This window comes from Sarcophilus harrisii, chromosome 3 (assembly GCF_902635505.1).
Source record: "Sarcophilus harrisii chromosome 3, mSarHar1.11, whole genome shotgun sequence".
Classification (NCBI taxonomy): Eukaryota; Metazoa; Chordata; class Mammalia; order Dasyuromorphia; family Dasyuridae; genus Sarcophilus; species Sarcophilus harrisii.
Window position 1 is genome coordinate 82,094,039 of NC_045428.1, and position 109,802 is coordinate 82,203,840.

At 34.8% G+C, this 109,802-nt stretch overlaps 1 protein-coding gene and 1 pseudogene across 4 annotated transcripts; both read left to right on the top strand.

Moving 5' to 3' along the window:
• The first annotated feature begins 8,847 nt into the window (after positions 1–8,847).
• Positions 8,848–14,120, top strand: LOC100924129 (annotated as a pseudogene).
• Positions 14,121–28,161: 14,041 nt separating this feature from the next.
• On the top strand, positions 28,162–108,651 carry ALS2 (alsin Rho guanine nucleotide exchange factor ALS2). Of its 4 annotated transcripts, none has more exons than XM_003766011.4 (34): positions 28,162–28,237; positions 47,521–47,611; positions 49,842–49,996; positions 51,472–52,418; positions 56,037–56,394; positions 58,179–58,347; positions 60,735–60,831; positions 63,100–63,177; positions 65,331–65,507; positions 69,579–69,750; positions 70,090–70,270; positions 72,584–72,649; positions 74,371–74,533; positions 76,047–76,178; positions 76,591–76,719; positions 81,278–81,348; positions 81,959–82,025; positions 82,362–82,564; positions 82,662–82,727; positions 90,597–90,695; positions 91,185–91,349; positions 92,610–92,721; positions 92,961–93,038; positions 93,280–93,413; positions 94,154–94,321; positions 94,648–94,768; positions 95,682–95,839; positions 97,050–97,172; positions 98,492–98,668; positions 99,101–99,146; positions 100,192–100,253; positions 101,372–101,521; positions 102,374–102,470; positions 107,348–108,651. In XM_003766011.4, exons 2-34 carry the CDS (start codon positions 47,592–47,594, stop codon positions 107,384–107,386), a joined length of 4,980 nt encoding a protein of 1,659 aa, XP_003766059.1. In that variant the 5' UTR covers positions 28,162–28,237; positions 47,521–47,591; the 3' UTR covers positions 107,387–108,651. The 4 variants fall into 4 exon arrangements, with proteins under 4 accessions (XP_003766059.1, XP_031814181.1, XP_031814182.1 ...); XM_031958321.1 differs by having other exon boundaries at positions 28,174–28,738; positions 94,157–94,321; XM_031958322.1 differs by having other exon boundaries at positions 28,174–28,738; positions 51,472–52,409.
• The last annotated feature ends 1,151 nt before the right edge of the window (positions 108,652–109,802 follow it).

The following is a 109,802-nucleotide window of genomic DNA, read 5'->3' on the forward strand; positions in this document are numbered from 1 at the left end:
GAACAGAGGAGACTTAAACAATTCCTGTGGAAGAATGATTTTAGTATCTTGCCAAATAAAATAGTCTTGCTAATCAACACACTGAGAAAAGCACATGTTGGTTAAGAATAGAAGGCTCCTGGGATGCCTACTCTCATCCTGGAATACTCACTCCCATTTATCCAACACATCCATTCAATTACCAAATCTTATTTTAATCTCCATAAAATCTCTTTACCCTATTTTCTACATTCACATAGTTACCATGCTATTCAGGTCCTCATCATTTCTTCCCAAAATTATTGCAATAAATTTCTATTTGATCTCCCTGCCTCAAATCTCTCCCCATTCCAGTCCATTCTCTACTTCTCAATGATTGTATTTTAAGCCCTTTGCTTCATTAATGTGGAAGCTGCTAAATAAATCTTGGGTGATCCTGACTGTGGCTCCACAATATCTAAATTGTTTTTTTCTGGATCTTGAAATATTTTCTCTTTAACCTGGATCTCTGGAATTTGTGATAATATTCCTGGGAGTTTCTATTTTGGGATCTCTTTCTGGATGTGATCAGTGTATTTTTTCAATTTAATTTTATCCTTTGGATTGAAAACATCATGGCAGTTTTCCTTAATAAATTCTTGAAATATGATGTCTTCTTTCTTTAATCACGGCTTTCAAATAGTCCAGTGATTTTTAAATTATCCCTTTGGATCTATTTTTCCAGGATAGTTGCTTCCAATGATTAGATATTTCACCTTTTCTTCAATTTTTTCATTCTTTTGATTTTGTTTTATTGTTCTTTGATGTCTTGTAAAGTCATTAACTTCCACTTGCCCAATCCTAATTTTGGAGGAATGATTTTCTTCATTGAGCTTTTGTTTCTTCCTTTTTTCATTTGGCCAATTCTGTTCTTTAAGGAGGTTTGTTTTTTTTTTAAGGCAGTTGGGGTTAAGTGACTTGCCTTGGGTCACATACCTAATAAGTGTTAAGTATCTGAGGTTGGATTTGAATTCAGGTTTTCCTGACTCCCGGGCTGGTATAAGGAGGTTTTTAAAATATATTTTATGCCTCTTTTATCAAGCTCTTAATTTCCTTGCATCACTTTCATTTCTTTTATCATTTTTTTCCTCCATCACTCATCAGTTTATTTAACATTTCCAAGAAATTTGGGTCCAATTAGCATTTTTCTATAAATCTTTGCTTGTAGCTATTTTTACATTGTCTTCTGCTTCTGAATTTTTATCTTGATATTATTCTTTTCCACTGTAAAAGAGTTTTAGGGTCAAGTTTGTTTTTGTTGTTGTTGTTAAATCCTTTATTATCTCTTTCAAAGTCTTGTCTCCTTTCCTGGGGCCTCAACTAGCTTTCTTAGAAGCCTTCCAGAGTCTTGGTTTCAGTGGAGAAACTGGAGAGTCTCACACCAAGATAGTGTAAGTTGGGATGAATGAATCTGAGTCCAAGGGCTTGTGCTCCAGCCTCCAGCCTTCTGTCCACTTGTCTTCTCTGGCTCTGAGTCTGGCTGAGTTTGTCCCAGCTATATGTTCTCTTATCATAAGTGTGAAACTTGTAGAAATATATTAAATATTAAGTACATGTACTGAACTAGAGAACTATTAAGCACCATGCTAAACTAGATAACCACTGTATTTATCAATTCCATTGACTTAATACCTTGTAAGAATCCTTGTTTCAGAGTTCTGGCCCATAACAGTGACTTATCCAGAATCAACAGTCAGAATGTGCCAAAGGTGGGACTTCACCCAAGACTTCTCAGTTCTATGGCTGGTTACCAATCCAATTAGCTATACTGTCTCTCCATAGGTATACACAAAAATTAAAATATAACTTCCTCAGAGTTATAAACACCTGATTTGCAAATGTCTAATATTATAAATGGGATTGAATGCACAGTTCCTCAATCCCTTCCTCTGTGGTCACTTCTTTTTATCTTTCAATAGTATTTTCTTTTTCCAAATACATTTTTTGTGTTCCAAATTTTTCTTTTCTCCATTCCTTCCCTCATCCCCAAGATAGCAAGCAATCCAATACAGGCTAAAAATGTGAAATTCTTTTAAACATGCTTCCATATTTGTCATGCTGTGCAAAAAAAAAAAAAAAAAAAAATCAGATCAAAAGGGAAAAAAGAAAGAAAAAACAAACAAATAACAATGACAAGAAAAAGGTGAAAACATTATAATAGAGTTAATGTCATACACACACACATACACACACACGCAGAAAATTGGTTATAAATTCAAAATACAAAATTCAGGAAAAAACTGTCCTATTGTTTTAGGCATATCTCAAGAAATTTAAATGTCTCAGAGTAAACTAACATTTTCAAATATAATGTGAATGAAAATATAACAGTAAAGATGGCAGATACTCATTTAGAGATAATATTCATTTAGAATATCAATTAAACATTACTTCACCCAAATATAAAGTTCTTAGCTCACAATAATAAATACTTTCTTAAAATCATAAATTGTTTACATCTTAATTTCAAATTTAAGTAAAATTTTAAAGGTGCAATTTTTTTTTTATGTTTTATGTTGTTTGTCCTTTCTTAATGTATAATATGGGGAAATGGAATTATTTTTATTATGTATACCATCTCTATAATTTGGTACAATTGCTAATTTTTAGGATTCCCCTAAAAATTATTTGGGGTCTTCCAGTAAAAGTCATTGCACATATCTAAATAAAAAAACATAATCAAAGGTGATTGAAATGATTATATTTCCTACATCTAAAAGGAAAACATACTAAAATTAAGGAATTTCTGGTAAAATGCTAATGTAAGTGATTGTAAATAGGCTGGATTACCCCCTTGTTATCTCATAACAATTAGAAATGTTCCAAAAGTAGCCAAAAATAACACACACACACACACACACACACACACACACTCATACATACACTCACAGAAACCAACAGAGGAAAAAAATCAGCTGAAAAACGTAGAAAATTTATAGACAAACAGGTTCTAATATAATGAAGAAATATTACAGTTAACAGAATCCCAGGATAAAATCCCAAAACAGAATAAATTCTGTAATCATTATAACTAAAAGTCCAAAGGAAAGAGAAAAAAATAGCCACAAAAATCCTAAGAATGACTGGAAGTTCTAATAAAAGAAGTAAGAAGAGATAAAAAGCAAAGTTGGAGCTTTTAATACAAAGGAATTTGAAAGAAAACTTGACAACTTATAATAAAAGCTAAAAAACCTTAGGAAATGCAAATTTTCAAAATGGTAAAAATCATACATATGGGAGATCTACAATGAAAGCAATTGATTAGAGAATGGGAACTCAGAAATAACCTGGCAATCATTGCTCTCCCAAAAAAACATGATTAAATAAAGCCTAAACACTATGTGTCAGGAAATCACACCATAAGTTTTCCTAAAAGTATTTGAATCAGAAGGCAAATTACAAATCAATAGAAATTATACGATGCTTCCAGAGAGCTAGTTCAGGTTTAAGTCACCAAGAAATGTAGTTGCCAAGCTCTTTGTAGATATTGTACCAAGTAACTATGGTCAGAATTCCTCAGACTCATTGTTAATAAGAAATGAATGGAAAAAATAGATTATGATCCATCAAAAAGAAAAAGGGAATGACTGGTACCCAAGAAAAAGTTATTCTGAAAAATGAAACAATCCTATAAAAGAGAAATATATGCTTTTACATGCATTTACATACATAACATTTTTCCATTTGAAAAAACCAAAGCTAGTTAAAGCCTTTGAAAGGCAAATGGAATTATGTGAAGGAAAATTAATGGGGAAAATATGTTTTTAAAAAGGTAAAATAGTTTGATACTGATGGGGAAAAGAAGAAGGGGGTAAAGTATCAATAAAGCATTTTTAAAAATATAGTACCAATGAGAAGAAAAGGGAATTCATAGGGAAACAAAGACAAATATAACAGCTTTGTAAATAATATGTTCAATTTATTAGATACTTTGAAAATTACTCTTAAATCATTTCAATTTAAAATTTATCATTTTAAAAGTATAAAATATTATATTTAAATTATTTTAAATTAAGTAGTAGATTTATAACTTCACATACAATTCTCTTTATCTGTATTTTCTACATAGAAATGTTGATATTATACTTTAACACATTTAACATGGTCTACCTGCCATCCAAGGAAGGAGGTGGGGAAAGAAGGGGAAAAGTGGGAACAGAAGGTTTTGCAAGGTGTCAATGCTGAAAAATTATCCATGCATATATATCTTGTAAATAAAAAGCTATAATTTAAAAAAAAGAAATGTTGGTGTTTGTTTCTATTTATTACATTCAGAATAACAATTAAAAAAAAAAAGGCTATATCCTTCCTTTCTGTTGACAATCAATAAACCAACTTTTTATTGGAGAATATTCCTCTTCCCATATTCAGAGAAATAACTGATGGAGTCTGAATGCAGATTGAAACATACTATTTTCAATTTTTTTTATTTTGTCCTGTTTTTTCTTTCATAAAACAACTAATATGAAAATAGGATTTACATGATTGCACATATATAACTATACCAAATTGCTTACTATCTTAGGAAGAAGGGAGGAAAGGGAAGAAGGAAGAAAATTTAGAACTCAAAGTTCTGTTTAAAAAAAGAATGTAAAAATTATCTTTACATTAATTGGAAAATCATTTTTTACAAGAGAATATTCCATGTAAATCAGTTTTCGGGGGGGATATTTGATGGATGTATTTGCTGTGTTGAAACAAACTTATTAGTATTTTTTTTAATAGAATAAAGAGTTCCTTTGAAACTAATAATAGTTGGATCAGTCAGTCAAAAAGTATTTATTAAGTGCTTGCGTCAGAAATTTTGCTAAATTCTGGAAATACAAATACAGGAAAAAAGACAGTCCCTATTTTCAGGAGCTTACATTCCAAAGGAGAAAACAACAAATAAAAGGAAACTGGACTTGGGAAGGTAGTGAAGATACCTACTCCCAAATAGGGCATGATGGAAAAGTCTACAGGACATCCTGGTAAAAAATGAAAAAGTGGTTAGCTTGGGTGCTTACCTTAACTGGAGATCCTGGGAGAAACCATCCAATCCAAGAGTTGGACCCAGGGGAGAACGTTGTGGGTGGGGGGAAGATGAGGTGTGTGCAGAGGGTACTTCTGTGATGTGAATTTCAGGGATAAAGTAATCTTCCAGGATGAAGGGATTTCTAGACATGATAGAGAAGTCGAAAGATCAGCCTAGTTAGACAGAAAGAAAGTTATGTCAGCAAAAAGATCTTAATAAAACTAATAATATAAAGTAACTTAATAAACAGGTATTGTTCTCTTATGGGCAAAAATTATAATAGGTTTTGGAAGAACTATAAAGAGTATGTTAAATACTATACTATAAAGAGTAAATTATGTTTCTTATAGTCTAGTAGGAGAATATCACACACACACACACACACACACACACACACACATTATACCAAATCAGATATAAATTTGTAAGAAAGGTAAATACAAAATTCTATTCATGGTTTGAAGGGGTAGTCAGATGAGGGGAATAAGTCTTCCTAGTAGTACTCTGTGGGGGCAAACATCTTTATATCAGATGTCTCTAATAAGAATTCTATATCTAAGCTATAGATATCTAAAAGAAATACATAAGATCAAAAGTCATTTTCTAGTAGAAATCAAAGGATATGAATAAATAGTTCTCAAAAGAAGAATTGTAAACTATTAACAACCAAGTCAAAGAATGCTCCAAATTATTATTAAAAGAAATGTAAATCAGAATAACCCCAAGATTTCAGCTCACACCCAGTAAATTGGACTTTTTTGGGAAGTAAGGCAATCGGGATTGAGTGACTTGCCCAGGTTCACACAACTAGGAATGTTAAGGGACTGAGGTCACATTTGAACTCAGCTTCTTCTGACTTCAGGATCATTGCTCTATCTACTATGCAATTTAGCTGCCCCACATCCAGAAAATTGGAAAAAATTACAAATATTATTGAAGGGGATGAGGTCCAGTCCAGAAATGATCAGAAGCAAAATTATGTACCGGAATTAAAAATTCAGTCACAGAAGGAACAAATGAAGAATCGGGATTAAGGGTCAAAATGCAGGATTTAATACCTAGAAAATAGGAATGTTCTTGAGTTCTGTGAAGAGAATTCTCAATTTGCTACATTCAAATTTTCTTTTGGAGTGTGCCTTTTTATGCTTTACATATGAAACTGGTCCTGGTCTCTTGTTTCTTATGTGTTCATTACAACTAAACAGCTCTTGTTCCTGATTGAATTATCTTCTAGGGACAAACACAACCATTTCCTATGTGGAAGCAGAGAAGAGTGTGAGAAAGCCAAAAAAGGTAGGATCCGGCCAGACTATAAATGACAGGTTAAGAATGGTTAGACAGGTTAACCTTGAATGACAGGTTAGGATATATTGCAGAGAATCTGGTCTGTGCATAAGGGTAAATTTTAAATAAGAAAAGTATTTTGTAAGGCAATTCAGAATGGGAAAGAAAATGGTTTCAAACTATGCGCAAGGGCTATCAAATTGAGCATACCTATTGATCCGGCAGTGCCTCTACTGGGCCTGTATCCCAAAGAGATCATAAAAAAGGAAAAATTTTGCACATGTGCAAAAATGTTTGTAGCAGCCCTTTTTGTGGTGGCGAGGAATTGGAAACTGAGTGTATGCCCATCAGTTGGGGAAGGGCTGAATAAGTTATGATATGTGACTGTTATAGAATATTATTGCTCTATAAGAAATGACCAGCAGGATGATTTCAGAGAAGCCTAGAAAGACTTACATGAGCTGATGCTAAGTGAATAGAACTAGGAAAACATTGTACTCAGCAACAGCAAGATTATACAATGGTCAATTCTGATGGATGTGGCTCTTTGCAGTAGTGAAGTGATTCAGGCCATTTCCAATGATCTTGTGATAAAGAGAGCCATCTGCACCCAGGAAAGAACTGTGGAGATTGAGTGTGAGTGGACCACAACATATATTTTCATTTTTATTGTTATTTGCTTGCATTTTGTTTTCTTTCTCATTTTTTCTTTTTTTTATCTGATTTTTCTTGTGCACCATGATAATTGTAGAAACATGTATAGAAGAATTCCACATGTTTAACATATTGGATTACTTACTATTTAGGGGAGAAGGTGGGGGGATGAGAAGGAAAAAAATTTGAAACACAAGATTTTGCAAAGGTGAATATTGAAAATTATCTATACATATGTTTTGAAAATAAAAAGCTTTAATTAAAAAAGAAAAGAAAAATGGTTTTGAAGCATAAAGTGAATATTTTCCTTTAAATTTAAAATGTTTTTTATAAGCAGTTGGATACATAAGTACTTACATTATAAGATCCTTGAATATAAATTTCAGTAACTTTCATTTAGACTACCATATGTTCTACCCTTCTAAAAATAGCAGTGAAGATCTGCTTTCTTGCATCTGGTGATTACTCATTCAATCCACTAATTATTTTGTGGCATTAGATGAGTAGGAGTGTTTCTATTTAAATTATTCAAAAAAGGTAACCAAACATCATCAAAGTCAGTTCCTTGGCTCTGTTCTGAAGTCACTGCCTTCATGCATACATACAGCTGAACTGCATATTAAAAATCTCTCTTCTGTCAATGACTCTAATGGAATTACTTTTTTTTTTTTTAATTTTAGCATCTCTTTACATAAGTACAGCTTTTTCTTGCCCTGATTCATTCTCCACATACCTTTTACTAAGCCAGGATTTAAAATGTAGTGTAGTTTAATTGGGAAAAACACCAGACCAATCCTAAGTACATAGGCACTTAATAAATGTCTATTGACTAGACTACCAAAAGTATAAACTGTCTTTGACACTTTATCATGGAAAATGGGTCATGGAAAATGCAGAGTAAAAATTCTCTCTGAATGCCCAAAAGAATGAAGACTTTCAAAATAAGTTAGCTATAGCACATATTTTAAATTTTGACGAAAATAATTGGTTGTCTCAGAATTCCTAAGTATCCTAAAAAGAATTATATTTTGTTAATCCTTACCTACACAAACTTCAAGCCCCGAAAAAAAATAGCAATATAATCAAAGCTTCTATGAACCTATTTAGGGTCATAGACCCCATGAACCGTGAATACTCTAAATAAGGCAGAAGAGAAACCATTGTTCCTGAATGCCTAGGTTTTGTTTTCAGCAATCTCATTGGTTGCCTTTCTGTGAGAGAAGCCAAGTTATTTAATTTTTATCTCTGGGATTTTTTTATTTTATTTTATGTATTTAATTATTTAATAAATAATCAATCAATCATTATTTAATTAATTTATTTAACAAACATTTAGTAAGCTTCTACTATGTTCATCCCTTCCCTATGTAGATAAGTGGTGAAAATATATAGTTTTCAGAAGAAATTATAAACTACCAGTGACCATGTAAAAATAAAATAAAACAATTTACAACCAACAAATAACAGAAAACAGAAATGACCACTTTTGAAGAACCTAAATCTGTAATTTCATTGGTATAAGAAACTCCTGTAAATGCAGGTTGCATCTTCTCTGAAACTTAAAAATTACCTCCTAGAAAATTACCTAGAGCTGTGGTGTCAGACTCAAATAGAAACAGGTAATCATTTGAGGACCTGTTGAAGACCTTAGCTAATATCTTGGCAACCACCAGTTTGATTTTTCCAGCCCAGGTGAGCATAGCATCTAGTCTAATGTGAAGCATTATTTTTAAGATTAATATAGCTGAAAGCTGAAAATGGAAATTGTTCTCTTGTCTATCGCCTCTATGGCCACCAGCTAGAATCTTCCCCCAGCACCCTGAGCCTGCAGAGTGGTCCTCCTGAGCTCCCAACTTTGACAATTTGTTTGTGTGCCCCGTTCTGAACCCAGGACAGCTTCAAACATGGCCACCTCAGCCAGTTCTCAATTAAACAAAAATATCAAGCAGATGCACATGAACCTGCCTCAAGGAAACAAAGTCCTAGCCATGTACATTTGGATCGATGGCACTGTTGAGGAACTGTGCTATAAAACTCCGACCCTAAACAATGAACCAAAGAACATAGATGAACTACCTGAATGGAATTTTGATGGCTCCAGCACTTTTCATTCCGAAGGCTCTGACAGTGACATGTACCTTATTCCTGCTGCTCTGTTCCGAGATCCCTTTGGAAAGAACCCAACAAACTGGTTCTTTGTGAAGTTTTCAAGTATAACTGTAACCTTGCAGAGACCAATTTAAGGCATACCTCTAAATGGATAATGGTTATGGTGACCAACCAGAAATCCTGGTTTGGTATGGAGCAAGAGTATATTCTCATGGAAACAGATGGACACCTTTTTGGTTGGCTTTCCAATGGATTCCCTGGACCCCAGGGTCCATATTACCGTGGCATGGGAGCTGATAAAGACTGTGGAAAAGTGTAAGGTTCTGGGTTGGTTTTCTGGAAGTCTTTGGGGCAGCCTTCTTTTAGGTCAGAGTAATCACCAAGAGAATAGCCAGGTATTAAAGTCCAAATCCTTTATTGTCTCCTTCAAAGTCTTGTCTCCTTGCCTGGGGCTTCAGCTAGCTTTCTTAGAGGCCTTCCAGAGTCTTGGTTTCAGTGAAGAAGTGCAGATCAGGCCAGCCACCACAAGGCTGATGAAGATGGAAATGAATCTGGTCCAATCCTTGATGGCTGTTATATACTCCATTATCATAGGTGTGAATCTTGTAGTACCATATTAAATACTAAGTACATGTACTGAACTAGAGAACTATTAAGCACCATGCTAAACTAGATAATCATTATATTTATCAATTCCACTGACTTAACACCTTGTAAGAATTCTTGTTTCAAGTTCAGAGTTCTGGCCCATAACATCTCTCCCTTTCTTTTGTTTTAGAACATAGGTGGTCATATCCTCCCTGATTTCTCAAGGAGGCGAGAAACCCAAAAAGGAGGTAATTACACCCTGACTTCTCAGGGAGGTGAAAACCAGATGAAATTGGGGAATCAAACCAGATTAGCGGGTTTCTGAAGGGTCTCACTTGAAACAGATATACATAAATCTATCAACATGGGAGGTATTACAAACAAATAACATGAATCAACATGAGGAATTATACATATCCATAAGTCCTAGAAATAATCCAAAACCAATCTGTTGTCTATTACTTCATGTGTCAGAGAATCCAATGATTCCTTCAAGTTTTGAAGTTTTGCAAGAGTCTTATCAACAATTTTTCATTTCAGGGAATCCAGTGATTCCTATAGATTTTGAAGTTGTAACAGTCTTATCATGTCTCAGGGATTCCAATGATTCCTGCTGGTTTTGAAGTTCTGCAATAGTCTTATCAACAATTTTTCATCTTAGGGAACCCAATGATTCCTGCAGGTTTTGAAGTTCTGTAACAGTTTTGTTATCAGCCATGATCTTTCAGTGTCAGATGTTTCTTAGATCTTCCCCTTTGTTTCAAGGTTTTTTCTCTTTTTCTGTCTCTCTCCAGGTGCTCATTGGCACCCATCTGATTCCTTCTCCATCTGTAGAGATACAAGCAAGCCCTTTCTCCTACACAGTTAACCTATTTGGTCCCTTCTATTTACTACTTTCTAGATCTCTCCTCATCACCTGGCAATTACACTGGAGCTGCTCACACTGGACACTGCCCTTCTGTCCGGTTTAAAAGCCTGTATTCTCCCCAATTGTAATCCCTTTATGCCATCTGATTGCTTCACTGATGATTAATATCAGGGTACTGAACTTTTAAAGATTCTCTGAGTATAACCTTGACTGCCATCATGCCCCACCTGTTTTTGTTTGAAGTCTTGGAGCTGGGCTCCACCTCTCATTTCCGTGGGTCAATCTACATTCTGAGGCCCAGTGGAAGCCTCAGTTGCATTTTGGACATAGGGTTTTGAATCTTCTCTCACCCTGTCTTCTCATTCTATCTCTATACCTACATTGGGCTTTCAGATGCCCTGTTTTTCTATACTGAAAGCATCAACAAGTTTCTCTAGAGGTCCCTTGCCAAGAGGGACCCCATTTTCCCATGTTCATCAAAGTCTGGGTATAATAAGCATTTGTGCCCACTGTAGCACAGCATCTTATGATCTCCTCTAAAGGAACATCTTTGTGTAGTCCCCATATAATTCTTCTGCAAGCCTCATTAGCATTTTCCTTAGCCAGTTATCTTATCATAATTCTTATGGCTGCATTTTTTCCAATGATTCTTGTGAAGCTGTTTGCAGACATCCCACAAAATCAGCAAAAGGTTCATTGGGTCCTTGCCCTATTTTTGTGAAGGCTTCCCCTCCATCTTTTCCTGGGAGGGAGCCCCATGCTTTTATAGCAGCAGCAGCAATTTGCTCTTATGTTGCTATGGGGTAATTAATCTGTACTGAAGTATCTGCATACTGACCTTTACCTGCTAGTTGTTCAAAGGTGATTTGTATATTGACTCCAATTTGCCTATTTCGTTGGGCTTGCATCCTAAAGAGTTCGCTATACTCCAAAAGCCACAAAAAGTTTTGTTCAGGTTCTAAACATGTCCTTGTTATAGATTTTTAATCATTAGGGGTTAAAATTTCATAAGCCAAATTCTCTAATATCAACTTAACATAAGATGATGTAGCCCCATAAAGAGTGCAACCCTTTTTTAAATCTTTGATAATTTCCAGATCAAAAGGAGTGTATCTTCTCCTGACTTGACCTGAATTATCAAATTCTTCAGTCACAGGGTATGCAATTATCAAATTAGATATTCCTGTCCTTTTTTAGCTTTAATTAGTGGCTTTTGTAATCTTGTAGGCTGCTTCATAGGTGGTGCTGATTGTGTCACTGCCCCTCCCCCTTCTCCTTCTCCCTCCACCCATGAAGGATTAGTTGAGGGGGGTAGGTCAGGGGATGGGGAATGTTCTAATGGCTCCTGCTGTGAAGCACTACACTCCTTAATTTCATCAGAATTGTACTTAATTCCTTTCTTGTCTAATTCTTTATCCTTTCCATCTAGTTTGTCAGTATCCTCCCCCTCCTGCACTTTCTTCTTTTTCCTTATTCTATAACTTATATAATTTCCTAAAGCCAATTGTATTAAGTTATATGTATAAAATGTTTCTTTAGAAATTTAATCAGTTGGACCTGGCCATCCTCAGCAACGAGATCAACCAAATCATTTCCAATGGAGCAGTAATGAACTGAACCAGCTACGCCCAGAGAAAGAACTCTGGGAGATGACTAAAAACCATTACATTGAATTCCCAATCCCTATATTTATGCCCACCTGCATTTTTGATTTCCTTCACAAGCTAATTGTACAATATTTCAGAGTCTGATTCTTTTTATACAGCAAAATAATGTTTTGGTCATGTATACTTATTGTGTATCTAATTTATATTTTAATGTATTTAACATCTACTGGTCATTCTGCCATCTAGGGGAGGGGATGGGGGGTAAGAGGTGAAAAATTGGAACAAGAGGTTTGGCAACTGTTAACGCTGTAAAGTTACCCATGCATATAATCTGTAAATAAAAGGCTATTAAAAAAAAATTTAATTAGTGCCATTATCACTGTAATATTCACATAGTTGCTCTCCTATTATTTCCACTTCTCTGGATCTAATTCTTTTTCCTTTGAGAACCAAGGAGATGTGTCTAAAAGTTCAATGATATGCTCACAAGTTACAATCAAATCTTGACTTTTAATGAGTTTAACCATATTCTCTACACATTTTCCTTGAAGTGGAAAAGAAGGCTTACAATCAAACCTTGACTTTTAATGAGTTTAACCCTGTTCTCTACACATTTTCCTTGAAGTGGAAAAGAAGGCTCCTTTCTAAACATTTGTCTCATTTCAGCTGGAATACTACTTTAGCCCTTTCTTCTTGACTGCTTTTGTACTTACCCTAATTTCTGGGTCACAGATGTAGATTCTTAGTACCTGTTTGGGTGCCAAAATGTAAGGTTCTGAGTTGGTTTTCTGGAGGTCTTTGGGGCAGCCTTCTTTTCAGTCAAAGTAATCACCAAGAGAATAGCCAAGTATTAAAGTCCAAATCCTTTATTGTCTCCTTCAAAGTTTTGTCTCCTTGCCTGGGGCTTCAGCTAGCTTTCTTAGAGGCCTTCCAGAGTCTTGGTTTCAGTGGAGAAGTGCAAGAGACCAGGCCAGCCACCACAATCTGATGAAGATAGAAATGAATCTGGTCCAGTCCTTGCTGACTGTTGTTATATACTCCATTATCATAGATGTGAATCTTGTAGAACTATATTAAGTACAGTACATTGTACTAAACTAGAGAACTATTAAGCACCATGCTAAACTAGATAATCATTGTCTTAGCAATTCCACTGACTTAACACACCTTGTAAGAATCCTTGTTTCAATTTGAGAGTCCTGTCCCATAATAGAAATGATATAGTGGAAACTCATTACCATGCTTGCCTATATGCTAGAGTCAAAACTGGGGGGACAAATGCTGAAGTAATGCCAGCTCAGTGGGAGTTCTAGATAGGACCATGTGAAGGGACTGAAATGGGAGATCACCTCTGGATTTCCAGCTTCATCTTCCATCTAGTGTGTGAAGATTTTGGAATAATCATAACATTTGATCCCAAGCTCATCCCTGGAAACTGAAACAGAGCTGGTTGCCATATTAACTTCAATGCCAAGGCCATGAAAGAAGAGAATGGTCTAAAGTTTATTGAAGAAACCATAGAGAGATTAAGTAAACAACACAAGTATCACATCTGAGCCTATGACCCCTAAGAGGGTCTGGACAATGCCCATTGCCTGACAGGTTTCAATAAGACATCCAACATCAACAAGTTCTCTGTGGGTGTGGCCAACTGTGGCGCCAGCATCGGAATTCCCAGGATGGTTGGGCAGGACAAGAAGGGCTATTTTGAAGATCGCCACTGCTCTGCCAACTGTGACCCTTACTCAGTGACAGAGGCTCTTATTTGTACCTGTCTCCTCAATGAGACAGGAGAAGAACCCTTTAAGTATAAAAACTAAGTGGACTAGCCCTACAAATACCTTCTGTATCCCCCACCCCATAACCCTTTTCTTATGGCCTTTTTTACCTCACCTCTCCCCTCTTCCAAATTTTCCTACTAGATGTAACTCAGGGCACAAAATACAATGTTTTTTGTGCCCACAGATAACTCCTTGCTTTTTTTGTAGAGGAAGGGGAGTAAGGTTGGGGGGTATTTTTAATCGTTTTCCCCTATCATTGATGACTTTTTGAAGACTGAGTTAATAGTATGTTAGTAGGGAAAAGGAGTTGGGGAACATAAACACTGCTTCCATCTGATCAAGTTTGTACATTAACAGAGACTTGTAGCTTCCTGTTGGAATCTTTACAAAGTGTTAAGCCATTGGAGTTGATTTGATCTTAGAAGATATTTTGGGCCAGAACTTGAAACAGTCTCTTCTTATGTTAGAAATCCACTGATTTATGAAGATTTTAAAGTTATTTTAATAGTCTCATTATCAGTCATGCTCCTTCAGTGTCAAATGTTTCTTAAATCTTCTCCTTTGTTTTGAGGTCTTTCTCTTTATCATCTGGTAATTATATTGGAGCTGTTTGCACTAAGAAACAAGGTCCAAAATCAAGAAGCAGGTTGTGAGAATGAATAAACAAAAAGAATCTCCTCATAAAGAGCTATTAAAAAGATGGAAAAGGCCAACATACAATCCCAGAAGAGAATGACTCCAAAACATGTATAAGCAAAGCCTCAAAAAAAAAAAAAAATGATACACAGATGATATATAAGTTCATCTAGAAATCCTGGAAGAGATGAATGAAAAGTTTTTAAAGGAGGTTTAAATTTTTTTTTTAAATCAAATGAGGGGAGCAGCTAGATGACACAGTGATTAGAGCACCAGTCCTGAAGTCAGGAGGAACCGAGTTTAAATCTGGTCTCAGACACAACACTTACTGTGATCCTGGGCAAGTCACTCAACCCCAAATACCTCACAAAAAACCCAACAAACAAATCTCAAATGTAAAGAGCAGGAATTCTGTATGATTTATTTAATCCAAGGTGTTAACTGGGTGGAATTGATAAGACAATGGTTATTTAGTTTAGAATGTAAGTTCTCTAATTCAACATGAATTGATTTAATCAACAAATAATGGTTCCCTAGTGATATTGATGAGGTTTAGGTTTTGGGATTCCCTTTCAGGGAACCAAATGATGAGGTCTAGATTTAGGGAACAAAAATGAAATTAGGGTTTCTGGTGGTCAGGGAGTTAAATGATAAGGTCTAGTGGCAGGTTTGGGGTTCAGGGAACCAAATGGCTTCCCTGTACCCCCTTGAGATTTGTCACCAGGGTAGGGAGTTTTGGGGAACCCTCTTTTTTGGTGGTGCAGAGATTCTCTGTAAAGGAATTTACAGACCCAAAAAAGCTAGATTGATAAAAGAGGTTTATTATAGGGATTGGAAAGTCAGCCTTTACTATGCAAGAATAGAAAGGCTGAATTCTTCAGTGGAGGAGTTCTGGTAGAGGCATAAAGTCTCCTTAGGGAAATAGGTGAGGATAAAGAGAAGGCAACACTGAAAGAGAATATTGTTCCAGTGGGCAGAGGTTTCCTTGGCATAGCAAGCATGGCATAGCTGGCATGTCAGGACCTCTGCAAAGAAGTGAGTTCCAAGCTGCTGTTTTTATAAGGAAATCTGAGACAGAAGTTTCAATTGGATGAGATTTTCTCAATGCTGTCATTGCTCCCAGGCCTAGGTGAGACCACTTACTGGGAATGGTTGAGCCAATAATAGGGGTAGAAAATCTTGGAATTGAATGCTTTAACTAGTCCCACCAAGATAATAGAATGAAACTGTTTATCTTGTTTCCTCTGTGGGGCAGGGTCCCACAGACACAGGGTTCAAGGAGAATCTCTCCTTCAAGGAGTTTTAGAGAGTTTCAGGGTCCTTTCTTCAATATGATTGGTTTATACTAAGTATACTGTAATATACTGTAATATAAGCTGGACTCGGAGAGAGACATTCCATCTTCATCAGCCTCATGGTGGCCCTCCTGCTTTCCCCACTGAGACCAAGACCCCTCTGAAGGGCCACCAGAAAGCTAGCTGGGGCCCCAGCAAGGAGACAGATGTGAAGGAGACAATAAAGACTTTTGGACTTTATCCCTGGGCTATTCTAGTGTTGATTACTCTGCTGAAACAAAGGCTGGTCCCAAGATCTCCAGAAAGCTAACCAGCATATTACACTCAAATGAGAGCATTAGAGAAAAAAATTGGAAAAGAAATGAAAACTAAAGGAGAAAGAATTGGAAAGAGAATCAAAAGCTTAGAGTAAGAAGTACAAAACTTTACCCAAGAAGAAATCCCCTTAAAATTAGAATAGACCAAACAGAAGCAATGATTACATGAGATAATAATAAATATTTAAAAATAAATTTAAAAGATTGAAAAATAGAAGATAATATAAGGTATCTTTTAAGAAAATATAATTGACCTATAAAACAGAAAAAATTTAAGAATGAAAATCATGACCCAAAAAAAAGAACAGTAATTAAATTTTTTTCTTTTTTTTTTGAAAATTTTCATATTTTGTTTTTTTCTTAATTATATGTAGAAACAATTCTTAACATTCATTTCTTAAAATTTTGAGCTCTTGATGCTGAGTGAAGTGAGCAGAACCAGGAGAATATTATACACAGTAGTAGCTAGGTTATTTGATGATCAGTCTTGTTAGACTTAGCTCTATTGCTATACATTGATCCAAAACAAGTCCAATAGACTTGGGATGGAAAATGCCATCTGCATCCAGAGAGAGAACTGTGAAGGCTGAATGTGGATTGAAACATACTATTTTCATCTTTTTTTTTTTTTTGAGGGGAGGTGCTTTTCTCTCACAGTTTTCCCCTTTTGTCTTGATTTTTCTTTTACAATATGACAAATATGGAAACATGTTCAAAATGATTGTATATGTATAACATATCAGATTGCTTGCTGTCTAGAGGAAGGGGAAGGTAAGGTAGGGAAAGGAAAAAAAAATTTGGAATTGAAAATCTTACCAAAATGAATGTTAAAAAAACTATCTTACATGTAATTGGAAAAATCAAAATTAAAAAAATAAATTTTGAGTTCCAAATTATGTCTCTATCTCTTCACTCTCCCCGCTCCTTGAGAAGTCAAAGAATTTGAAATAAATTGTACACGTGTAGTCATAGTCATCATATTCTAAGAAATCATAAAGAAAATTTCCCAGATTTGAAAAAATATATATATTTATTAGTTTTTGACATTTTATGAAATTTTGGTTTCCACATTTTTCTTCCACCCTCCTTTCATCCGTCTCCTAGAAATCACTCTAGTATAGGTAATACGTGTACACTTATATTAAACATATTTCTATGTTAGTTGTGTTGTGAAAGAAAAATCAGAATAAAAGGGAAAAAACACAAAAAATGGTAGGGGAGTGAAAACAGTATGCTTCAATTTGCATTCAAACTTCATAGTTCTTTCCCTGGATGTGGATAGCATTTCCCATTATGAGTCTTTTAGAATTGTCTTAGATCATTGTATTGTTATGAAGAGCAAAGTCTATCAAAGTTCATCATCTGCAAAATGTTACTGTACACAATTTTCTAGTTATGCTCACTTTACTCCACATCCATTCATGAATGTTCTTACAGGTTTTTCTAAAATCTGTGAGCTCATCATTTCTTATAGAAGAGTAGTATTCCATTACATTCCTATAATAACTTATTCAGCCGTTTCCTAATTGATAATTGATTCCTAATTGATTCCCTCAATTTCCAATTCTTTTCTACCACAAAGAGGACTGTTATAAATATTTTTGTACATGTGGGTCCTTTCTCCTATTCTATGTTCTCTCTGAGATATAGATTCTAGTTTCTAGTGACATTGATGGGTCAAAAGGTATAAACAGTATGATAGACTTTTGGACCTAGTTCCAAATTGCTCTCTAGAATGGTTAGGTCATTTCTTCACAACTCCAACAATGGATTAGCATTCAATATTTCCACATGTGAAGAAAACATTTTTTCTTTTTTTTTTTCATTAAAGATTTTCATTTTCAAAACATATGCATGGATACCTTTTCAACACTGGCTCTTGCAAAATTTTGCTTTCCAATTTTCCCCCTTTTTCCTTCATTCCCCTCCGATAGATGGCAAGTAATCCAATATAATGTTAAATATGGTAAAAATATATGTTAAATCCAATATATGCATACATATTTATACAATTGCCTTACTACACAAAAGAAATCAGATCAAAAAGAAAAAAATGCAAGCAAACAACAACAAAAAGAGTGAAAATGTTGTGATCCACACTCAGATCCCACAGTCCTTTCTCTGGGTGTAGATGACTCTCTTCCTTGCAAGATCATTGGAACTATATTCAGTCATCTCATTGTTGAGAAGAGCCATGTCCATCACAATTGATCATCATATAATCTTGTTGTTGCCATGTACAATGAATACCTGGTTCTGCTCATTTCACTTAGCATCACTTCATGTAAATCTCTCCAGGCCTCTCTGAAATCATCCTGCTAATAGTTTTTTATAGAACAATAATATTCCATAACATTCATATGCCATAACTTATTCAGCCATTCTCCAACTAATGGGCATCCACTTCCTTTCCAGTTTCTTACCACTACAAAAAGGGTTACCACAGATATTTTTGCACATATGGGTCCCTTTCCCTCTTTTAAGATCTCTTTGGGATATGAGCCCAATAGAAACACTGCTGGATCAAAGGATATGTACATTTTGGGCATAACTCCAAATTGCTTTCCAGAATGGTTGGATCAGTTCATCAACAATGTAACAGTGTCTCAGTTTTCCCACATCTCCAACATTCATCATTATCTTTTCCTTTCATCTTAGCCAATCTAAGAGGTATGTAGTGGTACCTCAGAATTGTCTTAATTTACATTTCTCTGATTAATAGTGATTTAGAGCACCTTTTCATATGACTAGAAATAGTTTCAATTTCTTCATCTGAAAATTGTCTGTTCATATCCTTTGGCCATTTATCAACTGGAGAATGGGTTGAATTCTTATAAATTTGAGTCAATTCACTATATATTTTAGAAATGAGGCTTTTATCAGAATCCTTGAATGTTAAAACATCTTCCCCAGTTTATTTCTTCCCTTCTAATCTTGTCTGCCTTAGTTTTGTTTGTACAAAAACAAATTATCTATTTTGTGTTCAATAATGAACTCCACTTCTTTGGCTACAAATTTCTTCCTTCTCCATAGATCTGAGAGGTAAACGATCCTATGTTCTTCTAATTTATAATATCACTTTTTATGTCTAAATAATGATTTCTTAAAATTAGAATGTAAGGTGGAAATTGAAAACACCCCCTAACCATCCAAAATGAAAATTGTCAGGATATAACAAACTATGTCCATGGCTTCCAGATCAAATTAAAAATATTGTGAGGAAGTAGGAAGAATTCAAGAACAGAGGAGTCACAATCAGAATCACTTAACAACCACCATTATAAAAGAGCAAAGAAATTGGAATACAAACGATATGGACTAACAATCAAAAATAACTTAGGGGCAGCTAGATGCAGAGTGTATAGAGCACTGGTCCTGGAGTCAAGAGGACCTGAGACTCCCTTATAAATGTAATTATAAATGTAATTGACTATTTCAATAACAAAAATCATGATTATGTCATTGGATTAAAATAAATTGACAAGATAAAACACCAATTACTGTTTAAAACAGTAAACATAGGAATAAAATTTCAGCAAAGTTTCAGGCTATAAAATAAAATATATAAATAAATCCATTTAAATCATCCATATTTGTGTATATTCACAACAAAATCCAGCAGGAAGAGATGAACTGAAAAATGCCATTAAAAGCAACTAGTAACATTATAAAATAGTTGGGAATCTACTATTTGTTAAGACACACATTGATATTATACAAATACAATTATATAGCACTCTTTATATAATTCTCATTATTAAAGGATTACTTTATAAAGCTTGAAAAAATAATAATAAATTTCATGTGTAAGAACAGTTAAGAATCTCAAGAGAACTGATGGGGAAAATGGGAAAGAAGAACCACCAGATCTCAAACTATATTTGAGATATATAGTTCTCATCTCATGAGAATTGTGTCCTTCTAAACTTCCAAAGAGAATCCACCTAACATGCTAGGGGAGTCCCTCTTGGTCTTTTAACACTATATAACTATCAGTGCATCATGGGGACTTTCCATCTGTTTTACTTTACTACATACTATTATATTGCTACATGATTGGACCACTTAATTTTCTGTCCTTTTTCCCTTGGATTTTGTCTTTTACACCACTTCTGGCATATAAGTAATTTCTAGTGATCTGCCTATTTATATCTATTATGCATTGCTCCATTGTCCTTTAAGTGACCTACATACATACATGTATAGAAAAAAGACACAGTATGCAGTTGTAATTTTCATTCATTACTAGTCTTGAACCCTGCATTACAAGTCTTATGATTTCCTCTCTGCCCGGGTGTTCCATACCGTCATTAATTTCTGTTATCCCTTACTTTCTCACTCTTGAGACATCTTTCCTTGTTGCCTTATCTTTTATCTCCTCAGTGTGGTCTCTGTACAACTGGCTTCCCATAATTCACCTCAATTGTAAACTTGGAGTATTTGTCACAAGAATGTATTTGTCCTTGGCCCTACTACTTAACATTCTTATCAATGACTTACATACATCTACTGATAATATGCTTAATGTATGTGCAAATAGCACAAAACTGAACAAGAATATCTGATGTTAATCATGTATTATTTTATGTTATCATGACTTAAGGAAATGTCCTATGTCCCTAAAAGAATTTAAGTTCCATGAAGGCAAGGCCTATTTTATTTTCATATAGTTACTTTTCCAGTCACTGTATTTTACATATAGTATTTAATTAGCTGCTGTTGCATTTATTTTTTATTGAATATATATTTGATGACAAAAATTAAAGAAACACATATAGTTTGGATCTTGTTGATGGGTTAGATCATAGTAAATTACTTCTGTAGTCCATTACAAGTCTAATATCAGATCAATTAATGACTAACAATTAATAATCTACTTCACTGATTGCCCCAGAACCTGAGTCATATTTATTAGTGATGTGATATAGTATGTGATGTTTCACGTCAAATGATGGTAGATACCAAAAGTTGGGGTTTGATCATGTGAAAAATTTGCAATGGCCATTCTCTTTGGCAAAAGGTAAATTTATTTAGAAGAATAGGTTACAAAGAAAATGGAGGGACACAATAGACACTAGGAATGGTAAATATGAAATAAAATGGGGGAGCATATGAAAGACAAGTTCCTCAGTGGAATTCACAATTATCCAGTAGAAAGGGAACACCACACAAGTTTGGGGCATGCCTTTAGCTGGGAGGCTAAATCCTGAAAGGGACTTTGTACCCTAAAAAAGCTTTTAGCTATAAGGAGGGGAAGTGGGGTTAGAAAGCATAGTGGAGTTAGGGAGATACCATGTGGCATGGGAGAAGAGAAAAGGGAAAGACAATACAAGGCAGAGTGCCATGGTGGATTGACCAAAGGAAGCAAATAGTCTGGGCTGTGTTGTCTTATAGGGAGAATTTAGCATCAGGAACTTGACATAACTTGAATTTCTGACTGGATTTTACCTCTAGTGGGTGAGACCACAGAATTAATCTCATTTCGATTATTAGAGTCTTCTTGCCTGCCCTGGGAATAATTTTTATCAGTTCTTTAGTTTCTCTCTGCCCACCACACCTACCATTCAAGACCTCACCACTAGTCTTATTCTAACTAGTTTCCCAAATGATCCTAATTATATGTCCTAAATATATATGAATTATAAGTCCTTAAGAGCTTTAAAAAAAAAAAAAAAAGAAGAAGAAGAAAAAAGAAGAAACTCAGTTGCTGCCTCACTAAATAACAGGTGACTGGGCTATTTTAAGGGTGGGAAAGCTGACAGAGAACCCTGACAGTGATCCAAGTGACCATGATGGCCAAAAGTCATGAATCCTTTGACAAGAATACTGCACAGGCTTGAAACAGTTTTAGTCTTTACCACAGTTCTAAAACAATACTCGAATGTAACTTTATATAACACACAAATTCCTAAGAATACTGCTGAACACATGCTCAATACTTGTTGCACTGACTTGGATTCCTGAAGTGCTTTCCTGTATGCTGGGCATCTCCCTCCCCTTTCATGCATAGGAGAAGAGGGAAATAGTTAACATTTTAGCGCACAAGTGTTGCATTAGTGGATAATTAGAGTCAGAGCAGTTAAAGAAGCTTGTATGACAGAGTCATAACTAGGAGTTCTGGGATCTAATTCAGTTAGAGGCGGGGACAGAACTGAGCAAAGATCACAGAGTTGGAGATACAAGATTTCTTCTGGGAGAGAGACCTTAGGACACTGTCCCATGATGAACTGAAACTAAGACCATGGATTACTACTACTTTCTTACTACTATCAGGCCTGAGATGAGCTCATCTGGGATAAGGTAGGGCCTCAAGACTCCACCTTAGCAGCTGAGATGTCTCAATATCATCAATGACTTGGAGCACTTAGCATGACAGAAGGGACAATTGTATTAGGCCTGGCAGCATGACACTGACCTAGTTAGATATAGTAACAATGGGATAAGAGGGAGTCCCTCCCAGGTGAGGATCTACAACCACCAGCCCCTAATTTTCTAACCCTTGAATGGGAAGAAAAGATAGCAAGTCCAGGATATGGGAGCAGGGGAAGATTAGAACTGAGAGAGAAGCACCAATGCAATAGAATCCACAGGGTACTGGACAAGGGAGCAGAATCATGTCACATAGGAGAGGAATAGTAAAAAATAATGTAGGATATTGGAGCTTTGTGAAAGAACCCCTCCCCCATTCCTATTGCCCCATCCTAGTTGTAGTTCTAAGGAATGATAGTGACCTACTGAATAATGTTTGGAAGCAAAAACGTTGAGAACATAAGAACAACATTTTAATTTTCATGGGGTTAAGTGACTTGCAATGTTTGATGCTGGATTTGAACTCAGGACCTCCTGACTGGAGGACCTGTGCTCTATTCACTGTGTCACCTAGCCGCCCCTCAAGAATACCATTTTTATTAATACTAAGCTATAGTTTACAAAAAGACAGCTAAGTGGTGTAGTGGATAGAGCACTAGGTTTGGAGTAAAGAAGACCTGAATTTAAAACCAGCCTCAGCATTTTGTGTGACTTTGAGCATACCACTTAATTTCTGGTTAGAGAAGGAAATGGCAAACTACTCCCGTATTTTTGTCTAGAAAATCCCATGGACCTCCATCCATAGGGAAGGTAGACTTGAAGAGTCACTGGTCATAAAGACTTCAGGTCAGGAAGACTCTGCTGCTACTAAAAAACAAACAAAAACCTAAATAATTCACGAAATATTTGGATTGCACATATAATTTTTTAACATGTTAGTTTTTACTGATTTTTTTCTCTTTTTAAAAATTTTGTTACAATGTATGACTCTATGAAAGGGAGAAGTGGAAAGAATAGGGGGCAATTAGATGATATTAAAAACAAAACATATCAGTAACACTTTTAATTTTTAAAACTAAATTTTGTAAAATTTATTTTTAATATGATAAAAAAGAAATAGCTGCCAGGCCAGGGTGTGGTTAGGAGGATGTATTAGATATGAAATCAGAAGACTTGGTTTCAAGTCTTGGCTCTATGAGTTAGCTCTATGAGATTGAACAAATAAGTTCTCTTTGCTAATATTCCAAGCAGCTAGGTGACATGGAAGATTTGAGTTCAAACCTGGCTTCAGACACTTTCTAGATATCTGAACCTGGGTAGTCCCTTAATTTCTGTTTGCCTCAGTTTCCCCAATTGTAAAATGAGCATAATGGCACCTATCTCAAAATTGTTGTGAGGAGCAAATGAAGTACTTTCAAAGTTCTTAGCATTTAGTAGATATTACATAAATGTTTATTCACTTCCTCTTTCCCTAAATATCCCAAGTTCCTTAAAACAGTCCTATATGGCATAGTTCCAAGTTTGTTTATTCGTTTTAACCATCCTCATTATTCTACTCTAGATATGATATGATTCATTAATGTTCTTAAAATGTGATGTCCAAAACCAAACACAATATTTCAAATGTGGGTTTGTTAGTACAGAACATAGCATTCCAATAATTGTCCTCATTCTAAACATGACACTTCTAGAAATATAACTTGGGATGCCACTTTTTTGATAACATTGTTAATACTGTAGACTCATAATGGATTTTGAGTTAATTAAAGTCTCCAAGGTTGTGTGCTACTGTTTTAAATGAATGAATTACTATCTAACTACATATCCCTCTTCCTCAACTTGAGAAGTAGATTTTTTGACTCAGGGTTGCCTCTTTTGAGTTTAATCCATTGTTCCAACCTGACAAAATCCTACTGGATCCTGATTTTGGCATCTATTGGGCTAGTTTTAAGTTTCCTGACATGTGTCCATATAACAATAATGCCATCTCTGCCTTTGTGAAAGGGAGGCAATAACATTAGGCACGCTGCAGAAAATAAGGAAACAGTCATGAATAATACAGCTGTTGCTTACTTTATGGTTGTTGTTGTTGCTTGTCCTTTGTTCTCTAAGTGTACTGTGATGCTATGACATGCAAGTGAATTGGATCTAAGTTATATAAATTCTTCATTGTTCTCTCAGCTGCTATGGTGTGTGCTTAAGACCTCAAATAATCTATAATACAGCCCAAATCAGAGGAATACAGACACAAAAGGAAACACATCTCAGTAATCAGATCCTTAGAGCAACATTTTGGTCTTAAGTCTTATCCAACTCTCTTGTTCTCCCCACAATCAAACTTATGGTTATAGTATCCATCCAACAATTTGCTCACAATCTCAGAATAGGAGATTGGCCAATTTCTTTGCTTGGGTGACTTAGCATCAGTTACTGTCTTCCAATTAAAATCATAGCTCAATTACCTGGGGTTTTTTAATGAATATATTTTTTTCAAGGGACATTTTGAATTTGAGCTGCCTTCAGGATTTTTAAACATTTAATAATAGATGTTAGGTAATTAGGTGGCACATTGGATAGAGTACCTGGCCTGCAGTCAGGAAGATACATCTTTGTAAGTTCAAATCTGCTTAATGATCCTGGAAAAGCCACTTAACCCCGTTTGTTTCAGTTTCCTCATTTGTAAAATTATCTGGAGAAGGAAAGGGCAAGCCACTCTAACATCTTTGCTAAGAAAATCCTAAAAGGGATGTCAAAAAGTTAGATGCAACTGAACAAGATACTTTGAAACTAAAGCTCAATAGAGAGAACAGGGTTAAACTAAAGTTCTCTGAGTTTACTTTTGTACCTTCCTTTCCAAAACTACCATATATTTATTTGTATATATTATGTATATACTCATACATATGTGTGCATGTCATTATTTCCATTAAAATGTGAGCTCCTTGAGGACTGGGACCATTTAATCTTGTATTTTATCTTGTATTTCTGAAATAGATATAACACAGTCACTCACATACATAAGACTTCTGCAAAATTTAGACATAGCCATCCTTGTTGGCCTGTCTCAGAATTTTTCTAATCTATCTGGGCCCATACATGATCTGGCTGCAAAAGTTACTGAAGTATTTGCAGCTGCTTTTCTAAGAGTTTGAGCTGAAAGTGAATAAGCTTCAGATTTATTGATTTAAATTATATATATATATGGAACCAAAGTCTTTTTTTTTTTATATCCCCTCTATTCACAAATCTGGCTAGCCTTTACAGTTATGCAACAATCAGAAAATGATAACTTTGCTGTTCTTATGTTTTCATAACTGATAAAAAAAAATCTTTAAAGAACTATACAATAGGAATCTTATTTGGCCTCTGAAGATAAAGAAACATACTTTTTTTTTTTTTCCTGAGGCATTTGGGGTTAAGTGATTTGCCCAGGGTCATACAGCTAGGAAATGTTAAGTTATCTGAGAGCAGATTTGAACTCAAGTTTTCCTGACTTCAGAGCTGTGCTTTATTCACTGTGCCACCTAGCTGTCCCAAGAAATAGGCTTTTGATATTTTCATTTGATCAATATTGAATAGTTACTATTAAGCATTTACTAAAGAAAAATAGAGATGATTTGGAGTCAGAAAACCTGAGTTCAGAGTTCTATCCTCCAATTACTATCTGTATGACACTGAACAAACTGCTTAACTTCAGTATGTGTCACCTGTAAAATAAGAATAAAACTACTGGTATGGAGATTAAAAAAAAAAAAGGCAAGTAAAGCATTTCCTAAACATAAATCTGCTCTGTCATAAACTGCTCTGTCCTAAGTATGGAATTCCTTCAGTGTAAGAACATTGACAATCATTATTCATCTAGAAATGTAACATTAATAATAATTTATCAAATGCTTATTATATATTCAGGGCTACACTCCCCCTTTGGCTGACATGGGCAGGAAATTATAATAGTTGGCATTTATAAATATATGTAAAACACTTTACATACATTGTTTCATTTAATCTTCACAATAACCCTAGGAGGAAGATACAGATGTTAGTATCATTATTCTACAAGTAGAAAAACGAAGAGAAAAATAGATTGTAACTTTATCAAAATCATCAGCTAAAATCCCACCTTCAAAAGAAAAACTTTCTTAGTGACCTATCATTCTAATGCCTTCTTTCTGTTCATTACCTCAAAATATCCTGCATATAACTTGTATGTACATATTTGTTTGCATGTTAGATTGTGAGTTTCCTAAAAGCAGGGATTTTAGCTGGTGATTTGGGAAAAGTGATTTAACTTTTTTTTTTTTCAGTTTTCTCTAATGATACTAATATTTGTATCTTCCTCATAGGATTATTGTGAGGATTAAACAACATAATTGCCCTTTACCTTCTCTGTGTTAATAATACATAGCTTATACCAGGCATATAATAAATATTTAATGTTTTAATCACTGACTGAAACCATAGGATGAGCAAGTGGCAGATCCAAGTCTGTTAACTCCAAATTCAGCCTCACATCAATCAATCAATTAACACACCACATACAAAAATCCCAGTGGGAGTGAATAATCCAAGTATTAGTTGTAAGATCCTTGATAACTGACAATGCATCTTGCTCAACTCTAGAACGTAAATTCGTTTGGAATAGGAATTGTTGAATTCTCTGAATTTGTATTCTCAGAGTATGGCACTACATCTGGCACATAGTAGGCCCTTAATAAATATTTACTGATTGATAGATAGAACAGAATCTCGCACCATTAATGAAATCATCCTCTGGAAGTAGTGAGTAAGTGCGGACTGGATATTGTGCTTGCTCAATATATGACACTCACTGTCATCGGAATGCTTAATCCGATGCCATCATCGGTGTCATCTGTAAAATAAGAATAAAACTACTGGTTGTTATGGAGATCAAAAAAAAAAAAAAGCATGTAAAGCATTACCTAAACATAAGTCATGATTACTGCTCTGTCCTAAGCATGGAATTCCTTCAGTGTAAGAACATTGACAATCATTATCCATCTAGAAATATAACATTAATAATAATTTATCCATATCAGGCGCTTAATAAATACTTATTGGATGATCGATAGCATGGCGCCTCCAACTAATGGAGCATCAACACCTGCTGGTCAGAATACTGCGTGTATGCTGACTGCAAGGGCTGCATGCCCAGGATATGACCATCCCTGTCATCAGATGTGCGCACCACCAGGTGTGGGAGTGAGTGTGGGCGTGCAGGGGACCACGGGGCGGGTAAATGTTGTCCTTACAAGTTCAGTGACAATGACACACCCACCAAAAGCTTGTCCTTTTAAACCAGAACCAGACAAATACCGCCAAGCGCCACAGGACTTTCTCCCGAGCCCTCCCCTAAGCCCGGGCATTTGTTACCATGGGAAGCAGAAAAGGAGGTAGGATGCTAATGACGACACACATACGTCACCGATCCAATAACTCCCCTTCTTTGGCTACCTTTCCCCCCCCTCCTCTCCTCGCGCCAGCCAATCAATGCAAGAAGGGAAAGATGGGCGGGACCAAACTCAAAATCGATTCGCTAAATTTGACCCACGTGCGTCTCCGTTAACAGCCTCTTTTTCCTCCCTCCTTTTTTTTACGTTTCGGTCCTCCCCATGGACTGGTTCGCGCTCTCTTCGGCCCCGCCCCTTCCCCTAGAGGCCCCGCCCCCCGCGCTCGTGAATCAGCTGATCTCGCCGTAGCGGCGGTGGCTACGGCGGCTAAGAGGACAGCGGCGGAGAGGTGAGGGAAGCAGCGCTGCTGCCGCTGCTGCACCGGCCGGCGGAGCCTGGCCGGGCCTGCGTGGTATCTGAGGGCGGGGGTGGCGGAGCGCCTTGGAGCGAGAAAGTAGGGCGCTGGGGCGAGCCTCGGCGGGCCCTGTCCGGCGCTGGGGCCGGAGGGCGGCCGAGAGGGCCGGAGCAGCGTCCGGCGCCACCGCAGCGTCTCCGGGACCTCTCCTGTCGGGGAGGGGCCTCGCGGGCGCCGCAGGAGTCCCGGCCCGGAGAGCGTCCCGCCAGCTTGGTTTCCCGCCGCCGGGCCCTGCCTCCATCGGGGCGCGGAGCTGCCCTCGCGCCTCTCCGCGGCTCCCCTCCCCCCGCCCCGCTTCTGGGGAGCTGCTGGCCCCCCGCCTTCTCTCCGGCGCGCTTTCTGTCTGTAGCTGTTCTCTTCTGCTTTACCTGCGGGATTTCTCCTCCCCCTCAGCCACGCGGAGTCCCCTCCTCGCAGCCGACCTTCGGCTCAGGGGTAGGTAGCCGATCTGCGCCTCCGCGGGCGGCGGGCTCGACTGAGGTCCGAGGGTCAGCGGGGGTCGCCGAACGAAGCCTGCCTTTAACTGGGGGAACTTTGTGCAAAATTGGCGTCTTGTGGGGTGGGGGGGGAGAAAACAGAAAGAAAAAAAAAGCCTTAGGGGAAATACTTCTCCCCCCCCCCCCGAATTTTTCTCATCTTGTACGAGGAAAAGTCCTCTTACTAAATGAAGATGGATGTCCAGAGAGTCTCGTCAGTAATAAGATCGCCTTTGAGAAATGGTTTAGCCAGAGGTGTAGTTAGTTAAACGCAGCCGTGATTGATTTTGGAATGACTAAAAAGACCTGAAGCCTAAGTAGCGAAGTATTTTGCTCGAGGATTAGGATGAGGAAGGGAATGACAGCACCTAAGCACAAATCCTGATCTTGTTTCCACAGCATCTATTTGGTAACTTTTCTGCAGTAAAGTTTGTGAATGTTTATTTTGAATAGTTAGAAAAGTTTGCCTGGATTTCTCCTAACTTAAACATAAGGTTTTGGCTTCGTATTTCTGATCACTTAAGTTCTGTTTCTTTGTATGTACATCTTGTCTTTTAAACTATAAATTCTCAGAGGGCAAGGACCGTATCTTTATGCTTATGTCTCTGGCAACATTTTTCATATAAAGCATAATCAATAAATCTTAAATATTAAAATTTAACAGATATCTATTTGTTGAATGAAATCTTCTGGAACTAGGAAAAAAAACACTGTAAATCTTTTTTTTTCCCCTTTTGTCACAAACTGTTCTGGTTTCAATTTGCGTATCTTGGGTTTACTGGTGCAATCTCTGCACATTGATATAATGCACAACCTTCACTTTCAGCGTTTGTTTTTGTTTATTGTTTTATTCTGGGGATGGCAAACCATTAGTTTGGAATTGATAAGACTCAGATTCTTATCTTCAGATAAGATTCAGATTCTTCTGACAATTAGCAACATGATCCTGAGCAGATCAGTTAACTATTATGTCTCAGGTAATTATTTATAGAGGTAGTTGGTTCCCACCACTGATAAAAATCACAACTCCTTTGCATAATTTTTTGTAAATTAGGTTAGAATTAACTTTTTTCAGAAATTTTACTGTTGCATTACATAGAGTCTCAAGGACTTAAGTTTCCTTTATCTCTAATATCTCCAGACTATAACTAATTTCTTTATGGTCCAAATAGAAGGGACTAAATTTTTTGTGAGAAGCTTGTTTACTTCATCTTCCATTTCAAGACTGGATGACTTTGTAATTCATTTTTCTCAGCAATTGGGACTTAGTTGTATATAAAATTTGTTTTTGTTTTTTTAGGGGATGCTTATTCTTTTCATCAGGATTCTTTGAGAAACTTTAGTAGGTTTTGTAGCAAAAATTCTAATGCTGCCCATATTAGAACCAGCTAAGTATTGCTGAGGATAGAGAGATGGATTTGGAGTCTGGAAGATCTGAATTAAGAATTTGCTTCAGACTCTAGCTAGGTGCCTGGACAAGTCACTTAATCTTGCAGATGCCTCAAATTATTCATATGTAAAATGGAGATAACATTTATAAACTTTTGCAAATCTTAAAGTGCTAGCTATTATTACTTAAATTTCTTTAATTAGTATATCAAACCTAAGGACATGCAAAACTTGGAATTTTATAGCACAGTAAGAAAATGTAGGTCTCACAAGTGGAGAATTTTCTAATAGTAGATTGACTAGTATAACATCTGATTGATTCCTTTCCATAATATAGAGTTAAGCCGTCAGGTCCTAAATCAGTCTGGAAAGACTTAAAGTGCTACCTTAGTGATGTACCATATATTATCCAAAGATCAGCCTAACTAAATTCAGAGAGGCTCATTGCCAGAACTGTAGTTTAGGAAAATCACTTTGACTACTGAATGTAGGATGAATTGGATTGTGTGTAGAAACTTAAGATAGGGAGACCAGTTAGAAAGTTACTGCACTAATGTAAGTATGAAATGATAAGGGCCTTAATTAAATGGCTGTGTAAGTGGAGAGAAGAAAATGTATTTTGTGGGAAAAGAAAAAAAATGAACTGATTTTGTAGGTGGGGTGAATGAGAGTAAAGAATCAAGGATGACATCAACAGTTAATAGGGAAGTTTGGAAGAGGGGAAAGTTTGGACAAAATATAGGATTCTGTTTTGTACTTGGTGAATTTGTGATACTTCAAGACTTCCTGTTGAAAATTCAGTTGATGATTCAGACCTAGAGCTCAGATAAGATTACTATGACTAGATCTGTGGAAGTTGAAGAGATTATCAAATGAGAAAGTATGTGAAAGAAAGTCCTTAACAGCTTCAGGGGACTTTGGTTCTTAGATGTGACATGGATCCAGATCCAGAAAAAGAGATAGAGATGTCTTTAGAGGGATAAGAAAACCAAGAGAGTCATGAAAACTCAGGATCTTCAAGAAGCAGGAGGCAGTTAATAGCATCAAATGATGCAAAAAACTTTAAAAAAAAAAGATTGAGAAGAAACATTTAGATTTAGCAAGTAAAAGATCCTTGGTATCTTTGGAGAAAGCAGTTTTGGTTGGCTCATGAGGTGGAAGAGTATTTAGAAGAGAGAGAAGAGGTATATTCATTTTAGACCACTTTCAAGAAGTTTACTTTTAAAGAGGAGAGTTATAGCATCATAGCTTGCCCAATAGGATAGGATCAAGTGAAGAAGGGAGAGACCTGGGCATATTTGTAGCTAACCGGGAATAAACCAGTAGATAGGGAAAGATTTAAGATTAAAGTGTGAGAATGATGGTGGAGGCAGGCTTCTAGAGACGACAGGAAAGAGATAGGATCAAAGGTCATTGTAGAGGAGTTGACCTTAGCAAACAAGAGTCACATCATCATCAAACTGGAGTAAGAAAGAGGTAATAGGAGATGATCCTAGAAGGCATGAGTTGAGGAGAAAAGAGAAGTTCCTGGGGATACCTCAGGTGTTTTTTTTTTTGTTTGTTTGTTTTTGGTGAAATATAAGGAAAGTTCCTTTATAGAAGAATTGGAGAGAGTGGAAACCCATAAAGAAGGAAATAGAGCAATGTTTGAAATTAATGACAGATTCTGTTTCATAGATGTAAAGCGAATATAGATGGGTTTCTGGGTAAAGCATTCTGCATAAATTATCTCATTTGATTCTCACTATAAACCTGTAGGGTGAATATTGATATTATGATTAACCCTATTATACAGAGAAGGAAATTGTGTTAGCTTAAGCGACTTGCTTTCGGTCACCCAAATGTTGTTTGCCCTTCATTTTTGAAGAGGGTTAATTTCTTGACTTGGGTGTGAATTGGATTTAAGTGAAGAAGAAATGCACAATTGTCAGTCTGTCTGTCTTGCAAGAAGTCCTGTGGCAAGACTAACTTCTACTGATCCGTTAGTGTTTCACTTTATTCTCACAAGTTATAATACCTTTTTATTTTATACAGTATCCTTTTGATAAGAGATAATTAATAGAAGTAGAAATGAAATTTAGGTTTCTAACTAATTTCAGAGCACTTCCATCCAATTCAGTCTCCATTCTTGTTAAGAATAGAACTCGAAAGAATATCAATTTTAGTCAGTAAGCAATTAATATTTATTATAACATGCCAGACATTGTACTAAACATGAGGGATACAAAGAAAGAGGAAAATAGCCCCTGTTTTCAAGGTCCTTACTCTTTACACTATGGAAGACAGCATGTGAATAAGTAGTTTTGTACGTGTTTGTGTGTGTGTGTGTGTGTCTCTCTCTATATATTCTTATATGCTTTTATCAAAAAGACTTTTTTGGCTAGGGAATGAAGATGGAGGGACTGGTGAGTATGAACAAATGAGGAAGGAAGATATTCTGTCTTCTACTACTTCTCAGAGAAATATTCTTTCCCATAGATTTTCTAAGGAATAGAGGCAAACCGGTTACTTAGGCAGTTTCGCTGCCTAAGTCTTTGATGCAGAACTTTTGGGAAAATCTTTCTTAAAAGATTGTAGGATAAATTTTTTAAAAATATAAGACCCTTGAGAAAGGCAAAAAAAAAAAAAATATTCCTGCACTCTTGGGAAATGCAAGAGTATAATAATCCTGTATTAAATTCAAATTTAAAATCTAATAAGCTAAATTATTAAGAATATTTTGAAAGAGATTGTAGTGGTTTAATATCCCAGAATCCAAATTATTGCATATCTATAAGGTATCACTTTTGTCTATGCAGAAAACATTGATTGTATCTAAGTGAAGATACAGCTTTAAAAGCGCATATTTACAGGATTTAATTTTTTTTTCTTTTACAAAATACACAGGTACTCATTTCTAGTTATTGTTTTAGATGTATCAACATTAAAAAGTAAACAGTTACAAATGTACATAATTGAGTAACATAGTAATTTTAAAAACAAATGTTTAAGATTTCATTGACTTAGTACAATGACAGTACAAATACAGTTACACTTCTATACATTAGTCATGTTTGAACATGCTTTTCTTATTCCATACCATCACGTCACCCCTACATTCTTATATGGTGGTAATTGTGTAACTTTTACCCTGCAACATTTTATACAACCCTTTCTAGTTGCTCTGTATCTGTCGTATTTATCATTTCTGAAATAATATTCCATGGTATTTATATACTTAAAAGGAAGTGAGTTGGCATAGTGGAAAGACTGCTGGACATTTATAGTTAGGAAAACCTGAATTTTGAATCTTGCCTCAGACCCTCACTAACTCTGTGACGTAGGTAACTCATCTAATCTTTCCATTCTCAGTTTCTTCATCTATAAAATGGCGTTAATAATAGCCTCAGAGTTTTTTATGATTCCATTCTTTCTCATCTCCAACATATTGCACCTTCTGTCATTACTGCTTTGGCTGATCTTCAATTTCTCCTTGTCAACTGGCTTCTTCTCTCCTGCCTACAAATGTGCTTATTTTTCACCATCTTTTAAAAAATTCTCACTTCATTCATCTCCAGTAATTATCATGTTATATCTTTCCTCCCTTTTGCCAATGCATACTTTGAGAAAGCTGTCCACAATAGGTGCCTCCACTTTCTTCCTACTCTCTTCCTAATTCTCTAGTCTGGTTTTTTACTTTATAAAATGAAACCTCTCTCCAAAGTTACTGGTGATTTTTTTTTTTTTTTTGCTACTTTTTTAAAAATTCATTTTGAATAAGAATTTCCATATACACAACATAGCACAAAAAGTGAATTCAATATGAAACTACAGGTCTCCACTTCATACTATTTGTATTTAAAAAAAAAAACTGTAATAAATACTACACATTTTCAAAACTGCCCTGCTTTTCTGTGTTTTCTTTTGTTCTCTGCAATATACTTTTTATTTTTACTTTCTTTCTTCCCCCTCCCCCCCATCCTAGAGAAGGCCACCTTATGATACTGAGAGAGAGAGAGAGTGTGTGTGTGTGTGTGTGTGTGTGTGTGTGTGGTGTGTATATACACTTATGTATGTATATACACCATACTATACATACTAATATTTGTCGGTTCTTTCTCTGGAGATAGTTAGCATATTCCTTCAGAGATCCTTTATTGTTGATTTTATTACTGTATTCAAAATAACTCTGTCATTCACAATTGTTCTTTGAACAGTATTGTTGTTACTGTTTATAATGTTCTCTTCGTTCTGCTAATTTCAGTTTTCATTAATTCATGCAAACCTTTCCTTGTTTTTCTAAAATCAACCTGCTAATTATTTCTTACAGTACGATAGTATTCCATCACAATCATTCCTCAACAGATGAGCATCCCTTCAGTTTTTAGTTCTTTGCTACCACACAAGAGAACTGCTATAAATATTTTAGAATATATAGATTTTCTTTTTTTCCTGACCACCGTGGCAAATAGACCTAATAATGGTATTGCTAGACCATAGGTCATACAGAGTTGTATAACTTTTTGGGCTTAATTCCAAATTGTGTTCTAGAACAGTTGGATCCATTCCCAATTCTATCAGTAGTATAACAGCGTCCCAATTTTTCCAACATTTGTCATTTTCCCCTTCTATCATTTTAGCCAATCTGATGTACATGAGATATCTCACAGTTGTCTTAATTTGCATTTCTATATTCAAAAATGATTTAGAGCATATTTACAAATATTTTATGTGTATAGTTTTGATTTCTTAATCAAATAACTGCCTTGTTCATCCTTTTGATCCCCTTTGATAGGGGGAATGACCCATATTCTTAAATATTTGACAAAATTCTTTATATTTAAGATATAAGACATCTGACAACCTATCTATAAAATTGTTTCCCCAGTTTGTTTTTCTTCTAATCTTGGCTACATTGGTTTTATTTGTACAAAAACTAATGTCATCAAGATTATCCATTTTACACTCAACAATGGTCCCCATCTCTTTTCTTTATAAATTCTATCCATAAATCTGATAGGTCAATGATCTCTTAATTGTCAAAACTAATAACCTTGTCTCATTTCGTATTCTCCTTGATCTCTTTGCAGCCTTGACATTATCAGGCATCCTGTGCTACTCTCTTCTCTCTAGGTTTTTGGAGCACTGCTCTTTCCTTGTCATTTTCCTCTCTCTCCAACCATTCTATCATAGTCTTTGCTGAATCTTTATTCCAGTCTCACCCATCAGCTGTGTTTCCCAAGACTGTCCTAGGACCTCTTCTTCTTTTCTATTTCACTTAACGATCTTGTTACCTCTCATGGATTGTTATTATTTCTATGCCAGTAATTTTCAGATCTATTTATCCAGTTCTAACTTTTCTCCTGACCACTTTCTAGTTTCCCATTTCCAACTGTCTATTGGACATGTCAAAGTGAATATCCTATAGGTGTCTTAAACATATCCATACCAATATTATTTTTTCTCAGAAACTCCCTTTCTAATTTGTTACCCTTTGACTGTTGGCTCTCTCTCTCTCTCTTTCCCTCTCCTCCCCTCTCCTCACATTTTTGTATATTGCATTTTAATTTACTATTTCTTCTAAAGCTATGAGGTTATTTGTTGAGGACATTATTAAGAGGATTTTATGCTTCAGGTAGGAGTTGGAACTAGTATCAAAAATTCTGTTCCCATAATTCTGAAGATTCATAAATTCCATAGAAGTGAATAATCTAGGATTATAGGTTTACAGTTACAGAATACCTAAGGTCATCTATTCCAGTTCCTTCATTTCAGATCCAGCTTAAGATCATACAAATACTTAAATCACTTTCCTGTAATATGAACCTATATTGTCATACTCTAATTTTTTTTCCATCTGTATTTTTTAATAGCTTTTTATTTACAAGATATATGCATGTGTATTTTTTCAGCATTGACAATTGCAAAACCTTTTGTTCCAATTTTTCCCCTCCTTCTCCCCACCCCTTCCCCCAGATGGCAGGTTGACCAATACATGTTAAATATGTTGAAGTATAAGTTAAATTCAATATATGTATACAAGTCCAAACAGTTATTTTGCTGTACAAAAAGAATCGGACTTTGAAATAGTGTACAATTAGCCTGTGAAGGAAATCAAAAATGCAGGCAGACAAAAATAGAGGGATTGGGAATCGATGTAGTGGTTCATAGTCATCTCCCAGAGTTCTTTCGCTGGGTGTGGCTGGTTCAGTCATTACTGCTCTATTGGAACTGAGTTGGTTGATCTCATTGCTGAGGATGGCCAGGTCCATCAGAATTGATCATCATACAGTATCGTTGTTGAAGTATATAATGATGTCCTCCTGGTCCTGCTCATTTCACTCAGCATCAGTTCATGTAAGTCTCTCTAGGCCTTTCTGAAATCATCCTGGTTGGTCATTTCTTACAGAACAATAATATTCCATAATATTCATATACCACAATTTATTCAGCCATTCTCCAGGTAATGGGAATCCACTCAGTTTCCAGTTTCTGGCCACTATAAAGAGGGCTGCCGCAAACATTCTTGCCCATACAGGTCCCTTTCCCTTCTTTAAGATCTCTTTGGGATAGGCCCAGTAGTAACAATGCTGTATCAAAGGGTATGCACAGTTGGGTAACTTTTTGAGCATAGTTCTAAATTGCTCTCCACAATGCCTGGATCATACTCCAAATCTGACAGTCTTTCCTCTATCTTGTTAAGGGAAAAAAAACACTCTTTGAGATGTGTGTGTTTTGTGTGTGTGTGTTTATGACATTTGATTGTAGATGAAACATAATAATATAAACTCAAGGGTTCTTAATCTATTTTTGTGTCATAGATCCCTTTGTCAGCCTAGTAAAACTATGGATCCATTCCCAGAATAATATTTTTAAACTCACAAAGGAATCAAATTAAATTGAAATAAATCTTCCCTATCCAAGTTCACAGACCCTTTGAAATCTATCAATGGACCCTCAGTTAAGAACTTTTACTTTATAATAGCTGCTTTGAGCATACCTTAGTATTAAACTGGCAAAAAATTGTATCTCTCTTATATTCTAATTATTCAACCATCAGAATAATAATAGTTTTCTATATGAAATAGAAATCAAAATGCCGTCATTTCTAGGCATTTAGACTTCATGGTTATAAGAAGTCCCTTGTAAAGGGCTGCTATGTTCAGAATTCCAACATAAGTTAAGTAGGTAGTCAAAATTCTGAAACTATAGTTTGCCTGTGATATGAGTGTTTAATCAAAAGTTTTTTGGAGAGAGACCATTCTTCCCTGGGATTCATTTCTGGCATTTATTTGATAAAGTAAAATATATTTTGCAACTAGAAAACAATATTAGCAGATTCTTGAATTATTTTGTTGTAAAAATAATTGTATTTTTTAAAATAACTTTTTATTGCCAGAACCCATGCCAGGTTATACAACATTATCCCTTGCACTCACTTCTGTTCCTTTTTTTTCCTCTCCCTCCCTCCACCCCCTCCCCCAGATGGCAAGCAGTCCTATACATGTTAAAGAGATTGCAGTATATCTTAGATACATATATATATACACACACACACACACACACACACACACATATACACAGAACTGAACAGTTCTCTTGTTGCTCAGGGAGAATTGGATTCAGAAGGTATAAATAACCCAGGAGGAAAAACAAAAATGCAAGCAGTTTACATTCATTTCCTAGTGTTCTTTCTTTGGGTGTAGCTGCTTCTGTCCATCCTTGATCAATAGAAACTGAGTTAGATCTTCTCTTTGTTGAAGAAATCCACTTCCATCAGAATACATCCTCATACAGTATCGTTGTTGAGGTATATAATGATCTCCTGGTTCTGCTCATTTCACTCAGCATCAGTCCATGTAAGTCTCACCAGTCCTCTCTGTATTCATCCTGCTGGTCATTTCTTACAGAACAATAATATTCTATAACATTCCTATACCACCATTTACTCAACCATTCTCCAATTGATGGACATCCATTCATTTTCCAGCTTCTAGCCACTACAAACAGGGCTGCCACAAACATTTTGGCACATACAGGTCACTTTCCCTTCTTTAGTATCCCTTTGGGGTATAAGCCCAGTAGAAACCCTGCTGGATCAAAGAGTATGCACAGTTTGATAACTTTTTGGGCATAGTGCCAAATTGCTCTCCAGAATGGCTGGATGTGTTCATATTTCCACCAACAATGTATCAGTGTCCCTGTTTTCCCACATCCCCTCTAACATTCCGCATTATCTTTCCCTATCATTCTAGTCAATATGACAGGTGTGTAATGGTATCTCAGAGTTGTCTTAATTTGCATTTCTCTGATTAATAATGATTTGGAGTATATTTTCATATGGCTAGAAATAGTTTTAATTTCTTTTGTCTGAGAATTGTCTGTTCATATCCTTTGACCATTTATCAATTGGAGAATGGCTTGATTTCTTATAAATTAGTCAATTCTCTATATATTTTGGAAATATCCAAAAATATTTTGTAAATATTTTGGGAAAAAGGCCTATATCAGAACCTTTGACTGTAAAAATGTTTTCCCAGTTTATTGTTTCCCTTCTAATCTTGTCTGCATTGGTTTTGTTTGTACAAAAACTTTTCAATTTGATATAATCAAAATTTTCTATTTTGTAGTCAATAGTGATTTCTAGTTCTTCTTTGGTAAAATAATTATATTTTAAGTTAATTGAATAAATCCTTACTCTAAGACTGTTTCAGAATTGTGTTTATAAATTGTTTGACCCATAGAAATTATAAGCTGTTTGAGGCTAAGGACCGTGTCTTATCTTCTTTGTTTCTCTATTTGGTACTTAAAACAGTGCTTTATATTTACTAACCATTTAGCAAATGTTAAATAAGTGAATATATTTTTTTATAAAAACAGCCTCATAAATGATTATTAGGTTTCCAGACCAGTTCACAAAGTCCATAATTTAAACCCAAACAACTGAAATGAATTAATACTAATATCTTTGAACCCTGTACCCTGCATCCCACTGAAGATTGAAATAGACTTCATTTTCTGGAAGATGATGATGGTTAGAGAAGAAGCATGGGCTTTTTTTCCCCATACATATTTTTATTTCCATACCTGGATTATAATTGTTCTTTTTCACCAATTTGTCTAATTGTTTTGAATTTGCTTTCTTGTGTCAAGCAGAATAAATCTGATTCTGTTCCATGTGACAGCCCTTCAGATACCTGAAGCTATCTTGTTCTCTTTTCTAAGTTTTTAACCAACATTTCCATTTTCTTCAAACAATATTTATTCATATGCCAAAAACTTGTCCCTAAATAATTTCATTTCCTTCCTTGGGGCACTCTTCAAATTATTATGGTTCCCCAAACCAAATATGGGACTAGAAATACCAATGTATGAAATTATAATATAAAAATTATATTCAATTTGATGACAAACCCCTCCAATTTAGGCAAGTCCTTTGACAACAGTCTTTTATGGACTCATATTCAGGAGATATAATATACTAAAATTTAGTGTGTTAAAATGTTGATAATTGGGTGAAATATTCAAATAATCCTGGAGACGGGAGTTAAGAGTGTATTTAATTTTATGTTTCCACTAAAGTTCTTTATCTAATGCTGTGGAAGTTGAAGGCAGTACCACAAGAGCATAAACATAAGAGAATATTTTGAGTACAGATTTGGTAGTTGACTGTGTTTGTCCTCCAAGGACCCAGCCTAGATTATTTTGGAGTAGCTTGTCAAAGAAAGATTGGCAGCCAGGTTTTTTGGCCATAACAATTCTGTATACTTGGGGATATACATTTGTAGAGAGATGATCACACTGGTCAACTCACAGACCCTTGAAATATTAAAGTTGGGGTTTTATTAAAATGAGCAATAAGGAAAAACAAAAACCAGAAAAATTTAACCAGGAAATTTGAACAGAAAGCATAGCAAAACGTGTTAATTTGGATAGCAGCTTTGGAAATTCAACTAGATGAATTATAGTTTTTGCAAATAATTATACCTTTTTTTTTGGTGGTAGTAATACTATATCTTGTTATCTTAATTATATACCTATGGAGAGAAAGGTCTATTACATTTAAAGTAAAGTTTTAAGTTTAAATGAATTAATTTTGGGGGAAACATGATGAGTGATTATATTGGTTTACTTTTTCATTTAGCATTTTTTTTTCAGCATAGTAGTAATCAAAAAGGGAAGCCAAATTTAAGTACAAAAAATTCCTATTTTCAGTGCACTACAAAGGAAGTAGGATGAATAGGCATAAAGACTAATGAATATAAGAAAAAGCTTTTTTAATTTTTATTTTTATAAGTAACAATCATATATACATAAATAGGAAGAGATTTCTGGAATGTATAGAGTTTGCTGGGACAACACTAAGTAAAATTATTTTTACCTAAAAAGGAATGTTTTATGTATAGTTAGATTTTGTTGGCAGTATGACCATCATTCCATTTGTGTGTCTCAGGAATGTATAATATGCCAAATTTTCAGACTATTTGGGAGAAATAACATATGTTAAGTATACTGAGCAAAGCTCCTGCTTAGTTATACTAAGAAAGGATAACAGAGAAGATCCATTACTTTTTTACTTTTCATCCTATTTATTCTCAGAAAATCAAGGATACCATAACACATTCTACTGGTTTCATGGCATCACTGGTGTCCATAACTATATCCCATCTTTACAGCTCTCGGCTCTTTGTGTAATATTCAGAACTATTGGAAGAAGAAATAGGGAAAAAAGAGTCCCCACCTTCAAAGAGCTTATATTTAATTGGGATTATGGGAAGGTATACATAGAAGTGTGTATACATAGAAGTGTAATAGAACATAAGACATTATGGGGCAAAGGGGAAACCTATGAAGTACATTAGCAGATTCTAAAGAAATTAGAGAATTACTTTCAATTTTGAAATGATTTTTGATTTTTGAATTCAAAGAGGGGTTAAGAGAAGTTCTTAATCTTTTTTGTAAAATAAACTTATCATTTAGGGAAGATTAGAAACTCCTACTTACAATAATGTTTATAAATGAATAAAACAAAATACACACAAAAATTCAAATATACTGAAATACAGTTATTAAAAAAAACTTATAAATTCATAGATCCCAGGTTAAGAATTCTTGCTATAGTTCAAGTTATACCTGTATAAAGATTCCCTTAGCATCATAATTAGTCATCATCTAGCCTTAGCTGGAATACCTCTAGTTAAGGAAGATCCATTACCTTCTGAGGTCATCTATATTACTTACAAATTGTTCTGCACACTTCTTACACATTCTCCTGGTTCAGGGCCAGGACAAATCTAAACCTTGTAGCCAGTAGCTTTTTCAAATGCTTGAAGATGGCATTCCTGTTCCTGCCCATCCCACTTTAATCTTCTCTTCAAGCTAAATGTTACTGATTCTTTCAGGTAATTCTTATATAGCACAATCTTGACTTTTTTTTTTTTTTATACCATCTAGAAGAGTTGTAGGACACAATAAAGTAGTAGATGACAAAATCAGTATCTAACCAAGCTCATGTAATATCATGTGTCAGAGTTATTTGTGTTTAAACTCTCCTGCTCAAGCTGGGATATCTTACATAACCTTTCCCCTAGGCAGCATATTTTAGATACTTTCTATTAGTGAAAAATGCCAACAATTTAGCTCCTCAATTTATCTATTTTGTGAGTTCAGATTTTTAAAATAGGCCCTGTAATATATTACTTACTTCCAAATTGTTAATTTTTTAAAAAGGCTTATTCAACACTTGAATTCCATCATGACTTTCTCTGGCAGTAGGTAGTATGCCTCATCACGAGACTTCTGGAATAATAGTTGGCTGGTCATTGATCAGAATTCCAAAGTTTTTGAGCAACTATTTGTCATTATAATATTTTATAGAGAGTAAACAGAGAATAGTAAGATAAGCCACATCCAGAGATTTATCTTCAAAACTGCCTTCTTCCCTTTACCCACTGTTCACCCATTATCACCCCATCTTGATGCAGCAGGCCTCCAGTGGCTTAGGGTGCTCTTAGTTTCCTTCTTTTGGCCCCAGGCATAGGTTCCTTCTTTATTTGGAATTTCACTTTGCCCATCTTTACTACTAAATGCAGCTTGTTATTACAATCACTTACCAGCTTCTAGGTTATTCTTCCTCATCTTTCAGAGTTCTAGTACTAGATCTCAGTCTTTATTTCGCTCTCAATCCCTGCTTTGAAACTGAGGACTTCAGTGTTTTGGTTGGTTTCAAAAATCCTTTCCTACAAATTTATCAATCTCCTAAATAGCCATGACATTCATATTTGCTTTATCTTAGCCATAAAGGGTCAGTTAAAAGATTAGTCTTTGTCTTCACTGTGATATCTAGATCTTTTCCCCTCTCCTTCCAGCCCTTCGCCTTTGGTTTGACCTCCCTTCATGGTGAACGAATGAATGAATGAATAAAGCATATTTTAAAAGGTTATTATGAGTAAAACATTGTACTAAGAACTGAGTATACACAGAAAATAGTTTATATTTTGATGAGGCAAACCATACATATGGAAGATTTCAACTGGAAATCAGATGAAAAGGTCCCATGACCCTTCAGGTTTAGCAGCAAAGGAGAAAGTAATGCTACTTTTTAAGTCTCAGTGCAAAGCCTTTTTCTGGGTCTTCAGCACCTGTATCTATATTGCCTGAAGAAGCAGCGGCCAAGATCCATCTATCCCTCCAGGGGTTGCTTCCCAGTATGGAGGCTACAGGCACTGAGCTGGAAGCTCTATTATTCCCAAAACTCTTGAGTGCAGGTTGCTAAGCTATCTCCATCAGAGTATGAGGGGAGATGTTAGTTAAGGGAGGGATGGTTTTGACTTGGCTAATAAATGCTACCTCCTGCTTCTCCACAGTAATGACTTCCCAAGATGGTGACTGTGAGGGCTGGACTAAAAGCAGGGCCATTGGTTATTTCCAGGGGTCCTGTGCTTATCTACCTCTGGATGGAAGCTGTTCAGTTGCTGCTGGTGTCAATGAGGAGGATGGGACCCTGAATGATTTCTGCTCTTGATAATGGTTATAGGGGTTGTGTACCATTTCTGAGCCTCCCAGACTGAGGGTACTAGGCCATTTCCACCAGAATCTGAAGAGAGATGGTAGCCACGTTCAGCCATATACTATATCAGGTAACCTTGAATCCCTTGCCCCTTTGCTTACTGCTAAATATGCTTTATGAAACTGCAACTCTTCATATAGGAGAAAGACGTACAATCTTGTTGACTTTGATCAGTACAAACTAATGTTATCTAATCTTAACTGGGCATTCATTCATACACAACAAAGCTTTTATTCTTCCTATCACACTCTCCACAGAAATTATTTCAAGTTTTCTTTTTCCTTTCTCTCAATAGAGATCACAGCCTTCTAATTTAAGTGGGAAAATAGAGGTATTCTATTTTGTACTTTCTCTTCATAGATAGTGGAGAACATGCCTCATCATTGATCCTCTGGAGTTTTGATTGGTCAGCACTAATTAAAATTCTTATGCCAAAGTTATTTCTTCATAATGTTATTGTATAATTGGTTCTCCTGGTTCTGTTTATATCACTCTGCATCAGTTCATAACAAGGTCTTTTTCAAATGAACTGCTATCTAGCTGTTCCATCCCCAACCTGTGCTCGTGAAGTTGATTTCAACCCATGTATAAGCCTTCACATTGTAGCCTGTCAAAATCTATTTGAAGATTCCCAAGTTATCCACCGAATCTCTAGTCTTCACTTCATTCTAGCCTACCCCTGGAAAGTGATGATTCTGGAAGAATTTACTGATAAATAGAAACAGGGTCCCACTTGGGGGAGGGGTCCAGCTCAAGCTGGTGAAGGAGTTGATAATTGAGAGTGGGGGAAGTGATCAGTCTTCCCATCCTCTCAATTTCCAATTCTTTGCTCCTACAAAAAAGTTAATAAAAATGTTTTTCTACATATAGGTTCTTTTCCCTTTTCTTTGATCTCTTTGGGATACATAACAAGTACTGTTGTATACACACAATCCCACTAACAGGTCACTATTATCCCAATTTTTCCACATCCCTTCCAACATTCATCATTTTCCTTTTCTATCATGTTCTGGTAGATGTTAGGTGGTACGTCAGAGGTCTTTTTTTTCTTTTTTTAAATTACAGCTTTTTATTTTCAAAATATATACATGGATAATTTTTGACATTCACCCCTACAAAACACTGTTCTAATTTTTTCCCTCCCTTCCTCCACCCAGCAAGTGATCCAATATATGTTAAACATATGCAATTCTTCTATACATATTTTCACAAATATGCTGCACAAGAAAAGTCAGATCAAAAAGGGGAAAAAAAATGAGAAAACAAAATGCAAGGAAACTATAACAAAAAGAGTGAAAATATTATGTTGTGGTCCACACTCGGTTCCCACTGTCCTCTCTCTGGGGCCATGTCCATCAGAATTGATCATCATATTTGCTGTTGTTATATATAATGATCTCCTGGTTCTGCTCATTTCAATTAGCATCACTTCATATAAGTCTCTCCAGGCCATCCTGCTGATCATTTCTTATAGAACATAATATTCCATAATGTTCACATACCATAATTTATTCAGCCATATTTCCAATTGATAAGCATCTACTCAGTTTCCAGTTTCTTGTCACTACACAAAAAGGACTGTCACAAACATTTTTACACATGTGAGTCCCTTTCCCTTCTTTATGATCTCTTTAGGATACAAGCCCAGTAGAAACACTGCTGGGTCAAAGGGAATGACAGTTTGATAGTCCTTTGGGCATAGTTCCAAATTGCTCTCCAGAATGGTTGAATCAGTTTACAATTCCACCAACAATGTATTAAGTGTCCTAGTTTTCCCACATCTCCTCCAACATTCGTCATTATCTTTTCCTGTCATTTTAGTCAATCTGAGAGGTGTGTAGTGATACCTCAGAGTTCTTTTAATTAGCATTTCTCTAGTGATTTAGAGTATTTTTCTTGTCAATATATAGATAGATTGATTGATTTGATTTCTAGTTCTAAGAACTGGTTGTTATATATCCTTTGACCATTTATGAACTGGAGAATGACTTTTTAAAAAAGAAATTTGGCTCATTTTTATTAGAAAAAAAACTTCACAATTTGCTATTTTCCTTCTCTTTTTGGCTGTGCAAAAATTTTTGTTTTGTGATTTTTTTGTTTGTGCGAAAGCTTTTAAATGTCATGTAATCAAAATTATTTTACTTCCTCTAATCCTCTCTTTCTCTTGTTCCATCATAAGCTCTCCCTTTTTCTAGAGTCCTGACACATACATCTTTTCCTGTACCCTAATTTATTTGTGATATCACCCATTATGTCTAAATCTTTTATCTCTTATGACCTTATTTTGATATGCAGTTTGAGATGTTGGTCTATGCTAATTTCTGCCAATCTGTTTTCTGGTTTAACAATTTTTGCCAAAATAGTGAGTTCCTACTCCCAAAAACTTGGATCTTAGGATATTGTATACCTAACCTGTTCTGCTATTCCATAATTCCATTTCTTAGCCACTACCAAATTGTTTTGATAATTACCAATTTGGAATATAGTTTGAAATCTGGAACTATTAGGCCACATTTCTTCATTTTTCACTTTTTTTTTTTTCATTGATTTCCTTGATGTTCTTGACTTTTTGTTCTTGTGGATGAATTTTGTTACTATTTTTCCTAGCTCTATAAAAAAACCTTTTTGGTAGTTTTGTAAGTATGCCATTGATTAAATTAACTTAGAATTGTGATAAAGAATTCTCAATTCAAATTCAATAAGCTTGATATAATTTAAAAAATTAAGTGCTATTTGCTGATTTTAAATTAAATAATTCAGAAAAGAAAACATTCCAATAGACTGGAATCTTCAAAAGGCTTACTTTCTGGAAGAGGCAGTTTTTGAGCTGTGCTTTGAAGGATGGGTTTGGATTGACAGACAGCCCACATGAAGGGGGGTATTAAGGGAACACAGTAAAATACTAGGAAAAGAGGAAACTAATTTGATCGCATAGGCCAATAATTTAAATTACCCCTTTGGCCCAAATAGTCAAGAATAATATTCTAATTACTGTTCTGTAAGAAATGACCAACAGGATGATTTCAGAAAGGCCTGGAGAGACTTACACGAACTGATGCTGAGTGAAATGAGCAGGACCAGGAGATCATTATATACTTCAACAACAATACTAGATGATGACCAGTTCTGATGGATCAGGCCATCCTCAGCAACGAGATCAACCAAATCATTTCTAATGGAGCAGTTAATGAACTGAACTAGCTATACCCAGAAAAAGAACTCTGGGAGATGACTAAAAACCATTACATTAAATTCCCAATCCCTATATTTATGCACACATGCATTTTTGATTTCCTTCACAAGCTAATTGTACAATAATTCAGAGTCTGATTCTTTTTGTACAGCAAAATAATGTTTTGGTCATGTATACTTATTGTGTATCTAAGTTATATTTTAATATATTTAACATCTACTGGTCATCCTGCCATCTAGGGGAGGGGGCGGGGGGGGAGGTAAGAGGTGAAAAATTGGAAAGAGGTTTGGCAATTGTTAATGCTGTAAAGTTACCCATGTATATATCCTGTAAATAAAAGGCTATTTAAAAAAAAAAAAAAGAATAATATTCTAGTTAGACAAGTTGCCATTTCAGTGTAGAATTTCTTTAGGAAATGTAGAGAAGATAAATGGGAGAAATCATTTTGGAAAAACATGCTTTTTAACATGGAAAGTGAGGAATACATAGATAAATATTGTATTAAAATTGAGTATTTAGAAAGCCTACAATTCAAATAACTGTTTGCTAGGTACTGTACTACTTTTAACATATCTTCTTGTGTTCAAATCTACAACTTTTAACAGTTTTTTTTCCTATTGGCTACTACTGAAAACACAATAGCCCTGCTGTGTTGCTCTGGTAGAATATATTTGAAGAGCAACTCTGATAAAATATGTAATGCACAGCATATTTAATATTGTATCTTATGTTTATTTTGTCCTTTAAAAAAAAAAAGCAAAACTAAAGCAACAATGAAGTACCAACCTCCTGGGAATGCTAAAATATAGGCTATTGTACCCCATAGACATTAATTTTGACTGTTAATACTAGCCCCTTTATTGTGAGCAGAAGAATCATCTTAGCTATTTGACTGTTGGCAGGCAAAATATGAAATTATTTAAATTGTTTTGATGTTCATTTTGGTATATGGTATTTTGTTTTTTGCCAAGAAAACATGTGCACTTGTTAGTGGACTTCTATTTTCCTTACTCTGGAATAAAATAACTTGGCCCTCTCTCTTTTTCTGCTCTATTCTTGCCTCATATGGTTGTTGCCAGTATGTTATACTTATTTCATTATTTCCTTTTAGGTCGCTATAGACTACTCTGTTTCTTTTGCCAGAAAGGAAATGATTTGGTGATGGAGCGTTTCCACTGACAGATGGACTCACAAGAGAGAAGGTAAAAATGTCTCTTCTCTACATATTTTCCACCCCTAAAACCAGAACCAAAACAAAAATCATGTTTATATAATTGATTATTTGACTTTCCTATCAAATGTTAATAGAGTGGAATATTAATACAGTCAAGAAGCAGAATATGATATTAAAAATTAATTTAATGGAATAATTAGTGGCAAAATATTTTTCCTAAGATTCATGAAATATTTTTAAAAATGGATTAACATATTTTGAGGACAAAGGCCCTTCTAGACCATTTTTGAAAATGATTTCAAAGCCCTTTGCAACCATTTATTCTTACTATTAATTTTCAGCCTTTCAGAAAGAATGTTTATGTGTTGCCTTGCAAGAAAAAGATTTTACGTGGAGGGGAAAAGTGGGGAGAGGAATGGAGTGAGTGAACCTTACTTTCATCAGAACTGGCTTAAAAAAGAAATAACTCCACATTCAGTATGAGTATAGAAATGTATCTTACCCTGCAGAAAAGGAGGAGGAGAAGGGGATACAAGACGGAGCACAGTGATAGCAGGGAAGGCATATTAGGCTAGGGTATGTATGTTCATAAGCAAACCACTTTTGAAGAGGGAGAGAGGGAATAGAATTAAATGGGTGGAAATACAGTTAGAAGTAGTAATTTAAGAGAAAAAGGACCTATATGTACAAAAATATTTATAGCAGTTCATTTGTCAGGGTAAAGAATTAGAAATTGAGAGAATGCCCATCAATTGGAGAATGGCTGAATAAATTGTGGTGTGTGACTGTGATGAAATATTATTGTTCAGGGGTATTGAAATGATGAGCAGGATGCTCTTAGAAAAATCTGTAAAGTCCTCCATGATTCAAAGTGAAATGTACTGTATACAAAGTAATAGCAATGTTATGGGATGATCAGTTGGGAATGACTTTGTTATTCTCAGCATTGCAATGATCCAAAACAACTATGAAGGACTTACCATCCAGAGAAAGAACTGATTGTGTCTGAATACAAATTAAAGCATACTTTTTAAAAATCTTTATTTTTCTTGAGAGTTTTAGGGGTGGGATAAGGAAATGTGTTTTTTTTTCCAATATAACTTATAAAAATGCATAATTTAACAAAATTTTCTCAATGGGGAGTGGGAGAGGGGAGGGAGGGAGGAAGGGAGAGAATCTGGAAGTCAAAGTTTTAAAAACAATTGTAAAAAAAATTGTTTTACATGTAACTGGGGTTGAAATATATATATATATATATATATATATATATATATATATATATATGTATGTATTCTCTTTCAGTTATCTTAAATTTGCCATGGTAAAGTCAAGTCAGAATTTTATCTTCCATCATAAAGAAGAGAAATATCAAATCAGAGAATAGGTATTTTTCAAGCACTTTCTCTGATTATTAAATTGGCATGGCTGTTTTACTAAAAAGTAAAATGTGGCAAGAAAATTAGAAGTATATATTGTGCCACTGATAGCCTTAATTCTCTATGATCTCTTTTGAGAAACTTTATGAAGAAATGCTTAATGTCCTAATGTAGGCCTACATGATAGGTTAGTAAATGTGAAGGAAGAGGATTGATATTTTCTCCTCTAAAAGTATGAACGTGTTATTTCTAAGCAGATCTTTCTGTGTGATCCCTTAAGGTCTCTATATCTTGGACAGAACATGAATGAAGCAGCAATAATTTGGTTGGTACTTAAAGTAATTCTACTGTCAGTTTGAATTCTGTATTTTTTTTACTAGCAATTACAGAGTTTGAACAAAGTTTTGATAATTTGCCAGTAACCATATATTTGTCTATAAAGGAGAATGCAAAGTAGCTTTCATTAGAGCTCTTATGCTTCTTGATTTAAAAAGTTTGGTTTTCTCAAAACAAAATTTAGAAATAAAACACTGAAGTAGGGGCATGCCAACTTTAATCACTAAATGTGTTAATCATTAAAGAAGTTGGAATCCTATATGCTTCTCCTCTGTTAAATATTCAAATCTACAAATTGTGCTGGCCTTAAACTTTCTTTATTTAGAGATGTAGTTAGAAGATTTAAAGAAAGTCCTGTATTATCTTTAAGGGGCCACTGTCTTACCTCCTTTCACTGATAGAACATATTAAGTAAACAAAATGACATCATTTTTCTTATGATGGGGAAAAGTACCTTACAATCTCCTAAATATATTGCAAGCAAAAAATTCAAGCCTTATCTTCATAAATAGTTAAGCTTTTTGTGTACTGATTTGTTTTTGATAGCTCAGCAGAGGCAGAAGGAGCCAAAGAGAGAGGCTTAGTCCATGTTTGGCAGGCAGGATTCTGCTCTATAACTCCCGAGAGACTGCCAGGCTGGGGAGGAAAGACTGTACTTCAAGCAGCTTTAGGAGTGAGTCATGGAGTACTTCTAACTGAAGGTATTGAAATTTAATACTTGAAATTTAATAGCAGAATCAAATGAGATTTCTTAAAAATAAGATCATAAAATAGCTTTATTATTAAGTTTACATATTGTGTGTTGTGATCCTATAACTGTAAAGATAGATTTAATGAATATCAATAAATATTCCATCTATTGGAATCTTTTTACCATAAAATTTAGGTTGGGAGGTACTTTCAAGACTTTGGGAAGGAATAGAGATGATTATTGCATAAGCATCAATTTGTGGCAATTGTAGAATTTTCTATACTTCCTTGCATTATATCAATTGTGCTAAAGGAAAAGAAAGCTTCTTTTTTCAAGTTGATATGGATCTTCAAATGTTTGAAACTTAGATATTAGAATATGTGTCATTTTTGACACTTTAACATAGCTAGCTAATCTTTGTTATAAAAATATATACATTCGTAGAGACTCATTTTCTCTTCATATATATATTTATTAAAAGAACATGTTACACATACGTATGTGTGTGCATGTGTATGTATAGATAGTTTTCAATTAGTTCAAAGGATTTAAACCAAGAAAAATCTGGTACAAAAATATTACTTTTTAAAAAAAGAATGAAAATTCTAAAGTAGTAAATTGTTTGCAAAATATTTTGAAATTTGTTACCTTGACTGTTTTCCAACAAGAATGAATGATTAAATTCATGTAGACAATTGCTAACTCTGCCTTTTGGCCCAATTTCTTAAAATGACTAGTTTACTGCTTAATAACCTTTTAGACTTTGTTTGAGATCTTTAATAGTGTTAATCATCTCATTGGTAATGAATCTACTAAAACAAAGCTATAATCAAGGGAAACTATTTTTGTTTAAATAATAAAACTAGAGGAAAACAAATTTCATTTGTTGCAAGATTACCATAAAATTAAATTGTGGGTAATTACAAAATACATATACAATGAGCTTTTGAAAACTGCCGATTCTAGAGAAAAAGCTAAACATGATAACTTCACATATTATTAAAACAATTATAAATACAGTGGGTAAAAATATTAGACATAGGGTCAGGAAGATCCCAATTCAGATCACACTTCAGACACCTTCAACAGGCTGAGGCCTGTTTCCTTATAAAATGGGCCTTCCAGGATTATTGTAAAGATCCAAGGAGATAACCTACATCCAGCACTTTGCAAACTTTTTAAGTGCTGCATAAATTATAGAAATTTGTTATTTTGAAACTTGAGAAGACATCTCTTTCATTTAAAAAAAAAATGCAGCATCTTTTGCCATCTTGAACAAATCCTATCTATAGTTCAGAATGTGTAAGGTATTTTCTCTTGTTGAAGATGAATGAACATGGAATATAGATTGTATAATTAGCATATGATACAACTGCTCTTGAGAATGAAGGAAGTAAAGGTTCAGCTAAACTACTTGGGAAGAGAGAGCTTGCTTGTATATTACAATGTTAGCTAATTTCATTATCATCTGATGTTTTGTTTCAGGTGGTGAAGTCTACAGCTTTGGGAACCTTCCCTGGAGAACAGAACCAGGAGAGATCTGTCCAAAGAGTCCTCTTCTGGAAAATGCTTTGGGTGGACAGCATGTTATCACTGTGGCAGCAGGGAGCTTCCACAGTGGAGCAGTAACAGAGAATGGCATGGTGTACATGTGGGGGCAGAATTCTGCTGGCCAGTGTGCTGTTGCTAATCAGCACTGTGTACCAGAACCAACACCCATCAATATTTCTGACTCTGAGACAAGTCCTTTGTTATCTGTCAGGATTTTGCAGTTGGCATGTGGAGAGGAACACACCTTGGCACTCTCAATAAGCAGAGAAATATGGGCATGGGGTACAGGTTGTCAATTGGGTCTTATCACTACAACTTTCCCAGTGACAAAACCACAAAAAGTAGAGCATCTGGCTGGACGAGTAGTACTACAGGTGGCCTGTGGTGATTCCCACAGCTTAGCACTTGTACAATGCCTCCCGTCACAGGATATAAAGCCAGTCCCAGAAAGATGCAACCACTGCAGCCAGCTCTTGATTACTATGACTGACAAAGAAGACCATGTGATCATTTCTGATAGTCATTGTTGTCCATTAGGTGTGGCACTCTCTGATGCCCAGGCTGAAAGTCATGATCCCATTACTCCTTCTACAGGAGAGAGGCTGGAAAACAAAATGGTTTCTGAAAGCCAGGAAGAAAAGAAGACTTTGAAAGAAAATGGTTTGTCTGTTGCTTCTGAAGTGGATGTTGAAAATATACAGCCAGTAAATGATGAGGCCACTCACCCTGAACAAAAGATCACTGGAACCACAGGCATTTCCATTTTGGGAAATGTGCCTTCGTTCCTTGACAACCATGTAGAGAAAGAGTGTTTGCAGAAGTTGTCGGCTGATTCATTACAAGGACATCCTGAGACAAGTGGTGATATAGAGGTAGCACAGGTACCTGCTAGGTTTTGTAGTGAATCAGCTCTTTACTGTTAAACTATGTAATTCTCAGCTTTTTTACTATTAATCTAGACTCCTTTTCTTATTTAGATTTGACTATTTAAGACTAAATAACATTCTCAAAAAATAAGAAGCTTATTGTTAATCTAGTAGCCAAACTTACTGAGAAAAGGAATATAGATTAATTTGAAATCAATTGTTATATTTGATTCTAGGCATTTTAATGTATTGTTTTACATAGACATTGAATTTCATGGAACAGTTCTTTATTAGATGCCTTCTGTGTGCAAAACAGTGTAGAATTGTATGAGCTAGCAATTTTCCATTTTCTTCCTGTCTTGTTTTTAATGGGCAAGACACTAGTTTTTCTCTACTGTTGTCACTATTACCTAACCTGACTCGCCTAATACATATAGGTGCTGTACAAGGAGTAGTGTACTTTTTTTGTTATTGGTCAGTCTTCAAAAAACGTGTGAATATGCATATTCATTGAGACCTCTTCTCTCTTTGTAAAGCTTTTTTGTGGAATACTTTAGCATATTATCTTCCTTATTTTGAAAATGGAACAGAAATATTAGGTACTGATAACAAAATTTTGTCCCTTCCAACATGTTCTAACATATAGAAACTTACTCTTTTTCTTCATGGTAGTAGTAATAGAAATGACCTAGCCTTTTTGTTTTTTTAAGAGCAGCATGATAAGAAAACAAAAATGCTCAATTCCTGATTTATAAACTTTTATCCTTTTTGAAAGAACTGTGTATGAAATTCTCTACTCTTTAGAAACTAGACATTTTATCCTGTATTCCTTTGTTCCTATTTATCTAATATTCTGGTAAGAAAATAAGTCAGAATTTTCTCAGAAATTGTCATTAATGTATATTTCTATTGATTGACCCTTTTAGATATTAGATAAGAATTTTGAAGTTCAGGTATATTATTTGGCGAAAATTCACTTTAAAAACAACATAAAAACATACATTTTTAGTGCTTCAAAACACTTTCTTCACAGCAACTCTCTGAGGTAAATATAGTGCAAATAATGTTAATCCTATTTTACAGATGAGGGCACCAAGAATCACAGATGTTAAGACTTTTCCTAAATTTGGATGACAGGATTTACCACATATCTCCTAACTGTGAGACTATTGCTCTCTGAAGTGTATGCTATGTTGCCATTCTAAAAAATGATGTTAAAATAATAAATTTTAACAGGAATGCATTTAGGAAGTTCTTGAATTTTGTGACTGTGAAAATGTCTTATTTGATCTTTCTCCAGAATGATAAATTTCAAAATATTTTATAGGCATTTCATAATTAAAATATATTCACAGTTTATTTTTTATAGTAACATTGCAACAATTAAAATTTGTTTTCCCTTTGTTTTATTATTCATAGTTTCCTTTGAATATAGGTTTGAGTATAGAAAGAATTTGAGATCAGATCCTTATTCAGACACTATCTAGTATAATAGTACGAAAAGCTTTATTTGAGGCACGTTAGTGGTTCTAGTGACTTTTCAGTAGACAAATATAGTTGGCAAGTCACTTTACTTGTTTATGTCTACATCTCAGTTTTCTCCTCTGTAAAGATATGAAAGTTCTCCTCTGAGATCTCTTGCAGGCCTAAATCTGTTTTCCAATCTTTATTAGGTAGTCATATTTTATATTCACAACTTAAAATTATACATAATTCATTAGAAATTTATATTGTTCAGGAAAGTAGTTCCTTTCTTGGTTCCTCGTCAGAAAACTGAGATTATATATATTTAATTTCTTATGAAGTGAGTGAGCACATCTTCATTATCCTGTGAAATTCTCCTCCCTATTGAAATTTGATTATTTTTGCTTTTAGGAACAGTTAAAATTTTGCTCTTCACCAAAATTGCTGTTGATTTTTACTCAGATTAAAAAGAAGGGCCATTATTGTTTGAGGTTAAAATAAGATTTTTATAACAATATGTCACTCCTTTCAGCCTGCTTCCCCTTCCATAGCTACTTAGTAAATATGACTTTGTTATCTCCATCATAAAAGCATTTATGAGCTTCATTCTGAAGCTAAATTTTCGCCAAAGAAATAACTTGTCTTTGGGCTCTTCATTTTATATAGTCGTAGAATGCTTCAGAATCCATGATCAACTATTGTGGTGATTCCTTTTATTAGAGAGTAGTTACTAGTCTTTTTTATTTAGTATCATAAAAATAAAGGAAGTAGAAACCTGTTCTTTTCTACTTACATAATTTATACTGCTACTTTGCTGATCAAAGTTGCAGTTTTCTTTTCTTTTGCTCTACTCAATAAAATGAGATAACCAAATTTTTTTTTTTTTTTTTAAAGAAAACAGCAAAAGAAATTATGAATTGTATGCTTTTGAGGAACTTAGGGGAAATTGGAAGTAAGGTTTTTCTATATGTTATCCCTGCTGATGAAATTTTATTTGAGTTTAGTTAATGCTCCCATGACTGAACTTTTCAGTAAACAAATGTATTTGGCAAGTTGTAGGAGAAAATTTCAAATGATCTTATGAACTGACTGATTTGGTTTCTACGTGTTTAATTATTAACCTATCACATTTAAAGAATGGGAGCAAAGATAATGATTGGTTTTTATTTATTCAGCTTATACAATCAGCTCCTGGTAAATAACATATTACATCATATCCTTAAGTTTAAGTCATTCTGTTTTACTAAAAATTGAAAGGTCATATAATGTCAACCTTTTTTTCTAGCATATGTAATGTTTTCATATGTGCTTATTAAACTTTAAAAAAAAAACTTTAAAAAAAAAAGCAGCTCTTAAAATAAAAATTTTCAACACACCTTTAAAACAATTTTCATAAATCTCTACATTCTGTAATGACATAGGAATATCTATCTTGCCTTTTTTCCATTTCTTTATCTCTCTGAAGAAGTTGGAAGAGCAAGTAGGTTTTTCCTCTGCTACCTTAAGTTAAGCTTGGTGGCACATGCCTATGCCTTGCTGCTGGAGTAGGCTTCTGTTGATGGATCACTTGAGTTTAGGAGTTGTGAATTGCTACCATAGGGTTAAAGTGAGTCAGGTGTCCATAGTAGAATGGCACCAATACTGTAAACTACCAGGAGTTGTTGGGGGTCACTAGGCTGTTTTTAAGGAGGGGCAAATTGGCCATCAAACAGAAGAGGTCAAAACTTACATGCCAATCAACAGTGGTGTGAATCATCTATTGAAGGCAAAATAGGGAGCATTCAGTTCCCCCCCCCCCCCCACCAAAAAAAAGACTTCTGTAATACTCATTATTTTAAAAAAGTTTTTTTAATTACTCATTTTACCCTTTGATGAGCAGTTGGTAGCAGTATAGTTTTCTTCTTGCTCCTTGTTTTCTACTAAGAATGCATTTTTAAAAACCTAAGGACCTCTCCCCCAAAGAGAAATACCTATTAGTAAAACACATTTTCAAATGATAGGTTTCTACCAAATCTTAAGTTTCTGATGAAAGATATCATTAAGAGAATAGACAGAGAAGCTTCCTTTTATTTTGAATCTATCTAGAAGTATATATTTATTAATAGTAAAGGTCACTCTCCTTTATTTTTTTGTGAAAGGGCTCATTTTTTGTTTTTCCTATGTTTTTAGCCTATCACTGAAGAACCAAATCCCAATCTCCCCAGCCCACCAACCACAAGCACATCTGCTCTAAACAGCTTAGTGGTTTCCTGTGCCTCTGCAGTTGGTGTGAGAGTAGCTGCTACATATGAAGCAGGAGCACTGTCTCTTAAGAAAGTAATGAACTTTTATAGTATAGCTCCTTGTGAAAGTGGCCTTCAGTCAGGCAATGCTTCCTTGGGGCCAGAAGGATTGAAGGATAGCCGGGAAGAGCAGGTTAAACTGGAATCAATGCAAGGGAAGAAGAGTTCAAGTCTTGTGGATATTAGAGAAGAGGAATCTGAAGGAGTTAGCAGAAGGCTTTCTCTTCCTGGGTTATTATCACAAGGTAAGGCAATAGTCAGTTTCTAAGAGATGAGTTTTGGCAAGCCTGGGTGCTTCTAAACTCGCCAATTGTATTACAACAAAATTTTACTTTTTATTGGGGAATGAGATATTATACATAAATGCATTTTACAACTAAATAAAATGAATATTTTAGACACAAAAAAGTGTTTTATTTTGGATAGAAATCCTCTAAAATATGTTTTTTGAAATTTTCTTCTAAAATACTGATTTAAACACAGAAACTCTGAGAGTCCAAGGTCTTCATGAATATCATCATTTTCATTGTGCTGCAAAATAATGAAGGGCCCCTTCAGGACAGTTGGTTTGCATTAGGTTTTTGGCTTTATATGGTCCATGCTTCTCCAATATTAATTTCTTCTTACCTTTCTAATGTGATTTCCTGATTCAGTTCTTGGCTTAAAAATCAGACAGATTTATGTAAGCTTACGTAAGTCTTTGAGGCACTGATTTCTTACCCCTTCTCCCCCCTTCCTCCCACTTTATATGCAGATAGTTACCCAGAAACCTGAAGTATCTAGTATCCTATTTCTTCAGGCTTTAATAACAGAAAATCTGAACAGAGGATATATCACCAGGATGACTCTAAGTGCTTTATGCTAGTGTGTATGGTAATATAGTTCACATCCTTTTCTAGTTCAGATCTCAGGGTCATCTAAACTATTTTAGCCAAGGTCCAGAAACCAAGTTTCCTGGATTGCTAGCTTGCTACTCTTTGTTATCTGTTCTTGTTGACCATTTCCCAACAATCTTCTCTGTCCTATATTATTTGTGTCAATCCCCCTTCTCACTTCCACCCTGTTTTCCAGGCAAAGCCAGCAAAGGTTGTCACTGATTCTAGCTCCTGCTTTATGCTGTCAACTGACTACATCACTACTATCCTCATTTGCTATTCTTGGTATCCTAAAGCTATTCACAGTTTATTGAATGAGACGGGTGCCAAGATGGGAAGCAGATTGGACAGAAAACTAGACTCTAGATTTTTATTTCTTTATATCACTCTGTTTCCTTAGCTCTTACTATATAAAGTTACATAGACCTTTTGATAACAGTGTTAAAATTCTTGAATAGCTTAGTGAATATAGTTTTAAAATGCTTTATTTCCACCCATACTTTACATTTTAAAATGTAGTGGGTAAATTTGTCAATAATGGACCATCAGAAGGCCATTTTGAAGTATAATGAAAATTAAGGCTAGATTTGACATTGAAAATTTCAAAATAATTTAAAATGTACCTTTTCAATCTTCTAAGAATTTTTTTTTTTACCAGAAATGATTATTTGAAAAAATATTGAGTAGGTCTACAAGACTAGCTTTTTAACTAGTAGATGGTAAAATCCGTTGGATTTGTCATTTGTTGTAGACTATAAGTACCATGACTCATGACCAAATAAGTACCTACCGAAGGACTTAAATATAGTGATCTTTTTTTCCCAGCATTTGTTGCTGATGATCATTCCTCTTGCCACCCCACCAAATCAATTATATTATACTTGGTTCTCTTTGGATTCCATAAAAAGAACGTAGAATTTATTTTATGTAATATGATGTAAAGTATCATCTGCATATTTTATCTACATGTCTCTTTTTAAAAAATTCTTTAGTTTTTCATGACATCCAGGCAAATAATTTTCATTTGATTCCTGGTCTAAACAAATTTGAAATTTTTTGGTTTTTTAAATAGAACAAAAACATGAAATCTCTAATGTGCTTTGCTTCTTAGAAAGTGATTTGTTGAAATTTTCTGTAAACTTTTGTGTTTTTAGTTTCCCCTAGGCTCCTGCGAAAAGCGGCCCGGGCAAAAACAAGAACAGTGGTATTGACACCTACATATAGTGGGGAAGCAGATGCACTCCTTCCTTCTTTGAGGACTGAAGTGTGGACTTGGGGGAAAGGGAAAGAAGGACAGCTGGGACATGGTGATGTTTTGCCTAGGTAAGATTAAGATTTAACAATAAACATTGGGTTCAATAAACATATTAACTCATTTTATTAAGCATTTATTATGAGTACCTTCTAGATGCTTGGCACAGTGCCAAGGGAGATACAAAGGTAAATTATGTTTCCTTAATTAGCTTGTATTTTAATAATGGTTTGAATATATTTTCCTACCTTCTAAAATTAATTAGATTAAATATTACCTCCTCCCTCATACTGTGTAACAGCATGTGTTTTTTAAAGATGTTTTAGTTTAATTTTTCCAGAACAAATTTGAAATTGTTTTTTATCAAATTTGAAAACATTTCTGTAGAATTTTCTCTCCCTCTCTACCCCTCCTTCTCTCTCTTTCTCTCTGTCTCTCTGAAATCTGTGCAGGGGATACTGACAGTATTTTTAAACGAACTAAAATAGCATGAATGGTATAGGATTGAGAGGGAATGGTAAAATATTTTATTTAAACAAATCCAAATAAATTTAAGAAAAAGAAATATCAACCATTAAGCCTCTAAGTGTTATGTGCCAAACATAGTGCTAATATCTGGGGATAAAAAACAAAACAAACCAAAACTCAAAACAGTTCTTGCTCTGAGATTACATTCTAATTCATTGGTAGGAGGAGGAAGGGAAAGACCATATATAAATCAATATATAAAAGATAAAATAGATGGAGGGTAGACGTAGAGGAGAAAGAACTAGCAGAGAAGTTGTGGGGACCAGGAATAGTTTCCTGTAAAAGGTGATCCCCGAGCTGAGTTTTAAAGAAATCCAGAGTGTTTCTTTTTTGGAGTTGGAGGTAATGAGGCAGAGCATTTTAACAATTCAGTGAAACAACAAATAAAATATGTACTTCAGATCTGTTATGATCAGTTAAGGAAGAGAAACATGATAAAGAGGAAAAATAACAACAAAATTTGGTAAAGAGTTTTGTAGCTAGATTCAATCTTTTCATGGAATTATTAAACCGGTCTTCCAAGATAATGCTGCTAATGGATTTGAAAGCCATGCAATTTTTTCACAGCTGTGATATAAATGGATTAACCTTTAATGAGTTGGATGAAATTGAACTTTTTCCAACTTAAAAAAGTTTTACTAACATGATAAAAGCCCTTCCCATGCTCTTAAATATGTTTTTAACAACAAAGGATTTAATGTACTTGTGTAGACTAAAATTTTAATCCTTATTCATATTGGTACATAGGAACCATAGATGCAATATCTCTTGGTAATCTTGAGCTGGTGAAATTTCTAGCTAAAAAAGTCAATAGATATTTGCAAAGTTGTTTGTTGATGATATAACTAAAGACACTCATTATACAATTTCAACAGTGAAATTTGCCTTTTAGAAGAATTGATTTTAATTTAAATTTAATTTTAATCAATTTTATTGATGATTTCTGTTTTCATTTCACATTCATTCTAACTATATCCTTCCTCCTTCCTTTGCTCCAGTGGTCTGTCCCAGTAGTTCTTAAGATGTGTTTTGTCCCATGAACCTTTTTCATCAGCAACAAAAAAAGATGTTTTGAAACCCTTGGTAGAGAGGGGGTTGTTAAAATACAAATTGTGTTTGAAACGTAACTGATCAGTTATTTGCTACTTAGGGTGCCATTAGAGCAAGCTTTTTTCCCTATAAGATATTAACAAATTAAAAAAAATATCAAAACCAACTAGTATATTTACTGTTTGATAACATATATAACATTATATATCTTTAGTCTAAATTTCCTTTTTTGTGTTAATTCCATAATTCTATTAATTTCTATATTTTTATAGTAATCTCCGTTATTTGTGTTATCTTGGCTATCAGATCCTTATCAAAGATTTGTTACAAGGATGTTTTTTCCTCCAGTTGTTTCTCTTTGTATTGGCACATTGATTTTATTTACCATTTTATTTGATTAAAGATAAGTACCTAAACTCATATTAAAATGATAAACAAATTGGATGTTTTATGAAATTTATAGGTAGACAAATGGAATCAAAATCCAAAATGACTAGATCTTGTGTATAAGCTCTAATGGTAAGTGAAACTATAGAGAAACTTCTAACATGGCCTAAGCCTCCTTTCTTCCCCAGTTTGCATTTCCTTTTTATAATGAATATGTTTAGTTTTAATCATATCTTATTTTAAATCATAGGAATTAGTTACCGGCTGACTAACCAAATTAAAGTTATTTATTTCACTGAATGCCTTGTAACACTACTATGTGGATTTGAGAAAACATTTTGTGCTTTTGCTGTTTGACCCTTAAATCATTTTTTTAATACTCTTGTTTCTTTGAACAGTTATTTTGATATTTGAGATAGGTTAGAACTCTGCTTTTCATTTAATTCTTCATTAGTGTAACTCTTAAAGTTGGTTTTTTTGTGTGATTTTCCAGGCTTCAACCATTATGTGTGAAATGTCTAGATGGTAAAGAAGTAATTCAATTGGCAGCTGGTGGTCAACATTCCCTTGCTCTTACTGCTAAATCCCAGGTATAAAAAAATTATTACATGCTAATTTCATTTGAAGGATTAGATTTGAACCATTGATATAAAAAAATTTCTAGTGCTTTGGCATGTTTCATTTTTTTCCCAGAAGGGTGTTGACAATGCGTGAGTTTTGTTCATATGTTCTCTGTAAAGAAGTTTAAAGAAAAATTATATACCCACAGTTTGGAAATATTTATGAACTCATATTAGTCATTTGAGGTTTTTTGTTTAAAAAAGTAGGCAGGCAGATGCATTTACAAGTGAATTTTACCAGACATTTAAAGAACAATTCCAGTACTATGCAAACTATTTGGGAAAATAGGGAAAGGAGGAGTCTTACTAAATTCTTTTTATGATACAGATATGGTGCTGATACCTAAACCAGATAGGGTCAAAATAGAGAAAAAAAAATTAGACCAAATTTCCCTAATGAATATTGATGCAAAAATCTTAGCAAAGAGATTACAGGAACTTATCACCAGGATAATATACTGTAATCAAGTAGGATTTATACCAGGAATGCAGGGCTGGTTCAATATTATAAAAACTATTAGCATAATTGACTATATCAATAACCAAACTAACAGAAATTATGATTATATCAAGAGATGCAAAAAAAAAAAAAAGCATTTGACAAAATCCTATACCTATTCCTATTAAAAACACTACCGAGCATAGGAATAAATGGAGGTTCCCTTAAAATGATCAGTAGCATCTATCTAAAACCAAGCATCATATGTAATGGGGAATAGAAGCATTACCAATAAGATCAAGAGTGAAAAAGGTTGCCCATTATCACCATTACTATCCAGTGTTGTATATTAGAAATTTTAGTTTTAGCAATAAGAGAAGAAAAAGAAATTAAAGAAATTAGAGTAGGTAATGAGGAGACAAAATTATCACTCTTTGCAGATGATATGATGGTATATGTAGAGAATCAACTACAAAACTACTAAAAATAACTTTAGCAAAGTTGCAGGATACATAATAAATCCACATAAATCGTCAGCATTTCTATAGGTTACCAACAAATTTCAGCAATAAAAGATACAAAGAGAAATTCCATTTAAAATAACTGTAGATATTATAAAATATTTGGGAGTCAATCTGCCAAGACAAAGCCATGAACTATGGAAAAGTAGGCAGAGAAGGAACACCTAAATAAGAAAATAAAAAGAATATTCTAATGTTTTTGTTGGAGAGTCTTAGGCCTCAAAGTGAAGCCCATATCTGGAACTAATTCACTGTTAAGAACAAGATAGCTTGTGGGCTTTTCTAGTAATCTGACCAGAGTTAGAAAAATAATTGTTCTAAATTGAACAATTGAACAAGACTAACTTGTCTTCCAACTCAATATTCACATTTCCTAGCAGACCATTTCCTCTTCAGGAAGCTACAAACAAACTCCATACCCTTTAAATAAATAATTCCTTTAGCTTTTTAACCTAAATTTTTCCTACTGTTATCTTCCCTTTTGTTCTTAGTGAGCCTAAAAATGATGCTTGTTATTCCTACAGTAAAATGTTCATATTAGAGACTGACAGGTTGTCTTTCAACCTTCTCTACCCTCCCAGATTAGTGCATTCCATTCTTTTAGCTTTTATGACAAACTTTCTTTTATTTTTTTAATCTTTTTCATTTTAGAGAATTGAGAAGCAAACATTGATTAGTTTGCCCCATTTTAAAAATGAATTTATTTATAATATTTCTGTAAGGCAACAGCTTATAGTAGGAAGAGTCCTAGAACTTTGTCAGAAGTCCTTGGTCCAAATTGTGGCTCTATCTGTACAAGGTGAGATTTTATCCTTTTCATCCTCAATTTCTTCACTTTTAAAATATGAACAAGGATCCTGTCATTACTACTATGCCACCTGATTGTGTCAGAATAGTGCTATATAAACTTTAAAGCACTATATTAATATTGTAATTTTCTCTATTAGAGGATTTATAATCTATGCCCCTGTACTACCATGATAGATTTCAGAGGGTTCATGATCTTAAATGAGAAAAGAAATTACATTTTTATTTTCCCTAATCTGTAACTCAAATTTGTCATTTCCTTCAATTATTAAAAATTGTTAGGCTTCATCAGACTGTCAAAAAGAATTCATGACCAAAGGAAAAAAAGTTGAGAATCCTCATCTGGAGAATGGAAATATCAGTATAATCTGCCTAAGTAGCCTTATTTATACATGTCAATTATTGTCATAAATGAAAAGTTTTGTACTGAATCCTATTCAAATTTTCAATTTTATTATCATTTTTTAACAGGTTTATTCATGGGGTAGTAATACTTTTGGCCAACTTGGTCATTCAGAGTCTCCAAGTACAGTTCCTCGTCTTGCAAAGGTACTTTAATATCTTTGAGAATTTCTTTTTAATTTTTAATTTTTAGTTCAAAATTCTCTCCCTCCAACATATTTTGTGTGTGTGTGTGTATACTTCTTAGGAACTTTTTTTATTTTTCTAAAGATGGGAAGTGATTCTTTTTTTTTTTTGACTGCAGCTACATGAAAGATTTTAGTGGATATATAGCACTATTCTGAGTGTAATCATCCTTCAGTTCCTTTGAGAATCTTTAAAGGACAAAGTAGCTGAGGGGAAAATATTTTGCCTTGATTTTTGAAAAGTTATTCACATGTTATTATAGATTAAAGAATTTTGCCATCATCACTTTAATTCATTTTCACACATTTGATATGCTTTATCCTGAACTGAAGCCTGTGTCATGGTTTTTGTGTTTAAGGGATTTGTAGTCTCAGGAAATAAAACTTGCATAAAGCAATTAGAGAACATTAATGTATTTGGAACTCTTTAATTGATCTTAAATATGTTTATTGAATTCACTCTACAATAGCTATTTAATCTGTTATGTATCCCAATTTATAATTGCAATGTCACAGTGCAGAATTTAGCAAATATTTCTTATGACATATTTATTTGTCTGAACAAATAGAAAAATAAAGATATTCAGTAGTGTTGTCGTCCTCTTCCCCAACAAACCATTTTTTGAAAAAAGTTAATTTTTGATAAACTAAGTACTTGATATTTTAGAGTTAGAAGCATAGAATTTTAGTAATTAGAACTGTGGATCTCTTTCACAACATACCTTACAGATAGTCATGTAGCTTAAATTTAAAGACCTTCAGTGATGGAGAAATATTTAGAGGGAATACATTTTGCACTGTATATTTTTCTGAGAACCAGCCTAGCTAGGTTTGAACAGGTGCATCACTAGGAAGATGGCCACTAGATGGTAAATTCTTTGATTGTGACTAATCTTGAAACAAAAAGAAATAATTGGCCTTCATACTTTTGAGGTATAGTATCATGGGTCTTTGCTATCTTAAACATAGCATTAAAATGTTTGAATTGATTTTGGTCAGAGGAAAGAGATGGGGATAAAGGTGGGAGAGGTTCTGATATGGGAAGGAACTTAATAAGGTTATTCTCATTGATATGTGAGCAGGGTTTTTTGAAGGGAGTAAAGGATGATTAGATTTGAATCAACTTTTATAAATAAGAAAATTCTCTTTATCATTTTCTTTTATTCCTGATAATATTGGCACATAGTGATTCCAGGAACCAAAAATTTAAATGAAGTCATGCCAGGTGTTAGGTGGTAACAATTGGGTTGAATCAGAAGAAGACAGGACTAAAAATACAGTTATATAAGAGCAGGCTCCAAGCGATCTGGCAGATATTAAAGTCCTGTGCTGGCAAGAAATCACAGCCAGGTGGTCAGTCACTATAGGGGAGGTTATTTAAGTATCGTGGTTCCAGAAGATGGAGCCGAGTCCAAAGTTCAGAGTTATCATACAAAAGAAATCAGGTGTAAAGTAGTTCACCAACAGGCAGAACAGTTTGTTTATCCCATAATTCAGCACAGATAAGCCAGACTAAATGGTGGTTCATAGGCAAGCTAGAATTGTTCCTGAGGTTGAACCCCAGTGAGTCAGTTCAGATAATCAACATACTTTTATTAAAAACTTACTACATATATAAAGTTCTAGTCATATAATAATAAAAAAGTAGCATAAGGGAGTTAGAACTATTGCTACTAAATTAAACGCACTCTGTTCCCCGTGCAATCTATGCAGTGTAAACAGGGTAAAAAAAGAGTTAGCCAATGTGCCCTGGTACACGGTGGTTAGTAGAATTCAGAAAGTATCTTTCCTTGTAACAAAGGTGGAGGGGCTAAGTCTTTTAGTATGGGGAAGCTATGGCAATATTTCATTAATTCTGGTGCTTAAAATTGTAATAAGTTTTACTTTAACATATAAGGTAAATAAATGGACTTCCAAAGGAATTTTTTATTTTGTAGCCCAAGTCCAATTTAAAGGATTTTTTTTTAAACCTATATTTGGCTAAATGCATTTCTGCTCCTCGAAAGTATTGAATATTTTTGTGAGAAGCAATAAAGGTGACTTCCTGATTACATCTAATACAGAGTTCTAACTTGATGTTCATCTGAAATTGAAAATAATCCTTTGTAATTGTAGATATGCAATGAAAATGGAATCTGGAGTGTAGCTGCTGGGCAGGATTATTCCCTTTTCTTAGTAGACACAGATGATTTCCAACCTGGATTGTATTACAGTGGCCGGCAAGAACCTGTAGAAAATGATGGTCTTAATACTTGTACTAAAACTGCAACACTGCTTGTATCCTGTAGTAAGGTAAGTATATCTTGGCATAGGAATAATAGTAATAATTGTTGTTCAATCATGTCCAATTCTTTGATTCTGTTTGGGGTTTTCTTGGCAAAGTGCTTTGCCTTTCCTGCTCCAGCTCATTTTACAGATAAGGAAACTGAAACAAATAAGTTAAGTGACTTGTCTAGGGTCACATAGCTAGTAGTCTCTAGGGCTGTATTTGAATTCAAGTCTTCCTCACTCCAGGCCTGGTGCACTATACACTGTACTACTTATCTTCCCCTGATAATAACTTACACACACACACACATATCTTGCTGGTTCTTAAGGAACATTTGTATCATTATTTCATTCTACTACACCCCCATTACAGATACTTCATCTGTAGGTATAGTCATTTGCATTTACCTTTGTATGTTTCTCTTTATTTTCACATTTGCATTTTGTAGTTTTTGCTAAGGTCTTAGAAGCCCATTTTTGTTAAAGATCCATTTTTCCCCTTCTAGGATTATACTTGGTTTTGCTTGGTAAATTATTCTTGGTTATAAGCCTATATTTTTTGCCTTTTGAAATATCATATTCCATGTTGTTTATTCCTTCATAGTAATAAATGCTAAATTTTATGTGATCATCACTGATTCATTGGTATTGAACTCTTTTATTTTCGACTGCAGTATTTTTTTCTTTGGAAACTCGATTTTCACCAGAACATTCTTGGTAACTTTCTTCATTGGGTTTCCTTTAGGAGGCGACTGATAGATTCTTTGTATTTTTACTTTGCCTTCTGGTTCTTAAGTACCTGGGTGGTTTTCTTTCATGCCTTTTTAACTATGATATTCAAATTCTTTTTTTTTGGTCAGATAGTCAAATGATTCTTAAATTGGCTTTTCTTTTCATTTTTTAAAAAAAATACACATTGCTTTATTAATTGTTGAGAGAAATATCAGAACAAAAGGGAAAAACCATGGAAGAGATTTAAAAAAAAAGTGAACATGTTGATTTACAGTCTCCTTAGTTCTTTTTCTACATGCAGATGACTTTTCTGTCCAAATATTTGATCTATTTTCTAAGCCAATTGTTTTTTATATGCAATAAATACCTTAAATTTTCTTCTATTTTTTCAATTTTTGGACTTTGTTTTTAATATTTCTTCTTATCTCATGGAGTGTGCTTAACTTGTATTTGGTTCACTCTCATTCTCAGAGAGTCCGTTATTTGGGTGAGGTCTTAGACTTCTTGTGCCAAACTATTCACTTTCCAAGTCTCCTCTATAACATACATTTCTTTTCTAGTTCTTCCCTCTATTACTATACTGTACTATACTATATATTACTATTACTATAATTTCATTATATGTTAAACTCTCATGCCCCCCATGAGTTCTTTTAGCAAAATCTTTTTTTTTTTTTTTTTTGGATTTTGTGTACCACTTATATTTGAGGCTTTGCTTATAGTTGTTTTAAGGTTATTCTCTTCTGAATTGGTGCCCTGGCCTCTTAATGCTCTTAAAAATTTTTTTAGTTCTTTCTCCAGCATTCTGCTCTGGGAAAGGTGGTGCTGTTGGCCTAGTTGGGAAGTAACTGTAGGATCTGAGTCTGCGTACTCGGCTCCTCTGAAAGAATGCTCCTGCTGTCCTAGGCAAAGATATCTTGGGAAGCCTGGAAGTCAGTCTTTTCTTCTTCCCTTTCGGAGTGCTCTTTTTGTCTCCTCTGCTGCATCCTTATCCAGGTCATGCCCTTTAATTGTAGGTGTCCCTCAAAGTTTTGTCTTAGGCCCTCGTCTTGTCTCCCTCTACCCTATCATTTCATGATCTCATCACTTCCTATGGATTTAATTACCATTTCTATATTAATGTTTCTAAAATCTGTCATTCCTATCCCAAACTCTCTCCACTCTCAAAGTTTCATCTGCCTTTTCATACATCTCAAAACTAGATGACTAGTAGGCATCTTAAACTCAATTTATCCAAGACTGAACTTATTTTCTTTTCCCAAGACTCACCTAACCCTTATTTCTCCTTGACTGCCAAGAGCAACATCTTCCCAGTCACTCAGGCTCTCAACATAGGTGTCATCTTCAACTTCCAGTTACTTATCACCCTCCAGATCTAATCTCTTACCAAGATCTATCAATTTTCCTTCTGCAGCACCTCTTGAATTAGCCTCCTCTTCCCCTCTGACCCTGCCACCACCTTGGGTCAGTAGCCTTGCTAGCAGGTCCATCTTCTTCAATCTGTTCTCACTCTAATCCATTCTTTCGCAGCCATCATTAGTGATTTTTCCAAAAACATACGTCCAATTATGTCAAAGTCTGCTCATATACTTCACTGGCTCTCTATCTCCTCCAAGATCAAATACAAAGTGCTCTGTTTGGTATTCAATGCCCTTTATAATCTAGCCTCTTCCTACTTTTCCAATCTTCTTACATCTTATTCTCTATCACCTACATTTTTATACAGAGACATTGGCCTCCTTATTCTTTTGTGAACAAAATACTTTACTCCCCATCCCAAAATGCTCTCCTACCTTATATTTGCCCCCTAACCATCTGTCCCCTAAAGAATGCCCATCTTCTGCAGGAAGCCTTTCCCAGCCCCTCTTAATTTCTGTGTATTCTCTCTCTTCATCATTTCCTATTTACCCTATATGTAACTTGTTTGTACATTTTTGTTTCCTTGTTACCTCCCCATTAGATTGTGAACTTTTTGAGGGCAGGCACTGTCTTTAGTTTTACTTTGTATGCTCAGCACTTAGCACACACCCTGGCATATAGTAGGCACTTAATAAATTTTTATTGAGTAACTCCTATTAATATATATATTTTTCTATATGAGAACTTTCCCTTCTGTCTACGACCTCTTTGGGAATATATGCCTAGTAATGGTATAGCTGGTCAAAAAGTATACATAGTAATTGTTGACTGGCCATACTTCTTAAAATTCATACTTGTGAAGTTGTTTTTTTTTTTTAATTATAGCTTTTTATTGACCAAACATATGCATAGGTAATTTTTTACAACATTGTCCTTTGCACTTACTTCCATTCCAACTTTTCCCCTCCCTCCCTTTACCCCCCTCCCCTAGATGGCAGGCAGTCTTATACATGTTAAACATGTTAAAGTATATCCTGATACAATATATGTGTGCAGAACCAAACAGTTCTCTTGTTGCACAAGAAGAATTGGATTCAGAAGGTAAAAATAACCATTATAAGTTGTAATATCCTGGGATGTAGATAGAGTTGGAGGAATCTTAGAGAACTAGACCAAATCCTGCAATGAAGCCTAGACTGGAGAAGTGACTTAAAACACCTAATGATTTGGGAGAGACTGGGATTCAAACTCCAGTCCTTTTTAGAATATCATGTATTTCCCTTTGCACCTCCTTAGAAATCAGGGCAAAGTAACTATTACAGTCAGTAGTACCTACCTAAAGATTGAGTGAGTTATATTTTTAATTCTTTTCAAGAAAGAAATGCCCTTATTGAAGGGAAAGTATGCTCAGCAATCCCTTTTGCTTCCCCTATAACGTTGTCATCTTAGACATTCAAGTATAGTATGATTTTTCATGGCTAAGACTTTACTCTGAACAATAACAAAAAAGTTTGTAAACCACTGCTTTAGCCCATTTATATTTTGCAATACGAGCAAGCTATCTTTATATATATATATATATATATCCTCTGATTTCCTCCCTTATGAGAGAAAGGATCCTGAGACATCTTTCAACATTGTCTCACTGTGCCTGTTTTTATGTTGTCCCAAATCCAATCTATGAGGTAGTCCTGTGATTGTGATTCAGAAGAGGTAGTGTGGTTTAATGGATAAAGAGAACTGGCCTAGAGTCAGAAGTCGTGATTGCAAGTTACATCTCTGACACACACTGGCTATTACTCTGGCCGGTCACTCAGCCTCTTGGTGATTCATGCTGTTTCTAAGACTTTAAGTGCAAGGAAAGATGGTTTTCTCACTGGGAACTATTATTACCAGTAAAATCACAGATCTGGATGAAAAACAAAGACAAAAGGCAGTTTGAATAATTCTTACCATGAGCAAATTATTTTCATCCTATAATCTTATTCTTTTCTTTTGCTTCAGCTTGGATACATAAGCAGTGTGACAGCAGGAAAGGACAGTTGCCTAGCTTTGGTGGACAAAAATATTATGGGATATATTGCCAGTCTGCATGAGTTGGCTACTACAGAAAGACGATTCTACTCAAAACTGAGTGATATTAAATCCCAGATTCTCAGGCCCCTGTTAGGTTTAGGTAAGTGGAAATGTCTCAATTCATTAGTGTCCTAATCTCTTTAAATAATTTTTTATAGGAAATTTTCTAAAGGTTTGATTGACTTCTCTCCCTTCTATCTTGTATTTACATATATATATATTTTGTTTGGCCATTCATATTTCAACTTATGAATGTATAATTTGAATGATTTATAACCCTTTGTTGAAAATGATTCATGTACTAATTGCCAATATGTTATGCTTTTTAGTAATTAAGTAATTAAGCCTTTTGAGAACAAATTTGTAATATCATGAAAAAATATTTGACCCTGAATTGCTTTTGCTGGTAAACACTATCTGTATTGGTTTTTTGTTACAGAAAACCTGGGCACTACTACCACAGTCCAACTGTTGCAGGAAGTGGCAAGCAGATTCAGCAAGCTATGTTACTTGATTGGTCAGCATGGAGCCTCACTGAGCAGCTTCCTTCATGGGATTAAGGAAGCCAGGAGCTTGGCTATCTTGAAGCATGCAAGTCTCTTCTTGGATAGTTATACAGAGCAAGTATCCAGTCATGTGTCATGTTCAATCTCTGCAGGGTTATTCTGCCAAGGAGAACAGCTCCTTAATCACAAGAGACTAGATTAGGGAGAGTGACATAAGGTAATATAAATTGCAAAGCAGTATTTTAATGTTAAGCCATTTATTGTTTTGCATTACTAAAGCTTGAGTTTTCTTTAGAGGAGAGAAATATAAGGACTAAACTTTTTTGATGATTAAAAAAGAATGAAGACTTTTCTTTTTTTTTTTTTTATTATTATAACTTTTTATTGACAGAACCCATGCCTGGGTAATTTTTTTACATTATCCCTTGCACTCACTTCTGTTCCGACTTTTCTCCTCCCTCCCTTCACCCCCTCCCCCAGATGGCAAGCAGTTCTATACAAGTTAAATATGTCACAGTGTATCCTAGATACAATATATGTGTGCAGAACCGAACAGTTCTCTTGTTGCACAGGAAGAATTGGATTCGGAAGGTAAAAATAACCTGGGAAGAGAAACAAAAATGCAAGCAGTTTACATTCATTTCCCAGTGTTCTTTCTTTGGGTGTAGCTACTTCTGTCCATCCTTGATCAATTGAAACTGAGTTAGATCTCTTTGTCGAAGAAATCCACTAATGAAGACTTTTCTTATGTAAGCATCCCTCTCCCCCCCATATTGTAGCACGATATTATAGAATACTAACTATAGAGTTTACATTATAATAAATATTCACAAATGGATCTGGTTTTAGAAGTAGTTCTATTCTGTTGGGTGAATTATATTTAATTTGCAAAGAAAGTCAATTTTACAAACAACTCCTGACTATAAAAGTGGACCCTTTCTGTTATCTTGGGCAACATTCCTTTGTGTGTGCATTGTTCTGGTTTGGTTTTGTTTTTTAATAGAGTGAAGTTTAAGGATGCAGATACATTTTTAGTCTTCATGTTTTTCAAATGGATTCAGCAATTTTAACTCGAAATTTGTCTTTTATTTGTATCCACTTATTAGATGTGAGCTAAGCACATTTATCTTTTTACTAGATTGATAGATATCCTTTCAAAGTCTGACCTTTGGGATTTATATAGTCTCTCAAAATTTTTTTTTAGAATTAAATCAATAATGCCTTTCATGTGGTTTTTCTATTTGTTTTACACAAAACTGGCACAATTTTAGGGAAAACTTCCTAAATAGAAAATGCATTACCTTATTTTCTTTTTAGGCCCTTCATATTTAAAACCATTGAAGCCTTATTAAAAGAATTCAAAAAATTATAGTATACTCTCTGAACACATTCAGCCATATGAACATTTATCCTAATTTTTTATATATATATATATATATATATATATATTTAGCCATTATGTAAGAAGATCTACTTATATTGGAAGAATTTAAATTTTTTTATATTCTTTGTTTTATTCTATGTTTTATTTGGTTTGTGTTTTCTTCTACTAATTCTGCATTTTTGTTTATAGTCTCCATTATTTTTATAGAGACAGTGAGGTGGCACAGTAGGGGACTGGACTTGGAATCAGAAGGATCTGGGTTCAAATCCAGCCTCAGACATTTACTAGTTGTATGACCCTGGACAAGACACTGCACCTCTGTCTTCTCCAGTTTCTTCCTCTATAAAGTGGAGATAATAGCATCTACCTCCCAGTGTTGTTCCGAGAATAAAATGAGATAATATGTATAAAATCTTTCACAAAATTATCATTATTTTGTCTCTCACCTTGCTTTTTAATTTTATGTTTTTTATGTACCAGGACATGAACAGCTAATTTATATGGCTAAAAAAGTTAATTTATAAATTATATATATATAATTCCTAGATTCACATAAATTAGTCTTGTTGATAGAGTTCAAATAGTTTTTTGAATCTCATTATGATCCCTTTCCAAAAAAATTTTAACGGGGAACACTCAAATATAACACTGAATATTTAGATTAAAACTTAATTTCAGAAGTTACTATTTCTCATATTTTAATCCTTCTAACTATTCACTAGTATAGTAATGTTTGGATATAATTGGGACCGCATTATCATATTAAGTCTAGCTCTTAGATATGACTTTTGGATATGATTAAATTTTCAGTGTTAACAGACCTGCCATCTTTATATGGTTCTTTTCTTTGATTACTATATAATAGCAAATGAATGGCCTACCTACCCTGTTGCTAACAAATAACCCTACCACTCAAAAAGGTTAGTTTCATAACATTTTTGAAAGCTTTTAATTGGTAAAGTACCAGGAGAAATAATTGTCTTCTGACCTGCTAAAATTGTGATCTTAACAGAGATATGTATATTTTTCTTATCTGTTTAAAGGTATTGTACATCTATTACCAATTTTGTGGTTATGGGAGGATTCCAGCTTCTTGCCAAGCCAGCTATGTAAGTAAATAAATTTCTTCCACTATTTATTTTAAAAGCCAAAGATACTTTTATATGAAATTTTCTTTTATATTTTTAGTGTTCAGTAAAGTCTCTCTTGTTTGGTCACTTAAGTAAAATAAACCAAAAGCATATGTAGCAATTTATAATCTTTTATTTTTTCTCAGTAGGGACATTGCCTTTTTTTTTTAAGCTCTCCTAAAAGATCAGTGAATATTAAACTTTAAATCTTCAGTGTAAGGTTAGCTTTGTATTGTGCCTTTTGTTCCCAAAGGAAAATATATGATTATTGGACATTTTAAAGGATGACTAAATCTTTATGCTTAAAGAATTTTTTGGCATTTTTTGACATTACATATGATTTGTGCTTATAAGCTTATAAGCATTAATATGGTGCTTATAATCCAAGTTGAACCTCTGTGTGCTTGGATCTTAGAATGAATTTTTAAATAACATGTATCTCTTATTGAATAAAAGGTGAAACATGAGTCATTTCAATTTGTACTCACTTATTAGTATTTGGAGCATTTTATAAATGGTTGTTGACAGTTGCATTTCTTCTTCTAAGTATTACTAATTTATATTCTTTGACCATTTATCTTAAGGCAAGATTATTATTCATTTATGTATGTAGCTTGCATTAGAAATGCTATTCCTTGGTTTTCAGTTACCTACATATCTTATGTGTCCGAATTCTATCAGTACTGGATTTCAATATATTTTTTCCTTTAATGAGTTTCCCTTCTTGTTCTGTCCATGCTAATTTTCTTTGATAAACCCAAGAACACAAAGGAAGGGACTCCAAGAACTGTCAGGAAAACTGAAAAGTGAGAGGCAGAAAGTAGCTTTAGATTTTGCATTACTTATTATATTTTAAGTTCCAAATGAAATATTAAAAAAAAAAGGCAAGAAAACAGATTGAGGTATAGCTAGGACAAGATTTTGTCATCAAAGAAGGCAAAATATAAAAGTTTCAATACAATCATTTAATTAGTAAGTTGTATTTTCTTTACTTTTTTTTTTAAGGCAGACTAAGATTTATCAAAAGAATGGATTCTGGGATTTATTTTTCAAGTCTATTCATATGTATAGATTATCAAACTAAATTTTTTTTAGGTAGTACTTTGCTAAAAATATGATATATGATTTTAAAGAGTAGTAGCAAAATTCATTTTTCTAACCTATCTAGTTTTGTATAGTTTAACCAGCAAGCTTACAAAGGCAACAAAAATCCTATTAAAATAAAATTAGAGGAGGTATCTAATTACATCTTAAGAGACTAATTTCTTGCAGTTTGTCATCATAAGTCTACAAACACATTCCAAACTTAAAATACTACCAACTAAATTTCTTTAAACAAAGCTGTTTTAATGGTCTCAAGGGTTAGTCAGTTGTTTTTGCCTTTCTACCATAGCTTCAATGAATCACATGATACATTTCACAGTGGAAAAAAGAAGAGATTTTTTTTTTATATTAATGATATGCATAAAGTAGATACTCAAGAGGCAGCTAGGTAGTGCGGTGGATAGAGCACCAGCCCTGAAGTCAGGAGGACCTGAGTTCTAATCTGGCCTCAGACATTTAACACTTCCTAGTTGTATGACCCTAGGCAAGTCATTTAACCCCAATTGCCTCAGCAAAAAAACAAAAACAAAATAATAATAAAGTAGGTACTCAAGTGTATTTGTTGAATAAATCTCTCCCTTCTGCTTTCTCTCTAGTGACTTCTTAAATAAAAACCAGGAGTTATTACAAGATTTATCAGAGGTGAATGATGAAAACATCCAGTTGGTGGAAGTGCTAAACACTTTGTTTTTTTTGCCAATCAGACGTCTTCATAATTATGCTCGAGTTTTACTAAAGCTTGCTACTTGTTTTGAAGTGGTAAGTTCTCATTCTTTTAACATCCTTGAGGACTTGGAATTCTAGTTCCTTTTCCATATTTGTACTCCACTTTCTCAAGGTCAATAATTAGACCAAGTTGATACTGATTATTACATGACTAATTGTAGTCTAGTAATGGCATAAATAATTCTTGGTAATCTTGCAGGTTTCTTTTTAAGTCTATTGTTTTCGTTTTATGCAAATTTTGTGTTTGTTGTTCAGACCTAATTAAAGTGTATACTGTTCTTCACCTCATTCTACTCTGAAAAATCCTGGGCAGGTACTATTGTGGCACATGCCAGCAAATCTGTAGGCTGCAAGTCATAATGTAGCCCAATGTACACTGAAATGTCACCTCAACAGCATATCTGGAGAGGTATTAACCATCTCAACCAAGTCAGCTTTTATCACTATAGAAATCATCATAGTGTTCTACCTTCAGAGGTGGGCTTATCCTAAGTGGTTTGGTACTAGCCTGATGAAGTTATGACTATTGTGTTACCCCAGGCCTTTGGATCTGCCAAGATCTTGAAATCTGTACCCCACTTCAAGAAAATCTAACTCCGCTACAATGATCTTATAAACCATTCTTTCTTTTGGGACTTTGTTTTTTTTTGTTTGTTTGTTTGTTAGTTTTTTTTTTTTTTTTTTTTTAATCCTCTTAAGATCTGTTGTCATCTTGTGCTATAATACTGAGTTGCAATTGTATCCCCTGCTAATTCAGCTTTGAAATCCTAAACAATCTGTAGTTGCTGAGCTTTCTAAATTCTTGGCATTCAGTAAGAAATAGTATCTTGGACAGTCTCACATTTGTAATTTTGATATTAAGTTTAATGGAAGCCTTTCCTGCATGAGTATATCCATTCATTTTGCTTAAATTGGCTTGCCTCTGAAGTCTTTAAAGTCTGTTTACAAGCTTTTGATTTTTCATTTAATACCACCTATTTGAAGTTACTGCTTATAAATTGTCTTAATTACTGTCTTTGCTTAAACTAGAACAGATTTAGTTTTTAAATTCATTCCTCCTTTGGATAATGTGAGATTCACAGATTAGTTTCTCTAAAGTTTATTTGTTGCCTCATCAAATTTGAGAAACCTTGATAACTATGACGTGGAAATATCTCATCCCCTCCCTAACTTCCACTCTCCATAACAACCATATTTTTCTTTTTTCTTTTTCTTTTTTACCTCATGTTCTTCAGGCAATATCTCCTTGCTTAGCATATATCTCCTGATTCCCCCTTTTTCCTCTGCTTTTCTGTCTTACAAATACCAATCAGCACCTTCTCCCATTCCCCTCAGGTTATCATCCCTACTTCATACTAATAATTGCCTAGTAGAATTTATTTCTGACAATTGCTACCTAAAACACAGTCAATCCCTTCAAGTCCCAATCAGTACCTCTTTGGTGTCTCCCTAAAATAAATTCTGTCTTCAGATTGCTTCCATTGGCTTAGATTGTGGATGACTGGTTCCCATTTTAATTTGTTTTTTCTTAATTGTTGACCTTTAGACATCTCCAGAGTACCAAAAACTGCAGGATTCTAGCTCTTGCTATGAGACTCTTGCTCTCCATCTCGGCAGGAAAAGGAAGGAAGCAGAATACACACTGGGCTTCTGGAAGACCTTCCCTGGAAAAATGACGGTACCGCACCTGCTGTCACATCTTGCAAACAGCAGGCATTTTCATAATTACTGCTGTAATTTTCTTCACCCCAGCCCCCACTGTTTATGATGATGATACTACAATGACAATTTTTCCAGGATGCCTAAATCTCATAGCAAGAGACACTCTTTTTCTATAAGTATCTTTTTCTTGGCAGCTTACTTAATTTCACTCATTTTTGTTTGGTCCCTATGAATTTTTTATTTTTTTCTTGATTTCTAATTTTACAAAAACCTTGAAATCCTTCTCAGATCTAATCACTTATTTTACATTTGATTAGCATGCCTTATTTATTTATTTATTTATTGTCTTTGGTAATATGTTTGTAGATTATTTATCTTTTCCAAATTTTCCTGAAGCATTTTGTTTTGCCTTTTCATTTTAATCACAGGATTCCTTGAGGAAGCCAGAACGTAGGCTAATCTGTGAGAGTAGTAATCGAGCATTATCTCTACAACATGCTGGTAGATTCTCTGTGAATTGGTTCATTCTCTTTAATGATTCTTTGGTCCATGCCCAGGTAAGCATAATTCTTAGCCTTTAAGACACATTCTAGTAGATTGAACACCATGCTTACCTTGATTGTTAGAAATGTTTTTTTTTTTTTTTGAAACATCTATATCTTCTATTGCCAAAAACTTTGGACTTATTCATTGATTGATCATAGGACAGTTTAATTTAATCATATTTGGCATTTATATGATAGGCTATATTTTGGGTAACTGGGTCCAGTATAACTGTTATCTGGTCTCATCTAAACCTTTATTATACTCCAGTACACTTCTCCTTGATTGTCTCTCTTATTCTCTGTTCCAAAACATTTCTTCTTTTCTCAAGTTACCTATGCCACTCACTAGTTTATCTTTCTGGGCAAGGATCTCACCCTCTACTTCCCTTGAAAAATGAAGTCATCCACAATGAAACTCTTTTCCCCAATTCTACATTTCAACTTATCCCAATAACATCTCCAACTCCTCTTCACTCAGAGTGGGGCCCTTCTTTTCAACTCCTACTGTACTCTTGATTCTATCTTACCCTTATTCCTCAAGGAGAGCTTCCCCTTCAATTATCTTCTTTCTTTGAAATTTCAACCTCATTATCTTAACCACTCTTCCTTTCCTTCTTCTTTCCTGTTGTTTACAAATATGCCCAGATCTCTCTCATTTTTTGTTTAAATTTTCTAATTTAGAACTTAATCCCTCTCCAAAAAACATTTCATAACAGAATGCAAAAAGATTACATATAAAACTGAATTTTCACTTCATATTTGTTGCTTTTTAAAAAACTGTAATAAATTCAACATTATTCCTTTTAAAACTGGCCTGCTTCCTTCTTTTCTGTGCGTTTTAAACATGTTTTGATGACCCTCTTTGGGGAAGATGGCACTATAGCCTTATTTCTCACCAACTAAAAAATAATGGTTGTGGGGAAACCCTTCTAACAAGTAAGCATAGTCAAGTAAGACAAGTCCATATCGACACATGTACAAAGAAATTTGACTTTGTTGTTATCTAACACAAAGTAAGTAATGTAATTCATCAGTCCCCTGGGAAAATAGTTGGTTTTTGCTTTGATAAGATTTTTTTAAGACTTTTAGAGTTGTTTTTCTTAATGGTGTTGTCCTAGAATAAATTGTTCTCCTGATTCTGCTCCCTTCAGTTTATGAATTCTGCATCACTTCATACTTTCAGGATACTCTGAATTTTTCTACAGTGCAAAAGTATTCCATTACATGCTTCCCTCCCAAGTATTATTCTGTCTATTAGTTCTCTCCTACTGCCTATCTCTGTTTGTTTTGTGTATTTCTACACCACATTGTGCATGTGCACATGTGTGTGTTTAATTAATTATTAATTAATTAATAATGTGTATGTGTATTTAATTACCCTTTTTCCTGGCTCAGATAAATGTTATATTTGTGTGATGGTAACTCCTGCCACTCTTTCCTTCATGTTTATGTACTCTTCTTACACACTCCAATTTTGAGAAATAGCAAGTTCAACCCTCCCTTCTTTCCCCTTTCTGCATTAATATATTCTTTTTACAGCTTCTCTTATCTTTTTCCCCTTACTGACTTCAAAACTGAACCAGCCTACGTCTAGGTCCTTCATTTCTGCCTATTTAACTTGATGCCTTTTAAAGACAATTTTTTTTTAAAGAGACACATTTCTTCTATTAGAATGTTAATATGGCCACCATCATACAGCCTCCTCCAGTTGCTCAAATTTACCTCTCTAGGATTCTTACTCTCATATTTGTAGTACCTATTCAGTTAGAGGCTTTATATCAGGAATGCTTATAAGTTCTCTTCTATTAAAGATCTTCTGCTAAAGGATTATGGAATTCTTTCCAGAATAAGTTTTACTAGGTTGTAACTTTATCTTCTTTGATGTTTGATATACTATATTCCAAGCTCTCTTGTTTATAATAGAACTGCTAGGTTTTGTTTGATCTTGATTTTGATTCCTTGGCACTTGAACTCATTTTTTGGACCTGTCTTCTCTTGAATTGTTTTCCAAGTCATTAGTTCTTGATAACAGATATGTTAATTTTCTCCTACTTATTTCAATCTTTTGATTTGATTTTATTCTAATACTTCTTGTTTTCTCATTGTAATTAATTTCTCTTTGGTCCATTCTAGTTTTCCAGGAACATATCATTTGTATAAAGTTTACCACTGTTATAAACTGTTTATTCTTTCAATTCTTTCCTCTCTATCTTTTATTTTATGTTTTCTCTCTTTTCATTTCTTCTAATCCTCCAAAAATCTGTTAAGATGTTTTTAGCAGTTAGAAAAACCTTCGAACCATAACATAACATTTTCAGTACATTACATTTCAGGTATCAAATTCCAATTTCTAATTCACTTAAAATGCTACTTCACATCTTTTCCTTATGTGGGACTACAGATAGATGAGTGTGATACTCAGAGGCCTAATAGGCCTGTCCAATTTAAACACTTTATCTGTGATGGATTCAGAAATGGCTGGACACAGAACACATTAGGAAGCTTGCAGTGGCTTAGTTAATTGTCTATTCAAATAACAAGTTCTGTTATATCATTCAGAAAAATAACACAAAGCAGTTTTCCAAATTAAGTTTCACTCTCATTCAAGTTGCTCCCTAAAATAAGTTTCTCTTTCCAAAATAGTTCTTAAAATTCAAATTGTAAACTGGCTTTGAAATTTAGTCTGAACTTACTTTTCCTTTTCTGTTTTGTAGTTTTATGATGTAGAGTAAGATAGTTAAGACTGTAGTTGAAGCTTTTAGAAGTATAATTGAGACTGGGAACAGGTCAGATAACCAGGAAGACCTATTAGTGGTATTACCCCACTGTGGAGAAGAAGGGTGGAGATGTTGGTTCAGATTTTTCCCTTTTGTTTTTTTCCCTTATACATATATATGGCAGTACTCTTAAGTTCATTAAAACTCTCATGACACTTAGGTCAGAAAACACAGATAATTTAATTCTTGGCAGACATTGATTAACAAAGCAGAGTTAATAATTTCTATATCACATGTGTGTGTGAATTTCACCCCAAATTCTATTTAATGCTTCTACACAAAAATATAAAAATGGGTAAGAGCCTCATATTCTCCTTGACAGGTCTTTCAGAATCTACTCCAGTTAACATCAGGGAGTCTATTATTTGTTGTCATTTCAGTCATGTCCAACTCTTCATGACTCCATTTGGGTTTTTCTTGACATTTTCTTGAAGATTTTGGAGTGGTTTGCTATTTCCTTCTCCAGCAGAGTCTAATATAATTTACAGCAAAATTTCTAATTTCAAAACACTGACCAACCTAAGAATTTCTTTTTATATTGATTTGTACTATACTTTTGTTAGTTTGTAAAACTCCCAAACATCTAATTAGATGTTCTAATAGAACTTATTTACCATTTAGTTGTTCTCTAATTCACACAAGCTTTTCTCATTTTGTGAACCGGAAAGAGTTAATAAAAGGTTGTACTTAAGCACCAAATACATTTAAATTGCAAACCTGTTTTGGTCTAGGTGGGTCTTCCCCTATCTTGGAATCTCATTGGTACTATTTTCAAGCTAGCTTTAGTTCTCTTGTTTGTAATCAATGAAATTATTTCCCCCTTGAATTAAAGCAAAACTTTTCAGGGATGAAATTTAAAAAAAAAAAATCTAAATGTTGTTTTCTTGTAACTTTCACAGTTCTACTCTCATTTTTCCTTAAAATAAAGTCAAGAGAGAGTGACAGAACTCATTAGACATTTCAGCATTTATTAAAACATTCAAGTTATATGTTAGAAATTCCATAGTAGAGAAATTACATTTCAGTCATAAATTTAGTCTTTAATTACTTTTTATGATGACATAAATTTCTGCAAACTGGGAACAGAGATTTTTATCTTCTCTGTATCTGAAAGTTTTTATTATTTCTCCTTCAGCTTACCAGGCCCCAAGAAGAAGGAGAAAGCTAGTTTGATTTAAAAAATAAATGTGATAAGATAGACACATGATGCTTTAAAAAATCAAGTAAAAGTCTTCTTTCAGGCCAAATTTGGGACTCTTCTTAAATATCTTAAATTAATTTTTGCTTTATGTTTATGTTATGACTCAGCCAAAAAGATCCCATCTCTTTTCCTAAGTAAGAAGAATCTGAGCTTCCCCAACTACTTCTTGAATGGAAAGTGTCACTCAACTCCTACTTGGCAATTATAGCAAGAGTCCCAAGATTTAACTTCCTCTGTTGCCAACAGCAGTGAGTGGCCTGCAATTTACTTTATGACTTCTCTGAAAGGGCATTGACATAATATACTTCCACAATGATACCTCCACCTCCTTTTTTTTTTTTTTTAAACTAAGAAGAATCCCCTGTTAAGCTTCCTTAACTCCTTAAAGTGTAGGGTGGAGAAAGGGGTTTCTGGATTGTATAATTGTCAGTCATTGTCAAATAGTTGTACAAAAACATTACATAAACAGAAGAGTAAGCTATTGTACTAGCTGGCAGTGCCTGTCAATATTGTGTGGCTTAGCATGGTACTGTAAATGCTTATTAAATGAATAAGTAAATCAACTCTGTGATTTTGTCTTCTACTTTTATAGTTCTCCACACACCATATTTTCCCCTTGTCTACTCTGTGGGTGGAACCTATTTCAGAAGAAGTTGGTAGTGTGTAAGTAGTTTTCCTCCCACATTTATTCTCTCTGTTGTTCAGTCATTCAGTCAGACATGACCCCAATATGGAATTTTCCTGGTAAAGACACTGGGATGGTTTATCATTTCCTTCTCTAGTGGACCAAGGCAAATAAGTTAAGTGACTTGCCCCCAGGGTCACACAGGTAGTAAATGTCTGAGGTCAGATTTGAACTTGGGTTTTCCTGACTCTTGTCTCATCACTTCATCCATTGAGTCACCTAGCTACCCCCTTTATTCTCTCTACCTAGGTATCCTAGCTTATAATAACAATAGATTACATTTTGTAATTTGTACATTTTATTTGTAATTAGTATTGATATAGGAACCAATATTACTATAAGGGCATAAATACCCTTAGCATCCCTCTACAGTACTACATAGGAAATAAGACTCATTCTCATTCATTTTCAGCATTTTATGAATAAAACAACAGTCGTAACTTCAAATTGAGTCCATTTAAGATGATCAAATTATTCTAAATTTCTCAAGGGTAGCAGATTCTGTTTGGTAAAGGAAGTTGTCTTTCATATTTCAATAATTAATATGATGGTGACATATTGCTATATTTAGTCTTGTTTCCTTTTTAGAAATGGCTTAAAGATAACTACACCTGAAGAACAGTTTATTCTTGTTTCATCAACACCACAGGAAAAAGTAAGTTCTATATTTATGTGTATGTGTGCCTGTGGTCAACCCAACCATTTGTAATCTATTAAATAAGAAAAAAGAAATGATTTGGCTTTTTTTGACTGTGATCTTTTAGGTATGCAGTGTCTCCTATAAACTTTCACTGAACTGAGCTTTCACACTTTTTTGACAATTGATTTTAAAATGTAGCAATGAATGTCAAGTATGCTGCACCACACAGTCACATTTACAAAAAAAAAAATTCTAGATTGAAGCAATTCTCTTATCTACAAAAGCAACTATTTAAAGCTATATTTGTTAAGTTGTTTCTTTGCCTCAATGCTATAAATTGTTTCCTTCTAGACTAAATGGTTACGGGCTATTAGTCAAGCTGTGGACCAAGCTCTCAGAGGTGTGTCTGATTTTCCTCCTTATGCAAGTGGAAGCAGTGTTCAGAGGCAAGAACCTCCTATTTCACGAAGTGCCAGATATACTTTCTACAAGGATCCCCGTCTAAAGGATGCTGTTTATGATGGACGATGGCTTTCAGGGAAACCTCATGGCAGGTAGCATGTTAAAAATTTGGGATGAAAGAAATAGATGATATATGTACAGAGTGCTAAATAAAATAATCTCTCTCTTTATATATATGCTTCATTTCAGAGGGACTTTGAAATGGACTGATGGAAAGATGTATTCTGGCATGTTCAGAAATGGCCTAGAAGATGGGTAAGAAAATATTTTATCTCATTGTAATGAGGGTGAAAGAATACTTTTTTATTCTTTTATAAAATATATCATTTGAGTCTGATTTCATAATATAAAAATTGCACATGTTTAATCTATATCAGATTATTTGCTTCTTGGGGAGGGGAAATGGGGAAGAGAGGGAGGGAAATGGGGAAGAGAGGGAGAAAAATGTGGAATACAAGTTGCAGGAGTGAATGTTGAAAACTACCTTTGCATGTATTTGGAAAAATAAAATATTATAAAAATAATAATAAAATAAGGAAAAAGGAAGGAAATTTTTTTAGTACTTTTCAGCAAGAAATGTCAAGGCCTATGAATTCTAGAATGTTAGAACTAAAAGGCACCTTTGAGGTTATTTAGACTAATGTTCATGAAAAGTTTTTCAGGATTACACAGTTTTTGATGGAGTCCTAACTAGCACCCAGTTTTCTCAAGTTCGAATCCAGCATTCTTTCTACTGTTTACACTGTCTCACCCTATGGTTAGATCAATAAAAATGAACCTATAGCGACAAATACCCTGACTTGAAGAATTTCAACAAATTATATTCTCTGTTCAAGATACTGCTTGATAATGAGCTCATAAGAAGTTAACATTGCTCTGAGGGTCTATAACCTATAGAGGGCCTAGGTTTGAATTTTAGATCACCAGGACATCAGAAACCATGGCACACTTGTATGAAATAGAGACCAGTTCCAGTTCTCAGCAGCAAGAAAAAGCCCCAGAATAGAGACAACTTACCAAGGACAGCTATTTATACAACTTAAGGATGTGACAGTTTATAAATAACAAAATTCACCTGGCTGGGTTTAAGTAGCTGTGACTGGTTGGTCAAGTATAGTTGGAATTCAAGATAACCATTGTCATCATCATAACTAAAGACTAGGCAGTCCTTCTCATTCTAGAAAAAGCCTTCTGACCTCCAGCCCGTTTTGTTGCTGTTCAGTTGTTTTCAGTCTGTCTGACTCTTATTGACCACATTAGGGGTTTTCTTGGCAGAGAAATGGGTAGTTTGCCATTTCTTCCTCCAGCTCATTTTACAGATGAGGAAACTGAGGCAAAACAGGGTGAAGTGACTTGCTCAGTATCACACAGCTAGGAAGTATCTGAGGCTGAATTTGAACTCGGGTCTTCCTGAGTTCAAAAGCCTTTATGCTTTATGTCACTATGTTAGAATTCTTACAAGGTGCTAAGTCACTGGAATTGATAGAGACAATAATTATCTAATTTAGTATGGTATTTAATAGTTCTCTAGTTCACTAATGTACTTAGTACTTATTGGAGTTCCACAAGATTTACATCTTTAAGAGAGCATATATAAGGAGGAGTCCGGGATATTATAGGAGGAGTCAGGATGGACAAGCCCACTCTCGGAGGAGGAACAGATTCATTCCATTTTCCACCTTTGTGCTGGCTGGAGAGATTCGGAAGGAGCTAGAGGAAGAAGCTGGAAGAGACAAAGGACTAGCAGCAAGAGCTCCTCAGAACCAAGGAGAGAGATAGGCTTCTAAAGAAAGCTAACTGGACTATTTTGAAGGAAACAGAAGGAAACAATAAATGATCTGGACTTTAGCTCCTGGCTGCATTTGAGGTAATTATTACACTGAACTGAAATGAAGGCTGCCTCCAGAAGCCCCACCAGAAACCTGCTCCCAGAGAACATTATATTTTAGAAAAGAATATTACATTTTGGTGCCCGAACGTGGGACAGACATGATCCTAATTTCAGTGGAAAAGCTTCCAATCCTGATTTCAGTAGAAAAGTCTCTTTGACTCAGAAATTAGGGTGAGTACAACAAGGAAACTTTGTTAAAGGGCTAAAATAGTATTTCAGCTAAACTGGTACAGATGTTTAGAAAGCAGCCTTCTTTTTCTCTTCAAGGAAAATTGTTGAAAGCTTGGTCAGACTGATAAAAAATCAAGGTTTAATTGTAACGTGGGAGCAGATCATTGATCTTTTAAAAACTGTACATTACACATTTTCTTGGTTCTCTAAGGAAAAAGAATTGGGTCCAAATGAGTGGAAATTAGTAGGAAAGCAACTATGTCAATTCTACAATGATAATGGACCTGACTCAATTTCCAAAGACACACTTAATACATATAATTTAATACAACTGGCTTTAAGAAATAAGTGTTAGAATAAGGAAAAAGAAGAGCAGGAGGGGGAGGAGCCAACTAAACTAGTTGAAAAGGATGAAGAATCAGATAAGAATGGAGCTAAGTACAATTTTGAGTGTGATACTTCACAGCAGGAGAAATTAGGTCATTCCACATGTATCTCCCTCAATTAACCCTTCATGGGTGGAGGGAGAAGGAGGAGGGGGAGAGGCAGTGACACAACCACCTATAAAGCAGCCTATAACAAGATTACAAAAAGCTCTGGGGTTAAAGCAAAAAATGAAGGACAGGATATATTTCATTTAAAAATACATGCATACTTTGTGATTGAAGAGCTTGATTCTTCAAGTCAAAAAAGGAGAAGATTCATTCCTTTTGATTTGGAAAAAATTAAGGATTTAAAAAAGGGTTGCACTCTTTATGGGGCTACATTATCTTATGTTAAGATGTTACTAGATAGTTTGGTTTATGAAATCCTAACCCCTAGTGATTGGAAATCCATAGCAAGGACATGTTTAGAACCTGACAAAACTTGTTATGGCTTTCAGAGTATCATGAATTATGTAGGATTCAAGCCAGACGCAATAAGCAAACAGGAGTTAATGTACAAATCACTTTTGACTAACTAGCAGGTGAAGGTCAGTATGGAGAGAATTCAGAACAGATTAATTACCCCACAACAGTTCATGAGCAGATTGCAACTGTGGCTACAAAAGCTTGGGTTCTGTCCCAGAGAAAGATGGAGGTAAAGCCTTCACAAAAATAGAGCAAGGTCCCAATGAAGCCTTTGCAGATTTTGTGGGACATTTGCAAACAGCTGTCACAAGAACCGTTGGAGAAATTGCAGCTCAAAAATTATGATAAGACAACTGGCTAAGGAAAATGCTAATGAGGTTTGCAGAGGAATTATATGGGGATTACATAAAGTTGCTCCTTTAGAGGAGATCATAAGACGCTGTGCTACAGTGGGCACAAATGCTTATTATACCTAGACTATGGTGAACTTGGGAAGACAGGGTCCCTCTTGGCAAGGGACTTCTAGAGAGACTCATCAATGTTTTCAGTGTGGAAAAATAGGACATCTGAGAGTCCAATGCAGATATAGAGATAGAGTGAGAGGACAGGGTGAGAGAAGACCCAAAACCCTATGTCCAAAATTCCACAAGGGTTTCCACTGGGCCTCAGAATGTAGATTGACCCAGGGAAATGAGAGGCAGGGCCCAGCCGCAAGATATACAAAAGACAGGTGGGACATGATGGCAGCTGAGTTTACACCCAGAGAGTCTTTAGAAGGTCAGGACGCTGATGTGATCTATCAGCCAAAAAACAATCACATGGCAGAAAGGGATTACATGATCAGTCATCCAAAAAGCAATCAGATAGCAGAAAAGGGATTACAGTTGGGGAGAATACAGGCTTTTTAAACCAACAGATCAATGTCCAGTCAAACAGCTCCAATGTAATTGCCAGGTGATAGGAGAAATCCCAAAAGTGGCAAATAGAAGGGAATTAGATAGGTTAACTGCCTGGGAGAAAGGGTTTGCTTGTATTTCTACAGATGGAGAAAGAATCAGATGGGTGCCAACGAGCCGTATTCGCCTGGTCTATCAGAGAGAGACAGAAAAAGAGAAAAATCTGGAAACAAAGAAGACCTAAGAACAAAATCTGCAGGAATCATTAAATTTTCTAACACAAGATGAGACTGTTTCAGGATTTGAAAACCATTGGATTCCTTGAGATAAGAAGTTGTTGATGAGACTATTGCAAGATTTCAAAACTTGCAGGAATTATTGGATTCCTGGCACATGAATTAATGGGCAATAGATTCCTTTTGGAGTATTTCTAGGACTTATGGACATAAGTAATTCCTCATGTTGATTCATGTTGTTGCATCACTACTAGCCTGTGTTATATTGCTATGTGCTTATATAATTATGTGTAATGCCTCCCATATTGATGGATTTATGTATACCTGTTTTAAGAGTGAGCCCCTTCAGAAACCCGCTAATCTGATTTGATTTCCCATTTCCTTTGGTGTTTTCATCTCCCTTCCTGAGATGTCAGGGAGGGTGTGATCACCTCTTTTTATGGCGTTTTCACTCCTTTTTTGAGCAGTCAGGGAAGGCATGATCACCTCCTTTTTGGGATTCTTATCTCATTAAGAAGTCAAGGAGGTCATGACTACCTATGTTCAAAATCAAAAGAAAGCAGGAGATGTTGGAATTCTTACAAGGTACTAAGTCACTGGAATTGATAGAAAATAATTATCTAATTTAGCATGGTACTTAACAGTTCTCTAGTTCACAAATGTACTTAGTACTTATTAGAGTTCCACAAGATTCACACCTTTAAGAGAGCATATATAAGGAGGAGTCCGGAACATTCAGAAGTCAGGAAGGACAATCCCACTCTCAGAGGAGGAAACAGATTCATTCATTCCATTTTCCACCTTTGTGCTGGCTAGAAAGATTCGGAGGTAGCTAGAGGCAGAAACTGAAAGAGACAAAAGACTGGCAGCAAGAGCTCTCGGAACCAAGGAAAGAGATAGGCCTCTAAGAAAGCTAATCAGGATATTTTGAAGAAAACAATAAAGGACCTGGACTTTAACTCTTGGCTACATTTGAGATGATTATTACACTGAACTGAAACAAAGGCTGCCTTCAGAAGCCCCCCAAGAAATCTGCTCCTAGAGAACATTATATTTTAGAGAAGAACATTACACCACTAGAATAGAAGTGGCTCTGATAGATTTCTGGTTCCTCAGGAGTGTCATGTACAAATAAGAAAAAGGGATTTTTTTTTTTGCTAAGTTGGAGACTTTTCCATTGGCCTAATATAGAGCTTTGGTATGTAGTTGGGCTTTAGATACAGCTGGTGGATTTTGTAGACCAGCTACCAATTATGCCCATGCTGAGTATCTCTTTTTTGTTGTGTATTTTCTTTTATTTAGTATTTTATTTTTCTCCAAGTAGAGAATTTCTCTAGGTAGAAATAATTTTCAGCATTGACTTTTGAAAATGAACTCCAAATTCTCTCCCTTCCCTCTTTAACCCCCTCATTGAAGAAGGCAAGCAATTTGATAATAGGTTATATATGTGTAGTCATGCAAAACATTAGGATATCTCTTCAGGTCTCTCTACTATGCCAGTAGCTTCCCAGGTTATTGTGAGGCCTAGAGGAATCTAGTGAGAAGGAAATTAATGGGATGGTCTTGTCCCCATTAAGTTAGCATTTCCCTACCCAGCTCCAGGCTTACTGGGGATTCCTAGAACAAAATTCAGCAAAGACAGAAAACCAGTTTCTTGGGGGCAAGGTAATTTGAGGATGCTTCTTCAAAGATCTCTCTCTAATTCTCCCACGGATGCAACATTTTCTGTTGAGGGAGGAGCCTCTACATCTCCATCATTGTCCTACACCAACCACCTTTCAGCCTTGAGAATTTTCTCAATTAGCCCTTGTGATCTGAGGATGCTTAAACAGTCATCTCCTCATCCCTTTCATCCTCTCCTGTTAAGCACCCAACTCCAATTCCTATGGTCCAAGTCCTTCAGAGGGTCCAGCTACTGTCAACATTCAGTCTCTGCCTGGGAAAAATGCCCACCAAGACCTTCCCCTAGAGTTTAGAGATTAGAAGGAGAGAATGTCCTTTAGTTCTGCCATCTGGGCACGTAAAAGGTTTCTACAGCCAAAGAGACAGACCGTATCACTGCAAAGCTATTTGCTATCACTTCCCTTAGTTTATAGAAAAATCTTTCTTTCTCTCATCCCACCTTTGTGCTCTGAACAAGAGCATGGCCTCAGCCAGTTGATCTCACTCTTCCTACCTTTATCATGTGTAGTTTGCAGAAGACCCAAATTTTTAATTAGAAGAGCAATAAGAAAGCAAAACCACAAACTAGTTACAAAAATAACTTTTATTAAATGAGAATAAGTCATCACAAGATAATAATCACTGGATGTCTATCATCTAAAGTTTTTAAAGAATTGTTGCTTTTTGTTTGCAAACTGACTTTGTATTTCATGTTAAAAGACAAAGTTAAATATTGTCAAAGTATTTTGTTCATCATATATGTGGGTATAAACATTTATTTGCCAAAAGACAGTTTCTTTATGTCATCAGCTTATCTGAAAAGGATTATTTTAGCAGTATTCCTGTATTAAAACATACCACTGAGTTTTTAATTTTAGTGTTCCTTCCATTCGTGTGGATTACAATCCATTCATTCATATGCTTGTGTATTTAAATAATAACTTGACAAAGTGGTGGAAGTTGGGTAGATAATTACTTATTTGAAATATATAACAATTCAGATGAAGAGTCATTTCAAACCTGCACACTACTCATATAAAATAAATACCCACAACATGCCCTATTGGGTGGAGTGTTGAACCAGGAGTTAAGAAAGTCGAAATTCAAAACTTTCTTCATGCAATCATGGGCAACTCTGAGTCATAGTTGCCTCATCTTAAAATGAAGGGGTTGATTAGGGGGCCTTTAAGGTCCCTTTCAACTCTAAATCTATGATCCTAAGATTTCCACTACTGACAGCGAAAACTGATTGGCATCCTGTAATTCTGATGTATTTGATGTGGGTTCAGAACACCTAAAACCACAGTGTGCTGTAGATGTTCTTTAAAAGACTGAATCACAGGGACAGCTAGATGGCACATTGGATAGAATGCTGGCTTGGTCTATCTGAAGTCAGGAGGACCCGAGCTCAAATCCAGTCTTGGATATGTAATACTTTCTAGCTCTGTGACCCTAGGCAAGTCATTTATCCCCAATTGCCTCAACAAAAAAAAGAAGAAAAAATGAATTATAGTAGGATCAGGGTCTGGATTCTTATGAATGAGCCTTGCTTTTCACATTAAGCACTAAATAGGGTCTCTTAGGGCTTGGAGATCCCTCAGTCAAGCATGAAGTATTTATGAAGTACTTATTCTGCCAGGCACTGTACTAGCCACTGAGAAATCAAATAGAAGAATCTTAACAATTCCTGCTCACAGGGAATTTACACCTAATGAGGAAAATAGGGAGTACATTTAAAAAAAAAAAAAAAGATAAATACCATAAAGTTAGTAAATACCAAGCATTTTGAGAGGATTAGGAAACATAGTAACATCAATTGTGTATTGAAGAAAGATAAAGAGTCTTACAAGGTAGAAGAAAAAGGGAAATACATTCTAGGAATGGAAGAATAGCCAATGCTAAGGCACCTAGATGGGAATTAGAATGTTGTGTGTAAAGAACAGAGAAAAGGCCAGTTTGGCTGAATTGAGTGTGGTAGGCAGGTCATATTCAGCAGAACTGGAGAGATGGCTTGGGGCCAGGGTGTGAAAGGCTTCAAAACCTAAGCAAAGGAGCCACCTGAGTGAGCCCATCACTGAGTAGGTTGTGTTTTGAATATGATGAGTTTGGGATGCCTCCAGGACATAGTTTAGAATATTCAATAGGCAATTAGATACATAATGTTAGCCATATTCATGGGGCTAATAATTAAATCCATAGGAGTTAATGAAGTCACCCAAAAGAGAGTAGTGAAAAAGAAAAGTAGGGGCTTAAGAAAGAGAGCTGTGGGGAAATACTTACAGTTAGCAGGGAACTAAGTTCCCGACAATAACCCAGTAAAGGGGACCATGGAGAGCCTCAGCTCCCTTGTTCTTTCTATTGGCTATTTTTGTCTGAAGGTTCTCTATTTCAAAAATCAACTTTATCTACATTGACAGGTATGGAGAATACAAAATCCCAAATAAAGTACTGAACAAAGATGACCATTATGTGGGCTATTGGAAAGAAGGAAAAATGTGTGGTCAAGGAGTATACAGGTAAACATGTTAGATTTTAATAGAGTAATGTTAGAAAACTTTATAGTAATATGCTAACTATAATTGTTTTACATAATGTAAAGGTCACCTTGTCAAAATTTGGAAACTGGTTCATCTATTTTTGTTAAATCTTAAAAAATTTCTTAGTTTCATGAATATTATTTTTACTTAAAAAATTCTTAGTTATCATAATCTCCCATAGAAGATTCCCCTAACTGTTCCCTTTGTAGTTCTGCTATTACCTGTAAATTACAGAAACTAAGAACTGAGTTATTTCATAGTAATGCAAAACAGCAAATATTGGGTCTTAGTATATTAATTTTGGTTATTTAAGTTATGAGTGAATGTAATCATTTGTATGAAAACTGTATGAAAAACAATCAGAACTATCAGTGTAACTTAGCTTCTGAAAGAATAAACATTCAGTATCTGTATTTGAAAGCGTTGGCTTAATATGTATCCTGCTCTGCCTTTTTCATTTAATTACAGCTATGCCAATGGAGAGGTATATGAAGGTTGCTTTCAAGATAACATGCGTCATGGTCATGGCCTTCTACGCAGCGGTAAACTGACTTCATCTTCTCCCAGTATGTTCATTGGCCAATGGGTAATGGATAAAAAGTCTGGGTATGGTGTATTTGATGATATCACAAGGTATAGTATTCTTTCTCTTGTTAATAGTCATCTTTTAGATTTGAGAAAATATTTATTCATGTCTTAAAAATCAAAGATATTTCAAGGAGGGCTGAAAGGCTCAACTTTAAGGGAATAAAGAAGAGAAAAGTTAGATAGAAAAATTGTCAAAGAATAAGCTTCTTTTTGCATTAACTTTTTAATTCATATAAGTTACATTGTAGACTTTTAGAAGGCCATCCGTAATATTCAGAATTAATATTGGTATTGTAGTCTTTTAAACTGTATATATACAAAACTTTAAAAATTTTCTTATTGAAAAAAACATTTTTTCTCATAGGTAAAGGCTTGTGAAATGAGTTTGCCACCAACTTATTGTTTATATCACAATGTATAGAGCTTATAAGGCATTCTAGAGAAAAATAAGAAAAAGAAAAGAAGTTATTATGAAAATTAAATACTGCCTCTGATTTGCTTTGGGAGAAGATAAAGTAATAAAGAGCAAATCCTAGGCATCATCATCATTCTCATAATAATTTTAAGATGAATTTCTTAAAACATAACAATTCATATGTTTTATAGTTTGTAAAATAACTTTAAAACTGTCAGAAAATACCATTTTTAATATAATCTCACATTTGCCAAGAGAAGAAAATCATAAAATAAAGCTTGGTTATATTCATTAGCAAAAATGTAGGGAAAACTTTAACCACCTTTAGATTTAACAATTTTATTTCTTTAAAATCTTATTTGTTGTAACCACATTCTCAGTCATTTGAAATAGAGTATTGTAAAATCTATCATTGTTTCCCTTATATTAAAGTTTGTTAGTACTCTTTGCATTTTATCAAAAGAGAAATTGATCTGTGTTTTTGGAATATCCCTCTTTTTCCATTATGTGCAAAAGAGAGTGTATTCCTATAGAGTTGAGTGATTATTTCTTAGTGATGTATACTTGAAGTTGATTATAAATTTAAATTTGAATATTAACATTTTCCCACCAAGAGGTACTTATTTGAGAGATGTATTGGAGAGCATAGGGTGGATATTGAACAAGCAAAATTTGCTGCCAAAATGTATTTTTGTGTTCTAACATGGTGAAACCTCTTTGACTCGTATAATAAAAAGATCCATTGAGAAAAAAAGAATGAGGACAGGCACCCTGTAAAGTTCTGTGTACTCGCATGCACTTGTTTATTTAGTCTACTATTTTGATAAATTTATCTTTAATCTACATTGTTTTTCTCTTCTTTTTTTTTTTTTCTTTTTTTTCTTTTTCAGGGGGGAAAAATATATGGGAATGTGGCATGATGATATGTGTCAGGGGAATGGTGTGGTAGTTACCCAGTTTGGATTGTACTATGAAGGAACATTTAACCTTAATAAAATGATGGTAAGTGGAATATGTGTGTGTGTGTCTGACAAAATACACATTTATGTATGCATATAAATATATAATTAATAGTAATTTTTTGATTAATGATGTTTATATCTTTTTCCTATTTTATCCTGAACTGCCTTTTTTCCTTTTGTATTTTTATTCTTTTGTATTAAATTCATCGTTAAGACTTCAGACAGGATTTTCACATCGTCTTTATTTTAATATGATATCATATTTATTTTTTTAAATAGGGAACTGGTATTTTACTTTCTGAAGACGACACTGTCTACGAGGGAGAATTTTCAGATGAATGGACACTTAATGGAAAGGTGGCAAAATTCATATTATTTTTATGTGCATAATAGACTTAATACTTTTATTCTTGTGAAAGTATGTTTTCTCTTATGATATTAAGAACTCTTAGGAAAAAATAACATGCATATTTATGAGTATAAGATAAGTTAATAGTAGAGGAAATAGCTAAATTCATAATTTACTGTCTGATTGCTTTTTCATCCTTATTGAAAATGTTCCCACTAATTACAAGTTTAATTCCCTAAATTTACTCAGGGAACACTGACTATGCCAAATGGTGATTACATTGAAGGTCTTTTCAATGGAGAATGGGGATCTGGGATAAAAATTACTGGAACATACTTCAAACCCAGTTTGTATGAGAGTGAGAAGGACCGACCCAAAGTTCTGTGAGTATCTAGTAGTGATTCTGATTTCTTTCCAAGCTCAACCAATGTCATGTTTGTCGTTCTCAATTGTATTCTGTTACATTAGCAACTTTTTGTGTACTAAGTTTATTCATTATATTTTATACTACAAATTTATTTAGCTATTTTCCATTTGACAAAAATTTAGGCTTTTTGTAATTATAATGTTATAAGTAGCTATATATACACACAACACATACACAAATGCATATACATGTACACATTCCCATTGAGCAATATTACTGAATAAAAGGATTTGATCAGTTTGCAATTTGCAGCATTGTCTGCATGCACATTTCTCTAAAACCCATCATCAATATGAATTTTTGTCTTTTATTGCTTAACCTTTTTGGTGCTTAAGTAGTGCCTCGCAGTTTTTCAATTTACATTTATTACATAGATGCATCTATTAATGTTATCTGATATGTAAAGTATAGTATTCAAGATTCTGTGTAGCCTCAGTGGTGAAAATTACAGATTCTTTTTGAAAGAAACCTAACCCAGACATCAGTAAAGAGAAGTAGAATATAAGAACCATTCAGATTCAGTAGTTCTTTGTATTTGATGTCATGCCTTGACATTTTTTGTTCTATTCTAATAACATTACCATTCTTGCACAGAATCTTGCAAGTCATATGGGGAAGGTTCTCAGCTTTTTTCTGCTTCAAAATCCTTTTTGGGCAAAGACATAAATCTCTAAAAGTTTGATATTACTTTATTAGTAGGAAACTAGGAAACCTAGCAGTGCCTGCTGATGAGAAATGGAAGGCAGTATTTGAAGAATGCTGGCACCAGTTAGGCTGTGACAACCCAGGCCAGGGAGAAGTCTGGAAAGCATGGGACAACATTGCTGTGGCTCTGACCACCAATCGTCGCCAGCATCGAGATAGGTGAGTGCCTGCACAGCTCATCTGGAGGCCCTGAAACTACATAAGAGAACCAAATCCCCCAAATCCCAAAGTAATCTTTTAATCTCAGAAAATTATAGCAATCAATTCTAACTTTATCACCTTTACAAGCTGACTTACTTTCTTTTGACTTACTTTTGTGGGAACAGAAATTCTACTAAATGAATGTATGTGGTACTGACTAGTTGCATCTGTGTCCCTTGCACACAACTGAGATATAATAGCAAATTTTAGAAAATGTGGTTATATTACATTTTTTTAAATCATGTTTGCTTCTCTATGTAAACATTACTCTTCCTTTGTTCCAGTCCGGAGATATTAAGTCGTTCACATACCCAGACACTGGAAAGTTTGGAATTCATTCCACAGCATGTTAGTGGTGCATTCACTGTGGAGAAATATGATGAGATAAAGAAATACTTAATAAAGGTAAGCCAGGAATTAATTCTCTTGGTTCATTTAACTAATGTTGTCACTACCACATTATCAGCACAACAGATATAGTTAAATATTAATTTAATTCTCTGTTTGTCTCCTGAGTATAGAGTGTATGCTATATATCCTTTGTCCCAGTGTCATTCTAGAACTTAATAAAAAAAATACAATTGAAAAATGTTTGACAAAATAAGTAAAAATATAATACAATGTAGATAAGATTAATTTGTAGTTTTCTGAGTCAGTATATTGCCAATGGGGATAAATTTCTGTTTGAGTTAGACATCACTGCTCTCTAATACATTCCTCAAATTAAGAAGTTGTGATGTTAGCTGGGTTGACAACTCTGAAATCAAGAGTGCAGAGCTCAACAAGCTTTTTATTATTTATTGGCAGTAGCAACTTGTTGAGCAAACTGAAGTAAACACTTGTATGTTAGAGGGTCAACTCACTTCTACTTCTGGCCTTATATATTTATACTTATTCTCCCAGTCATTAAGATGTCATTATTCCAAGAAGAAAATAAGTGGGCGATAATAGAGGTAAATGAGAGGGAATATGGAAGGAAAGCCAGGATGAAAAAGTCTTCTGCTAGAGGGAATGAGAGGGAATATGGAAGGAAAGCCAGGATGAAAAAGACACTGCTGTAGGGCTTGAATGATATTTTCCTAAGGCATGGCTGAACACTTTTGTAAAAGCACATAAATATTATTAGGTCTTAAATGATGATGTTTTTGAATAGGAAGTTTAAAATAAGATTTTGTTTGATTTCTCTGGCCTAAAGTTTGTCTTCCTGTCTTTTTTTAAACATCTCAGGACTTTTGAAAAAATGATTGGTCATATATGTTTAAATTTTTTTGCCAGATAAGTTTGCCAACTCACTTAAAATAATTCTTTTTCCTTTCAGGCTTGTGACACTCCTCTGCACCCTTTAGGTCGGCTCATAGAAACCCTAGTTGCAGTGTATAGAATGACTTATGTGGGAGTGGGAGCCAATCGACGATTATTGCAAGAAGCTGTGAAAGAGATTCAGTCCTACCTTAAGCGTATTTTCCAACTGGTCAGGTCAGCGCATATAACTAGCTAATTGAAGTTCTTTAAACACAATAGAAAGTCATTTTTCACATGAGACTAAAAAAATGCTTTATTAAGAACCACTAGTTTTTTCTAAAACCCCCAAAACTTTGCATAGTGAATTTGAGATAACAGGATTTAAAAAACTTGATTTTTAGGTTTAGAAATTTCTTATTAGTTGGATTTACTCTTAGAAACCTTTACTCTGAAAGTAGTATTGGCTTTATCATAGGAAGACAAATATACAGAGACCTTAAAGGTCATCCAAGCCAGTCCCCTTATTTTACAGATGGGGAAACTGAACTTCAGAAAATTTGATTAATACACCTAAGGCCATATGTAGGAGAACTGGAATTGCAGTACAGATGCTCTAATGAGCAATGAGTGAAAAGTTCAATGAACTTTTCACTGTACCATGCAACCTTTTTGTGTGTGTGTGTTTCTAATGCAAGCTACATACATAAATGAATAATAATCTTGCCTTAAAAAAGAATCGTGTCCTTGGACAATTCTTCATTTAAGAAATCAGTATAATGATGATACCCTGTAACACTGAAATCATCTTTACTGACAACATTAAGATAGACTTAGTATGCTTAAGCAAAACATGAGTACTCCATTTAGTAAGGCCTGAGTTCAATTCTTCTTTTGATATGTAAAACCTCACTATGAGCAAAATATTGGACTTCTGTGGACCTTAGTTTTTCATTCTTAATATGAGGGCATTGAGGCAGATGATAGGTTTTTTTTAGATCTTATAGCTTATAATTCTATAATTAATGTGTTTAACTTAGAGAAATTAAATTGCATAAAGTTTATATTAGGCTGGATTTGGTTGTTATTCCTTGACTCTGTTCATTGTGTTTATTTAGTACATAATGGTGTGTTATTTGTTTATGTGTTGAGGACCTGTTTGGTTTTTTGTTTTTATTTTTTTTAATGCCAACATATTCTCTACCTAAAAGGTTATAACATTAATTGGCCATTAAGTCTTAAATCACAATTTTCTTGTTCTAGAACCAATTTAGACAAAAATAAGTAAGTCTGGATAAAATTATATAAAGAGCTGATTTTATTATAACTAGCTATGATAGTTTCACCTAGGAAAAACTGCTGTGGCTTGACCTTAAGTGAGACAAATTGAGAGCACAAACTGTGTTAACCTTTGAACTTGAAATATAGTTGTTTTCTCCTTCCTCAGGTTCCTATTCCCTGATCTTCCTGAAGAGGGCAGCACAATTCCACTATCTGCTCCACTACCCCAGGAAAGGAAATCCTTTTGCACAGGGAAGTCTGATTCTAGATCAGAATCTCCAGAACCAGGGTGAGTAGAATGGAGATGAATTGTTGGGGAAATATTACAATATGACGAGGTTCTTCTAACAGAAGTTTGGTTACTTTGGTAGAAAAAATAGTTGAGTGACTGTTGATGAACCTTTCTAAATTTAAATAGGCTCATCATCCCTAATCCCTCATTGTGACACAAAGCAGATTCTAGCAAGTTGCCCAGTGCCAGAAAGGATTCCAAAGCAAGCCTGGCAGTCAGCATTATCTGATTTCCAAGGACTAACCTCGCTCACTCAATAATTCTGTGGATTTGTAAACTCATCCAACAGTAATGGTAGCCAGGGGTAATAACCAATGAATGGCCATTCTTTTGGAGGAATTGAATTGTTTTATCTTTGGGTGCTTGCTACAAAATTAAACCAGAAAAACAAGGAAAGTTGAAATCTAATGGAAAAGTGCCTCACAAGATAGTTCATGAGACATTGATTATCTCACATTGTGATGCTCATAGTAAGCATTTGGTTGGGGAGAGAGGCGGACCAATCACCAAACATTAGACATATATTGCATCTTATCCACCATTATCTACTATAGAAGGTCCTGAAATATAGGGATGTTATGAATATTTTGGTACATAGTAGATTTTTCTGCTTCCTTGGTATCTATACCCATAAGTAGGATTTCTAGGTCAAAATTTCAATTTAGTTCTTTTTCCTGCAAAATTCCAAATGGAAATCTTGAATACTTAGACTGTCTCACATTCTGTCAGTGATTATATCTTACCACAGATCTTCCAACATTAGCTATTTACATCTTTTGTTCATAAGAATGTTGTATCACATAAAATGAAGCTTGGGATAGATAAGTGGCTAGTGGGATAGAGTGTTGGGCCTGGAGTCAGAGAGACTGATTTTGCTAAGTCACATCTGTCCTCAGATATTTATTAGCTGTGGGACTCTGGACAAGCCACTTAATCCTGTTTGCCTTAGTTTCCTCCTCTTTAAAATGAGCTGGAGAAGGAAATAACAAACCATTCTAGTATTTTTGCCAAGAAAACCCTGAATGGGGTCATGAAAAATCAGACATGACTGAATTATTTTTGCTGGAGTTCTCTTTCTGTTAGTACTTGGAACATGGAATATGGTCATTGATAGCTTGCAGTTCTTTTGAAAATGATTCCTTTCCCTTTGAACTTATCCATTGAGAGATAATCATTTTTTGTATTTATTTCTACATTATTTTGTCTTTACTAAGAATTTTCTTTCTTCATAATAGGCTCGGAGAGTGTGCGTAAGCCTTATTGTCTCTTCCGATATAACTTTTTGGTTTCCCTCCTGTTCCCCTAATGTTATATAGCTATGTGGTCACAAGCTCCGGATTATTGCTACCTGTGCTATTACCCCGACTATACCCACCACTCTTTATGTTGTATGCCTTGGAGAATGATCGAGAAGAAGATATTTATTGGGAGTGTGTTCTTCGACTAAACAAACAACCAGATACCGCTCTCCTGGGCTTTCTAGGTGTGCAAAAGTGAGTGGTTTTTTTTTTGTTTTTTTTTTTTTAAGGCAAAATAGTTTCACTAAAACTTTTGGTATTGAGTTAAATGATCTACTATATTTTGTCTTTTTTTTTTTCATCACATTGATGATTAAAATATTGATTTGTAACCATTAGACTTAAAAAATATGAGTTAGACTATGTTTAAGTTACCCTGTCCAAGTTTGTTTTCTAATGTTTCAATAAATTATAACTAAATCCTCTTCTTCAATGTTTGTTGACCATGCAATTGTAATATTATTCTTGCATTCTACTATAACTATCTCAAAATAGTTTTCTGCACTTGAATTAAACTTAGATGTGAAAGAGTTCTTAGATAGAATGGGAAGATGTATCTATGATAATATCTTTTAGGTAATGTAAATAGTGATTTACAATAATAGAATTCATGGGTTCTTTTTGTAGGAAATTTTGGCCAGTTACTTTGTCAATCTTTGGAGACAGTAAAAAGGTATGCTGAATTGGGCTTGGTTTATGGAACATGTACCAGATGTGGTTTTTACTTTAAAACCTGAATAACACTTGGAAATTGATAACATGAAAACCTAGGTATCATCCATGATTCTTTGCTATTTCTCATGCCCCATATCCAGAATGTTGCCAAGAAGTGCCGATTTCACCTTTGCAACATCTCTGGACTACACCTCCTTCTCTCTGACACTATCATCTCTCTGGGGTAGACCCTCATCACCTCATACTGGGACCATTCCATTAGCATACTGATGGGTCTGCCTGCCTCAAGTCTAACCCCAGTTATTCCATCCTTCAGTCAGCCACTAAAGTGATTTTCCTAAGGTTTAGGTCCAGCCATTGTCACTGCACCTCCCACCCCACCCCTCACACTTCAGGGGTTCCCTGTTGCTTTAGGATTAAAAACAACCATTGACATTTAAAGTCTTCTATAACCTATTTCCCTCTTATGTTTCCAAGCTTCTTATACCTTATTCCACACTGTGACTCCAGTGACACTGGCCTCCTCTTATTTCATGAACAAGACCCTCTTATCTCTGAATTTTCACCCCATGCCTGAAATGTTCTCTTCTTCATCTCTCCCTATTAACTTCTCAGGCTTCTTTTAAATCCTACCTCCTCCAGGACAACTTTCCCACTCCCTTATCCCCCTCCCCTTTAATTCCTAGTATCTTCTCTCTTTGAATTATTTTCTTTTTTCCCAGATACAGATTGTTTGTACAATCTGTTTGTTTTGCTTATTTGTTTGCTTATTGTTTTCTTCTTGAAGACAAGGACTATCTTTTGCCTTTTGTATTCCCCAGCTCTTAGCGCAATGCTTGGCACATAATAGCGACTTTAAAGCTGTTGATTGACTTTTCTGAGTGACTTGGGGAGAAATCTTGTTTTCCCTTTAAATAGGAGTACTCTACCTAAAGTATCATTAATCACCAGAGACAGGGCACTTGACCCAGAAATCAGATATTCTGTTATAATTGCAAAGAATAGTTTCTCTTTTGTTCAAATACAAATCTTCTTTTGTGCAGGTTTTGCCTACTACAAAAGATGCCTGTTTTGCCTCAGCAGTAGAATGTCTGCAACAAATCAGGTAATTTTTGAACTGTACTATATTACACGATTCAAAGCAGGACCAAGTTTTTTAAATTGATAAACTGACTCTGAATTTTAGAAGATTATGGTTTTACCCAAATTCCCAGATTTCTGCATTTGGTGACAAGCTGAAACTGTTATTAGTGATGCTTACTGAGAAATGTAAGTGATCCTCTGTCCTGAGTCGGTGCAGACCTGTGTTTTCTCATTCTAGTCCCATTGTCATCACCTAAGTTTTTGTCTTTATTACAGAACTCCCCTAAAACTAGTCTTACTTCCTCCAGTTTATCATTCTACACTGCACACTGCTCTCATATTAAATTGTTTTACCAGTGCATAACTCCATGACAATTTCCCCCCCTGCTCTAAAACTTCAAAGATTTTTTATTATTAACAGATTAAAATATAAAATTCCTTTTCTGGCCGTGGAGAGCCATGATTTGCCCCAACTAGCCTTTCTAACTTTGTACTATTCCTCTCTTTCACATCCCCTATGCTCCAGCTATATAGGTTTGCTTGTTACAATCTGTTTTTCTATCTCTGATTCATATCGATTACTTCCCCCCCCAGCCAAATTCCAATCTTTCTACCATTTTTTGACTTCCTAACCCTTCCTTAACAGCCACAATTACAAATTCAAAAGGTACTTCCTTCATAAAGCCTTCCTTGATTTGCTGTCTGGGAGACAGAAGCATTCAATTTGCCTTCTGGATTTTTTTTTTTTTTTTTATTACATTCACATTCTGCATTATATTGCAATTTATATATGATCCTTATTTCTTCTGCTGGAGTAGAAACTCTTTGAGGATACAGATAGTTTTTTCTTGTTATTCCCCATTGCATTTAGACATGTGCCTTGGACATAATAAGCAAAAAACAAATGAATGGAAGGGCAATGCTTGATACTTGTTGAGAAATTGAAAATTTTTTCTGTGAACATTTTATTTATCTATGCAAATATATCTTAAGACTACAAATTAGGCCAAACTTAGAATTATATATGAGAAAATTCAGGTTCCATAATGGCAAGTAGGAGAAACTTTGTTTTATTGTGTAAAGAGGCTTATAACTGCTTTTGTCTGATGAGAAGACATTTGTTTTATTTTGTTACAACAGCACAACATTTACCCCATCAGACAAACTTAAAGTCATCCAGCAGACTTTTGAAGAGATATCTCAGAATGTCCTTGCTACACTTCAGGAAGATTTCTTGTGGTCCATGGATGACCTATTTCCTGTTTTCTTATATGTGGTGCTACGGGCCAGGTGACTAACTTTACCATTCATTATTTTAAGGAAAATTTTAAAAGTTTAAAGTAATGAGAATTTTTAAAGTAGATAAGTTGAACAACTCTGATGTTTGGCAAAATGATGAAGTAAAGAAAGTATTTTCGGCTTCCTTCTTCTATCATCTTAAGGAGGGAAATAAGGTTATTTACATTACAGTCAATCTTCAGCATTCATGAGTTTAACTTTTGTGACTTCAAGCAATCACATAATCATATAATTAATTACCTCATTTTCACTTTCACTTAAGCAACTGTATTTGTGGCTATGCAGAAATGTAGAGGAAAAAAAATGAGGTATGATATTTGCAAATTTATAACCTAAAAAAGAAGTATTTGTAAAAGTGTTCATGAAAGTGCTTAAGTAATCTTTCAGATGCATGATAAGGGAATTGAAAAAAACTGCAAAAGCAGTTACATTTGCAGCTGAATAAGGTAATGGTCAACCTGCCCACTCACTGGAGTCAGAGCATCCCAAGCAGTACTGTCTAGCAAAGTCACTTCACCTCTTTGGGGGATGAGAGGGTGGGGCTTCAGTTTTTTTTTCTGAAAATAAGAGGGGTGGACTAGTTGGCTTCTAGGGTCACTTCTACCTGTAATTCTCTGGTACTGTTTGGTACAATGTAGTACAAGAATTTGGTACAAGAATTTTTGTATAGAGTTCTGATGTCTCATTTTCTCTACAGCTGATCTTTTATTATCTCATTTGGATCAAAGTAATCTCTTCTTTCTATACCTCTTTTCTCTTTTTTAATATAGATCCAGAGGAGCAAATGACATGAACAATGAAGGACAGTGAAGTAAATAATGAGGCTTCTTTTTCTCTTGACAGGATCAGGAATTTAGGATCTGAAGTACATCTCATTGAGGATCTAATGGATCCATATCTCCAGCATGGGGAACAAGGAATCATGTTCACTACTTTGAAAGTGAGTGGATTTCACCTTTTTATTATATGTATTAACTCTTGTTACTCATTTTCTTCATTAAAATATGATCTTTGATTTAAGTCCTTAGATGGGTGTCATTAAATTAAAAGATAGAAGAGTAAAATGTTAACTTTTCTAAGAATTAAAACTTTACAATGGATGGATCAAAGAAGAACTAAACAACTTGGGGTACTAGGTGTTGTGTCTCATTTGTCACTTTTCCCAAGAAGCTCAAAGCACTTTTGCTAGCTAAATTATTTTATATATTTATATATGTTAAACTCATAAATTATGTAAAAATTAATAAAAATATAATCATGTAACTTACAAATTAATTGTTTAAAGTAAAAGTATAGAGGAATCTTCTTGTAGTTCCAGAAAGTGCTTCAAAATTTCAATGTGACAGTATAATTTGATAAAGCTCAAGAATTGATCAATGAAAATTATAAGCTTGTAGTTCGTCCTCTGTTTTTTCCTTCTGCCACCTACTCCATCTTCCTGTCTTGGTGATTCTTTGATTCTCTGGTTCCCCTCAGAAGCTACTAGAACCACTAGTATTAGTGGGAGTGGGAGAATTCTCCCACTCATTGGGTACCTAGTAGACTAGAAAAGAGTCACTTAAGCTTGATCCAATGTTGATTGTAGATTATTTCCACTGATGATAAAGTAAAAATACAAATAAGTCTACTTTCTGAGAACATAATCTCTATTCCATTCTCTTACAATAAGCAGACGGGAATTTGGGGGTGGTTGAAAACTAGGTGAATTTATTTGGACTTCCAGCCCTATCATTGAGGTACCTACTGCTTATGTGGACCCCAAATTTATCCCAGCCTATAAGATAGATATCTGAAGAGTCAAATGTCAGGATGACCAAGAGGTAATGTTCTTCTCTAAAGTGTAATCTTCTTTGGGAACAGGTTTCTTTGGAGGGCTTTTGGAGGCAGCCTTTGTTTCAGTTCAGTGTAATCGCCCCAAACGCAGCCAGGAGTTAAGAAAGTCCAAACTCTTTATTGTGTCCTTCAAAGTCTTATCTCCTTCACTTGGGGCTCGGCTAGTTTTTCTTAGAGGCCTACTGTAATCTTGGTTCCAAGAGCTTAAGCTGCATTCTCTGGCTTATGAATCTCCCCGACTGAATCCTGGCTGAGGCTCTGAGAGCTTCTAGTGCACTTGTGTGTCTGGTCCTGAGAGCTTCTTGGTTATATGCTGTACACTGAGTACACACCAATCATATCACTTTAAAGTCTTGTCTCTTTCCCTGGGGCCCGGTTAGCTTTAATAGAGGCCTATCTCTCTCCTTGCTTCCGAGAGCTCTTGCTGCTAGTCCTTTGCCTCTGCCAGCTCCTGCCTCAAGCTCGCTCCGAATGTCTCTGAATCCAAAGATTTGTATTTCAGGCTCTAGCCAGCACAAAGGTGGAAGATGGAATGAATCTCTCTCCTCCTCCAAGAGCTTCTAGTGGACTTGTGTGTCTGGTCCTAAGAGCTTCTTGCTTATATGCTGTACACTGAGTACACACCAATCATTTTATCACTAGGAAACCATTATTTGTTATAGGATTAAATCAGTGCTAAGCTAGATTTAATCACTGTCTCCTCAATTCCACTTACTTAGCACCTTGTAAGAATCCTAACAGGACTTAAAGGAAATGAGGAGAGGGTCTCCCTTAGTCCATTTGATCCAGTTTCCGATCCCTGATCTCATAAGCAAAGAGATGTCAAAGATTGGTCAAGTGAAGTCTTAACTTTACAATGCAATCTACCAGTAATGCACAGAAAATGGCAGAAAGGGGGGTGTTCTTAGAGCAGAGGTACCCCACTGCAAGAGAAACTAGGCCAAAAGGGGGGCTGCGGGAAGATTTGACCCACCACAGCTTGCTCTAACTGCTTTGGCAATCCACATCTATATACTCACCATATGATTCGGTGTTAAACAGCTGTAATAGTTATATTTGTTCTTTCAGCTTCCAAAAGCATTTTGAGTATTTATTTCATTTGATAATTATAACCTTCTAAGGTAAATGATATGACTATTATTCCCATTTTATAGATAAGAAAATTATGTGTCAGAGAAGCTGGGACTTGCCCATGGTCACATAGCTAATGAGTGGTAGATGCAGGATGTCTTCTGACTTCATATTCAGCCCTTTTTATTGGTTTTTGCATGTTGCCCATGAAATGCATGCATGTTCCCTTCTCTTCAAACAGTCAGCACTTATTTACTAAATAATGTAATGTGTGCCAGGCATTGTGCTAGGGCTAGAGCTGGAAATTCAAAATCAAGACAGACTCTGTCCTTAAGGAATTTATCTATTTCTACTAGAGATAAGTTTATGGAGTTTATATAATCCATTATGATATATAACATATAATCTAGAATGTAGTGTGATATAAGTGCATAAGCGAGGTTAAGAGAGGTCTGCATGATGGCAGAAGAGGTAAGTCTCTGATAGAGAGGGCTCATTGTAATCTTTTGGGGAGAAGGGCATTTGAGCTCACTTCTGTAAAGATTTAAGTGGGTAGCAGAAACCTGGGCTGTGAAAGCATTCCAGGTACAGGGTATGGGGTGAGTAGAGGGCTTCTCCATCCCCCCACAAAAAACAACTGCAGAACCCATACAGGGCACAGAGAGCTGTCCTGCTCAGTCAGAGTGAAGGGTGTGAAAATAAAATACAGTCAGAATAGTTCCAGCTTGTGGAGAGCTTTGAATGGCGGACTTGAATCCGCCTAACAATAACAGGAGCCATTGAAGAGTTTTGAGCAGGATCATGTCTGTCTAGAAAGATGGTTAATCTGGAAGTGGTATGAAGGTGCTTATTGGTGTGAAGAAAGATGAGGACAGGGATAGCAGTGAAGCTATAGCTGTGATGGTAATTAGAGCCTGCGGGCAAAGGCAGGAAGAGGACATGTCTGAGAGTTGCTGTGGCCATAGACACAGCAAAACTTCTCATACTGATGGACTGCAGGTGAGAAGGTTTCATATAGAAGAATTAAACAAAGGGTGATCCTTTTAATAGGAAGAATTAAATTTGAAAAAGCAACTGGTTTAGGGGAGAAATAAGAAGCTTTCATTTTCCTCTGTTGAGGTGCCATTCATGAAAAGAAAACTTTAGTACTGATAGCTCTAGTCTAGGATAGAGCAGGGGCTGTGTTAGGAGGGTGAAAAAGGAAATGAGGAGAGTTCAGTTGAACTTCAAATAACCATAGTGAAGAAGAAATGAGGGAGTAGAAAGCCGGATCTGAAATCCCCAGCCTGCAAATCACAGCTTCACAACTCAGAACCTAAGACAGTGCTGGCTACAACTTGATCTCAGTCACCTGATGTTTTGGTGCTATGATTCCTTCATGGCACTTTTAGATAATTGATGCATCCAGAGAGGGTTGCTATGCTTTTCACATGGACAATTCCAAGTTTCCACTTAGGGAAGTCTAGTTGGCATGGCATCCATGGACATAAACACTGTATAACATTTGGTACATGGTTTCCCATATGTGACAAATAATAAAGGATTTAGAATTGGAAAAGACTTTACAAGCATCTAGTCCACCCCCTTCATTTTCAGATGAAGAGACTGAGGCTACACCATTTGCCCAAAGTCCCCCAATAAGCACCCAATAAAAACAGGCTCCAGGGAGGAGCCTCCTTCTTCCAAATGGACCTCATATATTGCCTGACTTTGAGATTTAATGTTTCGTTTTAGGGGTTATTCTGAGAGAAAAGATCAGTTGAGGTAATAGAAGGTAATTTATTTAGGTTCCCATTTCTTTTTGCCTAGTTTAGAATAATGGCTTTCCCCATCCACTCTGTTCTTTCTCCAAACCATCCTTCACATTGTTGTCTCCTCCAGGCTCCCTATCACTTAAGGAATAAAGTTTGAACTCCTGTTCTTGACGTGTCAGTGCCTTCCAAAGGCTTCCTTCAGGTCTATCCTTCTGTTTCATGTTACCCCATTTTGTGTATTCTTAGATTCTAGATAAAGTGTTCCGTTATGTGTCCTCCTATTAAATACTCCTACATCTGTGAGTTTAATCTTGCTTTCTTCCATGCCATGGTTTCTTTCCCTCCCTCACCTCAGCCTGTTGAAATCCCTCTTTTCTTTTTCTTTTCTTTTAAAGTCCTGTTTAGATGCTATTTCTTAAATGAAGTTATTCTTGATCCTTACTGAAAGTGATTTCTTCCTTCTCATATTCCTCCTACATTTTGTCTGTACCTGTCTTTTTTGCTTTTTCTCATTTTTCCTTCTCCCAAAGGTGTTTTTGTACATCCCTTTCCCTCTTTCATGAAAAGGAAGGTTGGGACCTGTATCTTAAATTTGCAGTTTTTTGTGCCTAATTGATCATGTTTATTTGATTTGAATTAAACTTCTCCCTAGAGGCTTTGCAAATCCTAAAGTAAATATGGGTAACCATATTAGAGACTTGCTATGGTGCTGCCTCTATAGTGCATGCTGGAGTAAGTCTTGGTGCTGAGATCAGAATCCAGATCTCCTAACTCCAAATTCAGTGCATTTTCTACTATGCCATGCAGCTAGCTCCTAAAATGCAGAATTTGGATGAGGTAGTCTCTTATGTCCCTTCCAATGCTGAAATCCTGTCATTCTTATCTAAGCTCTGATTCTGCCATTAATCAACCACCTGACCTTGAGAAGATCAATCTTTCAGAATTTGTTCCTCATATAAATAAAGGAAGATATTATAGCAGTTTCACAGGGTCATTATGAAGATAAATGAGATTGTATTTATGCATGTTATAATCAGATGTTACAAAAACATCAACTATTATTTTTTCCTTATCTAAAAAAATTATACAAGATTCTAATTAATAAATGTCTTTGAGATGTGAATCTTTCCAAAATTGAAGCTTCATTTTTTTTTTCCAGGCATGTTACTATCAGATCCAACGTGAAAAGCTTAACTAAAGCCCCATGAAACTGAAAACTGGATTATCTCTGGAACAGTGTACTTGGAGCAACATCTGAAGTCTTTGCCCAGAGTAGCTGAGAAAATCACAAAAGTTAGAAAGGACATTGTTATCCTAGTTATCACCTCTGAACTCTGTTGAGCCCTGGGAGTACAGGAGTGATAGAAGCTGTGATTGAGAATTGGTAGAAATTTTTTTAAACCAAATCTGATATCAAGTTCCAAAAGATCATACAAGCTTCTGGGGTTAAAACAACAGAATTCCAGTATTACTTTTCTTAAAGTATAAATCTTGCTATTATATTTGTGATGGAAGAGTTGGTCTCAGGATTGTAACTTCTCTGTATACTTGAGAAGTTTATGAAAACTGTGAGGTTTTGATTTTTCTGATTATTTTCAGTGACTCTGAATCCCTTCTCAAGAATCAGATCGTACCTTGAAACCACACTTTGCCTTCTTAAATTCTTTTCAATCATGTATTTGTGTTATGTTTATACTGAGAGAGAAGAAAATTTTAGCTTGCACTTTTAACATTTCTAAGATTTGTCACTGAAACACACATGCATGATGGGAAAGGTTCTGTGTGATAGCTACTGTATTCCTATCCATTAATTATGAGAAGCACGAAAATAAGTTTCCTGTGTTTTGGATAGAAAGAATGGAAATTTTGTCGTCATTTCCTTACCATCTTACCAATAATGATGGTATTGACTGAAATTCAAACACTAACTGAGATGCTGTGAAACCTCATTTATCGTATAGGTGATGGCTGCATTCCAGAGCCTAAGAATGAGAACTGAAGAGTTTTGGCTGCAGGCTGCTAGAACAGTGTATATCATGGACTAACAGATGCAAACAGTGAAAGAAGCTGTCAGCAAGCTGGGGGTGTGAAACCACTTCCTCACCTACCTAGCCTCACTCACATGGACTTACAGGAAAGAAAAATCAAACTATTTTCATTTCTCCAATTTCAAAAGTATTGTGACACAAGAATCTCAGTGTTTTTTTTTTTAAACCTGCCGGCTCATGGTTTAAAGTTACTGGATTATGGTGTACAGTGAATACTGGTGACCATTTTGAATCCAATCGGTGCTTTTTTTTGTCATGTTACGTAACACACAAAGGGCAGGGATAGAAAATATCCCTCTGGTTCATTATGTCATATGCATGGAGGAGGCTGATCAGTTTTGGAAAATGGAATCATGATTTGTGCTCTCTTACTTTATCAATCAAAACAACTGTTTGTTAAAATACTGTTTGGGAATGCTGACTGTAATGTAGCAGCAGTTTTCTTAATAAAACATGTTCATCTTTCTAAAGTGGTTTTATGATTGATAGAGACCTCACACTTGAATCATACAAGTATTTGTAAACACTGGCCCACCAGCTAATAGCCAGTCCCTTCTCTCCTCTCTCCCCTGCCAACAAGTAACAACTTTTTATGCAACTGTAACTTTCTGGTAGCCCATTAGTACAAAATTTCCCCATGAATTTCTGAGGTAAACGTCTAAAAAACTTAGAATCACATATCTAAAAATCAGTTTATAAAAACTGTTTTACTCCATTCCAATTCATCTAAATATAGGTTGTATGCCTTGTCGAAAAACCAATTTTTGTTTCCTGTTGCAGTAAGACTTAGATTGAAAAACTCTCAGTCTTAACAAAATAGAAAAATGGACTATGAAACAGCAGAAAGAGAAAACTAAAAAATATGTAAGCTTAAAAAATGATGGATTGTCATAATTCAAATAAGGACCATTTACTGTTTCACTTCATCTTCCTCATTCCTGAATTGACTTAGAATTTCCTAATAACAAAACTTATATTGAATATCTTAAGTGCTATATTCCATGTATAAATTTCTGGTATATTAAGAGCTTTCTGAAAAACATAGCTATTTGATAAATATGAGTGGAACTCTCCTGATATGTACATTCTACACCCAAAGGAAAAATACTAAATTTCTAAACTTTTAAACTTTTTAGATTTTTCATGTTCTGTCTTCTATAGGTACACAACAAAATGCAATGTGATTGATTTGTTTCCCCATATCTTCACATTAAAAAGTACCTATGGTATCTTGTCTCATATGTGGTAATACCAAAGTAAGTAGGGAATTAGAGGGTTCAGGTAGAAAAACAATTTCAACAAATATTTAAAGCTATTTAAATTTTTTTTGTTCGTTTTTAAACCAGTTGCTTTTGATGTATGCACTCCCAAATAGAGCTCCATCTTATAACAAGGAAGATGTTAGACAAAACCAACTGAGAAATGACCATGTCTTGACAGTTTACATTGTATTCTGTATCCATAGTTTCCCGTCTCTTTCCTGAGGGAAGGGACATATCCTGCATCTGTTCTGTAATTCTATGTCTGATCATTGCTGACTTAACCTCTTAGCCTCAGTTTCAACCA

Bases quoted from the DNA above. Each gene is read 5' to 3' on its own strand.
- ALS2 (XM_003766011.4), top strand. From the start codon at position 47,592: ATGGACTCACAAGAGAGAAG. The intron at 76,179-76,590 runs GTACCGCACCTG...TTTTAATCACAG, and splicing joins CCTTCCCTGGAAAAATGACG to GATTCCTTGAGGAAGCCAGA. The intron at 102,471-107,347 runs GTGAGTGGATTT...TTTTTTTTCCAG, and splicing joins TCATGTTCACTACTTTGAAA to GCATGTTACTATCAGATCCA.